The sequence below is a fragment of the Nilaparvata lugens genome, chromosome 11 (genome assembly GCF_014356525.2).
Source record: "Nilaparvata lugens isolate BPH chromosome 11, ASM1435652v1, whole genome shotgun sequence".
Lineage (NCBI taxonomy): Eukaryota > Metazoa > Arthropoda > Insecta > Hemiptera > Delphacidae > Nilaparvata > Nilaparvata lugens.
Genome location: NC_052514.1, coordinates 29,903,989 through 30,048,167, shown reverse-complemented (window position 1 = coordinate 30,048,167; position 144,179 = coordinate 29,903,989). Strand labels below are relative to the sequence as shown.

The following is a 144,179-nucleotide window of genomic DNA, read 5'->3' as shown; positions in this document are numbered from 1 at the left end:
CCAAAAAGGGAAGCAAATTTCTCCCATACAATGTCCTAACAATATTCATATTTGTTTTGTTGACTGTTCTAATATCATTAACAATGATATCAGCCATTATAATGGTTCCATTAGTCCCTGTCTACGGGATACTTCAGTTTTACCTAGCAAGCACCGGGTTTATGATGGTTCTAATGATGGCAGTCTTGATTCAAAATCGAAAAAACCTGGTGAACCTTGTTGCAAGCATAAAAAATGTGTACAAATTTGAAGATGAGATTTGGGAGGACGAGAGTAAAAGTTTCTATGAGAGATTCTCGTTGAGGTTACTGATTTTCAATTCGGTTTCAATCGGGGTTTTGCTGTCCACTTATGTGGTAATGCTCGAGAACCTTGTGGATCAGCGTCTGGTTGAGGTCAATGCGAAAGTTTTGGGTAGAAAAAATCCGGAACGGGTTATCGGGTTTTTGCCTTGGGTGCCCTTTGATTACACGGTTTCACCGTATTTTGAAATCTGTAGAGTTTGTGTGTACGCCACCATGACTGTTCTCTCCCCGGTAGCTATGTTGAGGCTCTCTCTCCTGCCTACTCTCATTCTTCAAGTGATTGGTCAGTTTGAATCAATTTCGATGAGGATTTCTGAAATTACTTCAAATCCTGGATTTGGGACTGTTGATGATGACGTCATAGAAGTCATCAAGTCACATCAGCAGATATTATTGTAAGTAGATGAAAATAGAAATCTCAAATCAAATCAAATTCTTTATTTACACATTGTTGTACAAAAAGTGAATTGTATCGAATAGTGTATCGTCAAAAATAAAATCAAAACATAAAACATATATGCTATACAGTAGGCCACTACATCAATCATGTATAGTATGAGTAATTTATTATATTATTGTAAGGTTGCATTATCAAAAAACTCGTCAACACTATAAAATGCCCCTTTTACCAAAAAAGGAAAGATATATTTTTTGAAATATCTGCGATTTCTACACTTGATTGCAGATAGCAGGTGATTAAAAAGCTTGACTCCCATGTAACTAGGCTTCTTCTCAAAAAGCCTTAACCTATGTGAGACAACACACAAATTACCCTTGCCTCTAGTATTGTGTTGGTGAACCTGTGAGTTTGTTGAAACTTTTATGTATTATCATATGTTAGCAAGAGTAATCTATTTATATAAAAGCGAAATGGCACTCACTCACTGACTGACTGACTGACTGACTCACTCACTCACTCACTCTCTCACTCACTCACTCGCATAAATAAAAATCTACCGGACCAAAAACGTTCAAATTTGGTAGGTATGTTCAGTTGGCCCTTTAGAGGAGCACTAAGAAATCTTTTGGCAATATTTTAACTCTAAGGGTTGTTTTTAAGGGTTTAAAGTTCGTCATTCAGCATGTATATTCTTCTTCTCCCAATCTCTTAATTATAATTGAAATTTCCATATCATATGTTACTATAGAACTATAATCTAGATAGAGTACCTCTTCGAAACAGTTGTCAACTGGCAACTAAATTAATAATTTTGTCAGGTTGGCATTAAGTTGAGTTGACTTTGTTAGGTTGGCACCAAGTTGAAGATTTAAATGCATTTATCGCGGAAAAATTGATTGGGCACTGCTACTTCAATCCTGGGAATATTATATTACTAGCCGTCAGGCTCGCTTCGCTCGCCATATCCGTTTAGCCAGACGTTTGGTCTGGACCCCCGACTGGATTGTTCTAACATATGATAAAAATGCTCAAATGAAAAATGCAGGCGAGCGAAGCGAGCCTGCTGATCTCATTCTTGGACGATCCAGTCGGGGGTCCAGGGGGCGGAGCCCCCTGGCTAGATGGATATGGCGAGCGAAGCGAGCCTGACGGCTAGTTGATAAATATAGATGCAAGGCACAGTCAGAATACCCTGAGTTACGGAAGCTCCTCTACAAGACTGACCAAAATCAAGTCCAGCAAGGCATCTAACAGCTTTTTTCTGTATGAGAAAAATTTTATCTAAATTTGTTTTACCCCAGAGTTCAATGCCGTAAACCAAATACGAATATATTAGTGAGTAATATAAAGTTCTTCCAAGACTTGACTCACACTTACGCGACTCAGGTCGAGAAGAGACTCGACTCTAGTCGAGAGCATGTGTTTCCAAATGGTGACACTCAGACCAGTCGATTCTAGTCTCCGCGAATGTCACAATTTGAAAACACATGCTCTTACGCGACTCAGGTCGAGAAGAGACTTGACTCTAGTCGAAAGCATGTGTTTTCAAGTGGTGACGTCGCGGAGACTAGAGTCGACTGGTCTGAGTGTCACCATTTGGAAACACATGCTCTCGACTAGAGTCGAGTCTCTTCTCGACCTGAGTCGCGTAAGTGTGAGTTGAGCCCAAATACCTACCCTTTTTAAAATTATTTACTCACAACATGTTTCGGCTATATGATGTCATTATCAAGTCAAGAATAGCCCATTTATATTGAAGAGTAGCCCTACATTTATTTTCTTTGTCCTTAAGTTGATTTTAAATGATGAATGAATAAATAAATAAAGAAAAAAGACAATTATTGTAAGTAGGTATAACATACAAAAAAATCTGGTGTGGCGCACTCACACAACTTTCCTTGCCGTTATGAAAATTGATCACCTGAAGCTAGTGTTCCCGCGCATCTCAAGTCTACTATTCAAAGATTTGAGCCAGCTGGTGACAGGGCAATAACGCTGGAGACACACATGAGGTCTGCTATCTCTTCATAGTGAATGATTTAATAGAATCAACAATAATTTGCAATTGAATAATCACATTTTCTCGAATTTAAAGCTTATTTTCAATTTTAGGTGAAAATGTTACTAAACATTAATTGTAGAGATTTTCATGCTCAATCCACTCCACTTGATTTTTTTTTGTTTCAATTGTATCTGAAGCCTGATAATTGGGAATCTATCTGCATTGATGGGGCGGAACTCCTGAAATTTTTACAGATATGGGACTTGTGGAAGTTGATAGAGCTCATCGATGACTATTCTAGGTATGAATTTAATCAAAATCGTTGGAGCCGTTTCCGAGAAAATCACGAAAAACCCTGTTTTTGACAACATTTTTGCCATTTTAGCCGCCATCTTGAATTACATATGAACGAAATTGTTCGAGTCGGATCCTTATAGGGGAAGGACCTTAAGTTCCAAATTTCAATTCATCCCGTTTATTGGTGAGATGAGATATCGTGTACACAGACGCACATACACTCATACACACACACACACAACACACACACACACACACACACACACACACCACACACACACACCACACACACACCACACACCACACACCCACACACACACACCACAACACACACACACACACACACACACACACAACACACACACACCACACACACACCACACACACACACACACCACACACACACACACACACACACACACACACCACACACACACACCACACACACACACACACACACACACACACACACCACACACACACACAACACCACACACACACACACACACACAACACACACACACACACACACACACACACCACACCACACACACACACACATACAGACCAATAACCAAAAACCACTTTTTTGGACTCCGGGGACCTCGAAAAGTATAGAAATTTACAAACTGGGGTACCTTAATTTTTTTCGGAAAGCAATACTTTCCTTACCTATGGTAATAGGGCAAGGAAAGTAAAAATAGTTCGAATTTTCAATTCAAGTATCTGTAGCCTATGTGATAGGTGGAATATGATATAGATAAATAGCATACATAATTTTACAATGTGTTACCAATGTGTGAAGCCACGTATTACCTGATAAATAATAATAATTTTTCAATAAATGTTCTCAAGTAGTTCCAGATAATATTTAACGTATATAATACTATGTTATATTAACAATAATGAACAGTTAATATTATAGATGCATCGGTGTCAGTTATCTTCTATAGAAGGCAGTGACAAGGCAGAGAGTTTGAATCGCTATTATCCTATTTTCGTCTAGCACTGACTTTATAACTTGCACGTTGCAACACACTTTGGATACAAATATAGACAGAAATTTATATATGATAGTATTTTATATTAACAATAAAGAACAGTTAATACTACATCAGATAAATCGGTACAATATCAGTTATCTTCCATAGGAGGCAGTGGCAAGGCAGAGAGTTTGAATCGCTGTTCTCCCATTTTTCTCCAACACTGACATTATAACTTGCACCCCACTAGATACAAATATAGATATAAAGATACATAGGCCTAATAATAATTATAAACAAGAATGAATAGGCTTGAATTACGGTATAGTTTATTAACCTTACTTCTATTATTATGAAACTAATAGCAGTGTATGTTGACTCATATTGTTACACAGAAATAAATAATTTATTAGCTACTAGGCGGTCGCGGTCTACTTCAAAGTACCGTACGGTAATCTTTAGTTTCATTGAACTCCAGTTTATCAACAATATTATGATTGATTATCTTAATCCAATCTAAAACAAATATTTCTGAGTTCATTTCCAGACAGATCTAAAAATAACCTTTCAATAAATTGTCGCGTAATTCGTTTACAGAGTTTTCTTAGTATTTGAAAAGCAAATTAGTATATCCAATACTTCGTTAGTAAACATCGTTTGAGACAAACTGTAGTTGAAGAGAACCGTAACGGTTAGTCCAATAATTGGCAGTCAATTCCGTTTCTTTATTCTAGCGATATTCATCTCTACATCACTCCATAATCTCTCAATCAATCAATGATCTCTCTTTTTACTTTCCTTGCCCTATTACCATAGGTAAGGAAAGTATTGCTTTCCGAAAAAAATTAAGGTACCCCAATTTCTAAATTTCTATACGTTTCAAGGTCCCCTGAGTCCAAAAAATTGGTTTTTGGGTATTGGTCTGTATGTGTGTGTATGTGTGTGTGTGTGTGTGTGTGTGTGTGTGTGTGTGTGTGTGTGTGTGTGTGTGTGTGTGTGTGTGTGTGTGTGTGTGTGTGTGTGGTGTGTGTGTGTGTGTGTATGAGTGTATGTGCGTCTGTGTACACGATATCTCATCCCCCAATTAACGGAATGACTTGAAATTTGGAACTTAAGGTCCTTCCCCTATAAGTATCCGACACGAACAATTTCGATCAAATGCGATTCAAGATGGCGGCTAAAATGGCGAAAATGTTGTCAAAAACCGGGTTTTTCGCAATTTCATCAAAAACGGCTCCAACGATTTTGATCAAATTCATACCTAAAATAGTCATTGTTAGGCTCTATCAACTGCCACAAGTCCCATATCTGTAAAATTTCCAGGAGCTCCGCCCCATCTAAGCAAAGTTTGATTTTAGATTCTCAATTATCAGGCTTCAGATACAATTTAAACAAAAAATTTCAAGTGGAAAAGATTGAGAATGAGAATCTCTACAATTAATGTTCAGTAACATTTTCACCTAGAATGAAAATAAGCTCGAAATTCGAGAAAATGTGATTATCCAATTGCAATCTGTTGGCAACTGTTGATTCTATTGAATCATTCACTATGAAGAGATAGCAGACCTCGTGTGTCTCCAGCGTTATTGCCCTGTCACCAGCTGGCTCAAATCTTTGAATAGTACTATAGTACTATTGAATAGTACTTACTATAGTACTATACTTTTGAATAGTACTTTTTTAGTAGACTGGAGATGTGCGGGAACACTAGCGTCAGGTGATCAATTTTCATAACGGCAAGGAAAGTTGTGTGAGTGCGCCATACCAGATTTTTATTATTGACTAGCAGGAAACCCGTGATCCGCAGAGTCCATTTTAAAACTTGACAAACTGAAAACTTGACGTAATGGAATCTTGAATAATTCTAAATAGGCCTATAACCATACTCGGTTAATTAAGAATCTGTAAGCGTAATTCCAAGTTAATCAGTCGAGTAGTTGAGACGTGATGATGCGTCAAACATAATTTTCCTATCCCGTACGTGTATAAGCCAGTTCTTTCTGCTATTATAGTCTAGATGAAGAAGTTTTTAAGTCCAATGATACTGTATTAAAATGTTACTTTATTCTTTTATTGATTGATACAATAATTATTACATCATCAAAATGATAGGGAGATAAAAAATTTGGTAACCTTGAGTTATTCCTCTCTCAAATTTAGATAAGGCTACACATAGTCCAAAATAGAAGTCTTGTAATTGTTAACTTTACATAATGGTCTTACAACATAGGGATTACTGTATAATAATAGAGATCAAAACTTATTAGAAAGCCAGTTCTTCCCTTTATTGTAGTATAATATCGGGGACCGAGCTTTGCTCTGGAGTACAAAAGCATAAAAAATGTATTACGAAAGAAGAAATTATAATAACATTCATAAAGAAATGTTCTATCTAATCACAGTCAATTGAGATTAATTCCCAAAGGGAAGGCAAAAATTTCCCTCACAAAGGCCCAGTTGCACAAAAGCCGGTTAGATTTTAATCCTGATTAACTTCACGTGGACCAAATCAGATGAGAAGACCATTTCAAAAAGATGGATCCACTGGAATTAATCAGGATTGAAAATAACCCGGCATTTTTGCAACCGGCACTAAGGGCCTGATTGAATGATCACAAAAGTTCAACAGCTGAGTCATCATTTTGACACAGTCCACCACACATGAACTCGCTCACTCACTTCCATCACCAACAGACGACGAAATAATATAATTATTATCAGCTGTTTTTCCAAGGATGATTAATAATTATCCTTTTAATGTCCTTCAGCGAGTTTTCTAAGGGATGAGACCTAGTTCAATGGAATCATTATATTATAAACCTACTATGTTCTGAATTTCGTGAAAATCGTTTAAGCCGTTTTCGAGATCCGGTGAAATACAAACATATAAACATCTAAACATCCAAACATCTAATCATCTAAACATATAAACATAAAAACAGGATTGCTCGTTTAATAGTATAGAATAGATAATGCTACTTGTTTTCTTTCAATTCTATCATTATTCTCACATTCCATTCTCTCAATGACTTTCAAATTCTTTTACTTATCATTCTTGAAATTTCATTTTCCCTCTTTTTCTTCTATAGGTATTCTCTTTTTTCCCTATCAACATAATCTGCATAAATAAAGAACTCAATCAATCCTCACTTTTCCCCCTTCACCCCCCCCTCAATCTCCTCCTCCTCATCATCCTCCTCCTCCTCCTCCTCCACCGCCTCTTCCAACCATCCTTGACAATTATTGTCAAAATCGCCCCAAGCGACAATTCACTACTATTATTGAATCTTTCAATTATTATTGAAACTTCAATCAGCGCACTATAATATTTATACCAGTTCCACAAAAATAATGAACTCGCCGGCTGTCTATCGAATGCTAATTAGGTGAATAATGGAGTCGTGAAGAACACGGCGAAAAACATTCAATTAAAATATTTTCACAACGAAATGTTAACGGAATCGCATTACAGGATTAAACGGCGTTTACATAATTATGTAGAGAGGTTGACCTCGTGGTAAGACAAAGAGTATTTGAGATCTAGATAACTCAACAGTCTGTCATCAATCTTTACTCTTTATTCTTCATTGATTGATACAAAAATCTGGTGTGGTACACTCACACAACTTTCCTTGCTCATTGAACTGGGAGCCTCATTCTTAAACGACAATAATTTAGAGAAATAACATAATGACGATTGGCGGCAACATAATATTATTTGAAACTACGATCAGACTACTGTATATGTGTGTATATAATTATTGTTTTCAGAGTACTTTCTCCTTTGTGTAAATTGTGAAATCCGATGACTTTTTTAAAATTCGTCAAAACAGCAGTTCTACAAATAAAATATCTCGACTATGTGTTATTTTTATAGACTGCTCTACCTACCTACCTCATGCACGAGAAGGAGGTTACAAAGTCCATTTCTCAAGGATGGGGTGAACCCCCCATTAGTTTCCCAGGAAGGAGACTCATGCCAGTTGATGAAGCTGATAAATAACTATACAGAGTATGAATTTGAAATAAATCAGTCGAGTAATTTTTGAGAAAATAGTGAAAAACATGGTTTTTCAGTAATTATCCGCCATTTTTCTCGAGAATATTACGCAGCTCCTGCAATTCTCCTAGAAATGAGACTCATGTCAGTTGATAGGGCTTATAAATAGCTATCCTTGGTATAAATTTGAAGAAAATCGTTAGAGCCGTTTTTGAGAAAACTGTGAAAAACATGGTTTTTTAGTAATTATCCTCCATTTTTCTCGAGAATATTACGCAGCTCCTGCAATTTTCCCAGAAATGAGACTCATGTCAGTTGATATAGGGCTTATAAATAGCTATCCATGGTATAAATTCAAAGAAAATCGTTAGAGCCGTTTTTGAGAAAATCGTGAAAAACATGGTTCTTTAGTAATTATCCGCCATTTTTCCCGCCATCTTGAATTGAATTTCTTATTGTCGGGTCCTCATGGTATAAGGACCTTAAGTTTAAAATTTCAAGTCAATCGGTTAATTAGGAATGGAGTTATCGTGTTCACAGACATACACACATACACACACACACACACACACACACACACACACACACACACACACACAACACACACCACACACACACACACACACACCACACACCACACACACACACCACACACCCACACACACACACACAACCACACACACACACACACACCACACACACCACACAACACACACACACCACCACACCACACACACACACACACACCACACCACACACACACACACACAGACCAACACCCAAAAATCATGTTTTTGGACTCAGGGGACCTTGAAACGTATAGAAAACTTGAAATTGGGGTTCCTTAATTTTTTTGGAAAGCAATACTTTCCTTACCTATGGTAATAGGGCAAGGAAAGTAACAAATACATCATCAAAATGATAGGGAGTGAAAAAATAAGGTAACCTAGTGCTATTCCTCTCCCAAATTTAGATAAGTTTACACATAGTCCGAAACAGGTTGAATCTCTTAGGTGTTCACTTCACAAAATTTCCAGTCCTTGATTATTTTCACGATGTTATTATTTGTTATTATACTATAAAAGGACAATGGAGTGAGTCAATTTTGTTGTCCAACGAACTTGACCTGTAAAAAGGTTCGAAGAATACGTGTTCAAAACTTGAAGCTGATTGATCATTTTTCTCTAAATTTATTATAGAAAATACAATCATACGGGCAACGACTTTGGCCTTCAGTAAGTTAAAAGTGAGAACTCTCTAGCGCTCGTTCAATCTCTCTCTCTAGCTCACTCTCTCCCTATTTATCTCTTAAGTTTGATTCAATTTTATTGTCAATTTTTGTAAATGTTACCATAGGCAACAGCCTAGTAACAATTATCAATAAATATATCTATCTATCTATCTATCTATCTATTAGGCTATCTATCTATCTATCTATCTATCTATCTCTAATTTTTTCTGTACAACTTAATTGAGTAGTCTACTCAATAATTATCAAAGTTTGAATACGCAGTAGAACTTTGTCTTTTAATTTGTGGGATCTACAACTGTATATCTTTGCGACATATTATCATAGAGTAGAAGTCCACTCTATCAAATACGAAGTCTTTCGGAATTTAATAATTTAACGGACTCTCCGACATTGAATGTACTATTATTTGAATCCCTAAGTTGGATTTAATTGGGCCTTAATAGTCAGTTGTATTTTTCCACTCTTGACCTGACCTGATAAGGTTTCTAGTTGTAACAAATTGATATTAAAACACAATAACGCGTAATTACCTGTATCTGCCTCTGTACAATATCTGTAAACATACAACCCTTTCTCGTCTCTCAATATTGTTGAGAAGGTGATGTTGTGTGGTAGATATTCATATTGAATTCAACGAGTTGAAATTGTCCTAAACATAATCCAAACTACTGGACTGAAATTAACTTAAAATTTTGCTTATAGATTCTTAATTAACCTAGGATGGTTCTAGGCCTACTTCAAACTCTTCAAGATTCTACTGGGTCAAGTTTTCAGATTGTCATGTTTTAAAATATACCCTTGCGGAACACGGGTTACCTGTAATGATATAAAGTGACCGGCTTGCTAGAGTCTGATTTTTGTCCTGATGAATTCATTTACCTTAGCCACAGAGTAGAAAAGCACTACTCTGGTATATTTATTCCGTGCCTTAGCCCTCAATATGCTACGATCATTGAAGTTGATAGATTTATTCCTCACTTCAATCGGCTTGAATACACAACACGACGAGAATAAATTTCCTTCGTACAGCACTCTAAAAATAATCATATTTCTGTTGCTGAGTTTACTAGTACTGGGAACATTGAAATCAGCAATAGTTATGTTTCACTTGGTACCTGTTATTGGTGCAGTTCAAATATTTTTGTCAGCTACAGGGTTCATGATGACTGTCATGTTTGCAATTCTAATCCAAAATGAAAAAAAATGGTGGAACTTATCACAAGCATTAAAAAAGTCTACAACTTTGATACTGATGGAGATAGGCGTGTCTATGGAAAATTATCTTTGAAATTGTTGGTTTTCATATCGGTAATTGTAGGTGTAGCGTTATCTGCAGTTATTGTAGTCACTGAAAACTTCACAGATGAGCGTTTGATTGAAGCTAATCAGTTGGTTTTTGACAGAAAAAATCCTGAACGAGTGATTGGTTTCATGCCTTGGGTTCCCTTCGATTATACTGTTTCGCCCTACTACGAAATGACGCGGATTTCTGTGTATAGGCTATTACAATCACAATGCTGTACCCTATGGCGGTTATTAGACTTTCCCTAATGCCGGTCCTGATTCTACATGTGATTGGTCAATTCGAATCGATATCATCTAGGATCTCTCAGATCACTTCAACATCTGGAAGCGACATTGATGAGAATGTTATAGAAATAATCAAATCACATCAGGAGATATTAATGTAAGTATGGAGAAATTACTTCAACAGAACTCTGTACATTAAGTAGATTTAATTTCTCTTCTTGATGGTTCTTCAATCGAGACGTGTCGTTTGATAATTTTGTGAGTTATATCATAGAGAAACAATAGCATAAGTAGATATCCCATGGTATAGGGCGTTTATGTCGCAACTTTTACTGTTATCTCAAGCTGATAGTCCAGCTAGTTCTTTCCTGTGAAGCTTTATGACGCTGGTTGTCTCTCATATTGTGCCGTTCATACACTCCTACCCGGTCAAAACAGCAAAAATCGACAATAATCGACAGTAATCGGCTTGAGATAATAGTAAAAGTTGCGACATAAACGCCCTATAGTATGGGATATCTACTTACGCTATTGTTTCTCTATGGTTATATTTTGTATAATCTATACTATAATAAAGGAAAGAACTGGCTTATACATGTACGGGATAGGAAAATTAAGTTTGACGCATCATCACGTCTGTTCTACTGGACTGATTAACTTGAAATTTTGCATAAAGATTCTTAATTAGCCGGGGATGGTTGTTGCTATTTTCAATTCTTCAAGATTTTATTACGTCAAGTTTCAAAAGATACTCTTGCAGAGCAGCATAGCTTTTATAACATGCTTATGATACCCTGAAGTAGAAAACTTTGAAAGCTAAATTGAGGCCCATGCTATAATGGAGAAGGATAGTAGAAGAGCGTTACCGATTCTCTTCCTTGCTACTGCCTGCTATGTAGAGGATAAATAACACCGGTATGATACCGGTAATAACACCGGATGTGGTATAAACGGTTCATTCTTGTTGAAAATGATTAATAATTAAATTCAATTTGAGTCCAATTATTGAACTCGAATATGCAGAAGAGTTCCTACAATATCCGTCTATAGGTGCTCTACTCCAGATTAATTGAAATAGTACTTTGAAACCAAAAATAATAATTGGACTGGAATTCAATTTAACTGAAATACGCAATACTGTTTTGTCTGAGAATAATTGTCTGTGAAATTTCATTGCTGACTTATTTAACAGCTCATGCTTCCCGGAAATAACCGATAGCAGTTTGTGATGTTTCACACAACTCAATCTTTCTCAGAAGGCTCATGGTACCGTATCTAAATTGGAATATTATACATTGGTCCACTTCTATCACAGATTTAACCTATCTGATCCAATCTATCTGAATCAAAACAGATCTGTTTAGTTAGTCTTTGATTCTACCCAATAATACTGTACAATCTATAATTTCTAGAGTTGAATAAAATTGTATTATAGTGAAGTACGGTAATTGAGAGAAGTCCTATGGAGGAGTGATCTGATCTATCTGAATCAACACAGATCTGTTTAGTTAATCTTTGCTTCTACCCGATAGAACAAACCTATCATAAAGAGTTTAGAACAGTTCAACACAAATTTGTTTAGTTAATCTTCGCTTCTAGCCAATAGAAAAACCTATCATAAAGAGTTCAGAACAGTTCAACACAAATTTGTTTAGTTAATCTTCGTTTCTACCCAATAGAACAAACCTATCATAAAGAGTTCTGATCAGTTCAACACAGATTTGTTTAGTTGATCTTTTCTTCTACCCAATAGAACAAACCTATCTTAAAGAGTTTAGAACAGTTCAACACAAATTTGTTTAGTTAATCTTCGCTTCTACCCAATAGAAAAAACCTAAAGATTTCAACCTATATAGTTCTCAACCTATAAAGGAACTATGCTACAGGCATTAAAATTTCTAAATTTTTTGCTGATGGTATCAGGACTCAACCCACCCAAAAAGGGAAGCAAATTTCTCCCATACAATGTCTTAACAATATTCATATTTGTTTTGTTGACTGTTCTAATATCATTAACAATGGTATCAGCCATTATAATGGTTCCATTAGTCCCTGTCTACGGGATACTTCAGTTTTACCTAGCAAGCACCGGGTTTATGATGGTTCTAATGATGGCGGTCTTGATTCAAAATCGAAAAAACCTGGTGAACCTTGTGGCGAGCATAAAAAATGTGTACAATTTTGAGGATGAGATTTGGGAGGACGAGAATAAAAGTTTCTATGAGAAATTCTCGTTGAGGTTACTGATTTTCAATTCGGTTTCAATCGGGGTTTTGCTGTCCACTTATGTGGTAATGCTCGAGAACATTGTGGATCAGCGTCTGGTTGAGGTCAATGCGAAAGTTTTGGGTAGAAAAAATCCGGAACGGGTTATCGGGTTTTTGCCTTGGGTGCCCTTCGATTACACGGTTTCACCGTATTTTGAAATCTGTAGAGTTTGTGTGTACGCCACCATGACTGTTCTCTCCCCGGTAGCTATGTTGAGGCTCTCTCTCCTGCCTACTCTCATTCTTCAAGTGATTGGTCAGTTTGAATCAATTTCGTCGAGGATTTCTGAAATTACTTCAAATCCTGGATTTGGCACTGTTGATGATGACGTCATAGAAGTCATCAAGTCACATCAGCAGATATTATTGTAAGTAGATGAAAATAGAAATCTCAAATCAAATTCTTTATTTACACATTGTTGTACAAAAAGTGAATTGTATCGAATAGTGTATCGTCAAAAATAAAATCAAAACATAAAACATATATGCTATACAGTAGGCCACTACATCAATCATGTATAGTATGAGTAATTTATTATATTATTGTAAGGTTCCATTATCAAAAAACTTGTCAACACTATAAAATGCCCCTTTTACCAAAAAAGGAAAGATATATTTTTTGAAATATCTGCGATTTGTACACTTGATTGCAGATAGCAGGTGATTAAAAAGCTTGACTCCCATGTAACTAGGCTTCTTCTCAAAAAGCCTTAACCTATGTGAGACAACACACAAATTACCCTTGCCTCTAGTATTGTGTTAGTGAACCTGTCAGTTTGTTGAAACTTTTATTTATTATCATATGTTAGCAAGAGTAATCTATATATATAAAAGCGAAATGGCACTCACTCACTGACTGACTGACTGACTCACTCACTCACTCACTCGCATAACTAAAAATCTACCGGACCAAAAACGTTCAAATTTGGTAGGTATGTTCAGTTGGCCCTTTAGAGGCGCACTAAGAAATCTTTTGGCAATATTTTAAACTCTAAGGGTTGTTTTTATGGTTTAAAGTTCGTCTTTTAGCATGTATATTCTTCTTCTCCCTATCTCTTAATTATAATTGAAATTTCCATATCATATGTTACTATAGAACTATAATCTAGATAGAGTACCTCTTCGAAACAGTTGTTAACTGGCAACTAAATTAATAATTTTGTCAGGTTGGCATTAAGTTGAGTTGACTTTGTTAGGTTGGCACCAAGTTGAAAATTTAAATGCATTTATCGCGGAAAAATTGATTGGGCACTGCTACTTCAATCCTGGGAATATTATATTACTAGCCGTCAGGCTCGCTTCGCTCGCCATATCCGTTTAGCCAGACGTTTAGTCTGGTCCCCCGACAGGATTGTTCTAACATAATGATAAAAATGCTCAAATGAAAAATGCAGGCGAGCGAAGCGAGCCTGCTGATCTCATTCTCGGACGTTTTTGACAGAAAAAATCCTGAACGAGTGATTGGTTTCATGCCTTGGGTTCCCTTCGATTATTCTGTTTCGCCCTACTACGAAATGACGCGAATTTCTGTGTATATTACAATCACAATGCTGTACCCTATGGCGGTTATTAGACTTTCCCTAATGCCGGTCCTGATTCTACATGTGATTGGTCAATTCGAATCAATATCATCGAGGATCTCTCAGATCACTTCAACATCTGGAAGCGACATTGATGAGAATGTTATAGAAATAATCAAATCACATCAGGAGATATTAATGTAAGTAGTATGGAGAAATTACTTCAACAAAACTCTGTATATTAAGTAGATTTATTTTTTCTTCTTGATTATTCTTCAATCGAGACGTGTCGTTTGATAATTTAGTGAGTTATATCCTATACTATTAAATGAGCAACTTCTGTTTTTATGTTTGATGTTTAGATGTTTAGATGTTTATATGTTTGTATTCCACCGCATCTCGAAAACGGCTCTAACGATTCTCACGAAATTCAGAACATAGTAGGTTTATAATATAATGATTCGATTGCGCTAAGTCTTATCCCTGGGAAAACTCACTGAAGGACATTAAAAGGATAATTATTATTCATCCTTGGAAAAACAGATGATAATAATTATTTCGTCGTCCGTTAGTGATGAAAGTGAGTGAGCGAGTTCATGTGTGTGGGACTGTCAAAATTATGACTCAGCTGTTGAACTTTTGTAATCATTCAATCAGGTACTTAGTGCCGGTTGCAAAAAAAGTCGGGTTATTTTGAATCCTGATTAATTCCAGTAGATCCATCTTTTTGAAATGGTCTTCTCTGATTTGGTTCACGTGAAGTTAATCAGGATTAAAATTTAATCTGCTTTTGTGCAACTGGTCCTTTTTGAGGGAAATTTTTGCATTCCTCTGGGAACTAATATCAATTTACTGTGATTAGATAGAAGATTTCTGTATGAATGTTATTATAATTTCTTCTTTCGTAAAAAATTTTTTCATGCTTTTTCACTCCAGAGCGAAGCTCGGTTTCCGATATTTTTGTACAATCTATACTATAATAAAGGAAAGAACTGGCTTATACACGTACGGGATAGGAAAATTATGTTTGACGCATCATCACGTCTGTTCTACTGGACTGAAATTTTTGCATAAAGATTCTTAATCAGCCGGGGATGGTTGTTGCTATTTTCAATTCTTCAAGATTTTATTACGTCAAGTTTCAAAAGATACTCTTGCAGAGCAGCATAGCTTTTATAACATGCTTATGATACCCTGAAGTAGAAAACTTTGAAAGCTGAATTGAGGCCCACGCTATAATGGAGAAGGATAGTAGAAGAGCGTTACCGATTCTCTTCCTTGCTACTGCCTTCTATGTAGAGGATAAATAACACCGGTATGATACCGGTAATAACACCGGATGTGATATTAACGGTTCATTCTTGTTGAAAATGATTAATTATTTGAAGAAAATATGTTACGATTATTGGAAAATGAATTCGCATGATTGAGATATTTGATTGAATATTTCGTCGTCTCGTAGTTGAGGTATAGATAACACATTGAGATCTCTATGGATATCTATATATATATATATATATATATATATATATTATATATATATATATATATATATATATATATATATATATATATATATATATATATAAAAGCAAAATGGCACTCACTCACTCACTGAACTAAAAATCTATAGTACCGGACCAAAAACGTTCAAATTGGTAGGTATGTATTTGGAAAAATTTCCAAAGATACGCCCAAAATCTGCGTTTATCATGTCCGCTCTTTCTCCTTTTTTCACGTCTTACAATACAAAAATAAATTCAGATACGTCATCTAGCCACTACTAATATCAAAACAATAATTTAGAGACTACTCGTCATTTTTAGGTATAAGAAATTCAACAGCTCTATCGATAAAATTGATAGAATAACTTATAGCTTATTGATTCAATAAATGTTCTGACCTTTAGTGTTGTTATTCAATTCTTCAACCAAAATTTAATAATTAAATTCAATTTGAGTTCAATTATTGAACTCGAATATGCAGATGAGATCCTACAATATTCGTCTATAGGTGCTCTTCTCCATATTAATTCGAATGGTACTTTAAATCCAAAAATAGTTATAGGACTAGAGTCTAATTGAACTGGAATACGCAATACTGTTTTGCCTGAGAATAATTGTCTGTAAAATTTCATTGCTGAATTATTTAACAGTTATGCTTCCTGGAAATAACTGATAGCAGTTTGTGATGTTTGTGATGACACAACCCAATCTTTCTCAGAAGGCTCATGGTACCGTATCTAAATTGGAATATTATACATTGGTCCATTTCTATCACAGATTTAACCTATCTGATCTAATCTATCTGAATCAAAACAGATCTGTTCAGTTAGTCTTTGATTCTACCCAATAATACTGTACAATCTATAATTTCTAGAGTTCAATAAAATTATATTATAGTGGAGTACGGTAATTGAGAAAAGTCCTATGGAGGAGTGATCTGATCTATCTGAATCAACACGGATCTGTTTAGTTAATCTTTGCTTCTACCCAATAGAACAAACCTATCATAAAGAGTTTAGAACAGTTCAACACAAATTTGTTTAGTTAATCTTCGCTTCTACCCAATAGAACAAACCTATCATAAAGAGTTCAGAACAGTTCAACACAAATCTGTTTAGTTAATCTTTGCTTCTACCCAATAGAAAAAACCTAAAGATTTCAAAATATAGAGGAGCTATGCTACAGGCATTAAAATTTCTAAATGTTTTGCTTATGGTATCAGGACTGAATCCACCCAAAAAGGGAAGCAAATTTCTGCCATACAATGTCTTAACAATATTCATATTCGTTTTGTTAACTGTTCAAGTATCATTAACAATGATATCAGCCATTATAATGGTTCCATTAGTCCCTGTTTACGGTATACTTCAGTTTTTCCTAGCAAGCACCGGGTTCATGGGGGTTTTAATGATGGCTGTCTTGATTCAAAATCGAAAAAACCTGGTGAACCTTGTGGCGAGCATAAAAAATGTGTACAATTTTGAAGATGAGATTTGGGAGGACGAGAATAAAAGTTTCTATGAGAAATTCTCGTTGAGGTTACTGGTTTTTAATTCAGTTTCATTTGGGGCTTTGCTGTCCACTTATGTGGTAATGCTCGAGAACCTTGTGGATCAGCGTCTGGTTGAGGTCAATGCGAAAGTTTTGGGTAGAAAAAATCCGGAACGGGTAATCGGGTTTTTGCCGTGGGTTCCCTTTGATTACACGGTTTCACCGTATTTTGAAATCTGTAGAGTTTGTGTGTACGCCACCATGACTGTTCTCTCCCCGGTAGCTATGTTGAGGCTCTCTCTCCTGCCTACTCTCATTCTTCAAGTGATTGGTCAGTTTGAATCAATTTCGACGAGGATTTCTGAAATTACTTCAAATCCTGGATTTGGGACTGTTGATGATGAAGTCATAGAAGTCATCAAGTCACATCAGCAGATATTATTGTAAGTAGATGAAAATAGAAATCTCAAATCAAATCAAATTCTTTATTTACACATTGTTGTACAAAAAGTAAATTGTATCAAATAGTGTATCGTCAAAATAAAATCAAAACATAAAACATATATGCTATACAGTAGGCCACTACATCAATCATGTATAGTATGAGCAATTTCTTATATTATTGTAAGGTTCCAACGTTACAACCTTTATCCATGATCAAGTGTGGAGGTTAAATTTAAAAACCGAAATCAGCTGTTGATAATCAGGTTAACCAATATAAGATATTGTAGAAGTAAAACCGACTACTTTTACAACCTTTTTGCATGGAAACATCACTTTGCCAAAAGTTGTGGGTTACAACCTTTTTGCCGGCAACTATTCCATTATCAAAGAACTCGTCAACACTATAAAATGCCCCTTTTACCAAAAAAGAAAAGACATCTTTTTCGAAATATCTGCGATTTCTACACTTGATTGCAGATAGCAGGTGATTGAAGAGCATGTAACTAGGCTTCTTCTCAAAAAGCCTTAACCTATGTGAGACAACACACAAATTACCCTTGCCTCTAGTATTGTGTTGGTGAACCTGTGAGTTTGTTGAAACTTTTATTTATTATCATATGTTAGCAAGAGTAATCTATATATATAAAAGCGAAATGACACTCACTCACTCACTGACTGACTGACTGACTGACTCACTCACTCACTCACTCACTCACTCGCATAACTAAAAATCTACCAGAGCAAAAACTTTCAAATTTGGTAGGTATGTTGAGTTGGCCCTTTAGAGGCGCACTAAGAAATCTTTTGGCAATATTTCAACTCTAAGGGTTGTTTTTAAGGGTTTAAAGCTCGTCTTTCAGCATGCATATTCTTCTTCTCCCAATCTCTTAATTATAATTGAAATTTCCATATCATATGTTACTATAGAACTATAATCTAGATAGAGTACCTCCTCGAAACAGTTGTTAACTGGCAACTAAATTAATAATTTTGTCAGGTTGGCATTAAGTTGAGTTGACTTTGTAAGGTTGGCACCAAGTTGAAGATTTAAATGCATTTATTGCGGAAAAATTTATTGGGCACTACTTCTTCAATCCTGGGAATATTATATTACTAGCCGTCAGGCTCGCTTCGCTCGCCATATCCGTTTAGCCAGACGTTTATTCTGGTCCCCCGACTGGATTGTTCTAACATATGATAAAAATGCTCAAATGAAAAATGCAGGCGAGCGAAGTGAGCCTGCTGATCTCATTCTCGGACGATCCAGTCGGGGGTCCAGGGGGCGGAGCCCCCTGGTTAGACGGATATGGCGAGCGAAGCGAGCATGACGGCTAGTTGATAAAAAATATAGATGCAAGGCACAGTCAGAATACCCTGAGTTACGGAAGCTCCTCTACAAGATTGACCAAAATCAAGTCCAGCAAGGCATCTAACAGCTTTTTTCTGTATGAGAAAAATTGTATCTAAATTTGTTTTACTGGCGCTAACCCAGAGTTCAATGCCGTAAACCAAATACGAATATATTAGTGAGTAATATAAAGTTCTTCCAAGACTCGACTCACAATTACGCGACTCAGGTCGAGAAGAGACTCGACTCTAGTCGAGAGCATGTGTTTCCAAATGGTGACACTCAGACCAGTCGACTCTAGTCTCCGCGACGTAACCACTTGAAAACACATGCTTTCGACTAGAGTCAAGTCTCTTCTCGACCTGAGTCGCGTAAGTGTGAGTTGAGCCCAAATACCTACCCTTTTTAAAATTATATACTCACAACATGTTTCGGCTATATGATGTCATTATCAAGTCAAGAATAGCCCATTTATATTGAAGAGTAGCCCTACATTTATTTTCTTTGTCCTTAAGTTGATTTTGAATGATGAATGAATAAATAAATAAAGGAAAAAGACAATTATTGTAAGTAGGTATAACATACAAAAAGGTGAAATGATACTTTCAGATCATGGAAGGGTTGAAATCGGTCGTGTTGTAATCAAATAAAAGGGTAGGCCTACTTGATATTATCCTTGATTATAATTTATTACAAAGTTTAAAACTTGTAATATGAAATATATTACTTAATATAGTTAGATTTACAGTAGGTAGTATCTATTATTCCATTCTATTATGTTTTAGGAAAATATTTCTTTTTCCTACAGTTACGTTGAAAAGTGGCCATTGCTGCACTGATTACAGAACGCAAAGAATCACTTTTCCGCTCTAGTGCGGGAAAAATTTTTCTGCACTCCAGATTTGCAACATGGCAACGCAAAATACTTAGTAGGTTATATGGAGCAACAGTGCAGCAAAATCCAAATGAAGTTGGTAACAGTGACTGCTGTGGCTGCTATAGTGAGCAGAGGTGCAACGAAGCACAACGAGCTCCTTATTAATTATATATTATAACCAACGACAACATTTTTATTCAATTTGACAAGAAATTAAGGTTTTTATCAATAATAAAATTACACAGAAAAACATTTGATGCATTTCAGGCAATTTTACCCATAATTACCCACTTTTCATATTCAATGGTAACTGTAGGAAAAACTTAATGTGAAATACGTGCGCAAAGTTCCTCTGCTGCACTCAAGAAACCATTCCGTAAACGTTTCTTTCGGTGCAGCAAACTGTCACTTTGCGCACTAGTTGCACAAATAACTATTCTCAATCCCCCTATTATTTCTCCACAACCATTAACTCCCTATATTTGAAATTTATTTTTAAAACCTGACGATGATGTGAACCCTGAAACTGGTTGTTATAATTTATAGCCTATTCTTAATATATTATTTTATTAATTTCAAATGTTACCATAGTTCTATTTTATAAATAAATGAAAGTAGCCCTAAATTCATCCCTTAAGGAGGTTCATTTTAAGAAGATATGGAACTACTTTCTTTTATTTATAAAATAGAATAAAGTACCCTTTGAAATTAATAAAATAATAGATTATTTTTAGTTATAATTCGTATTCTCAATCTATTAATCTATTATAATTTCAAATGGTAGGCTACTATAATTCTATTTCATAAATTCATTTACATACATCTTAAGCTGGGTTTACACCAAAGTTAATAACAAAATGTTAATAACTTAATCCTTATAGATTCTTTTAGATTGAACATAACTTATCATACACATGATGAACATATGTGTTTGTCAAGTTCCGTTCAATCTAATAGAATCTATAAGGATTAAGTTATTAACACTTTGTTATTAACTTTGGTGTAAACCCAGCTTAAGATATCAATGTGGTGAATATTTTTCAAAAAATCATATATAATTTTGATAGAGTTCAATTCTGGATTATTGATCTTGCAGTCAACTGTAACATGTGCATTTTATCCCATTTGACACCCACATTTCAATTATTTTCGAACAACCCCAACATTGATTATATCCAAGAACGAAATGATGCAACCTTTCAATACATTAGTTCACATACAACGACCCTCAATCACTATAATTAGCTGTTTCAACGTTTGTACCAAGAGCTAAACTGTCACACGAATTTCTCATACAAAATTGATTAATTCGAATATAATTGTTCCAATAATTATTCTTTTGCCACTGAGAACAAGCAGTTGGGTTTCATGTTTGTTCTAATATTATCCCTCCTTTTTTGGTCGAAATATTGGTCTCATTTTTCAAGAGTTGATTCAAACTCTTTTACTGAGTTGGTTACTGTGATGATAAAACAGCTGTAATATTTATAATCTGTTATCTCTGTTACTAAGACACATATTTAATGTCGAATAAAGCTCGTGTTGAGTCAAATTCTATTACAATTTATTCGACATTAAAAATAAAATAAATGGGTCCGAAAAGAAAAACGAGTAAACGTCAAGATTTAGTCAGTGAAGGAGAAAACGATTCGCAAAACCAAATGCTTGGAAAAATACTGAAACCAACAGTTTTATCGATTGACCAAGATTCAGATGAAGCACCGAAAACGTGGAGACATTGGAAGGTAACATTTTTAAACTTCTTAAAAAACAGTTCAATCCCGAAAAAGGATGAATTGAATGTTTTGATCAATTATGTGTCACCGAATATTTTTGAAAGTATTTGCAATTGTATATCATTTGAAGAAGCTATAACAACTCTTGAAGAAAGCTTTATAAAACCTCAAAATGTAGTACATGCACGTTACTGCTTATCTAAAGCAAAACAAACCCATGGAGAATCAATTGATCAATTCTATAATAAACTAAAACGGCTAAGTTTACCATGTAACTTTCAAGCAGTCACGGCTGACGATAACAAAAGTGAATATATCCGAGACGCGTTCATCTCCGGATTAGAATCATCGAAAATCAAGAATCAAGAATCAAGAATTTTATTGGCCATAAAACAACATTACAAAAATGTAAGCAATAGGCTTTGTCAATAATAAGTAAAATATCACAAGTTGGACTATAAAATGAACAAATTTACAAATACACATTGAAATATTGTAGTAAAATAACACGAGTTGGACTATAGAAACGAACAAAATTACACATATACATTGAAATATTCTAGGTACTCATTGACAGAATAGAAAGCTTCAGACTTGAGCCATTTATCAACAGAAATACAAAATGTTTTCAATGGTAACTTCTTAACATTATCTGGTAGTAAATTAAACATTCGAATTTGTAGGTACTTATGACTTTTTAGAGTTTTAGTCAATCTGACTGTAGGTCTAGTTATATCGTCCCTATGTCTAGTATAATGTGAATGTATAGAAATATTTTTATCAAAATTAGACAGATTTTTCTTCACTGAGATTAAATTATAATATATATACAGACAAGGCAAGGTCATAATTTTGTGTTCTACAAAAATTCCTCTACAAGATTCATTGTATTTCATACCAAATATAACTCTAAGTGCTTTCTTTTGCCATATAAATGCTTTTTTTGAAGAAGATGAGTTGCCCCACAGTTTTACTCCATAAATCAAGTGTGAATGGAAGAGACCAAAGTAAATCATTTTAATTACATCAAGGTTTACACAATATTTCAGTCTTCGTAAGAGAAATGTTACTCTAGAAAGCTTTTTACATAAATTCACTAGGTGATACTCCCAGCTGAGTTTACTATCTAAGTACATTCCTAGTAACTTTACAGGCTTGAAAACATCATCATTCAGATTCAGGTTACCAGTACTTACATTGTTGAGAGAAAATATTATTTGTTCTGTTTTGCTCTCATTTACCTTAAGTAAGTTGGCATTGAACCATACCTTAGACTCATCCATAGCCCTTCCAAGCGTATCCTGAACAGTTTTTATATCAACGTCCTTATGTACCAGAGTGGTATCATCTGCATATAATATTGAAAAGACAGAAACATTTTTACTAAAATCATTTACAAAGACCAGAAACAGAAAAGGGCCAAGGACTGATCCTTGAGGAACCCCCATGGTTACATCAAGGAAATTTGAGTTTGCACTATTCAAGCTAACCATTTGTTTTCTATTTTTCAAATAACTCTTGATCAGCATGAGCTCCTTATCTTTAATACCATACTTTTCAAGTTTTTTGCAGAGTATAGAGTGAGAAACACAGTCGAATGCCTTGCTTAAGTCCAATAGTAAAGATCCAACTGGTTGCTTGAGTTCAAAACCATTCAAAACATATTCAACAAGTTTTTCAATTGCATCAATAGTACTATGATTCGGTCTAAAGCCATACTGAGAAGGATAGAACAGCTGGTTGTTAACAAAATATTCATTAAGTTGAATTACAATACATGTCTCAATGATTTTACTTAGTATAGGTACAATTGCAATTGGTCTATAGTTCTGGGGTTCATTAGGATCCCCTTCTTATAAACAGGTGTAACTTTGGTAACTTTTAGAAAATCAGGAAAAACTCCTTCACTCAGTATATAATTTACAATATAAGTCAGTTCAGATATAAAAACATCAACTACATTTTTCAACAAATAATTTGACATACAATACACATCCTCATATTTTGAGTGACTCATTCTATTTATAATAAGACTAATGATTGTTTCATCAACCTTCTTAAATTTAAAATTTTGGTTATTCAGATTACTATTGATACTATTATTTAAAAGATCAGAGAAGTCTACATCATTTGTACTATTACTATTTGTTTGAATATTACCAGTAGCACATGACACATTAACAAAAAAATTATTAAACTGCTCAGGAGAGATTGGAATGACCTGTTTTGTTGAATTTACCAGATTACCTTCATTTTTGACAATTTGCCAGGCTGCCTTGCATTGATTTTTAGCCTCAGCTATAAATTTACCATTAGCTACAAGTTTTGCCCTAGAAATCTCTTTCTTGTATTTTATCTTTAAATTCTTGAACATAATTTTATACTCAAGGTTATTAGTGCTCTTCCATTTGTTATATATCACAAGAAGTAGTTTACGCATACTATCAAGTTCAGGAGTAAACCAGTTTATCACAGATGCTTTCTTCTTACCATTTATATTTCTAACATTTATGTATGGACAGCTAACATTGAAATACTTTGTAAAAATATATAAGAAGTTCCTAACAGCACTATTTACATCTTTGGTATAAATATCAGACCAGTCTGCGGTAGTCAATAACTGTCTGAAATAGTTTAGATTATCTAGAGTAATAAAACGCTTCTTAATGTATGTTCTACTACATGCGTCATCATTTTCAACCTCTGATGTAGGATCCAAATAGAAAGTAGACCAGATACCTGCATGATCAGAGATCATGTCCTGTTCTAGAAACTCTAGCTCCACACTGTTGGCTGAAATATTTGATGCTACAATGTCAAGACAAGAATTGAATCTGGTAGGACATTTATGAACACAGTAGATATCAAAAGATCTTAGTAGATTTAACAATTCAATACCAGCACTATTATTTTCTTTTAAGATATCTACATTTAGGTCTCCTGTAATAACTATATGTTTAAAATGTTTAGGTCCGTTTGTCAAATCAGATAAAAATTTTTCAAGATTTAAAATGAACTGGTTAAAATTAGAACTAGGAGGACGGTATATGCATAATATTATCACCTTAGATTTAGACATCTTAATAGCTGAAACTTCAAAAGCAGCTTCAATGCAGTACCTTTCAACATCTAGCTGTTCAAACAGCATACTTTTAGCCACGTATATTGCAGAGCCTCCATACGGTGATTGTCTACAGTAGCAACTAGCTAATACAAAATCTTCAGGAACATACAAAGAAATCTCATCCTCTAGGAGCCAATGCTCGTTAACACAAATTACATTAGCTGGTGTTTCACTTAAAATAATCTCCAGTTCATGTATTTTATTACGGAGCGATTGTACATTCACACTAAATATACACAGACATTTCCTAACAGCTTGCACAGTTTTTTCAGAAACTGATTTTAAATTCAAGTCAGTAATTGCCGTTCTTGACTTGGTTGTAAAAAACGGTTTTCTGGCACAGTTTTGTTTCTTGGTGCTCTATATTTACCTACAACACATCCTTGTGGCCATAGATTGGGATGCATCAGTTCATCGGCCAGTTCAAGAGGTATACCAACCTTAAAAGAGCTATAAGTGCTATATTTGGAATTGATTCGTTCACAAACATAAACAGTTGAATCTTTGAGACTTTTTAGATAGGACACTACATTGTCTGTACTAACTGACGAGTCAAACCCAGATAAAAACAACCAGAACATTTTTGTAGCAGCTTTTAAAGGTACAGGAAAACCATCTTTAGCTTTCATGGAACCATGAATAACGCTATTATGCTTGAACCTCTTCTTATCACTCACCTGCCATCTCGATTTTCTACTACGATCAGACTACTGTATATGTGTATATATAATTGTTTTCAGAGTACTGTTTCCTTTGTGTAAATTGTGAAATCCGATGATTTTTTTAAAGTCGTCAAAACAGCTCTTATTTCATCAGACAACATCTTTTCGAAATGAAATCGCTAACTTTGCAAGACGCTATCTCACAAGCACGAATGTTAGAGAATGCTGAAAACATTGCTAAAGAATACGAAACCAGTTCAGAATATGTTAACACAGTCCTAGCAAACGAGAATAAAAATACCGAGAAAACGACTTTAGTCCGTAATTCTTACCAAAAGAAGATTCAATGCAGATTTTGTGGCTATAATAATCATACTGATAATAGCCAATGCCCAGCAAAAGGACAACCATGCCTAACTTGTAATCGAATAGGCCATTTTTCAAAAGTATGCAGAGCACGAAACGATAAAAAAAACCAATTGGTATCTGCCACAGTAATTTCAGCAGCAAATACCAGCACTGACCTCTCAAAATGTCTTGTTCCTATACGTGTTAATGGAATAGATACATTGGCACTATTAGACACTGGGAGCACAGCAAGTTTTATAGATAAGAAACTAGTAGTACAATCGAAGATGAAAACTATGCCATATTCCAATTTGATTACATTTGCTTCAAGTGCCTGCAACACTAAAACAACTGAGTGCGCTTTGAGTGGAATATATTTCCAGAACGAAGAATATAATGATTTTCCTTTGATCGTATTGAACAAATGTTGCGCTAGTGTAATTTTGGGACACGATTTTCTAAAGAACTTTTCATCCATCACTTTTGATTTCGGTGGATCTAAAGCAGCACTACAACTGAATGAAGACAATGACGCAAGAAGGCCTACTTATGAAATTAAAAAGTGTGCTCTAGCCCAAGCTACAGTAGAACCTGTCTCATTGTTTCGTGATCTTCAACCGGACTGTCGGCCTATAATAACTAAATCGAGACGACATTCAGAAGAGGATTACTTGTTCATGATGAATGAAGTCAAACGGCTTAAAGATGCTGATATTATAGAAAATAGTCATTCTTCTTGGAGAGCTCAAGCATTTGTTACTTCAAGAGAGAACCAAAAGAAACGTATGGTGATTGACTATTCACAGACCATCAACAAATTCACGAATTTGGATGCCTATCCACTACCACTAATGGAAGAACTAGTCAATAAGGTAGCGCAATATAAAATATTCTCATCTATTGACCTGAAATCTGCCTATCACCAGATACCAATCTTGCCTGAGGAAAGGCATTTCACCGCATTTGAAGTTGGACACAAACTGTATCAATTCAAAAGAATTCCGTTCGGAGTCACGAATGGAGTAGCTGCTTTCCAGAAAGTGATTGATCAAATCATAGAACAAGAAAATTTGACATCATGTTATGCCTATTTAGATGATATTATTGTATGCGGAAGGACCCAAGAAGAACATGATGAAAATTTAGAAAATTTCTGGAGAGCAACAGAAAAATATGGCCTCACGATTAATGAAGAAAAGTGTAAAATATCTATGGAGAATTTAACCTTTCTGGGATTCGAAATTGGTCAGGGTATGATTAAGCCCGATCCAGATCGATTGAAACCACTCCTTGACTTACCAGCTCCAAAAAATCAGAAAGAATTGAAGCGTGTCCTTGGAATGCTTGCACACTACTCCAAATGGATAAAAGAATTTTCAAAAAAGATCCATCCACTTGTGCATAATACTCACTTCCCGTTGAATGAAGAATGCAGAAATATATTTGAATCATTAAAGAAAGAAATAGGATCTGCAGTTCTAGTGCACATTGATGAAAAAGTCCCGTTCACTTTGGAAACTGATGCCTCAGATTACGCTATTGGAGCAGTATTAACACAGAATGAGAGACCAGTGGCGTTTTTCTCAAGAACTCTTTCCACATCTGAAACTAGGCACTCTGCAGTGGAAAAAGAAGCTTATGCCATTGTGGAATCAATCAGGAAATGGCGACATTACTTACTTGGACGAGAATTTACACTTATCACAGACCAGAAATCAGTTTCATTCATGTTTAGTAATAAACAAACCAGCAAGATTAAGAATGACAAAATCCAACGATGGCGCCTTGAATTGTCAGAATATAAGTTCAATATAATTTATAGAGTTGGAAAAGAGAATATACCAGCAGATACACTATCAAGAGTCTGTGCCACTGTTGGATGCCATACAGATATAAAGAAACTGATAAAAATTCATGAGGACCTGTGTCATCCAGGAGTTACTCGACTCCATCATTGGACCAAAACAAAGAACTTACCATATTCAATAGATGATGTAAAAGAAGTATGTTCCAAATGTATTACATGTTCTGAAATGAAACCACGCTATGCCAAAGGAACTGGCCGCCTTATCAAAGCAACTCGACCATTTGAACGTCTTAATATGGATTTCAAAGGCCCACTACAATCAAGTTCAAGGAACTATTTTAGTTCTTATAGACGAATATTCCAGATTCCCATTTGCCTTCCCCTGTCCTGACATGACTACTAATACAGTAATAAAACACCTTACATCACTATTCTCTCTTTTTGGTGTACTGTCTTACATACATTCCGATAGAGGAACATCGTTTATGTCATCAGCTTTGAAAAATTTCCTACTATCAAAAGGAATTGCCAGCAGCAGAACATCGCCCTATAATCCAGCCGGTAATGGGCAAGTCGAACGGTACAATGGAGTTATATGGAAAAGTGTGATGCTAGCCCTAAAATCGAGAGGTTTGAACAACAGTCACTGGGAACAAGTTCTCCCCGATGCCCTTAACTCTATTCGTTCCCTATTATGCACAAGCACCAACTGCACACCACATGAGCGGATGTTTTTACATGCAAGAAACTCAAGTAATGGAAAACCATTACCAACCTGGCTATTGACACCTGGACCAGTATGGTTGAAGAAGATGACAAAAAACTCAAAACAAGAATCGCAAGTTGAAAAAGTTGAATTAATCGAGAGTAACCCTGAATATGCGTTTGTTCGCCACAACGACGGCAGAGAATCGACAGTCTCACTTCGCCAGCTCGCCCCATACCCCACGAGTGCCGATTGATATTAAGGGGGGGAAGATTGTGATGATAAAACAGCTGTAATATTTATAATATGTTATCTCTGTTACTAAGACACATATTTAATGTCGAATAAAGCTCGTGTTGAGTCAAATTCTATTACACTTACCATATCAAATCTGAAAATTCGACTAGGCATACTATTGAAATATCATAAAACTGAGAATAATTTCTCAATGTTCCCGGGCTGACAAATAATTTTTGTATAGTAGCGCTCATCGAATTTCCATCTACCCTGTTGTCAATATTTGCAGTACCAGAAGTCTTCGGGGTGATTTACTGCATTTAATTGGGAATTTCGTTCAATAATAGTTATATAATCCTCATAATTATCTCACAATAGGGCATTATAGTGTCGTCCTAGTGTCTCATAGACTAGTAGTTCTGTGAACAGTAGACCTCGCGCAGTTATAAACCACAGCCTCCTCTTATACTGTCATCATTACATTCAATTTTCATAACCTCTGAACTTAGAATTCCATCTCTGCTCTTCTGCCTGAACCAAACATTTCTGGATGTATTTCAAAATTCTCCAATTTTATCTCTAATCAGAATATTCTATTATCAATTTTTGATTTGAGAATTAAAGTTGATTTCTGATCTGAATTAACTTGGAAAAGTAGAAGATACAACTCCTACAATAACTAAAGGTATCCTGGTTATTAAATTCATAAAGTCTCAAATATCTCTTCAATTCAAATATCATATCTCTAGAGACAATATTTTCCTATCGCTATTGTGATTCTAGTCATACTGAGGACTTCCAATCTCATCACCCAAAAGAATAAATCTCACAGACAAAATTTATTTTTTAAAAACTCCTAGAAATGTTTCGACCTTGGAAAATAGTGGAAGGCCCTAAATTCTTTAGTGAGGTCCATGTTATAATGGCAGTGTTTGATTAGGAATGGTGTTGCTATCCTTGTCTATCATTCAACACAAATCAGATTGCACTATCCTTTTCCAGCTCCACAACGTGGCCAGATTGTCTTTCAACAATGTAGACACATAAATTAATCAACAAAATATTTAATCTCAATAATTATGAAAATTTATCATTCCATCATTGAAAAATATATTTTCTAGACAAATAAATTGAAATTGTTTATCTGAAAAAAAAAATAAATAAATTCGTATGGCTTTTGTTGGTGGGGAGTTCCCTTTCGGGAATGTTCCACCGCCTGAATATATAATTTAAGCCGTCAATGGGCCTTACGACTGTCATACTTCAGCCGGGACCGACAGTTTAACGTGCCCATCCGATAACACGGGAGTGATCTGTTTAAAAAACTTTTGGCTCTCAGTGGGGTTTGAACCCGGGATCTCTATGCTGCTAAGCAAGCACTCTATCCACTAGACCACGGATCACTCCTGTGAATACTCCTGTGGATCACTTCTGTTTATCTGAAACAAGAATATACAGTTAATTTTACATTAGATACACCGGTATCAGGTATACTCTATAGAATGCAGTAGCAAGGCAGAGAATCGGCAATTGAAAAATCCTAAATCCTGATAGCTATTATATCACAATAGAAAATTCAAACAACAAAATATTTAATCTCAATTATGAAAATTTATCATTCAATCATTAAAAAGTATAATATTTCATAGACAAATAAAAATTGAATTGTTCATCTGAAACAAGACTATACAGTTAATGGTGTTACATCAGACACTGGTATCACCTATTTACTCTATAGAATCCTGTTTAAATTATGAATCTTAACCATGATCAAAACTAGGATTAACATTTTTCGAGGGTCACTTTCTATTTGATTTAATTTCAGCTATTTTGTTTGAGTTTTTCATTGTAAAAAAAAATTCTCATGTATGAGTTCTTGTAAGAGTATGTAGGACTGACAGCAGATTGTAGATCAAATTGTTTTGTTTTTCATGAGGAATAAAGAACTTTTTGAATTGAATTGAAGAATACATTGGCAGGGCACAGAATCAGCAACGTTGTTCTATATATCTTTCTCCCCTGCCATTATAACGTGGACCTTAGTGTTGTTGAAAAATCCTTCTATAGATTATTAAATTCTCCAGTATTTGTTGATAAAACCAGGTGCGAATTCAGTCAAAAAAATGCTAAAACCTCTGGATATCTTAAACATTGTTCTTACAATATGGTACTGCCGTTATCCACAATACGGGAGGAACACTTACTACAAAAGTGTCATCTACTGTAGCATCACATATTCAACACTTTTGCTATTCGTGACCTTCATATCTCTCGTCCTACTGTCTTCGATAGTAATGATGAAAAACATTCCAAATGTTGGGGTTTTTCAACTGTTTCTGGCAATGTCCGGCTATATCGCTGTGGGTCAGACTATAATAATCCTGAAAAAACGAGAAAAAATGACAGAACTGATGGGGAGTTTACTAGATGAGTACAACGAGAAAACTTTGGGGAAGGATAAAACCATCAACGAACGTTTAGCTGGCAGAATATTGATGACACTAATAGTCTCCATCGTTCTCAGCATTCTGGGATGTATTGTAGTCACTGAATCTCTCCCGAACCTTGAAGTGATCAAGGTGAATTCGGAAATATTTCATCGGAAATATCCGGACAGAGTGATTGGGTTCCTTCTGTGGTTGCCGTTTGACAGTAGTGTATCACCCCAAAACGAAATCACTAGAGTTATCGTATATTTAACTATATTTCTGTCGGTTCCTCTGGTAGCTGTAAGGTTTTCTCTACTACCTGTAATGGCACTTCATTTAGTTGGCATTTTTTAAACCGTCTCTTCGAAAATTGGTAAACTGAAGTACAGTTGTACAGAGAATACTGATGAGACAATAATTGAAATCATAAAACTACATCAGAAGGCTCTCATGTGAGTGACGTTATGTTGAACAGTGGTATTCTTATCATCTCACCTTTTTCTTATTCCGTCTCCTCCTCTGCTTAGTTATGATAAGATTAATTATATTGTTCACTTTTTGTGTAGCTGAGAAGTTGATATTGTGGTAATTATTCATATTGAATGGAAAAGACTAAGAAATTGTCAAAAAACACAGATTAATTGATACCAATAGAGAAACAATAATGTAAGTAGATATCCCATGGTATAGGGCGTTTATGTCGCAACTTTTACTGTTATCACAAGCCCATAGTCCACGTAGTTCTTTCCCGTGAAGCTTTATGACGCTGGTAGTCTCTCATATTGTGCCGTTCATATACCATTGCCCTGTCAAAACAGTAAAAGTCGACAATAATCGACAGTAATCGGCTTGAGATAACAGTAAAAGTTGCGACATAAACGCCCTATACCATGGGATATCTACTTACATTATTGTTTCTCTATGTTGATACTTAGAAAGACCGGTTTCGGTTATTACACCATTGTCAATCTCTGATAAACTGTTTAAACTTTTTTATTATGACTGTTTCTCATCATTTAACTGAGAAACAGTTCAAACAGTTTATCAGAGATTGACAATGGTGTAATAACCGAAACCGGTCTTTCTAAGTATCAATAAATCTGTGGTTTTTTTGACAATTTCTTAGTCTTTTTCATTCAATTATATTGTTCATGATGAAATCAATTTATAAAATAGAATTATAACACTCTTTGAAAATAATAAATTAATAGATTAAGAATATAAATTTTAACTAATTTCAGTGTTCACACCATCAGATATTTTACTATTTTCAAAGGGTACTATAATTCTATTTTATAAATAAAAAAATAAGTAGCCCTTATTTTATAAATTTTAAGAAGATGAAATCAATTCTTTATTTATTTATTCGTCTTATTTGAACAAAAAACAAGCGAGTTACAAAGATACAGTAAACATTATAACAATTAGTTTTTTGTATGGTATAATTTGTATTAATAATTAATCTATACCTACTTATAAAATTGCAGGCAGATCCTTCCATGCTCACTTTTCTAAAATCCTTTCTGGAAAAATGCATTCTCTTGATTCAATTAGTGGGCTGATTCCAATTTTTTCCTTCATTCCAGGATCTCAAAGAACCTAGTCGAGTTCTTCAGACCAATCATTCTGTTGAAAGCTATATTTTCGTTCTGGATGTTCGCTGTTTTGATGGTGGTTATATAACTGAGGTTTGTAACTAACAAGACATAGTTTATGTTAATAAAATATCAATTAATTGATCATGAAATTAATTATGATTCTCAGTCTTTATTCTGCTGCATATCCTTTATTTTATGAGACAATAGTTTGAGCGAATAATATCAACTTTTAATTATGATGAATAGCCTAGGCATACATAGGAATAATTTCAATGAGAGAATCACGCAAGTGAATTTAGTACCGTACCTAATGATAATTATATTTCTTTTGTAATACCTACCTATATGTGAATGTGTTATAATTGTGGCTGTTCCATATATTATTGAATAGCAAGATACAAGTTAAGGTTATAAATAAAAAATATAAATCTAATTACCTTTTTAAAGCGGATTTGGTCGCAAATTTGAAGATTTTACATTTCTGTTTTACTAATGACTGTGGTATTTTAACATATGAAGAAAACTAAAAAAGGAGGAAACTTTCACAGACTGACTACCATTTTCATTTAGTAATTAATTAAGATATTTACTTTTTACATTTTTAAAGAAATAGGAGAAAATTCTCCCTAAAAAAAAAACTAATTCCACCGAATACGTCTGTATCGTACCATGATTCAGGACAGACTAAATGAGCAAAGCAGAGGCACGATAATCTTGGTCAGAAGGCCTACGTAACTGACAATATTCTGCGAGAATAAAATCGAAGAGGAAGGGAGAAAGTGAAAGAGAAATGCTATTGAAAATTCATAATAAAGGACAAGGACAGAAAAAGGAGAACGCACAAAGGCTACTATCAAACAGAAAATGCAAGTAAAATAATGAATATCTTTAAAACTGACAAACAAGCTCTGTCTCATTCCAACTTATAATAAAATTAGAGTGAGGTAGTTGTTTGTTGGAAATAATTCCTGAATAACAAGATAAATTACTAGATATTAGTTGTGCATGTAACATTTTGTTACACAACTTTTCAGGAGAGCAAAAAACAACTCTGAGTTCACACTCCCTCACTATTTCTGAGGTCTGTATTAATTTCAACAACCTGGAATTCACATATCAATGTTGTATGAATCTTTTGCTTCTACCAGTGTATTCATTCCGATAAATTATTGAAAATTCAATTAAATAAAATTAAAAATGAAATACCTTGTTCTAGTTACGCTATTGTGACCGTAATCAATTTCCAAAAATGTATCATTTTCTGGAGATGAGCTATTCTGAGAGTGATCAGTTATGAATAGTAACAATTTATTAGATTGTTCCATGTATCTTATGGATGTTTATTGACATTCAATAACAAAATATGAGTGATATATGATAATATATAAAAAGTATAGAAAATCACAGGTGCCTAATAAGTAGGTACGGCATTATTGAAGGACTGGAAAATTAAGTAGGTACTGAAATGAAATTATAATGCTCTGAGGATGACTGAGAATAACAAAATATGAAACAATAACATTAAAACTAAATTCGAAAATTCCAGCCTCTTCAAATGACACTTGAATCAAACTCGAAAATGTTACTATCTTCAATGACTACAGCCTATAGATATTTATCACCAAAACTCATCATTTCTCAACGTCATTTTCTTTAAAGGACTGGAAAATTGAATACTGAATTACAATAAAAATACTCTGAGAATGACTGAAAATCACATAATATTATGGAACAATAACACTAAAATTACATTGGAATCTCTCTCAATGACTCTTCAAATTATTCACTCTCTTCAATGAATATAATAGGCTATTTATCACCAAAGCTCATCATTTTATGCAGGTGGAAATACAGGTGGTCCATAACAATGCTCTCATAGTCCATGGCAATTACAGACTGTATTGTAATAGTTCTATAGTTTCTTACATCACCTCGATCTCCAGATTTGTATATAGGTACCAAGAAACTGTTTTTAAGATCTCTGGGGAAGACACCAAGCTTCAGCAAGGCAGAGCCAGTATGGCCAGGTGAATGGCCAGAACAGAAAAACCTAATTAAAGGAAGGGATATTTCATCAGGCCCAGTTCCTCTGCCAACATCCAGAGCTTTCAATCTGCGTTGAATATTGATTGGAGTAATGCAGCAGGATGGAACTAGGCCTAACTGGTTTCAACCAAAATCAAATGTCGGGACATTAACCGTGTCCTGCACAAAAGTAGATGAAAAATAATCAACGAAGAGTTCACACTACTTATCAACAGGAGTTGCAGCACTTTTTGTGTCCAGTCTCTTAAAAGTAGGTCTGGCTGAGCCTTTTCTCGAACCATCCACAAGAGTCCAGAAAGATTTAGAATTTGTCTAAACAAATTCCTCTAATCCAAGTAAATAGTTATTGTAACACCTCCTTGTCAAAACACGACATTGATCCCTCAAATTGCAAAAAACTTCATAGAGCTCAATACTACCAATCGCCTTATACTTTCTATGAGCAGTTTTCTTGGCTACAATCAATCTTCTTAATTCAATGGAACCACTTGGGGAAATTAGAGACATGAACCCTTCTCATGAGTGTGAACCTCTTGATGGTCAAGCTCATATACCTACAGAAATTACTGAAATGTTCCTCAGCTCTGTTATCATCAAAATTTGCCACTGGGTAATTCATATTCTGAAACTCCAAAAATATGGAAGCTAAATTGCACTTGTGAAAATCAGGTATTTGTTTCACATAGCAGGGTTGTGTCCACCTCCTGTTCCAGGAATATGTGATGAGTGCCTTCGAGGATGCCTGACAGGTCGATTGTCTGTATTTAGACCTCTCAAAGGCCTTCGACAGAGTTAACCACTCTCTTCTGGTTGCCAAACTGGAGGGTTATGAGGTGCATGTGTCATGCTCAAGTGGTTGAACAGCCATCTGAAGGACAGGACTCTGATTGTCAGATATGAGGGTCATATGTGATCTCCTTTCCTGGCTCCCTCTGGAGTCCCTTAGGGATCCCATTTGGGCCTCCTCCTCTTCAACTTGTTTATGAACGACATTAAAAGCTCCATATCATCCAAGTTTCTAATGTATTCTGATGATGTCAAGCTATTCGACAGGGTATTGCAAGACTTAGGACATGAATCTCTGCAGCATTCTCTCAACAACCTTGATTTGTGGTGGCTTGATAATGGTATGGCTCTGAATGTAACCAAGTGTGTTGTAATGTCTTTCAAACGTGGAACAAGTATACTTGATTTTCAATTTCAATACTCCTTGAGAGGCATTCCTTTGGAAAGAGTATGCAGTTTCAAGGACCTTGGAGTGACTATGACTCTGTCTCTTAGCCCACTGGATCACATAAGTGTGATCACTGGAGAGACTAGATCTCTCCTTGGCTTTATATTTAGGTCCACCAGGGATTTCAGTTCTCCCGAGAGTCTCTTGGTTTTGTTTAGGGCTCTTGTTCTTCCAGTGTTGGAATATGGCTCTATTATCTGGGCACCATACCATCTGCACCAGATTAACCTGCTACAAAGTGTGCAGAGACGTTTCGTGAGGATGCTGAGCTGCAGGATGGGTTTCAAGTACTTTGAAGTTCCTGTAGAGGGGATTAAGGGACATTTCCATCTCCTCCCTTTGGTTCTGCGGTGGGAACACAACGACCTGGTCCTTCTTTTCAAGACTGTCAATGGATATTTGGACTGCCTTGAACTTCTGGCTAGTATTAACATCTGTGTTCCAAGAGGAATGTACTCAAGGTTCCATTTTCCACAGATGCTCTCAAACAACAGCCCATGCCTATAATAGTGGGCTTTCTAGAATACTTCGCTCTGGTTGTGAGGCTGCTGCAGCTGACGTTGATTCCTTTGGGGTGTCCTTGGGCTTTCTCAGATCCCTGCATGTATGATTTTGGTGTTCCCTTTCTTGTTTATGCCCCTTGTGGTAAACTTCCATGGACCTTTTCACTTATATATAATATTGTATGTTAACTATGATTCATACTGTATTCTAATTTTTTTCTTTCAAATTATCCACATAAATGTTTTTTTCATTGTTGTATATTATTATTTATCTATATATTCTTTGCTTGTATCTCTTTTTCTATGTTATTTTTATGTGAAATTGGTGTTGTACCGTTGGAAGTTGAATGAATAAATGAATAAATAAACTTTCTTCCAACTAACAATCATCAGCTTCCTTCAAGCATTTCTTTGCCAACTCACACGAAAAAAAACTCCTCTGTTTTTCGTGATCATTGATCAGAATAAAACATAAACAGGAAAAAATACAGAAGCTAGTTTGATTATCTTGTTAAATCAAGACTTATGGGCTATGAAGGTTATGTTAGCATTGATTTTGTGAGCTTTTTCGCGCTTAAAGTTACTGTCACACTAGCGTAAGTTGACACATAAGCTATTATGTACGGTAGGTCACCAACTGAAGCGTAACTGAAGATAAGTTTTTGTGTCATTCAGTTTTGTTCAAGTCAAAGAAGCATAACAGAACATATGCTTTTGTGTCATTTATTTCATCACTCGATTGTAGATACGATATCCACTTATCTTTCCAATGGCTAATGGCTAATGCAATGAGATAAGCGTGTGTGTCACTAAATAGACCACGAAAAGTTATTTAGATAGGTCAGATAAGCTAAAAAACGGAATTTTGTAGATACGCTACTATGACTCTAAACCCTCGAAAATATATATTATAATATACACTAGGGAAGGTTTATGTAAATAGATAAGGACAACTATTATTGTTACACGATTATTTATTGCAATCTAAAAAAGTATGAAAACCAAGAGTACACAAAGCTCATATAAAAAATTAAATGTATATCATTTTATAGCATCATATATCGAGATTTAATGATTAAAATACTCTTAGTCTATCACTTAATTTATTTGTATAAAAACTTTTCATCTATCTTTGTATAACAAAGTTAGGAAAACCCTGAATCTTAAAGAACTAATTACATTTTACATTAAATTACAGGTTTTAAGTTGTAGAATTCTGAATTGACTTAAAGTCCAAGTATCAGTATTAAATATACTATATATATTTCTAAAAAAGCTTACAACTCTGAATGCTAATAAACCTGGTGAGAATTATTAAAATATTAAAGAATTTATTTATATTGGAATTATAGAGATAAGAATATTTTATATATATTATTTTATGGGAATATATTTTATGTTTTATGTCAGCATACAAAATCATAGAAGTTTTTATTATATCCTAACTCATCTCGTGATATACAGTTTGAGCTGCCTTGATACCAAGAAAAAATCTTCTGCAGCATATAAAATCAGTGAATCAATTAATATTGATCTTATTCAAAGCATTCATTACTTATCATCCTTTGATGATAGACACACTATTCAGCCAGAAAGATCTTACTGATAATTATATTAATAAGTACACAGTATATCATATAAGGATCCAGAGAACTTCAAGAACTGGCATTGTAAGTTCCAAGGAATTTCAGAAGGGTAAATTGGTGAATACCTGTATTCATGACAAGCGTTTTAAAAATAAACCAGAAAAAACCATAGTTGGTCTTCATTATTCTCGATTGGATATGGACATGGTTACTGGTAATCAGTCACCAACTATCTTTTTGATTTCCTTATTGGTATTCTTCCAGAACTTCACGGAAGCAGCGGTAAGAATTATTAATCACAAATCATTGAACCTTGTGGTGATTAATTATATTTGGAAAATACATGCGTCTACCACTGAGCTAGAGCTGCGGTCTGAACCCAGCATATTTGCGAGCTGGACGGCCTTAACTTTTTGCGAATTTATTTGCAAAATAGGGATTTTAGCAACCGCTCTTATAATATACTATCTTATAAATATATCTAACTAAATGGTAACAATCGGAAGATATTGTTGATCAAAAACTAAAATTCATCATAATTGATTTTTTCTTTGAATTTTACTCATTTTATAAAAATCATAACTCAGTACTTATTGGAGATAGATAGTTGCGAATGATCTCAGAATTTTATAATCTAAAACAAAGGCTGGAGCAAAATTTTTCGTCGGATTACTGGATTTGGCAGAAAAAGCTGAAAACTGGAAAATGAACTGTACGAGGTTCTGGACTCATTTGTTCCGGTCTTCTCTCATATATCCAAAAAATATATTTAAAAATCAGACTACAATATAAATTACAAGCACACCTCCTTTTTTATATTGACTGGACTAAGAAGTTCCTGTGACAACTATAGAGAAATCAGCTTGCTAAACACTGCTTAAAACTATGCTAAAAACTGCTTAGAACTTGCTAACACTGCTAAATCTATAGCTTGATTATCAAGGAGAGGATGCAGCCCAGAAGGTCTCCTCCAGGAAGAGCAATGTAGCTTTACTTTGAAATACTACCTAACCACGTTATACTTGTGGGGGGGGGAGGGGCGCATATCAAAATCTCGCCCCGGGCGCCTATTAACCTCAGGGCGGCCCTGCCTGATCTCAGATTGTAGAGCACAAAAATACGCCCAGAGGGATTTTGAATTATTCATCTAAATGGTAACAATCGTAAGATATTGTTGATCAAAATCTAAAATTCATAAAAATTGATTTTTTCTTCAAATTCAACTCATTTTTGAAAAATCATAACTCAGGACTCATTAGAGATAGAGAGTTCCGAATGATCTCATTTTATCAAAAAAATTATAATCTAGAAAAAAGGCAAGAGCAAATTTTTCTGTCTACGAGATTTGACAGAAATAGCTGAAAACTGGAAAATGAGCCGAAAATACGAGGTTTTTGGACCACTCTGTATCTAGCACAAGGAAATTTTGCATGAAGAAATTGGTTCTTGACTTCTCTTATGTACCCAAATAATATATTAAAACATCAGAACTACAATATAAATTGCAAGCACACCTCCTTTTTTATGTCTATAGTGACTGGACTATATAGTTCAGACGTGATGATGCGTCAAATATATATATATATTCCGTATAACTGAAGAAAACTTAGGTACCGTATTCTAGTTTTTAATATTTTTTTTATTCCATGGTAGCACGTACCATGTATATTTTATAAGCCAATTCCATTCTTATAGTAGGGCTTTAGTAGTGATTTTGTTTGAAAAGGAATTATTCTAAAAAAACAACAGTCTTTGTTGAACAAAACATCTAATGTATTTTGTCAATCAACATTTAATAGATTGCATGCAGTATACTTACAATACAAAAGTATAAAAATTCCTAGATTAAAATGGAAAATTCACAATTTCAAAAAAATTATTCAAGGCTGCTGCATATGAGATTTTTATAACTATTAAAGATTTTTTAAATAGTCTAATGATGTAAGACTTTAATTTGAATTATCAGCATTTCTCTTCTCTAATAAGTAAATAACTCAACTTCTCTAAACAAACTTATCAGAATTCTACTATACTTTTGGTCACTAGCCTTATTTACATCATTTGAACACAATTCAATACCCAAAAATACTAACTACTCATTAAATTCTATAAGTAATGGTAATACTAAATGATAGTATACATGATTATTATAACAACCTACTTCTGAAACGAAGCTTTCAAATAATAAAGTAGTCTATTAACAGTTTACAGTAAGTAGTGATTGGTGTTATATCAATATTTTTCCAGTACATTGTTTAAAGTAAGGAGGCATTTTATTGTTGATCTTATCTACTAAGTTAAGATACTTAACTAAGTTGAAGATACTTGAAATATTGTCAATAATCCACCTTATTTCAATAAAAATGACTATGTTACAGGAGCATGCTTTCGTGTGTGCTCTTACATCATCAACTGTAAGTATATCTTAAGTCTCTTCAACTCACACAGCTGATGATGTGTGAGCACATACGAAAGCATGCTCCTGCATGCTCCTGAAAGCATGCTCATTATCAAGTCTCTTCAATTATGGAAAAGTTTTACAACATTAATATTCATTCTACAAGCGTTATCTACTGAGAATAGGCTGCGTGGAATATGGATGAGTAATTATGGCACAAATTAGATTATTTCACCCAAGATATGACTGTGTACTGTTTAAAATTCAATCATTAAACTCTGAGCATTTTTTAAAAATTAAGCACCATTAATTCATTCTACAATACTTTAATAACTAATCGATGAATAACTGCTGGAAAAATGTCAAAAATTACATAAACTTTGCACAAAGTAAGAATAGCTGCTGATAAATTAGTTGGTTATTCATGTTATGAACTAATATAAAAATTATTTTTGATAAAAATTATATCTACTGTAATAACCTATAACTAGGAACAATTGTAAATAATTATAAATTACAATTATTATAAAAGTTCATGACATACAAATAAACTATCAAAGTCTTAAATCTTAAGTCTTAAATCTTAAGTCTTATAATCATCTAAATAAGAAAATAGAAATTCATAATCAAGTTAATTGCATAAACAAGTTCAGAATTAAATCTTAAACATAACTCAAACAAAAACAGTTCAAACCTTTAAAAGTCTCAAGTTTTACATATAAAAATCAAACTAGAAATGAATCATAACTGGAGCAGCACCCATACACACCTTAGCACAGGGAAATAGTAACATTAAACAAAAGTTTTGGAACATACAAAAAGTGCAATTTTCAGAAAAGGTCTTACTAAATTAAAGAATTACAATACTTCTACAATAAAGATGGACAATAAACAATTCAATGAGATCTGCCATGACAAATAATTACAGTTTTTGAGAATCACGCTGTTTTTTCAACCTAACCAAACTTTCAATAGTTTTATCAAGATCCAATTCCTCAGACGGTTTACCAATGGATTCAAAGCTTTCAAAACCGATAAGCCTTCCCCTAACACTAGTCACATTGGTTCCAACTGCCCTTGATCTTTTATATGTCAATCCCTGGCATATCCTGGTCCACAGCTGTTCATCTTCATTTGGTGTTAGTTTTGAGATGGCATCCTCTCCTTGTAATTTGATTGTTTTCACATTTTTTCGAAGTTCCTTCTTGCCTTCTCCTTCTTTGTCTTCATACTCGTTGGATGCATCTTCAAGCAAGTTTTCCTTGGCGTCGTCATTAGTACTGTTTTCTTCAACTTCTTCTAGACGCGAAGGTGTCCCCATTGACTTTCTTGCACGAGTTACTCTGCTACTTGACTCTTCAATTTCTTGTGAATCTTCTTCTAGTAGTCCTACACTCGACATTTCAACATCATCTGATCGCAAAGATATTACATCTGATCTTTTAGAAGATCGTGTAACTCTAGCACTACTTATACTGTCAGTTTCTCCTTCATCTTCAACTACACTTGAACTTCCAACTTCATGTAAATGTAAAGACGTGCCTATAGATTTTCTAGTACGAGTAACTCTGGAATCCACAGTTTCTTGGGAATCTTCTTCGAGTACATTTGAAGTTACATCATGAACCAGCGGCGAAACTAGTGAGGTTCTAGCTCTCGTAGCTCTTGTGAAAGCACCTTCAGCTTCTTGAGAATCATCATCAATAACAACACTTGAAGTTTCGTCTTTGCTTCGTTTTGAATCCGCAGTCTTTTTCGATGTTTTTTCTGTTTCTGTCTTTCTAATACTTTTCACTTCGGATTCGCTAATATCTTCGTCAATAGTATTACAACTTTCAGCCTTCAGTTTGTCTACACGAGACTTGAGTTTCAATTTTTTCCTTGGAACATCACAAACATCTTCAATGAGACTGCCATGCTTCTTGACACGTTTCTTTTTTGTTTTCAAAGTAGCATTATCAACTGATGCTTCTTCGATCACAGGAGAGTCATTAGGATGAACTACATTTTCTCCAGTTGGAATGGAGACTTCATTATTTAATTCTTGATTATCTGTAAAAATATTAGTTTTACATAATTTTTTAGAATCACGATCGAGGGATGGACTGGATTTTCTCTTCTTGGTTGATTTGTCTGTTGATGATACCTTGAAAGCATTCAACTTAGCTTTGTAACGAGCCTGTAACTTTCTATAAACTTTTGATCTGAAGCCTTTTTTCGTTTTATGAGGCCTTCTGGGATTTACTTCAAACCTTCCACATGATGTGCTAATAGTCTTATCACTGGATGTATCAATTTTGTTGTTATATTGTTCTGGATTTTCATTGGCACGTCTTACGCCTAGTACCAGACCAGCGGGGCTTTCAATTATTTCAACTTCATGTTCTTCATGTACAGACAACCGTTTATTGCTAACATTCCCAACTGAGCTTCCTACTTCATCATCATTTTGTGCTTCTCTTACATCAAAACATCTTGTACTAACAATCTTATCACTGGATATTCCGATTTCTTCTATATTTTGTTTTGTAATTCCATATGCAGGATCAACCACTTCTGTTAATATTCTTTTCTTTTCGCCTTTTTGAACTGAAAATGTATTTTTTCTTTTCTTAGAAATGACCTTTGGCTCATCATTTTCAGTTACATCAACATTCTGTAGTAGAGTTTCATCGAAGTTATCTGGAGCTACAAATTCGTTGATTTCATCACTAGCACCTTCAATTTCATGGTCATCTTTTCCCATCTCACTGCTCTCTGTCACTTGGGTTGAAATCGTTGTGTCACAAATCGCGATCGTATTCTCCATTCTGGAACTATCAATTTCCAGATCACTTTCCAAAGTGGGTGTTGATGTATCTAAGGTGAAAATTGATTGAGTAGTAGCATCTAACTTGTCTTTTTTAGTTTTCAATGCAACGGAATGTGGTGGCTGGGCGATTTCAGTTAAAGATGGAAGCAACGAGCGCCTATCATTGGCTGTTACCGGCAGATCCTCACTGAACTCGAACACATCGTATGAGTCACCACCGCTCACCACACAATTACTGTCAAAGCCATCTCGATTGCCTCGTACACTTTTGTTCATCGGTTTACTTTTGTATCCCTTTGACTTCTTGATGTCAGAGATGTCGTGGATTAGTTGATCGTCATCAGTAACTTCGCAGTTGAGCACACACATTCGTCTGCGCTCCCTTCTCACACATTCAGCAACCTGCACATATGTGCTCAATATCTTCAGACTTTCAGCAACAACAAGCGCAGCATCCTCACAATTCTTCACTCCCGATTCGATGGCAGCTCGACTCTTCTCATTCTTCTCTTCCAATGTTCCACAAATATTCGTTATTAGATTTTTGAACGAGTCACTACTTTCGTTGGATTCCTGATCTGGGAACAGGTCGTTGCCAACTTTCAAAAACTTATTCCTCAATTTACCTGTCTTGTCAAGTTTATTAGTTTTTCTACCCTTGACTTCTTTTGGAGAGTCATTTTCGAAATTGAAGTCCTCATTACTCAATGTAAGCTCTTTCATTTTTGTGTTACTTTGACAAGATTCATCAATACCTAGACCCAACGTTTCATCAATTAAATTCTCTTTTTCCTCAAGTTTATCAATCGATTCAGGAATGTGGCTCAACTTTTCAATATGTTTCACATCCGATGTGCAAGATTTTTTGTCTTCAACGTTGACGTTTTCATTTTCTTTGGATGTTTTCAATTTTTTCACAGCATCAGTTGTAACAGATTTTGTTGTTGCAGCTTCGTTACCAAAAATTTTAATAGGTTTCTTAACTTGATCAATTTTTTCAGGTGGAACATGACATTCTACATTAGATGTTTCTACAGGTTCTATAGTATTGATATTCATTTTTTTCACAACATCTGCTGATTTTGTAGCAGGTTTTTCAGTTGACACAGCTTGTTTAACCATCATTTTAATAGGTTTCTCAATTTGATCAATTTTTTTAGGTGGAACATGACATTCTACATTAGATGTTTCTACAGGTTCTATAATATTGATATTCATTTTTTTCACATCTGCTGATTTTGAGGCAGGTTTTTCAGTTGACACAGCTTGTTTACCCAACATTTTAATAGGTTTCTCAACTTGATCAATTTTTTTGGGTGGAACATTACCGTCTACATTTTGTACTGCCTCTACAGTATTTGATGCATTTTTCTCACATACTTTCTTAGCTTTTCCTCGAGACTCATCATTTCCTGCCGCTTTTTCATTGGTGACATTTACAAGAGATTGAACAGTTACATAATTGTCCGTTGTCTTGTCTTGAAACATTCTACTTTGTTCCGCCTTCGTGGTAGTAAGAGTTTCCTTACTTTTATTAGCAGAAATTCTTCTCATAGATTCATCACTTTCACTCTCATTTCTGCTATTTGCTATTTCTTTATTGCTTTCACCGACCACAGGTTTCTTTGTTGAGATATTTTCCAGCACTCTATTAGCATTATCTTTGGGTTTACTTTTCGCTTGATTGAAATCGATATCTTCATCTGAAGAATCACTCTCCAGTAAACGCTTCAGTTCGACTTCAGATATTGGTTTCTCTTCAACTCCCTTGGTGAAAGATATCTTCTTTTGAACTGGATGATCCTTGCTGCTTTTTGCCGAGTTAACATTGGAAGATGACACACATGAATCAGATCGTTTGTACTTGATTTTTTTGCTAGACTCTTTACTTGAGTGACTACTTTTTTTAGATACCGGAGAAGCTTTTTTCACACATTCGTCATCCGAGCTGGAGATTTCAATCACTGAACTTCTTCTTTCTTTATCTTTAGGAGGCTCCATGTTTGTCGATTCTTTGTTTGAGAGACTGGCCACAACAAACTTCTTCGAAAGTTCAGTTGAAGATTTCTCGTAATACTTTGACTTTCTAATTTCATCAAGTTTTTCTCCACTAACTTTGCCAGCATTATTCACTGTATCTGATCTTTTTGACTCTGATTTTGTACTCGACGATTTCGATGATTTTTCCAAGCTAGAAGTCTTTTTCTCTAGCTTACCTTTTCCACTATCACTGGTATTCATAGTAAGTTTCTGTCTCACTCTTTCAGCTACTGCTTCTAGAGAAGCACGGCGTTGTTTATTTGCCTCATCATCTGATGATTGAGTATTATTAATCTTTCGAGCACTACTTTTGGAAGGTACTGATTCATAGGAAGTGCGTCTCTTTTTCAACATTTTTAAATGTTCCTCATCCACAATCTCTACCTTGTTCCTTTTTTCATCTTTGTGCAACTTTGAAGTGGATGCCAGTTGAGGTTTCGAAGCTGCTTCACTTCGTACTCTAGATGTTTTGTCTTGACTTGCTGATTTATCACTACATGATTTTGAAGCTGCTTCATTTTGAACACTAGAAACCATTTTGTCTTTATTTGAAATCAAAGGAACGGTTTTAGACTCATATTTGCTAACAGAACTAGTAGATTTAGTTTTTGCACTGTGTCCACTTCCACTAGTAGATGAATGCTGGCTCTTTCTATCAGTTGACAAATCCGGCTTCGAAACTTTATTCACTGAAGAATCCTTTTTAGCTGAAGATGTGTTTGGTTTTTCTCTATTGGAGGTTGATTGCAGTGAGCTTCTGTGATCTTTGTTGGAGACTGTTTCAGAAGAGCTGCGTCGATCCTTGTTGGGGGTTGCTTCTAAAGAGCTACGACGATCCTCCACTTGTTTCTTATCAGTTTCTCTGGTCTGATTCGAGTCTTGACAATTCATCTTCTTGTGGTCTTGAGCAGAAGATCTTGATTTATCATCTTTCTTACCAGGATCTCGGACTTCATTCATCTTATCTTGAGGATTATTTTTGTTGTTGAGTTCAGCATCACTTTGAGTCTTTTCTGATTGGTCTCTAAGCGATTGTGACTCTGGTTTTCGATGGCCTTGTTCAGTTTTCTGAGAAACTCCTGTTTGATTACTGGACGCTGTGGTTGACAATTTTAAATTTCGATTTTCAACCTCTGTACTTTCAACAGGCAGTTCCACTTCAGAGATGTAAGAGTCTATGTCAGAGCAACTATTAAAATTTGATGAGCCTGATTTTTCAGGAGGTTGAGACTCGATAGCAGAGGTGGACGTTTCCACTGCAGGTGATGAGGAAGAGCAGCCACCTTCAATCTCCTCAGTATCCGACACATTTTCTTCTGCATTTCCGAATGCTCGAAGTATTACTGGATCAAATTCATTCATAACTCTCAGAGTGAGTGATTTCAGATTAGGCTTGAAATTTGCTATTTTAAGCGGTATTTCAGTGTGGGATTTAGCTGGCACTAATTGTTCCGGTTGCTGAATTTGTGTTTTTGCAAAGTTGCTGTCAACTACAACTTTTTTCTCACAATTCATTTTGAAATCTGATGATGGTGTTTGCAATAATTCAACGTTATGATGATTTCTGTTCAGTCCTGGATCTATCGGTTGGGTTGGCGACATTTCAACAATTCTACCAACTTCATCATTCCGAGTTCTATTCAATCTGGGATCAAATCTTGAAATTTTAGGAACATCCACATTTCTATCCAACACAAGATTCGTTGGAGCTTCAATGCTATTTATGATGTGAACAATATTTCCCCTGTTCAGTCTTGGATCCATCACTGAAACCTTGGCTCTAGGATTCAAAGCAGGATAAATATTAGATGTACTTGATTCACTCATAAGTTCTTGTGTAAGTTGTTCCTTGTTTATAGGTAGAGCAGTTTTAGAATTCTCTGTGAAGTTCGTCAAAGAATTCTTGGAGCTTGATCCCAGTTCTGAATTATTAGACTTTGACAGATTTCCCTCATACTTTGTATCCAATGAAATACTATTCTGTACATCAACACATTTTGAAGTTGGGTTAGAATCTCTAGACTTATCTTGAATTGAATCGTTATGTATAGCCAGAGATGTATTTTCTTTAGTTAATTCTTGTTTATCTTTAACCAAAGAATTTTCAACAGATGCTCTGCAAACTGCCTTAGCATGGGCCAATTCTAGTTTCAATTGTTTTAGAACATCCTCTCTACTCACTTTATTTGATTCATTCTTGTCACTGTCAACTTGCCGATCATTCATTGTTTTGATTTGATCATCTGTACCTGGTTTACTAATATCTAAAGTTGGTGACTTCTCCGGGTTTATTGACGTTTCCAATATAAAACTTTCACTATCAATCCTACTCTCTGTTGAAGATATTCGAATCGATGCGCGTTTAACTGTTTCCACCACCGATTTGTCTGGCAATTTTGACTCAGTCCCTGATCTATGAAGAAAATCATTAGAGGAGTCCACATGATCAATAGGAGTATCCGAAAAGCGACTCCTCCTTTTAAGTGAGATTGATGTATCTTTACCTGATTTTGTACACTCCTTATAATTTTTACAAAACACAACCTGACCCTGACATTTTAGCTTGTCTTTACAATTTTGGTCAGCTGAAAGCTCGTTACTGGTAGGAGCTGAGATTTCAGCAGGTTCTTTTGCTTTGCTAAGGGGAATATCCATCAGCATTTTTCCACAATCGGCAAAAAAGGCTGGTGCCGGTAACGGGTCTACTAAGCCTCTTCTTTCAAGTTCAGCAGCAACGGGAGAAAGAGGTGCACCTTTATATTCAGGAGATATTTTATGGATCGGGCTTGTTTCTTTCGTCAGCTCATGCTCTTTGTGGAAATTTTCCAGGCTCTCAAATGGAGAATTTGACTTTGAATCAGTAGAAATATTTCCAACTGCTGTCTTATATTCATCTTTTGAGCTGGAAGAAGAAGAGTTAAGAACCTTTAATTCATCAACAGTATCCTTTGGATATATTTTTCTTACATCTGTTTCATTTTCAGACCCTTCAACAGTTTTCTTTCCAGACATTTCTCTTTCATCAGATTCCTTTGATACTTTCCCTCCTTCAATTTCTTTCTCATACATTCTTTCTCTCTTGACCTTTTGATACACTTCTCTCCAATCAATTTCATTCTCAGACATTCTCCTTTCACTACTCACCTTTTGAGATACTTTTCTTCCATCGATTTCCTTTTCAGACATTTTTCTTTCACTATCCTCCCTTTGAGACTGTTTCCTTCTATCAATTTCCTTTTCAGAAATTCTCCTTCCGCTACCCACCTTTTGAGACTCTTTCCTTCCATAAATTTCCTTTTCAGACATTCTCCTTCCACCACTCACCTTTTGAGACTCTTTTCTTCTATCAATTTCCTTTTCAGACATTCTTCTTTCACCACTCACCTTTTGAGACACTTTCCTTCTATCAATGTCCTCTTCAGAAATTCTTCTTTCACTACTAATCTTTTGCGATTCTTTCCTTACATCAAATTGCTTTTCAGGCATTCGCTTTTCACTACTCACCTTTTGAGACTCTTTCCTCCTATCAGTTTCCTTTTCAGACATTCTTCTTTCACCACTCACTTTTTGAGACACTTTCTTTCTATCATTTTCATTTTCAGAAATTCTTTCACTACTCATTTTTTGTGACTCATTCTTTACATCAATATCCTTGTCGGGCCTTTCACTACTCACCTTTTGAGACACTTTCCTTTGATCAATTTCCTTCTCAGACATTATTATTTCGCCAATTTTCTCATGCAACTTATCATTATCACAGTCAACCTTTGCATCAGGCAAAAACGGAATATTGTTGTCTTTTTTGGAAATTTTTGTACTCAATCCATGAAAAATCTCCAGCATTTTCATTTGCTTCTGCATTCGAGCTTCTCTGTCCAAAACTTTCTGCTTGGTTGCTTCAGTTTCTATTTCGCAACCGTTTTCATCCAGTTCAATGACATCACGATCATCAGATTTGTTATTCGAATCAGAAATCTCATTGTGGGCACTCTCTGATTTCCTAGAATCTGATTCAACGATTTCGCCCTCTTCATCTTCTTTGTCGTCCTCCTGCATTGCTTTTATGAATTCTGGTGCGACTTTTTGAGTCACTACATTTTTCACAAACGGTTTTTTGAATTGGATTCTGACCTTTTGCTGTGGAGGTTTAGGGGGTTCTGGTTGATCTGTTTCTTTACATGAAGATTGAAGAAATTTTCTAAATAAAGCTTGATCTGGGGTTTTAAATGAAGACTGATCCGGTTTGCTGACTGAAGATTGATCCTGTGAAGTATTATCAGGTGTTTTAGAATCAGTTTTTCTGTGAGAAAGAGTCTTCCTCACCGTAGAGATGAGATCCTTGATGTCGCCGACACTGAGAGACTGGCTGCTTCGTCGGGACTCGAGCACGGCCGGCAGATCAGCCGGGTCCAACCGCTGCTTCAGTAAATCGAACATGTTCTTCAGCTCGACTCTCACTTTCCTTCTACTCGAAGTGGTCGATCGGACCGACCCGCACTCGCTGATCGAAGGGGAGAGGGGCCGGGGCGGCGATCCGCACAACGTAGAGGGGGCGGGGGAGAGCGGGAGGGGAGGGTGGAAGAGAGGGGGAGGCTCGCTGAGAGGGAGCGGAGGAGGAACGGACATGAATTTCAAACTGGGCGGCGGCTGGAGGAACGGAACAATCCCGACCGGGGGCACTGGACGGGGGGGCTCTATATAGGGCACCGGTATGGGGTAGGGGAACTGGGGATGGTGCACGACCTTGTAGGGCGGGTGGCTCGGTGGCGGGAAGCTGGCGAATCCCCGCAATGAAGGCGCGTTACCGTCGTTGGCATCACCTACACCAAGCGAGTTGAAGTAGGCATGACTTTCTGGTGGGTTGCTGAATTGCTGCGTGTCCGCATATTGATGGCAGTGCGCGGCTTGAGACAACAACGAGTCCTGAAATAAATCAAACACAATCAACATGTATTCAACTGATCAAACAAATCCTCATCAATAAAATTGTCACAACTATTTGTTTATTAAAATAATAATAAACCAACAGCAGTTCCAAATGTTACACTATTACTAATTTTGAAAAATAGATGTGCATATAATGCTTCACAATCCCTGTTTTATTAACATCACTGTAGTTACTTTTATCGCACCATCATTTTACAACTATGAAAAAATCTGAAAATAGTTGTATAATCGTAGCAATTTATTATGGTAGCAGAACATTATGGTAATAAAACATTTCTCTAAATGCATATGTTAATAAAATCAATCAAACTAGAGAGATTGATAAATCTCTGATCTTAGATTAATTTATCGTGAGATTCACATTATAATGTCAATCGATATGATAGGAACACATTGTTACCGTTTTCCGTTTTTACTGTGGGTTGTGGGAGCTTTGAGTCGAACATCGTACTCAAGAATGTGTTGAAAACCAGAATTCACCCACAGTATCCATGCTTGTCGTAGGAGGCGACTAAAAGGGACCCCAAGGCAACTCCAGAAGTTGCCTTGCCTTCAAACCCACGGGATCTGCCCCATCAGGGCAGTTTCGGAGGGGCAAAAAGAAAAACCCAAGAGACCAGAGATGGGTAAAAATCCAGTCACAAATGTGGGTCAAGAGGCTGATACAAGGGTGACCAGGTGCCCTAGAGGCTATTTGGCGTCCCCTCCTTCAGCGGAAGGACCTACAAAAAGACCAGGAGTGGAACTTACGTAGGTCAAGAGTTTTGGGTGGAAAGGCCTAAACTCACCACTGCTCAAAGAAGGGCGGCCATTTAGGCAAAACTTCTTGGGAGAGGTGAGGATTTTGACCCTGCGAAATTTCGGAGGGGCAAAAAGAAAAGACCCAAGAGACCAGAGATGGGTGAAACTCCAGGCACAAATGTGGATCAAGAGGCTGAGACAAGGGTGACCGGGCGCCCTAGAAGCAACTTGGCCACCCCTTCCTCAGCGGAAGGACCTTCAAAGAAGGCCAGGAGTGGAAGTCACGTAGGTCACAACATTGACTAATCAGTCTGAAGAGACTGCCAAGCTTATCACACTGGATTGCGACAAGCAACCAGATGATGAATGGGATGTTAGTATAGAGGTGCGTACAGACTTTCGCTCTGCTCCGCAATCGAACGTCACTCGAGCAGATCGATTGATGATCGACCGGGGAGCAAGAGTGGAACGCGAGAAGAGCGTAACATCTCCCGTAACGTTCATGATCGGAGCGAGTGCAGAGCGAGGGCGGAGCGTGCGCGGAGCGTGTTGGAGGCGCGTATATCTGTACACACCTTAGGGAAAAACTCCTGGTTCTTGTAAAGGACACAGGTATTGGTTTGCCTAACTAACATACGACTTGGGAACACAATAAGCTTCGGTTGACGTGTGGGGTTCTTAAAACGTTTGGATCCTTGAATCCGTCCCTTCAATAAACAACAATACGTTTCTACTGCCTTCTCTAGTGGATAGCTGTGATTCGAGTTATCCCGGTATATCTGATCTAACAGTATTGTTGATTCCTGTTAATAATGAATTATTATAAATTAAATGTATTTTATTAGTCAAGAAAAAATATATTCATTAATAATTGTTTTGAGAATGAAAATCTGGCTAACAAAAATTTCATGTGAAATTAAGAATAATTACAAAGTTTTTGATTCATTGCTTATTAAGTTCATTACAGGAAGTCCTGAGTAGACACACTAAAACAAAATGATAAATAGGTAGGCCTATCATTCCACTTCCCAAGACTTGATTGAGCTACTGATCAAAAAGAACATCAAAAATATTAACACTTTTTGTGTAGTTGAGAAGTTGATATTGAGGTGGAAATTATTCATATTAAATGAAAAAGACTAAAAATTGTCAAAAACCACATATTTATTGATACTTAGAAAGACCGGTTTCGGTTATTACACCATTGTCAATCTCTGTTAAACAGTTTATCAGAGATTGACAAAGGTGTAATAACCGAAACCGGTCTTTCCAAGTATCAATAAATCTGTGGTTTTTGACAACTTCTTAGTCTGTAATTGTATGAATTTGTGAGCCAAGGTCATGCATTCATTTGTAATTTCACTTGGTAGCAAACCATTTTTACATGGAATACGGAATAAGATCGTGAGTATACCAGTCATCAAATTGGAAACAATTAAGGTTAGGTTACAACATATTTGACGGATTTAGGAAAAAAAGCAGCTTACGTTTTCATTGATAGTAGTAACCATTCCTCCAGAAGATTGGTTGATTGTCCCATTGTCCACCGTAAAATTGGTAGCCACCTGCTAAAGCAATACAAGAATTTGGTTAATAAAAGAGATTTCATCATCGAATTTCTGTCTAGCTGTTTACCCTGTTGTTAATATTTGCAGTAGCAGAGATCTTCGGGGTGATTTACAGCATTTAATTGGGATTTTAGTTTAATAATAATTATTCATTAATTAGCATTTGAACAAATGCTACTTCCAATTTATTTCCATCAGTAGATTTCATCAATTTGTATTTTTTTATTTACAAGAATAGAATTACTTACATCATTTAGTGAATTTTTACTTTTTTCTAATTGCAATCTAGTCTAAAAAGACTAATGAGCAATATTTTTCCCAATATAATAATGGGGTTAATTTAATAAGATTTACTATTTCTTGCAACTAACGATTCAGTTTATAACATAATAAATTACAATGAATGAAAGTAGTTGAATCAATCATACTACTAGATCAAGGGAGCTGTTGAAAAATAATGTAAATTTGTATTGAATGAAATATTTACAGTGTTAAATCGGTGTAATAGACAGCGAGTATATCGATGAAAAGTGATTATCTTGATTGCGTGCTTCACAAACCATGCAGAAATTAATACTGATACAAACACTGGAGTAAAATTTACTTTACAACTTCTTGCGAATCCTACGGCCAGTTGCACAGAAAACCAATCTCATTTAATCGCTGTAAAATGACGACATCTAACCGAACCAATGTGCGATTGGACCCTAGTAAGTACTCAACCAAACTTATAAAAGTACAAAGACTATGTTGCTGATCAGGAAAAAATATACTGCAATTGATCCCTAGTAAGTGCTCTACCAAACTTATAAAAATACAGAGACCATGTTGCTAATCAGGAAAAAATCTACTGAGATTAAAGGTAAAATCAATCAACGCAAACAAATACTAAACTGACGTTCTTTGTGTTATAATCAACACGAGAAACAAAACTAAATATTTTCTACGATAATGAAACGACATACTAATAAGAAGTGAAAGCACAAAATAAAAAAAACTGATAAAAGTTGAAAAACTTTAATAAAGCAACCTAATTTATAATAAAGCGGAACGTGATTAAAACCGTGTAAAAACCAAATCACCAGCACTAAAAGTAATTGAAATAGTGCTCAACAATGGAAGCGATTCAGCGTTTTGTTAAGCAGATGAAAAGCAGAGTGAGCAAGTGATCGAGTTCGTCTCAGAATGAGGTCAATAGCTTTCTGGTTACAATCTGGTAAATAACGACCTAATAATAGAATCAGATGGCATAGCTTTGGATGGAATACATATTCTGAGCAACCGAAGAATAAATAACCAATGTGATTGTTGAATAATCAAGAACGTTCTCTTTTTCCTCTTAATGAGAAAATATGAATTTAAAAAATAGATGATTGATAAAATGATTGATATGTCCAAAGTGGAGGTATATTCCTATTCAATGTCAGATTTTGATGCTATTTACAAGGAACGCTGACAATTTAAAGTGAAGCTTAGTTTAATTTTCGTCATATAACACTACGGAATCAATCAAAGCTTGGCAGTATATGACACGTCAAAAGTATTGAGTACATTACTAAAAAAAAGTAATTATAAAAGAGAAAAAAGAGAAGAAAATAAGAACTTACAAAGGAGTTGAAAGTTGCAAAAAAAATGCCTACACGCGCCAACAGTTGAAGCTCACTGGGAATATATGTTATGAAAACTCAAATTTATGTTATGAGAATAAGAAGCATTCATGTTATCGTTGTTATGAGAATAAGAAGCGTTAAAGTTATATACAAGGAATGCTTACAGTTTAAAGTGAATCTCTGGGATTGTTGATGTTATGGGAACTTGAACACTATGCACACGGGGACAATAGTAGTCAGCTGTCGCGGGAACGCTAAATTGTAAATGACCGGATCTTAAATGTACATGACATTTCCGATTCCGCGTTCACTCGACACCTACTGCACCTACTGTCCCTGTGTGCAGGCTGCTTCACCGATTCAAGCATCAATGCTCTTATAAGAATTGCTGACAGATTAAAGTGAATATTATTGTATACATCATTGCCCAAATCCCTCACCCCCTTTAAGGTTGTGCAACAGGCTAAAAATAACTTATTACTAGTTATATTTTTCGAAAATTTTCGATGTCTATACTATCAAATTATTAAGATAAAAACATTTTCTCATGACATTTTTTTCGATTATTACTTTTTGAGATTTGAGCGCCTAAAGTTTAAATATTTGAGTCAGCTTCAGTGTTTACAAGTTTGTGTTTCTTCAATGTTTCCAAATTTTCTTAAATAACTCAATATTATTCGTTACAAGTGGTAATTGAGTAAAATATTTCTAATCAATTTATTAATTCAAGCCATCTGAATTCAAAATTTATAGTTGTCATGTTTATTTTGGACTAAAATTTTATAAAAAATGTACACGTGTAATTGTAACCTTATCTTGGACTTTGTCACCTATAAATTTACACAAGGACTATCTTATTATTTTATCTAACAATGCTATTAAATTAGTGTCATTTTAATTGTAAATAAATGAATAAAAATTTGGGAGAGATATTTTCAAATTTGGTAAATTCTTGAATTGTTGAGGATGACTTCTTCGTGGTATTTTTTTATTGCGGATGATGCCCACATGAGCTTTTTGCTTGTGCGTGAGTAATGGGAAGTGCGAGGGTGAGATGATCAAACTTCCATGCCTATTCGATGGGATTCGAACCCGCGAGAGGGTAGCACTAGCAGACTGAAGAGTGCAACGCCTTAGTCAACTCGTCTATCTGGACGGCTGCTATTGTATTGTATAAGTGGTGGTTCCACTCAATGCAGGCTAAACTCCTCCGTGATTCTCGCCTACCGACTTGGTAGCGCCGCTGGGCAGTAGATCGCGTGTCACACCTCACGGGATATGCTAAACGCAGGTGCCCACTTGGAGGTGTGACGTTAACGCGTGGTGTCGCGGCCAGAACCATGTATTGTTTCAACAGAGAAATTTATAAAACTCTGAGAATAAATTCTTTATGGTACGGTATTGTATTGTACTCAAAATCTCATGAATTTATCTCTTTCGAATTTCAAATGATCTGTCCCAAAAATTTAAACTCCTGAGAAAACTTTTTCATTTTAATTTGATAGTATGAAAATCGAATAACTTATCACCATAAAAGTTTTTTTTAGCCCTTTGCACAGCCTTAATCCGCCGTTACTGCCGTATTCCCGCATGAATTACCTGATGACCTGAGGTATTTTGAGTAGGCTGCACAGGTATGACCTCGTGACCTTGGTAGGGCATGGCATGGTCGGTCGGGTGACCAGTCATGTGAGCATCTTCACCATACTGGAGCATGGAAGTGTCAGGCACATTCATATGATACGGAGATGGCATCATGTGTGTTGGAGGAGGCATCTGAAGCTGTGCTGGAGGGTGCTGAGTTTTGGCAAACGGTCACCAGGCATAAAGTGAGGGGGACAAACAGAAATGAAACAAAATTAAGAAAAATAAATAAGAAATACGTAGTATTTAAAATAAAAGTGTTTAGATAAACCACATCAGAGGTTAAGAGGGAAACAAAAACATAGAAGGGGAAACAGAAATAAGAAAATACAGTGTAACTTGGTTATTGCGTCCTTACGTCAACACGGATGTATCGTCACTTATTTATATGTCCCTTCAAACTTCAAGTACAGTAATTTACATTGTGAAAACCTCATATTTATTTCAGTAAATTATAAAACCTCTTATATAAAGTCAAGAAATTGGTCCGAGATATTATACTTATACCAAGTTTTTTAATACTTTATTTTGATTTTTAGACTTGATTTTTTAGATAAGATTCAGTTGTATAATACGTAATTCCTAAATTACCTTATACCTTCATTGAAAGTGTTTTTCATATAGAAAATATGTTTTAAAATTTTTCCTTGGTTCAAAATTAAGATTTTCAAACCTCTTTTGGAAACACAAATATGTAAGCAAGATGTGCCTACACCAAATATGTAAGGGGGAAAAACTATGATAACAAGAAAAGAACAGAATAACTAGAACTTTAATTAATGAAACTTTAACATATATACATTTGAACAAAACAAGATTATAGCGTCAATAAATGTGTAATCCCTTAAATGGCGTTATAACCAAGTTCAACTGCATTGGGATTTGGGAAATGAAGAGGTAATAAGTATGTAAAACCAAGCAAAAATAAACAGTTAACAGACTGACCACATTAAAGGAGGAAGGGGAAATGAAATGTAACAAAAATTGTGAAAATAAAAAGGATAAACTGAAAAAACTATAATGAATAGGTATGAGAGGTAAGGGGAGAAAAATATGGAACAAAGTTAAGGAAAATTATATAAGGAGAGAATGAGTATACAAAACAAAAATATGATAATATAGGTCATATCAAAGGTAAGAGAAAAAGGAAATAAGAATGTGAGACGAAAATTTGATGAACAGATGAAGGATTAGGGAGAATAAACAGGAAACACAAACAAACTTAGGCAAATGTAACAAATAAAGTTGAGTGGAAGAAGTAGAACAAGATTTGAAAAAGGATTAAGAGCAAAATGTGAATGTGGATATCATGTAAAACAAACAAATAGTAAGCATATAAATCAAATGTTGAGTTGATCACGGATGATAACGGCCTGGAATACTACATGCCACACATGTCAGTGATCTGATCTGATCCGATCACGGATGATAACGCCCTAGAATACTACATACCACATAGCCTACACCTTTTTTCATGCTAACAGGATAAATTATGCTACTAGGAAAACAATCTAATTTTTGAGTTAAACATGGAAAATGTGCTTAAAAACTAATAAAGAAATACATATAATTCTATAATTTACTTGAAACTACAGATATTGTGAAAAGAGCACAACAAAAATCTACAAAATAAAATAATTTAATTGAAGTTATAAATTATGTTCAAGCACAATAGTAATAGAAACACAAACAACTTTTTAAGTGTTAATAAATTGTACGCATGCCTATAGTATCAAAACAGAATTACTATTCAACATAATCTGGAATTTAAACAGGCAATAAGTTTCAATAATACCAGCTTGAGATTTTTTGTTAAAATTAACAGATAAATTATCAAATTAATAAATTCAGAAATAGCTCAATTATCAGGAGAGTTATACATTGCGCCTGTTTATCTTTTATTGACATAATTTCCAAATTCAGGCGAATCAACAAGCATTTGCCAAATCTGTTACTATCCCTAATTTGAAATTAAAAATACAGTGGTTATGTGTAATATTCATGATTTCTTCACTGATATTTTTGAATCCTAAACAGTAATAAACTGAAATTTTGTATTTTTCAGCACAAATTTTAAAGATTTGAAAGCTTTGTTTTTACATATTGGAATAAACGAGCTACTAGATAGTCTGCAAAGAGTACAGATGACAAATATAGGAACATTTTGAAAGTTTAATCTAATTTCAGATCTATTACTCTATTACTCATAATAACGGGGACCGAGCTTCGCTCTGGAGTACAAAAGCAAAAAATGTATTACGAAAGAAGTTATTATAATAACATTCATACAGAAATATTCTATCTAATCACAGTAAATTGAGATTAATTCCCAGAGGAATGCAAAAATTTCCCTCACAAAGGCCCAGTTGCACAAAAGCCGGTTGAATTTTAATCCTGATCAACTTCACGTGAACCAAATCAGAGAAGACCATTTCAAAAAGATGGATCTACTGGAATTAATCAGGATTGAAGATAACCCGGCTTTTTTTGCAACCGGCACTAAGTCCCTGATTGAATGATTAAAAAAGTCCAACAGCTGAGTCATAATTTTGACACAGTCCCACACACATGAACTCGCTCACTCACTTCCATCACCAACAGACGACGAAATAACTATTATCAGCTGCTTTTCCAGGGATGAATAATAATTATCCTCTTAATGTCCTTCAGCGAGTTTTCCCAGGTATGAGACCTAGTGCAATCGAATCTTTATATTATAAACCTACTATGTTCTGAATTTCGTGAGAATCGTTAGAGCCGTTTTCGAGATCCGGTGAAATACAAACATCTAAACATCCAAACATCTAAATATATAAACATCTCAACATCTAAACATATAAACAGAAGTTGCTCGTTCAATAGTAAAGGATAAGCCATATTCTCAAGTGTTACTGCCAACAGATTTTTCATTTATAGATGAAGCATAAAATCACAAATATCAAATTAGGTCAACAAAATTTACTTTTCCAATTTGGATTCAACATAAGCCAAAGATAATTACACATAGAACAATTAAATATGGAAGGAATCGGTAATGGACCTGGCAAAGGAAAGGAATGAAACCACGTGCCCCAATGTCGCAGGCAATATGGGCAATATAGAGACTCACTAGAATCTTATTGTGAGAAGGAACAGCCAGTACACCCACTGGGCATGATAGGATGGCATCTAGCGAAACCAAACTTCTTTGATCCACCACCTGTAATAATCGATTGATTTAGCAATCACACAACAAATAAACACACTTGTCAAAAACCTTCAATACTTATACATTAATAGTACATAATACCGTAACTAACAATACTCGTACTTACATGACAAATCGAAATACATTAGTAGGTCTACTAAAGAAACCATATAGAATACATAATTGTGTATGCTTGTGAATGGCTTAACCTTCTAAAGCTATGTCAAGCTGAGAAAATGTTTGATGATACAGTTTGGAGAAATTTTATTGTGATCTGTGTTTGAAGAAACCTTTAGCCAGTTATCGCTAAGATATCAAACAATGTTTGTCCAAACTTCTTAAAATGTTTGCTCCTTGATTCTCTTAATACTTGTTGAACATTTTCTCAATGTAAACTTAGCCTTAGAATTGTTATTTATTCTCAGAATAAATACTGATAAGGCGAATATGTCTCTTCACACCTAATTTTCCCTGTAGTAGAGGAATTATTAGTCTTAGAGCCGTTTGAACAGTCAGAGCTCAAACTCCATTAAATCAGCTGGTGGCTTAAACTCAAAATGAAACACATTATAACAAACTAGACTTCATACGAATTTAATCCAGTTTAAAATGAAATTTAGCTTAAACTGTCACTGTGCTAACGGCCCTTAGTACGTGAATATTCAATGCATTATTAAATAGAAGAAGAATAAAAATGCTGATACCTGGAGGAAAGAATCATTCTGGACGAATTGGTTGGCCATGCTATTGTAAGGTTGAAATGCCGGTGGTTCATTGCCAGACATCGGAGTGTCAGGAAAAACGTTTTCATGAAAAGCCTTCACCAGAAACAAAATAATATTGAATGCACTACTAAGTTAGCAAGCAATTAAAATAAAAACAATTATAACTGAAATACGATTTCTCATCAATAGAACTGAGGTTATTGTAGAATAGCAGTGGTAAAGGAGGATCATACGAGTAAATAGACAGGTTATCTCTAAAAGAATTAAAATGCAATTGTTTATGAACAATCTTCATCGAACTATTGAGCCTTCATTAAACTCATTAATATTTTTCAACATTATTCTTGAATTTGATAATGCATCAGGAATGTGATTTTCAAGCAGACGCTACAGTAAAACCAAGACTGGCAACAATTATGTACACTGAACACTACTAACATGACCGATTTTCTAATCACAGGGTAAAGGCTTATGTGACCTGTACAACCTTAAGCAATTCCATACCAAGTACTGCCTCATGGAAAAATCTTAACATGTATTGAAGATCTGTGGATATTTTCCCTGAGGCAGGACTTGGACATCACTTGAGCCTTTACCCTGTGATAAGAGAATCGGAAGTGTTTATAATTCTTGTCAGCCTTGGTTTACTAATGGGGAACTGATGGAAAAATGTAAAGAAGATATACCTCTTTAAAAACGCCAAATATAACAATGATTAATTTATATTATATTTTTTGTAGAAACATTACAATTCTGTAAATTCTAAGAATAATGAATTAAAATTTCAAATAATAAAGCGGATTAGATGTGTAAACAATGAGATAAAAGATCATGCGATGCAATAAATTACAAGGTATATTTTTACTCAAACATCTACATTAATATTATGTTCAGAACTATTATCAATAATATTATCATATTGTATGCACTACAGGCGTGAATATGATCTTCTTCCATTTCATGCTGTATAACGCAAGCAAAAAGTGCTATAGTGAGGTACACGTTATAATGGCAGTGTTTGATTAGCAATGGTATTGCTATCCTTGTCTATCAGTCAACAAAGCGGATAGCGCTATCTCTTTCTCACTTTGCTCTGTTGCCAGATCGTGTTTCAACAGTTTAGAATTAACAAAATATTTCATCTTAATTATGAATATTCATTTTGAAATTATTGAAAAAAAGATTTCTTGCTTAATAAAATATAATTTATTATTTTAAACGAGAATGAACAGTTAATATTACATCAATGAACCTGTATCAGCTACCGTTTATAGAAGACATTGACAAGACAGAGGTTCGGCAACGATGTTCGCCTATCTTTCTCCACTGCCATTATAACGTGGTAATTGCATATTATAATAGAATTGTATACAAAGTTACTACTACAGTATTTAGTAAAAATATTCTTGGAAATTATAAATAAATAGAATAGGAATAGAATTGAATATTTATATAAATATTCTCAGATAAAGTATTTATTTTTGGGAGAGGGTTGATAAATTTCATTCTCATTCCATTATATAAGAGAGAAATGCAATAATTACCACGTGATCGGGCTTGTTCTGGACCTCCTGCCACTTGCGTATGGCCTCTTCGAAGTCCTCCTTCTTCTTGCGTCTGAACTCGCGGTCGCGGGCGGCGGCAGCGGGAGGCGGAGAGGGGGAGCTGGAAGGAGAGCGTGTCGGCGAGTACAAGCGATCGCGGCTGCGGCTGCGACTGCGGCTGTGTCTCTTCCAGGCGGGACTGAACGGTCTACCAGCGGAAGCGGCGGCCGTTAGCGGCGGATCCGCGGGTCTCGGCCGGTTGCGGTTGTAGCGGTCACTGCCCGGACTGGGGCTTCGTCTGCGCGGCGCCACAATTGCTTCGGGTCTGCAAATTCAGGCACCATATTACTTGAATAACTCTATTGACAGGCCTACAAATTCATGCACTTGAATAATTTCATTCTCAAATCAATGTGGTGGCGTCACATGTGTTGGCTTACATATGGAATTTATGAGTGCCTTAAGCCGCGTTTACACCAAAGTTATTGACAAAATGTTAATACACTAAATCCTTATAGATTCTATTAGATTAAACGGAACTTGACAAACATATATGTTCATCATTGTGTATGATATGTTATGTTCTATCTAATGAAATCTATAAGGACGGAGAGATAAACATTTTGTTAATAACTTAATCCTTATTGATTCTATTAGATTGAACATAACTTATCATACACATGATGAATATATGTGTTTGTCAAGTTCCGTTCAATCTAATAGAATCTATAAGGATTGAGTTATTAACATTTTGTCAATATCTTTGGTTTAAACGTTTATTTTCCGTCCTTATAGATTCTATTAGATTGAACGGAGCTTGACAAACACATATGTTCATCATGTGTATGATAAGTTATGTTCAATCTAATAGAATCTATAAGGATTAAGTTATTGACATTTTGTTAATAACTTTGGTGTAAACGCAGCTTTAGCAACGAACTTTCAATTTTGTTATTTATGTCGTTATTTATGTATCTACTACATTGTATACAAGCATTTTTTTTTTGACATAATCTAAATCGTATTCTCTATAATATTCTCTCTTGTGATATTCTATTCTTTTTATTCTTATACTATATTGTAGCCTTATTTCTTCTTTTAATGGTATATTTTTTAATCGGAAACAGTTTTAAGCTGCCAAAGCTTGTTATTTCCAAGCCTCTATGAATGCTTGTGAACAAATAAATGGAAATATTGACAATTTATTCAAAATCTTGGGTCAATCGGAGGCATTAAGTGAAATTTTTATCTTTCAAATAAACATTAATAGACTAATTGAAAATGTAATAATACATAAAGATATATAGTACATAGAAAGCTGTTGAATTAATCACGTAGTGATAAGTAATTGATAAAGAGAGTATAGGGTCATTTTTTTAAAAGAAAGAAATAATGAGTAGATAGGTGTAGTAGATTTTTTTATAAAGCTGCGTTTACACCAAAGTTATTAACAAAATGTTAATAACTTAATCCTTTTAGATTCTGTTAGATTGAACGGAGGTTGACAAGCACATAATGTTCATCATGTGTTTGACAAGTTATGTTTAATATGATAGAATCTATAAGCACGGAGAAATGAACATTTTGTTATTAACTTTGGTGTAAACGCAGCTTTACAATAATCAATCTATGCAAAGAAAGAATCAACTGTACATCATTATAAATTATAAATTTAGAACATTTTAAATGAATAAATTAAAGATAAAGTTTTAATATAATTCTCCATAAAATCGAGTAGAATAATGTAATTGCATTTTCAGTTTCCATAATATTTGCAAACAGGAAAATAGGGGAAAATGCGAATTGAAATTCTGATGCAGTGATGGGTTTTTGAAATGAGTTCTGTAAAAGTAGAAATTTGAAATTTGATTTAGTGCGAGAAATTTGAGTAGGTAAGAAAATAAGTGATGTAAACGTTCAATGGGTTGGCATTAAATTAGAAATTTTAATAGGACGATTGATTCAGAATCAAAAGTCAACTCAGATTACAGAGTGAAAAGTTATTTATTTATTTGATAGAGCAAACAATACAATAGTTGGAAAAGAAAGCTTTAATAATAATAAAAATAAATAATGATAGAAAGCTGTAAGTGGTATAGTATAGTGAACGTTTTCCATTACACTGAAATTAAAACAATAAAAAATCATTAATTTAAAATTAGTAGCGAAATAAAAACTGTCTTTTAGCACACTACCTATTAGACTATTTTCAACTGAAACTATTATTTACTCACTTTTTGGCGTTTCTCTTGAAGTACATTTTACTACTGAGAAGGATAACGACACTCACTATCTCTTTTTCTTTTTGGTAGTGATATGCTTTCCAAGAGAAACGCCAAAATGTGAATATAATTTTACATAGGCCACAATTTACAATTTGATATAGGCCTACTTGTCGTAATTTATAAAAAAATTTCAACAGGACTATTGTTATTGTAAAATTGACCTTGATTAAAAAAGTGATAGATTTTGATTTTAATATTGTAGAAGTTTAACACAGGATGTTTACAAACAAATGTGCGTCAATAACAATAATAAGTGAGGCAGAATTTAGCAATTCATTAGAAAATATCGAATCAGCAGGAAATAACATTTATCTTATACCGCAGTTACCATTTTCTTTGAGTGATAAAGTAAAATGAGTTTTATAAAATTCAAACTGTTCTATTCACAAAATTACTAAGTGAATTTGGATGATTAAGTTAAACAATAAATCATATTTATTATAGAAAAGTATATATAAAAAAGTCTGGATAATATTCAAGTAAAATAAAAACTAAATAATCAAGAATAAAGAACAGTTTTACAAGAATAATGTTAAAAAATATATCATTCAAAAACTTGCAGTAAATTATTATTTTGAATCATATTAAAAAATTATTATTTTTAAATTTTAATATGATTGTGTGTCCTTGATCTATTCCTTACCAGTATTTCTATAGTTATCATTAAAGAGCATCCAACACACGAATAAATTTGAGTAAAATGCTGTTTCAAGTAATCATCACAACTTAACAACATAGTCATTTTAACAAAATGAAAAACATCTGGATTTCAACTTAAAATAGTATCGACTTATAGCAAATTGTGAACAGCAAGATACGAAGGATGACTGAGCGTTATCATTCTTCCCGAACCCAATCTGGAAGCTGCTTATCATTTACCGATAAGTTCAAAGTAATAGCTAGTTGAAGAATAAGCTAGGAAAGTGTTCAAGAGGCCAGAGTTGTATCTTACTTTAGTAAAGAGAAATCGTCTATTTAAAAGATTGATAATTTCAACGTATTTACTATTTTCAATGATGAAAATGAGTTAAAATGAATTTAATATTTCTAAATTTTTAATTCGAATAAATGTTGGAAATTATTCAACACGATTCATATATTTGAAAAAAGCAGCAATCACTGAAGCCAATTACACGCACATTGATTTTTAAACGTTCGATTTTTTGCCGTCCTTATGAATTCTATGGAGACAGATGGCCCTGGGAGTAAGGAAATAAGTTATTGACCGAGCGAAGTGAGGTCTAAGATTCAAGTCGACGGTTTGGCATTTCTCTTAATGTTTAAATGTTTGAATGTTTATATGTTGCGGCATTTACGGCGAAACGGGGTAATAGATTTTCATAAAATTTGACAGGTATGTTCCTTTTTTAAATTGCGCGTCGACGTATATACAAGGTTTTTGGAAATTTTGCATTTCAAGGATAAAATAAAAGGAAAAAATCTGGTGTGGCGCACTCACACAAGTGTTCGCGCGCATCTCAAGTCTACTGTTCAAAGACTCAAGCCAGCTGATGACAGTACAATAACGCTAAAGACACACGAAGTCTGCTATCTCTTCATAATGAATTATTCAATAGGATCAACAGTTGCCAACAGTTTGCAATTGAAATAATAACATTTTCTCGAATTTCGAGCTTATTTTGAATTTTAGGTGAAAATGTTACTGAACATCACTTGTAGAGATTTTCATGCTTGATCTTTTTCACTTGGAATTTTTCGTTTAAATTGTATCTGAAGCCTGATAATTGGGAATCTAAAATCAAACTTTGCATAGATGAGGCGGAGCTCCTGGAATTTTTACAGATATGGGACATGTGGCAGTTGATAGAGCTTATCAATGACTATTTTAGGTATAAATTTGATCAAAATCGTTGGAGCCGTTTTCGAGAAAATCGCGAAAAACCTTGTTTTTGACAACATTTTCGCCATTTTCTCCGCCATCTTGGATTGCATTAGATCGAAATTGTTCGTGTCGAATCCTTATATTGTAAGGACCTTAAGTTCCAAATTTCAAGTCATTTCGTTGATTGGGAGATGAGATATCGTGTACACAGACGCACACACACACACACACACACACACACACACACACACACACACACACACACACACACACACACACACCACTTTTTTGGACCTTGAAACGTATAGCAATTTAGAAATTGGAGTACCTTAATTTTTTTCGGAAAGCAATACTTTCCTTACCTATGGTAATAGGGCAAGGAAAGTAAAAGGAGCCTCCTTCATACGCCAATATTAGAGTAAAAATCAGACTATAGAATTATTCATCACAGATCAGCTGACAAGTGATTACACGGATGTGTGGAGAAGCCAGTCTATTACTGTATTTGTATAAGGTCTATAGTTTCAATCAAAGACCTTAAAGATGTATGCAACTTCGCTCGGTCAATTAACAAAATGTTAATAACTTAAACCTTATAGATTCTATTGGATTGAACGGAAGTTGAAAAACACATGTGTACATGTGTATGATAAGTTATGTTTAATCTAATATAATCTATAAGGATTGAGTTATTAACATTTTGTTAATAACTTTGGTCTAATCGCAGCTTTAAGGTCTTTTGTTTCAATATTTTGTTTTGCAGTCATGGTATTATTATGCGTGCCCATTAGTAATCAATATTCTCACATTCGAAAAAACTAATTTAATAGGTGATTAAAAATAAACAAATGAACTAAATAATGCCGGAGAAATTATAATATTTTTGATTGTAAAAAATTAATTTTCATCAAATAGAAAGATTATCACGGAACTGGATGAATTATATCATGTGGAATACACATTCAAACGTGAACTGAGTTTGTTAACATTTAAAACAAGTGACATCAGGTACTTGTGGATGAGAATACAGCGTGAGATCTACTGTTCACAGAACTACTAGTGAATAATTCTATTAATCAAAAATGATGTCAAACAGATGATGTTTGTCAAGTTCCTTGATGATCGAAATCACAAGGACGGCAAAACATTGAATATCCAAAAATCGATGTGTGTGTAACTGTGCGTAACACCAATTGATTCCTTAGCAACAGCTGTTGTTGTTAGTTTATTTCTGAGTTGATATAGAAGGTAAGCCAAAAATATGTGTAACAATTATTGTTCTATTTTAAGTTCATTGTATTATAATTTTTGATATTGCGTTGTCCTTTCTTGGTTTGCTAACAATGAAACTTTAGAAATCCATTAATTTATTTATATGCCACCCAATTTTCAACTTTCTAGTAATAGCCTAGGTAGGTGACATGAAAAACAAAAAAACTGATCATAAAGGGCTTTGAACTGAGAAAAAACAAAATATATGAAAGAAATCACAAAAGTCTATTAAATTTTTAATGATTCAGTCAAGTTAATAGCTCGTGTTATTAACTCCGGTGTAAACGCAGCTTTATATGATGTTAAAGACCAAGTAAAAAAGTTGTTACATGAGAAAGCGGGTAATTTATTAGTTAAGCTGGGTTTACACTGGAGTTAATATCAAAAGTTTTCAACATTTTTGTTATTAACTGATGTTGATAACAAAAGTCATTATGTTAATAACAGTTTCTTATATAACAAGGAATTTTATGTTAAAAACACGAATTATTTACTGTTGTTGAGATAAATTTTTGACGATTCAGTCAAGTTGATAACTATTTGTTAATAACTTGTGTTATTAAATCCGGTGTGAAGACAGCTTAATAATTTATTATTCTGAATAAATCTATAAGTAATGCTAGATTTACAGCACATCACTGAACACTGTACTGTACTGATGTACTGAGTAGCATTGCACTGCATAGGATAGCATAACACATTATTATTATTATAGACGATACAAAATAATATTTCCAATAATTTTAATACAGAAGCGCGCAATAAAAACAGCTACAACATGCAGTAATATGTTGAAAATACAATAAACCAGACAGTACAATACTGTCCAATTCAAGATTTGATTTAATACATAATGGAACTTGAAAAGTAAAAATAATGTTTAATTGAATGAGAACACATTCGTTGACAAATGAGTGTTGAAAAATATAAAAATTTTTGCTGCTTTAGAAAGCTATCATAAAAAATAATGCAAAGAAAATAATTTTTGTATTTGGTTTTTTGCTCACAGTTTTAATATATATAATATTAAAATTGACTGATTTTTAAATTTTAATAAAAGGGTAGGCCTACCATAAGTTTTTATATTGTTTTTATTAATTTGAATAAAGTAGCCCATATAAGTAAAGTGATTTTATAAAATTGTTAGCCATTTAAATATATCCCTCAATACAATTTTTTTAATTTCAATACCATACTGCACTCATGCTAGACTTTAACTAGGTACCAACTCGAGTAAAATAAAAAGTGAATGAAGAGAATTTTAATATGTGTGATATGATTATAATTTGATATAGTTACAAATGAGAAGAAAGTACAGTAAAAGATTCGATATTTTGTTTTATTACTGTTGTGAGAGATTTCAGACAAAATTATTAAGAAATAGAAGAAGTTCTGGGCAATATCCAGTTTTTTTCTGGCTATTGTATTGTTTGTTCTATCCAAAATATTTTAATGTATAGATAAATAAGTTATATCTAGATGTTCTTTAAAATAGATCAATAATTTATTAGCATAGCATAATAATCCGAGGAAAATTAGTGTAAAATAATAAAAACTTACTTGCTGGTTGATGGTGATTTAGCCTTCCATTGGTTCCTCGGTGACCTTGACCTGGATCTCACTTTCTTGTCGGGAGACCGACTCTTTTTCTTGAAAGGTGCAACTTCAGATACAGGTTGAGGTGGCACAACTTTTTCCGCTGATTGACCCTTTTTGGCATGCTTCAGTCTTTTCTCTTCCAGTTCTGCTATTCGGCTGATGATTGGTGGAGGCGGCGGTGACGGAATGTCCGAATCTAGTTTCATGTCTTGAGACATTATGCTGGTGAATGTTGGGAACAGTTCACCATCGTCGTCTCTTATCACCTCTTTTTTCACATTTTGAGCTTCAATGTTTGGCGCTTCTTTAGTAGCAGTTTTCTTGCCAAATGTTTCAGCATACATTTCGGAAAATGAATCAGCTGCTGGGCCTTTCACTAGGGTTTTGTTCGGATGACTGTGACTAGAGTGTGAGCTACTTTTTCTGCTCCCTTCACTGCTGAGACTACCCTCTCTGCTCCTCATTGATGAACTCTCATTATCTTGTTTCACCTCATTTTTCTCGACTGCTTCATATCGTCTGCTCCTCATTGACAAACTCACATGCTGTTTATTATCTTGTTTCGCCTCGTTTTTCACAACTGCTTCATATACTCTGCTCATCATTGACGAAGCCTCATGCTGTTTATTATCTGGATTCACCTCATTTTTCACATCATGTTGACCTCTGCTAACCGTTGTTGCTGTAGCATGCTGCTTCATATCTCTATTACCCAACACCAGAGCTATCTTTTCTTTGATTCTATTTTCCAGTTCAATCTTTTTCTTCCTCTCAATATCCGATTCAAAATTAGAATCAACCCCAGCTTCACTCTTCTGTAGTGCTTCCAGCAATCGGCACTTCTCCATCTGTAGCATACGAATTTTCCTCCTACGCTGCTCTCTCCTTAACCTCTTCTCCTCTTTCCTCTGGAGCTTTTTACGGTTCTTTGCTTGACAAACCTTCTTTTTACAATGCGACTTTCTGCAATTCTTTTTGTGGCACTTTCTTTTTGACGAAGATCCATCACCTCGTTCAACTACATTCCGTTTTTTCTTGATCAAACTTCTAAGATCATTGTCGATTGTCTCAGACTCCAAATTTACTGTGTTACAGTCAACAACCACTCTTCTGGTGGTGGCTTTCGAGTCACAAACAACTACTGAGTTGGATTCTGGAGATTGCGAAACTTTTGCTTGCACTAGTTCAACTTCTGTTTTTGGTTTCAAACAATCCAGGTAGTCATTATTCCTTGTAACTTTTAGAAGATGAGCTTTTTTCTTCATTTTCTTCATACGTATCTTTTCCTTCCTCTTCTCCACACAATACCTTATTATTTCCACCAACTTTTCCTTACTTTCATTGTCAATTAACTTCTTTGATAACATTTCTTCAATAATTTTATTCTCACCCACGTTTTTAATTTGTTTGTACAAAAGTTTGATAATTTGTTCTTTTTTCTTGGAATCATACACTTCGTTATCAATAGTAGGATTGAAGGTTGAATCACCGTCAGCATTATTCATCATTTTGTCGATTTTGTGGTTGAACATCTTGTCTTGCTTCAAAGCATCAACAGCTTCATCATCGTCAGAAGATGTGCACTCTCCATTCTCGAAATGTGTTTCTGAAACATGATCTAAACTGACATCTAGTTCCTTCATGGTTAGCATGGGTAACTCAAAATTAGTTTGCACTGCAAAATCTGTTTGGGAGAAGTCCTGGACAACAGGCACAGGCCTTGCTTTCACTTCACTTGAAACGACACGTTCTTTATCGTCTGTTGCTTTTTCCTCATACCTATCACATTTCTGTAATATTAGCTTTGGGAACGCAAAATCTAAAGAAAACTCTCCATGGTTAGTAGTATTGATTGGAAAACTAGTGGATCTAGGACTAATTTGATCAGTCTTTTGGTTGGGTGAACTTAGTTCTAAGTTAGAAGTCGAGTGTTCTTTGTCAACTGTAGTAGAAGAGGGTTCATCACTGTTACAAATACTCAACAACTGACTTTTCGAACCCTGATCAAGTGCTTGTACCTTCTTCTGACCACATTCATCCATTCGCTTTTCTACAGATTCATCAACTTCTTCATTCTCGAATTCTCCCTCAGAATGTATGACAAGAACATTTTCATCCTCACTCAATCCCCCATTCCCGTTTTCTTCATAATTTTTGCATTCAAAGTTTGGATCACTATCTTCTAATTGGATTGTGTTTGTATCTCCGTGATCGTGTTGCTCTCCATCTTCTTCTGCGTTGCCATCTACCTCTTGTTCATCTTCTCCTTCGTTCTCCAGCTCTTGTTCTACTTCTCCTTCTCCGTTTTCATATCCGTCTGGTTCTTCTTCCCAAACTTGTTGTTGTTCTTCTTCTCCTTGGTTTTCATCTACCTCTACATCTTCTTCGTCTGCCTTGTATTCACCAACCTGTTGTTCATCTCTCTCTTCGTAGTTTTCATCTCCGCCAAAGTCAGCTTCCTTGTCTGACTGGGTGCGTCTGTCGTCATCCTCAATGAATTCATCCTGGGAATCTTCATCGTCGTCATCCTCGTCCAGAACGCAACCATCCTCAAACTCGAACATGAGATCTTCCAGGTTCGTCAACATCGTTTCCATTTCGTCGTCGATTTCGAAATTATTGAGCCCATCTGACTCTTGCCTGTCAGGCCTACTGGCCATGTCACTGGGCTCGTCAGCTGGCTCCTCCATTTTGTTGGCAGATGGAGTCACTCTGAAAAATAACACAAAACAATCAAATAAGAGCAGCCGTCATGAATATGACTCATCTATCACAACTCGATATGAGAATTTCATTTGAAACCACAACACAATTTCATTTCGAGTTCCTCTATTTTGTCAGTTTCATTCTTACAAAGCGAGAGAATGGCAGGGGATAGAGGCGAGTGTAGGCGCTGGGGCGAGGAAACCTCAAACTACCCTACGCTGTGAGACAGAAGGATAGCTGAGAAAGAAAAAGAAGATCCTTATTTAAAGCCAAAGTTTAGATGCTCATGGTATCATTGACAGTTATGTTTTCTATGAAAGACCGAATGCTGTTATTTGATTATAAAACAATAGTGCAACATCATTGAAAGAAAGTTTGTAATATAAATCATCTTACTCATAAAAAAGAGCAAAGAGATGTCGAGAAAGATTTGAGAGATCAATCAGAAATCGAGTTTTGCTTGACAATCGATATATAGCAGTGGTCAGACAGTTTAGACTATTTGAAGAATTTATAAATGTCTACAGATGGAGATTTATTATAAATTGCATTTATTTACTTTGGATTTTCGTTTATAAAAAAGTCATGAATACATTGCACTCCAACAAAAATTATTCTAATCTCTATTAAAAATCGATCATTTCATTTATAATAAATTCAATGACAGATTCAAAACCCGTCATGACTCAATAAAGAACAACGTGACATAGGCCTACACATGAAAGTCGATATTTTCATAGAACGTATTAGAAATAATACGGTACAAAACCAACGCAAGAAAATAAAGTGAACAATGTGGAATCACAGTGAATAAAAAAACGAATCAATTATAACAAACTAGTGTGAAAGAGCACCATATTTAATTGAAGCCTACAATCCAAGTATGAACAATTTTAAATAATAGATGACCATCTAATAACCTAAACTAGCAAAAATATCAATCAAGTTTAGCTACCAGGAACAAGGAACAGTATAAAAATATTAGATAATCCATAGTGTTTACAAATGAATATCGCAGTTTCAACTCACCTACAGGTATGAATAAATTGTAAATCAAATGAAAAAAATAAACACTTTTATTGACAACTTTATAAACGTTTAATATGACTAGGATTTGTCAAATGGCACACATCAAGTCCTTAGCCAAAACCTTTCCAAACATTGATAAGTGTGTCTTCAGTAATTCAATCCTGCTTCTTAATTGAGCAAGGTCAGTTGGTTGCGAGGTCTAGTACACCAGAAGTCATAAAGTTGAGAATTGAATGGTATTAGGTCAAGGTTAAGTAGAGGCCATCAAGCGGCTTATAGACAGTGAAAGTATAGAGGCGATGAGTGACTTTGCCAATGATTTCTATTACGTCAACTTCCATCAATTACCAAATATTTACTAGATATTGGTCTGGAAGGAAATTGATGGAAAACGATAGGCTAATAAAATGCTCTAGCCACCAGTAACTTGCCGTCTCCACTTTCCCAGTCTATAAGCCGCTTCACAGCCAATTTCAATCAATTGAAAGTATTGCACGCATTTGCAACAAACAAAACTGTTTGAATTGGTTATCCACTTGAAATATCATTTTAACCGTAAGTTTAACGTAAAAATATTATAAAGAGTCAAAACTGCGATATTCATTACTATAGTGAGGTTCACGTTATAATGACAGTATTTGATCAACTTTGGTTTTGCTATCCTTGTCTATCATTCGACAAAGCCGGTGTTACTATCCTTTTCTAGGTTCACAACGATGCCAATTATGTTTTTGACAGTGTGGAAATATAATTAATTAATGCAGAGGATCGGCATTGCTATTCTTCTATCTTAATCCACTGCCGTTATAACGTGGACTTCACTATAAACATTCTGTATAGTATTGAGATGTTGAATAGGCCGGGTAGCCTACCGTACCGTATAAAACAGCCCACGCTTGTCCCTCCACGAAAATGAAAAAAGTTTGTATGCAAATAAATAATGTAGGATACAGTTCATTACAAGAGATAAGATAGATGGATTGAGATAGATATAGTCACTGCAAGAAAATGAAGACAAGACATAGATAAATATATATATATATATATTATATATATATATATATATATATATTATATATATATATATATATATATATATTAGTTTAGATCCAGTTTATTTTTATTTATTTACAAAAAAGAAATACATACAAGTATGGGAACAACAGGCATTATAGCCCAAAACTGTTCCCGATTCAGGCCTATAGATTGCTTGATAGATGGATAGGTAGATAGAGGTAGATTGTGGAGTATATAAGCTCAACAGGATTTTCAAATTGGGAGGTAATTCTATATATTTGACATATTGATGGATGGTTAATTTTGCCTCTAAATACCTTTACATATAGACAGAAAGATAGATATGGAGGTATCTAGATTGTGAAGTTTATAAGCTCAACAGGATTTTCAAATTGCGAGGTAATCCTATATGTTTGACCCACTGATGGATGATTAATATGCTTATTTATCGGTCAGCTATGATGTGGAAGCATGAGTCAGAAGCAAAGTCAATTCCAATAAAAGAATATTGAAGCGACAGATGAGAATGTGCGGTCTACAAGACGAGATATGATATTGAGTCAATTGAAGTAACAGCAAAAAGGTGACAATTACTGTGACAACTGAAGTTACATTTAAGTCGAACACACAATAAAAAATATCCCTCCCCAAGGTGTTCGAATTTCGCAACGCACACAGACATCCGTCTGTATGCTCACGTCTGCATGTAGACGTTTTAAGGTTTTCACTTTGTCTGTTCCTGTGAGCGTTCACCTTATGGCTAGCCACTAACGTAATAACGTTTCATCGGAAATTTTTGACTGTACAATCACGCCCGACGCAGATATGCAGGCAAAGACAGCTGTTTGTCTCATGCAAGTCATGTGTTCCAAAAGACTGTTCCCATCAGTTGGAATGTCCGGTAAAACGTTACGTCAGTGAGTGGCTTAAAGGGTGAACCACATAGTAAGAAGATGCAAAGAGGCAGATGGACATGGTCTAATCAGAAGATCCCTAGTTGTTTGGTACATTTAAGGTGGGCGGAAGTTGAAATAAGCCAACTACGCATGCCTAACTGCTGTATTCCTCATTATAAAATTAGCGTGCTAGGCTGTTGACTCAAATAGCTGGCATAAACTCAGATGATTGATGAAATTTTATTGCTATGTATAGTAGCGACTTGGAAGGGGTAAATCGGTTCAGGGATCATTTTGTGAGACCATGACTGTAAGGGGTGGGTTGGTCATGTACAGAGACGTGAGGAGGAGGAGGATTGCGAAGACAAGAATAATTATGTGAAGGGAGGGAGCAAAATAGTTATCAAGGGTTAAGGGGGTAAGGAGGGTGACAGATAGGGAGATAAGGGTGCTATAGAAGATAAGATAACTCCACGAAAATGCAGTTCCAATTCCAATGAGAAAGACAATAGATATTGATGGATGAACAATAAGTTACACATTGATCAGTGGCAAATATGTTCTATAGAGATTCAAAGAGAATGTCGAATATTCAAGAGAGGGTTTGGATTGATTTTAGGTAATATCAATGCGTTGAAGAAAATAGGTACCTAATAATACATAACAACTGAATAGAGCATCATCAACAAATGCATATAGAGAATGAAAGAATATTCAACAAAACATAAATTTCATTTTCTGAACAGCCTCTTCCTATGTAAAGATACTACAACATTTATATAAAAATCTAAATTTAGCCTACAATATTTCAGCCCAAAAGGTTGTCAAAAGCTGTCCCTCTTGCAATTCAAACCACAGTACAAATCCACTTGTAGGTTAGGTCAGCATATTTAGGTCAGCAAACGCCTACAATTTTAACGGATAATTTTCAAGACAAAACTGAAACTATTTATCAGGCACCCATATCCACGCACAAAGGTGTTAAGTTATATATATTAAAAAAAAATCCCAAATTTATAAATAAAATGTATCCAACCTGATCACCTGTATTATGTGATCACCTGAATCACTAGACATCCATATCAACCACCGCACTTAAGAGCGTAACAAAAGCATTACCGTATTATAAGTTCATGTAAGAACATTGACACATTTATAATCAAGTGATTCATCTCTAGAAGTATTTAGAAGTAATATTGTAGAATACTTCCCAAACTCCAAATTATAATCAATAATTGAGTCAGTTAGTCACTCATAGCTAAGTGGAATTGGCAATATAGACTGCCAGTCACAAATTTATTAATGCTAATGACTCCTGATTGTTGAAGCCGAGCAGTAGGCCTACTAGTATATAGTTGTCCTTATCACTGTCGTGATTCATATAAATAGATCATGACAAAAAAGCCCAATAATTTTCTTTGTGAATGATTTATTAATAGATGCACAGCTCTATGTTTGAGCAACTGATGTCACATAATATCAAATCAGTCTATTTAATGAACAAAATTCTGTACGGTAATAGTTGTGGAACACTTTGATTACCAGTGTGATTAATATGCTACCTATTTTATGGTTATGAATGAATATACATAAATAAATTTTATTTTGTGACAGGCATTCACTCATATGACTCGAGTACCGTACCACAAAAATGTGATAAATGGTTTGAAATACAGTTGATAAAACATACAGATTCTGAAATAGTATCGAAATACATGCTGATAGTGGAGAGTATCACTTTCAATGAGGTAGGCCTATTTTCAAGGCTGAGGATGCATTAGGCCCAACTTTTTTTGAAATCCATCTATTGATGATAATTGAATACCGTAACAATACAGCAAAAATCAAGGGTTTCCAATATAAAACATAAACATAATTTAACTTTTCAATTGATAAAGGTCGATTTGTTAATACCCAGTACTTTTCACAGCATAGAGGCACTTTCATTAGAAAGAATGTTTGAGACATGATTAACAATAGGTAGTACAATCAATACAGTTCTATTTAAGAATAATTTAATTCCGAATAATATACATATTGTAATTCAAGAATAGAATACAAAGAAAAAAATGAAGAAACAATGAACATCCATAAAATGAGACTATTCAGAATAAAAATAAAGGTGGAATAAGAATAATAACATTTGTAAAAATACACTAGAAATGATAAATTATTTTATAACTTATAAGAATGATTTATTATCAAGTCTTCCTTTTAAATCAATAAGATATTGCCAAAATAGTTTCTCAAAAGTTTCATCATAGGTTGTTCAATTTTTATTATTTATTCAATGATACACAAAACACAATTCATTAAAATGATTGGGGAAGAACCAACAATAATAATAAATTTCGACAACTGATTATACACTGAATATATCAAATAGCAGTGGTTCTTTTCCATGTCACCAAAAAATAATTAGATTGATCATTGGAAGGTTGAGCACATTACAACAACAATAAGGTGTGTTCAAGTTTTAATGGAAATCGTTGAAGACAATGATGAGGAATAGCCTAAATGCCAGACTGAGTTAGAATAGATCACATGACCGGAGCACCAATACCTCACTGGTTGATGTTGCATGTGCAGTATAGAAAAATAGAATGTTCATTGTAGAGGTTAAAAGTATCCAACAGACTTTCTTCTCAGACTTGTAATTCAGTGATGAGGTGAATGATGAGTGGACCAAGTGCAAGAAAAGATCCACACAAGTGGTGGTGCAGGCCAACAAACTGTCACCCTTCCAACAGGAGTACCGATCACTCGTTTCTTATCTCTGAGATGACAGATATAATGGATCATACCTCCAATGAAGAATTGTGCAGTTACAACAATAATTTAATATATTTTCAACTGTCCATGGTATTGATGTTTTGTGAAAATTTATTTGATGACCAAATACATATTTGAGCAAACATAGATGACAAAAGATTTAATTATTACATGAACTCAGTTTAGGAGCACGAGATTTGGTGAATAGAAGTTTGGTTTGAAAGAATATTTGTCCAGAAGTGGAGACAATAAGTTAGTCTATCAATCAAGATGCAAATTATTATGATTTATTTATAAGTGCATCTAAAAAAGATAAGTGCAAGATTTCTAAAAATATATATTATTTATGGCATTCCCACATTTATTAATAACATTCATTAAATTATCATTGCTTTTGAATTATTTGCAATTTCAAGCATTGGAATATGAAACGATTTATTATGGAGGTAAGACTAATCACGTTTGTAATATTATTCTTGGGAAATAAAAAATGTCCAAAAAGCTACGAGCATCATTCAATAATTTTATTATTAGTAGGCTATTTCGTAGTATTCCATATCTAACGTCAGGTACTAGTCATGCAATTCATTCAATATTACAAATTAATGAGCTTTTCAAGCTGTAAGAGCTATCATAGAAGAAAGATAGCATATTATGCTAAATTTTCTGTATAGTGTTATCCATATAAACTACAGTTTGTGCATAAGTAATGGAAAGGATTATGATGATTTAGGAGAGTTCCAAAGCAACAAGAAGCAATTTTCAATCTCCGTAAATAATATCGAGGAAAGTTTTGGCTCCTCAAAGTTGACTTCCTGTCCAATGGGAATAGCATGCGCATGTCTCTCATCTTATCCAAGTGATAAGAGGAGCCTCTGTTTTCCAAGGTTGCTAATTTAATTAACTTTGTACTCTTGTTTGTTTGAATAGTTTGCTGATAAGAAATTATCTATTTATACTACACTACTGAATGCAATGACAGACTACTACGGTGTCCCAGAATTATTTGAAAATCTCACTAGTCCTCTTTTTTTTAAAGAAGCTTGAATTAATATTCAAAGTTTGCATACATGCCGCACATTATCATTTCTCCTTTGTATTCAAATAAGATGCCTAACTAGTTTTTTAATCATGCAAATAGTCATAGCTGTAGCAATCCACATGCATGAGGCAAATAAGACAATAAGCAGAATCTTCAATTATAGGCTAGCCTACTTACTGCATTTCACAGATAGAGCCCTGGCCAGCTTGTAATTACCATTATAAGCTATTGCGATTGGGAGATTCTTACAGGTGCTTCTAACAGGGAGTAGCATTTTTGGGGTCATTGGTTCATTCTTGGGATTACCTATGTGTAGTTTGTTGACCAAACAATTTTAGAGCTTTAAATAATCTAAAATGTTGGAAATAATTGTTACTCTCAAATTTTGAAATTAATGCTGTCATCAGTGAAGAATATTAGTTTTATTCTCAGGATTAATTTCTCGAACTAATCAAGTTTTTAATTGAAGATACTACCTACTTTCAATACTATGTAACTGTCGTTTCACATATTATCAGCCACCCAATTTTACTTTCAATCCACTGATCCCTGTACAGTGAGCATTTTTCTATAAGTTTTAATTCTAAAACAGATTGCATTTAATTAAAATTACTACTTTCAATTTTGTTAACTTTTTGGTGCGGGCTATCTTAATCATCAAAAAAATAAAAAAATCCAGTGCCCTTTTAAAAAACTTTTATTAACAACTTGATTCGACATATTAATATAATTTTCAATGAAATTGACTCTTAGGTTAGGTTAGGTTAGGTTTTTAAAAAAGGTAATTTAGACTTTTTATTTCTCAATCTCACTTCCATCCTGTATTCCCTCTATATAGTTAAGTGGAGCAGCAAAGGGGGCTTATTAAAGCTTGAGAGTGTTGCATGTAATGCATGCAATTGGATGGTGGCAAAAGGCAAATAGTTAAGCTCATGTGTGCCACCATTCATGCATTAGGCTCAACTATCTCAAGCTTCAAACTACCTTTTTTGATCCACTATGGTTGCTGTACTTCACTTCACATAATGATAGATTGACTGATAATAATTATTCCAATTAGATGGCACCATAATTTACATTGTCTATACTGTTACTTTTCCTATCATCTCAATTTGTGCTTGTATCACAGAAAGGAATAGGCTTAGTTAATTCAACTCAATATTTATGAGGATCTTATCATATTCGTTTACAGCAAAGCAAATTTGAAGGAGTTGTAGGTGAGGATTTGCATAAAACCATTACTAAGTTCACCCTAACCTTGCTGGTCTTGATTAAAGTATTACTCAAAAATTTGGAAATAGAGTTGTCTCCAAGTAGCCTACCGGTAATATACTTGATTCTATTAGTAGAAAAAATGCTAGTTTACATAATTTTCAGTGAAAATATATCCTATTTATTGAATATAAGGGTGATGGTTTGATTTGCCTACTTGAACTTATTACTGCAGATAATGAACATCCGTGAATTTTGATAGGCAGTGTAAAAGGAGTAATTCAATATGAGAAGATTCATGACATTTCAATTTTCCTATCATATCAATTTGTGCTTGTATCACAGAAAGGAATAGGCTTAGTTCATTCAACTCAATATTTATGAGGATCTTATCATATTCGTTCACAGCAATGAAAATTTGAAGGAGTTGTAGGTAAGGATTTGCCTAAAACCATTACTAAGTTCACCCTAACCTTGCTGGTCTTGATACTCAAAAATTTAGAAATAGAGTTGTCTCTAAGTAGCCTACCGGTAATTTACTTGATTGTATTAATACAGTATGGTACAGAAAAATGCTAGTTTACATAACAGTGAAAATATATCCTATTTATTAAACACAAGGGTAAGGGGTTGATTTGCCTACTTGAACTTATAAGTGCAGTTAACGAACATCCATGAATTTTGATAAGCAGTGTAAAAGGAGTCATTAAATATGAGAAGATTCATAACATCTCATAATATTAATTTTAATCACAAAAAGTCTCACAAATGCTCTTTTTCTCAGGATGACTCCCACTAAAGATCTATAGTGAGGTCCACATTATAATGACAGTATTTGATCAACTTTGGTGTTGCTATCCTTGTCCATCATTCAACAAAGCAGGTTCTTCTCTTTCTCCGCAACGATGCCAAATCTGTTTTTGACAATGTACAAAGATAATTAATCAAGGCAGAGAATCGGCAACGCTGTTCTCCCATCTTAATCCACTGTCATTATAACGTGGATCTCACTATAGGTTTGTCCACAGGTAATGAGATTGACTTTGTGAATGTGATTGATTTGATGTCAATGTTGCAGTTTGAAGTGTGAAGTTAGGACTCTAGGTCCTCTCTGCCACACTACTACTCTCTCTAGAGAGAGGGTGGTTGATGATGATGATGATGATAATGAGAGATTTGAGGGCTAATTGCACCGTTATGTAATATAAAGGATAGTATTTTTTACCAATTTTATAGCCTAGTAACTGGCTAATATTTATATAGTTTGGAAAGTGATTCCATTTTCAAGTATGAAGAGATGGAGATCTTTTATCTTGAATATCTCTCTTCTTTGAATCAATTTTACCAAAAGTGTTCAATAATTTCATTTTAGTAATCCAAATTGATATTAAGTTAAATTTTTATGCTGTAGAAAGCAATTCATTTTCTTAATTAGTGAATTCAACTCCGAACTTTAATCTTAAAATGTATAGGCTGCTCATTGTTACCATTTTCTAGTTTCAAATTTGAATAAAATAATTTTTATATAGGCCTATTGTTTAGAATTGGAATTTCTTGTTTTTTTTAAATATTTTCATTTTTTGACTTGTACTTCTTATAAAAGCGAAATGGCACTCACTCACTGACTGACTGACTGACTCACTCACTCGCAGAACTAAACATCTACTGGACCAAAAACTTTGAGTATGTTCAGTTGGTGAGTATGTTCAGTATGGTGAGTATGTTCAGTATGGTGAGTATGTTCAGTATGGTGAGTATGTTCAGTATGGTGAGTATGTTCAGTTGGTGAGTATGTTCAGTATGGTGAGTATGTTCAGTATGGTGAGTATGTTCAGTATGGTGAGTATGTTCAGTATGGTGAGTATGTTCAGTATGGTGAGTATGTTCAGTTGGTGAGTATGTTCAGTATGGTGAGTATGTTCAGTTGGTGAGTATGTTCAGTTGGTGAGTATGTTCAGTTGGTGAGTATGTTCAGTTGGTGAGTATGTTCAGTATGGTGAGTATGTTCAGTATGGTGAGTATGTTCAGTTGGTGAGTATGTTCAGTTGGTGAGTATGTTCAGTATGGTGAGTATGTTCAGTATGGTGAGTATGTTCAGTTGGTGAGTATGTTCAGTTGGTGAGTATGTTCAGTATGGTGAGTATGTTCAGTATGGTGAGTATGTTCAGTTGGTGAGTATGTTCAGTTGGTGAGTATGTTCAGTATGGTGAGTATGTTCAGTTGGTGAGTATGTTCAGTATGGTGAGTATGTTCAGTATGGTGAGTATGTTCAGTTGGTGAGTATGTTCAGTTGGTGAGTATGTTCAGTATGGTGAGTATGTTCAGTTGGTGAGTATGTTCAGTATGGTGAGTATGTTCAGTTGGTGAGTATGTTCAGTTGGTGAGTATGTTCAGTATGGTGAGTATGTTCAGTATGGTGAGTATGTTCAGTTGGTGAGTATGTTCAGTATGGTGAGTATGTTCAGTTGGTGAGTATGTTCAGTATGGTGAGTATGTTCAGTATGGTGAGTATGTTCAGTTGGTGAGTATGTTCAGTTGGTGAGTATGTTCAGTTAGGTGAGTATGTTCAGTTGGTCCTTGAGAGGCGCACTAAGAAATCTTTTGGCAATATTTTAACTCTAAGGGTGGTTTTTAGGGGTTTAAGTTCGTCTTTTAGCATGTATATTCTTCTTATTCTCTTAATTATAATTATTGAAAAATGTCCATACCATATGTTAATATAGAACTATAATCTAGATAGAGTACCTCTTCGAAACAGTTGCCAACTGGTAACTAAATTTATAATTTTGTCAGGTTGACTTTGTTAGGTTGGCACCAACTTGAAGATTGAAATGCATTTATCACTGAAAAATTGATTGGGCACTGCTACTTCAATCAGAGCTATTCCTGGGAATATCATATTAATAGCTGTTAGGCTTGCTTCGCTAGCCATATCCGTTTAGTCTGGACCCCCGACTGGATCATCCTAACATAATTATATGATAATAAAAATCTGGTGTGGTGGACTCACACAACTTTCCTTGCCATCATGAAAATTGATCACCTGACGCTAGTGTCCTTGCACATCTCAAATCAACTATTCAAAGATATGAGACAGCTGGTGATAGGTCAATAATGCTGGAGACTAAGTAGTCAGCTATAGTAAGTCTAAGACTTAGTCTGCAATAAGTCTGCTATCTCTTTGTAGTGAATGATTTGATAGAACCAACAGTTACCAACCGTTTGCAATTTTATAATCACATTTTCTCGGATTTCAAGCTTATTTTCAATTTTAGGTGGAAATGTTACTGGACAATAATTGCAGAGATTTTCATGCTCAATCTTTTCCACATGAAATTTTTTGTTTAAATTGTATGTGAAGACTGATCATTAAGAATCTAAAATCAAACTTTTATTTTGATTTCAAACTGAAATTTTTACAGATATATGGGATTTGTGGCAGTTGATAGAGCTTATTGATGACTATTTCAGGTATAACTTTAATAGAAATCGTTGGAGCCGTTTTCAAGAAAATCGCAAAAAACCCTGTTTTGACAACATTTTCACCATTTTAGCCGCCATCTTAAATCGCATTTGATCAAAATTGTTCGTGTTGGATCCTTATATTGTAAGGACCTTACGTTCCAAATTTCAAGTCATTCAGTTGATTGGGAGATATCATGTACACAGACACACATACACACACACACAAACATACAGACCAATACCCAAAAACCACTTTTTTGGACTCAGGGGACCTTGAAATGTATAGATATTTAGAAATTGGGCTACCTTAATTTTTTTGGAAAGCAATACTTTCTTTACCTATGGTTATAGGGCAAGGAAAGAAAAAATGCTCAAATAAAAATTCTGATCTCATTCTTGGACGATCCAGTTGGAAGTCAGGGGGTGGAGCCCCCTGGCTAGACGGATATGGCGAGCAAAGAGAGCCTGACAGCTAGTATCTTTATATTTTTGCAATAAGTTTTATTAAATTTTGAAAGATACAGACATGCATTTTATTTACATACAAGGCAATTATATGTAAACAGCTTAATATTTCTTTTACCAAGATAATTTGATGGTGGGTTTCATTGGGGATCCAATTCGAATTAACAAAACTACTCTTCTTTTGTTTAAAAATGTTGGCCCTACAATTTGAATCCAACTCAATTTTTTTTTAATGGGAAGGGGCCATGTGATACATGATCTTGATGCAGAATTTCAAGAGAAAATGAAAGGCAAAAACTACACATTGATATGTCCAACCGTTCCAAAGGTATTCACATTTTAAAGATACTAACAAATTATACAAAATGGAAAAATCTGGCATGGCGCACTTAAACAACTTTCCTTGCCAACTTTATGAATATTTCCATTATAATCTAAAATCAAACAGCTGACGAAATCAATCCTGCCAAGGTACCTGGAGTATATTGTATTCTAGGTACATTGAATTATTTTATCTCTTCCAGTGAATGATTCAATAGAATCAACCAAGAATACATTCTAGGTAAATTGGAATCAACAGTTGCCTCTCTCATTAAGTTTGCATTTGTATAATAACATTTTCTCGAATTTCAATATTAGGTGAAGCTGCTACTGGACATTAATTGTAGAGATTTTCATGCTCAATCTTTTCCACTTGTAAGCTTTTGTTTAAATTGTATCTGAAGCCTGATAATTGGATATTGAAAATCAAACTTTGCATAGATGGGGTGTAGGTCCTGAAATTTTCACAGGTATGAGACTTGTGGCAGTTGATAGAGCTTATCAATGACTATTTTAGGTATAGATTTGATCAAAATCGTTGGTGCTGGTTTTAAGAAAATCACGAAAAACCCTGTTTTTGACACCATTTTTGCCACCATCTTGAATTGCATTTGATCAAAAATACTTGTGTCGGATCCTTATAGTGTAAGGACCTTAAGTTCCTAATTTCAAGTCATTCCGTTAATTGGGAGATGAGATATTGTGTACACAGACATACATACACTCTTATACTCACACACACATACATACAGACCAATACTCAAAAACCACTCTTTTGGACTCAAATAACCTTAAAACAGGGTAAATATTTTTTTGGAAAGCACTATTTTCCTCACCTATGGTAATAGGGCAAGGAAAGTAGAAATGAGTAGGTTAGAAATCTGACAAATAAGACTTTTTTTTATTAAAGGTGGTAAATATGTGAGTAGATATTACAAAAGCTGGGTTTACAAAAAAGTTATTAAAATGTTAATAACTAAATCCTTATAGATTCTATTAGATTAAACGGAACTTGACAAACACATATGTTCAAATTCATCATATGTATGATAAGTTATGTTCAATCTAATAGAATCTTTAAGGATTAAGTTATTAACTTTGGTGTAAACGCAGCTTTAGTGTTTACTAACACTTGATGAGTGAGATCTGAGTTTAGATTTTCTATGTAGGTACTTATTTATTTCATTTCTGTATGATTTATCATTGAATGTGAAGTGTGCGGTTTTTTATTCATTTCCTCTTGAAATATAAGGAACACCTTTCCATAAAAAATAAAGTCTGTTTCGAAATGGCAGACCAAACTTTTGAAGTACAGAAAAGTAGAAGTTTTCAATCAAATAGGATCACTAATGAAGCCTACTGTCAAATTATACTAGTAGAAGAATTAGGCACATATTAAACTGCCATAAATTTTGAAAATCCAAATCCAACAGTGATTTTAAACTATTTATTTCTCTTGAAAAATACTAATTTTGGTCATGTCTAAAGAAGTGCCTAACAAGAAAGAGCATAACATAAACCTGCATTTAGGTTGTGTTTGGTTTCAAGGCTAGCTAGACTAAAAATTAGGTTGTCCTATTCCTACTTGAAGAGATTTAACTGATAATCATTCTGATCTATCAATAGCCACTATGTAAGTGTGTAATATTAACATATATATATTATAACTTATTGTAACATAAAGCATCTCCCCACATCATGCATTGATTTTTTTTCATAGCATGTTAGACTGATCTAATGATTCATGCTTAATGGTATTAATGGATGAGTCACATGCAGCACATTGAAATGGTACCACAGTATTTTTAATAGTTAAGCTAAGTAGTGACTAAAGAATGGGTGAAATAATGAGTATGAATATAAAGAAACCACAAATTTTTCATGTTAGAGCAAAGAAAATATATGCATGATATACAAAATGATTAAATACGTTTAAGTAAGTTAAGGCTAGGTACAAATAAAAAGAAATACTTCATAATGGAAATCAACTTTATTGAAAAAATTACAGTTTTTTATTATAACTAACTTAAGTACAATTGATTAAGTGAATCATATAACTCTAAAATGAATGCTAAATTTATTGAATACTTATTATTTATAAATACCAAGCCATACTTACTTGAGATTTGTAGATAGAAGACATGGTTTACCTATTCCTTAGACTGAGGAATACTCAGAAATTGGAACAAGTGAGTTAAAAGCAAAGTGAAAACCATTTTCAAAAGAATGTGACCACCATGATGTAGAAAACTATTCAAGAAGAATTTATGTTGATCAGGCCTATGAATATTCAATACCGTATTGGTTAGTGCAGTAACATCTGAATAGCCTAAACTAGCCTGACCATAAAGTTGATTGTCAATCAACCTTCCAGAAACATGGCTGTAAATTTTAATGCAGAAAAGATAACGGGAAAAAAGTAGGTCCATGGTAAAAGTTTGGAAGGTGGCATGGAATAAAAAAGTTGTTAAAATTATTAGGCTACACTTCACCAAACGCCATTTTGTCTAATGGCAGTCTCTTTCCTTTAACAAGTCAACAATCCGGAATACTAGCCACTGTTTCCGAGCAAAACTAACTATAAAATGAACGAACATAAACTGATGAACTTTTAGCACAGAATTCTGTGCTTCGTTCTTGTAGTTCTTTGTACACTTTGTAGGTTGCAGGCTTAACTGGCTTAACGACTGGCTTGAGTTGCTTGTAGCTTGTAATACAAAAGAAAAAGATGGTTGTCGGTTGGCGCGAACTCAATAGTCACACGCATGCGCAGATTGCTCAACCTCTCAACTGGCCGTCTGCAGAATGGAAGAGTTTGAGCAGAGAGCAGCTGTTCTGATTTTCATTCCAGTGATACTTGCTTTCAGCTATTCTTGTTTTTTACCCGAATTATAGTTTTTATTCTAGAAAATTACTGTTTTTTAATATCGAAGTAGATAATTTCTTCATTTCTAAGCAGTTATCTTGTTTGATTTTCAGCACTGTAGTCTTCCAATGTCAAAGGTCATCTTATTAAATCGTCTGCTAGGAAGGGCGTTGCCATTGCCATTTGTCCGTTGTATTTTTCTCTTGTTATTGATATTTACATTTAAGTTAATTGAATAGTTATATTGTATCTATAACGATGTTTTAAATAATTTGGATCTTACTGTACTTAGCCTAGTAACTCGCATTCCGTAATCACAGTGTGTTTATTATCCATCCACTGATTTATTATGCCACGTAGGACTACCTACTGTACGACTGTACTATACAATATTTTTTAGCTTACTGAAATTTTCTACTGCATAGGTAGCAAATCTTTAATGTAAATAGACTTATCAATGTTATCTACGTCACATTTCACGACTTTATTGGATCTTGGATGCAGCCTCAAGTTAGTTCAATATATTATAGCAGTACCTAACGTATTATTTACCGTACTCGTGTGTGTCTACAGCCAGTAGAGTAAAAATCAATAGTCATTAGGTACCGTACCGTACTGTTCTCATGTTGCTACATCCTTCAAGGCTGCATAAAAATATAATGGTAAAAGTGCTTTTAAAATAAAATTTTTAATTGAGGTAGGTATGTAGGCATATTTCTTCTGTGAATTGATTAGTGAACACAGAGAATGAATAATTATGCAAGGTGAGTATTTTACATAATATTCAATAAGAATTAAAAATTATGAATACAATTTATTCAAAAAATAAGCATATAGTTCATTGTTGATTGCTTATTGTAACCTTTCATCTTTGATCCAACATCAAACATTGTTTATTGTAGGCTTACCTTTTACTGTACCTCTGGTGCATCTAACATCAACTGATAAATCAACATATTTTCAATACTTGAGTGTGCTTCTGTAGTGACATAAAACTGATAAGTTTTGGTAAGTTATTCTGAGATTGAAAGTGTTATAATCAAAAGTATACTACTAGTAGGCCTATACCATACATTCCTTTCATTCCGTTACCATAATATATTATAGGCTACTAAAAATTTGCCTAAATTATAGACAACTAAAACAATACCTAATTTTAAATTCAAAAATATCAGTTATGGCTGTATTGAAAAAGTTTTCAATAACTTGATGTCATTCAAGCTGAGTTTACAACAAAGTTGTCTGTTCAAAATAATTTTCTACAAAAGTAGTTAGCCTATAGGCTACTGTTCTTAAAAATGTAAAGCAACAAAAGATAAATTGTTTTGCCCAGGGGATCATAGTTGGCGAGGACTTGCATGTATGGGAAAACATCTTGTTGGCAAATATTTCAATGCTTCCCAGTGAATGGGAAATAGAAATTTTGTTGAAAACAATTGACAACATATTGCTGTGTTTTTTAAAATAATTGACGAAATCTATTGAAAACTTAGTTCACAAATCTGGTGTAAATTTAAGTTACCATAGTTACTTTTCATACTCACAAGTTGATGATAAGAAAGCATTCAAAAGATACTAGTCTTTGTAATAACAATATTTTTATAAAAACTAAAACCATAAATGCATAGGCCTAATGAGTTGTTGAAAAAAACATGCTACGACCTCTTTAAACTGTGAAATAAAGATGTGTGAAGAAGCTTATTACAGGAATAAATTCATAGGTACCTATTGGTAGTAAACCAAGAAAGCAGTGTGATGTAGTGAACAATATTATCAGGAAAAACTAGAAATCGAAACAATAAAGATTAGTCTTGAAGATAAAAACAATTTTGACAGAATCATCTGATTATGAAGTAGCTAACACATTAAATGAGCTGTTTTCTGAAATTGTCAAAGATTTAAGGAATAAAATATCTATAAATAAAGACAATGTATTGCAGAATGACAATGTTATTAAAAATAATTTCATAGATAACTGTTATCTTAACTACTATTATTGATTTCCTACAAATGTAGGTAACTGAAGTAACATCAGTTATTAATTCTCTCAGCAATAGAAAGCCCCAGGTTTTGATAAAATAATTATTGTTTTTGGATAATATAATATAACTATAGTGAGGTCCACTTTATAATGACAGTATTTGATCAACTTTGGTTTTGCTACCCTTGTCTATCATTCGACAAAGCCAGTGTTACTATCCTTTTCTAGATCCTCAACGATGCCAATTATGTTTTTGACAATGTAGAAATATAATTAATTAATGCAGAGAATCGGCATCGCTATTCTTCCACCTTTATCCACTGTCATTATAACGTGGACCTCACTATAGTATATTATTAGATATAATACTAGTAATTTTATATTTGAAAAAAATTTAGTATGGCATTGTATGAATTCCCGCAGGACTTTAAACAAGCAATTATAATAGGTAAGTTACCATTGTACAAAAAATTAGATAACTCTACTCCTCCAATTATGAGTCAATTGCCTTACTTTCGTATATTTTCTAAAAATTGTAAAGAAGCTTCTAGTTAATTTTCCCAATAATAATTCATACTTCAGTATTGAGTTAAGCAATATGAATTTAGAAGTAAACTGAATATTGAAGATGCCTTATCATTTTTTCCGGATAAAATCTATAATGGTTTAAATGGAGGATTTATTTGCGCAGAACTCTTTATTGGTGTCATGAAGGCTTTTGATACAGTTGATCATAAAATACTGTTACATAGATTGAATAGTGCAGGCATTAGAGTTGTGTCTTCCTACCTGGCTAACAGGTTGCAATGAACAAGAACAAGAGTAGATACGGAATTGAGTGGTTTCACATGGTATTCCACAAGGATCAGTCCTTTCTGGGCCTCATTTTTTTATATATATAAATATTCTATACAATTAAAAGTTATCATCATTTGCTGATGACACGGCTCAATTCTATAAAGCCAAATCCCTGGATGAATAAAATGCAATCATATATTTATTTATTGAAGGGATGGTTTACTATGAATTGGATGGTAATGAGTCCCAATTCTAAATATATTATCTTCAATCCAAGAAAAATGTTTCCATTTGCAGCCCCTTTGAAATATCACGGAATTCTATGTACAGCCAATAATTATTGTGATTGCCCTTCAATTGAGCAAATTGAGGAAATAAAGTATTTAGGGCTCATGTTGGATTGTAATCTAACATGGAAGCCACATGTCATACCACCTCACACAAGCTAGACCTCGGCGTGATTTTTGTTTTATTCATTCATATAAAACAACCTGATCATTATGTTAAAGTATTACATTTATGTAAAAAGTTATATGTTTCAATGATGAAATAGTGATTCTTCTGTTATTATACTATTCTTTGAATAAATAAAATCCATTTCATTTTAATTAGCTGCCTTATACAGAATGATTGGTAATTTACTTGTAATGAAGAACAATTTTCTGGTCACACAAAGTTGGTAACTTTTTACTTCCTTACTACCTACTCAATCAGTATAGTATACACCCGGCTGTGGAAGTATATTATTCTTGAGCTGTGTAACATTTTTATTTTGTGTAGATTTCAGTCATCTTATGAACAGAATATCTTTTACCGTAGAACATGAATATCAATGTACCTAGAATACATTCTAGGTACCTTGATGAATATTATGGTGAAAGCATGTATATAGGTGGACATTTCGAGCATATATTTTTCAATGATCTCTAGTAACTGAGAAATTGGTGATGGAATACTTTTTTGTATACATTTTCATTACAACTAAATTTCCGTTTTATAAATTAATTGTAAACCGTAAGTTAATATTAATTGTAAATAAATTGTGTAGCAGGACTAAAAAATCATCCTATATTTTATCTACCCTTTGGCATTTAGTGGCTGTTGGCAGAGGGTTCACTTTTAATTTTCAGGATTAGGTATTGGTGTTTTTATGACAGTAGAGACTTAGTGAAGAGGTCCTTTAGAAACTTATGTTGAGAACCCCTGCCACAACAATACATAACCTATGCTTCCTCAGAAACCTTGAATAACAATTCATACTCATATTTTTTCATGAATATTCTCATTGAAACACTATGTACTATTAATTTTATCAGTAACAGTATTGCATTTTTTAATTTGCAGAATATTCTGCAGGGCTATGTTGGAACGTTAAACAGTTTTATAATTCTTCAATGTTGTTTTCCATCACGAACTGCTTATTATTAAATCACTTTTTGCTTTTGGAAAAGTGAGTTTTATAATAGTCTAGGCAATGAATGCTCAAAAAATGAAGGAAATGTTTGAGGTAAACATATGAAAAGTACCCACCCCCACCCCATGATTGTGCTTCAAAGATACCGTTTTTTTTGTTTCTCGCATATAACTCTGAAACTATGTATCTGCTGGACATTGACTGATCTACGGTAAACAAATTGAAGCTTACATGATTTTCTACGATATTTATTTCACAACTGTTTCTATAGTTTTTGAGATATCCGCTCTTGAAGGTGTGATATTAAAAAAAAAACATGTGCCACTATAAAGCTGTTGCAACAGTTGAAGGGAAATGTGTAAAAGTTTGAAATTATACTTGAAAAAGGAGATAATTTAATGCTTATAATCAGAATACATTTAAAGGGAAATGTGTAAAAGTGTGAAATTATACTTGAAAAAGGGGAGACTTTAATGCTCTTATTGAATGAAAAAGACTGAGAAATTGTCAAAAACCACTGATTTATTGATAATTAGAAAGACCGGTTTTGGTTATTACACCATTGTCAATCTCTGATAAACAAACATCAGTTTATCAGCGATTGACAATGGAGTAATAACCGAAACCAGTCTTTCTAATGATCAATAAATCAGTGGTTTTTGACAATTTCTCAGTCTTTTTCATTCAATATGAATAATTACCACAATATCAACTTCTCAACTACACAAAAAGTAAAAACTTTAATGCTCTATAAGCTTATTATTTTCAGTATACATTTTCCATCAATTTTTAAAAATTTATAAGAGCAAAATAGCAATAAATTAGAGGCAAAAATGTGTCTTATGTAAGCTTCAATTTTGTATACAATAGTCATGTTGATGAGGCTGGTCACCAATAAATGGTAGAACATTCATGATACACAGCTGTCATACATTGTTGTGTCATCACAGCTGTGATCATTACATCGAAACGCTTTGAGCAGAATTTTTTGAGGTTAGATCTCTGTATCTCCGATATTTGGTTATTTATTTTTTCTTTGCTGCTCTATTTGAGGTTGAATTATTTCTCCATCATGATAATTTGTAATTTTCGAGTGGTTTGTTCAATGTTGTTGGTTGTTTATTTTTTGTTATTTTCAGAAGCCTCTTGCTGATGATGAACATGTAGGCCTATATGTGCATGATAAACATACATGACATGCATGTTGTACATGATAAACATGCATGCCATTTATGTTCTACAATTAGTGGCCAGCCTAAGTATGTTAGTGGTCATACATGCATGTAGTGCATGATAAACATTCATGTCAGGCATTTGTTTATCATGCATGTTCTACTGTTAGTGGCCAGCCTAAGATACATGGTTTTCAAGTTATATGCAAGAAACCAAAAATGGCATTTGAACCACCCCCACCACCTTAGCACAGGGGGGTAGTGGTGTGGACTTTTGATATGTTTACCTCCTTACTATCCTCTACAGAACACTGTGGGGTTATGAATAGTTTTTTGAAATTGCACATAAATTTAATAGATAGAAAATTTAATTTTTATTGCATAAAAAAAATTTAGTATGTTGAATGAAAAATTTATTATTATTATTATTTTTTTTTTTAAATGAATTGATGAATTGTTACATTTAATTTTCACATAAAAATTTCAATAAATCAAAAAATGTTCATTTCTTTCACTATTGACGCAGTTGATTTTATTGATGCACATTTTGGAAAACAGTCCGTTAAGGCACTCAGTATGATTTTCAGTTAAGTGTGACTCCAGTGTGATGACGTTAGTGTTGGGCTGATCTGGATGCAGGTAGTGTTGGGCTGATACTTGTAGTCGACTGATGCATATCAAACTCGATACAGGTGACATCTCAGTTAGCATTGCTTCATGTTTGTAGTAGACGGCTGCATTCCAAATTCAATACAGAGTCACATAAATTTTGTATCATATTTGTAATTATACAATGTACATTTCAGGCTTGAAATGACAATGTAATTCGTTTTTTGGAAAAGAGATAGACGCTGCATACAGGATTAATTTAGGTGAGGATTAATTTAGGTAAGGTTTGGTTTTTTGATATTTTCAGCTTTCAAGGTTTAGAGTTCTGCATACAGGAATAATTTAGGAGAGGATTTTTTGAATCAATTCTTTCATGATACTGTGACTGTTCTTCTGAATTCAAAGTTGTGAATGTGAACATGGATGGCAATTACCTCCAGGTAATGCAGTAGTGTTGAAGTTTGAGATACAGAGTCAGCAATAAGCATTGGCATTGCTATTGGCGTATGCTTTGGTGTCGGCTTTGGCATCGGCGTTAATATTGGCATTGGCGCAGGCATTGGCATTGGTGCAGGCATTGACATCAGCACAGGCATCGGCGTTGATTTTGGTGTTGGCATCAGCATTGGCGCAGGCATTGGCGTAGCTATTGGCATTGATTTTTTGTTGTTGGCATCAGCATTGGCGCAGATTTTGGCATCAGCATTGGCGCAGGCATTGACATCAGCACAGGCATCGGCGTTGATTTTGGTGTTGGCATCAGCATTGGCGCAGGCATTGGCGTAGCTATTGGCATTGATTTTTGTTGTTGGCATTGGCGCAGATTTTGGCATTGGCGTAGCTATTGGCATTGGCGCAGGCATTGGCATTGATTTTTGTTGTTGGCATTGGCGCATATTTTGGCATTGGCGTAGCTATTGGCATTGATTTTTGTTGTTGGCATTGGCGCAGATTTTGGCATTGGCGCAGGCATTGGCATTGCTATTTTTGTTGTTGGCATCAGCATTGGCGCAGATTTTTGCATCAGCATTGGCGCAGATATTGGCTTCGGCGCAGGCATCGGCGTAGATATTGGCGTTGACATCAGCACAGGCATCGGCGTAGATTTTGGTGTTGGCATCAGCATTGGCGCAGATTTTGGCATCAGCATTGGCGCAGATATTGGCTTCGGCGCAGGCATCGGCGTAGATATTGGCGTTGACATCAGCACAGGCATCGGCGTAGATTTTGGTGTAGTTATTGGTGTTGACATTGGCGTATTTATTGGTGTAGGCCGCAGCGTAGATTTTGGCGTAGATATTGGCGTAGTTATGTCACACTAGTTCGAAAATCACCCAAATGTTCTTAACACTCTTCATGGCGTTCACTTGTTGCTGATTTCGAGATTCACATGATAACTATTTCAATGTTAATGTCTGTGCTGTACCTGTTATCTTAAAATGCTTATAAACTAAAAAGAAAAACTTTGATTAGGCTATCAATACAATCTAATACACATAAAAATTATTTTAAGTATCTATGAAATGGAAATTTGTTAACATCTTATTATACAGTCAGCAATACATAAATTGTGAAATATGGACATATCAATGATAAATTTAAAAAAAAAAATCATTCATTTATTCACTGTTCAAATATCAACATTTTAATCCATTCTTCAAAATAGAAATATAATTTCATAACACCCTGTATCATTATCAAAATTGTAAAAAACAAACATCATAACAACACAACAAAAATTTAATTTCAATACATATTTCAATAATTTCAGACATTTGGTCTTTTATTCAATCATTTCATAATATATTTGCATTTCATTATTATTTAATATAACATTTCATTTATAGCATGTTCATTTCACATTTATGATTTATCATTCAGGGTTTCAAAATTATTTAGTTTTAATTTTGTTCAAAAATTGTATAAAAAGCAAATTATTTAATATTATTAATCATCGTTTGTTGGATACTATAGTTTATTTCGACTCTTCAATGTTCTAAACACAAACTACATTTCATGACAAAACTTTACTATCAATCATTAAACAAGAAATCATTCAAAACATCAATAATATTTTGCTTCAAAGGCAACCAATATTCATAATTCATTTTGCATCTATGGCAATCAACATTATTAATCATTATCTTGCATCTATGGCAATCAACATAAGTAATCAACACAAAAAATATTATCTCATTACTGCCTCTCTAAGTCATAACCTCTGTTATTCCTTCTTTAGGCAATAATGGGTTTCCATCTCAAAAAACAATCACATACCAGCAAAATTCTAATCAACAAACCCCACTAAAAATTCTACATACACTCCAGCATCCATTTCAAACGATAATCAATCATATCAAAATTTATAGAACAAACAGTTTTTAAAATTTGAAAAAAAAATATCAATTACAAAACACTTTAGAAAAATTTTAGCCTTTAACTCATTTCAATTGATAATATAACACAACGTTTTAAATTAAACCAATTATTTTTTAAAATAATTTAAAATTTAAAGACTGTATAATAAGTATAAACATTTCAAGATTATAATACAAAGATGATCAAGATGAAATACTGGGTAAATAAGTTCCCTAAAAAATACAAACAAGAGGAAAAGAAAACTGGGTAAATAAATTCCCTAAAACAATACAAAGAAGAGAAAGATTAATTAGAGCCTATCCTACATGTCAGTACTGAACTTTCATGAGGAAGTATATTTAATAAAATATACTACTATAGAATTTTGTAAATTCCAAGTATGACTCTAATTTGTTATAATTGTGAGCTATCACTCCCACAAAAACAACTGGTGAAGGAAAAAATGTGTTGACTATTGTGACTGGGTGGAAAGTTCCTAGATGTCTGTAAGGCAATGTGATAGCAGACTCTAGTATCGGACCACAAAAACAAAAGTATGCAAAAGTTTTTACAAACATTTGTTGTTGCAGTCATAAGGTTTTTATATCGCAAACAAGTAGGTCAGATAATCGAGTCCAGCCGTATGTGGTTCACGCCCACACCTCTAAAAGAATCACACCTACTTGTCTACCAAAAATCCAAGTATTGGACAGCAAAGAAAAAATAAAATGCAAAATGGGTTAAAAGCCCAGAAGAAAACTATAACCTAATTACATATGGCTTATGGCACAATATGCAATGAAAGATGAGAACATGGGACATAATTGCTCTGAAAAACCTAATTACCTAATATGATACCTGAAAAAAATAGACATGATTAAAATATGTAATACATGATGAAAAAATATACCGCAAGCAAACAATTATTTACACAACAAAGGATAGATTTTAGAAAAGTTAAGTTTTATCAACAAATTAAAGATTAGGAAAATAAGCTACTATTTCAACTTCTAATATTATTTCAGAAAAAATACAAATTTAAATGACTATGGACAAGATTGGTTAAGATATGCATCATAGAAGAATTTTACTGAACATTACACAAAGACAGGAAAGAATCGAAAATTGAAAAGATTAAGGGCCAAGAAAATAGGCTACAGGAAAGAAAAAAGATACAATTATGGACTCTTACCATACGTAGTATTTACGGTCATTGCTATTCTGAATCCCGGCATGACACAGGATTCCTAATCATTGTGTGTTGGGGAATACCCTTTCATCATGTGATTCATTGTCATCATCTTGTAAGTAAGCAACTTGAAACAACCTTTGAATACTAACACATCAATGGAGACTTTGCGTTTTGTTTTCTTCAAGAACATGATTTTATTGTTCATGGGTTCATTTGTTTCAACAAAGCCGTTTTGCCTACAAAAGTTAGTCATGTTCACTTGAGAATGCATTGCATACACCTTTTCAATTCTCAGTTGAAAGTTGAACTCATCAACTTGACTCAAAGCAACATTCATTTTGTTGACATTATTCCTAACCTCCACAGAAACCTGTCTCATGTAATCATTCATTTTATTTATAGTTTTCCTAACCTTCAATGTAGTAATCTGATCCATAGAAACATTCGATTTGTTTACTGTTTTCTTAACCTTCAATGTAGCAATAGTACTTTCTTGATAGTTGACTTTCAGTGAAGACAACTCCCTACCTACTTCTTTACTCAATTCTACTATCACATTAGGGTTGACTTTCTCAACAACAGTAACTAGGCCTACATTGTCAGAAACTTGAATGAGTTGATCTTGTAACTTAACACTACTATCATCCTGCTTCAATTTGTTTTCATCTTCATGATTATCACTCAATGTTTCAGCAAATTCTTGCTTCATATCATCAAACCTAGCATTAAACCTAGCATTTTGCTCATCAAACCTAGCATTTTGCTCTTGTTTAAAATTATCAAACAGTTGTGTTAAGGCAGCTATTAACTCATCATCATTTTTAATATTTTTCATATTGTATGCCATTTTGCTAGTCTGCACAGATAATATATTCATTAGGACTTGATCTCTCTTGAACCGATTTCCCACTCAGCAACAAACCATTCATAACCTATCAAGATATCTATCCTACTAATAATTTCTATAAATAGTGATTCTTCTGTTATTATACTATTCTTTGAATAAATAAAATCCATTTCATTTTAATTAGCTGCCTTATACAGAATGATTGGTAATTTACTTGTAATGAAGAACAATTTTCTGGTCACACAAAGTTGGTAACTTTTTACTTCCTTACTACCTACTCAATCAGTATAGTATACACCCGGCTGTGGAAGTATATTATTCTTGAGCTGTGTAACATTTTTATTTTGTGTGGATTTCAGTCATCTTATGAACAGAATATCTTTTACCGTAGAACATGAATATCAATGTACCTAGAATACATTCTAGGTAACTTGATGAATATTATGGTGAAAATATGGTGAAAGCATGTATATAGGTAGACATTTCGAGCATATATTTTTCAATGATCTCTAGTAACTGAGAAATTGGTGATGGAATACTTTTTTGTATACATTTTCATTACAACTAAATTTCCGTTTTATAAATTAATTGTAAACTGTAATATTAATTGTAAATAAATTGTGTAGCAGGACTAAAAAATCATCCTATATTTTATCTACCCTTTGGCATTTAGTGGCTGTTGGCAGAGGGTTCACTTTTAATTTTCAGGATTAGGTATTGGTGTTTTTATGACAGTAGAGACTTAGTGAAGAGGTCCTTTAGAAACTTATGTTGAGAACCCCTGCCACAACAATACATAACCTATGCTTCCTCAGAAACCTTGAATAACAATTCATTCTCATATTTTTTCATGAATATTCTCATTGAAACACTATGTACTATTAATTTTATCAGTAACAGTATTGCATTTTTTAATTTGCAGAATATTCTGCAGGGCTATGTTGGAACGTTAAACAGTTTTATAATTCTTCAATGTTGTTTTCCATCACGAACTGCTTATTATTAAATCACTTTTTGCTTTTGGAAAAGGACGACTAGCAGTCAAATTTGAGTTTTATAATAGTCTAGGCAATGAATGCTCAAAAAATGAAGGAAATGTTTGAGGTAAACATATGAAAAGTACCCACCCCCACCCCAAAGGTACCGTTTTTTTTTTTTTTGTTTCTCGCATATAACTCTGAAACTATGTATCTGCTGGACATGACTGATCTACGGTAAACAAATTGAAGCTTACATGATTTTCTACAATATTTATTTCACAACTGTTTCTATAGTTTTTGAGATATCCGCTCTTGAAGGTGTGATATTAAAAAAAAACATGTGCCACTATAAAGCTGTTGCAACAGTTGAAGGGAAATGTGTAAAAGTTTGAAATTATACTTGAAAAAGGAGATAATTTAATGCTTATAATCAGAATACATTTAAAGGGAAATGTGTAAAAGTGTGAAATTATACTTGAAAAAGGGGAGACTTTAATGCTCTTATTGAATGAAAAAGACTGAGAAATTGTCAAAAACCACTGATTTATTGATAATTAGAAAGACCGGTTTCGGTTATTACACCATTGTCAATCTCTGATAAACAAACATCAGTTTATCAGCGATTGACAATGGAGTAATAACCGAAACCGGTCTTTCTAATTATCAATAAATCAGTGGTTTTTGACAATTTCTCAGTCTTTTTCATTCAATATGAATAATTACCACAATATCAACTTCTCAACTACACAAAAAGTAAAAACTTTAATGCTCTATAAGCTTATTATTTTCAGTATACATTTTCCATCAATTTTTAAAAATTTATAAGAGCAAAATAGCAATAAATTAGAGGCAAAAATGTTTCTTATGTAAGCTTCAATTTTGTATACAATAGTCATGTTGATGAGGCTGGTCACCAATAAATGGTAGAACATTCATGATACACAGTTGTCATACATTGTTGTGTCATCACAGCTGTGATCATTACATCGAAACGCTTTGAGCAGAATTTTTTTGAGGTTAGATCTCTGTATCTCCGATATTTGGTTCTTTATTTTTTCTTTGCTGCTCTATTTGAGGTTGAATTATTTCTCCATCATGATAATTTGTAATTTTCGAGTGGTTTGTTTAATGTTGTTGGTTGTTTATTTTTTGTTATTTTCAGAAGCCTCTTGCTGATGATGAACATGTAGGCCTATATGTGCATGATAAACATACATGACATGCATGTTGTACATGATAAACATGCATGCCATTTATGTTCTACAATTAGTGGCCAGCCTAAGTATGTTAGTGGTCATACATGCATGTAGTGCATGATAAACATTCATGTCAGGCATTTGTTTATCATGCATGTTCTACTGTTAGTGGCCAGCCTAAGATACATGGTTTTCAAGTTATATGCAAGAAACCAAAAATGGCATTTGAACCACCCCCACCACCTTAGCACAGGGGGGTAGTGGTGTGGACTTTTGATATGTTTACCTCCTTACTATCCTCTACAGAACACTGTGGGGTTACGAATACTCTTTTAAACTTTCTCCTGTATAACCCTTCCATGACTGGATTAAGTTTATTGTTCTCATCTAAAATATGTACCATATTTTTATGTACATTCCAGTCTTTTCCAGAATTAATGACTGATGCTGTAATACTGGGTTATTTTACATATATTTGATTTGCAACGAAAACAAAAGCTGCTTTGCCTACATCTGTAGGTAATATTTTGTATTTTGAAAGAAATTGTTCAATTCTGCTGATAATGAAAATAAGTAATAAAGTCAGATAACATAGGCAATTAATACCTTTTATAACCCTTAACAAGCATGTGACTTTGTATTGTAATATTTGATCCTAGTATTTTTGTAATAATATTTGTTTGGTATTGATTTTTCAGAATAAAAATACTTATTTTATGAGTTGAAGGCCTTTTTTCAAAATCCTATCTATCCTTTTGTATCAATAAGCTACTTACATCAATTATTGATATTGCCTATATAGGCTGAAAATATGACATAGAGTTTAGCCTCCCCCAGCCGAGGAAGAATGGGCAACAGTACATGATTGTTTTCAGTCATATGGTCAGATAGAGTTGACAACAGTGGAATGCACAACATTATAATCCAATGAGTTATGCATTGCATTCTGTAGATGATTCTAGACCCACTTGACCATGTGAATTACAGGATTCTCTTTTATTTTTAACTATAGATTGCATTCTATTATTCCAAGCTTCAAAAAAGTGCTGATTGGAATCAGCTTCAAAGCATTGGTAGCTAAGATAAATTTGAAAACTAGCTGATAGTATGGATGCTGCATAAGGAAGGATTAGCTAGATTATCTTATGTTGATTTTATAATTTATTTTTTGAGAAACCAGTTCCAAGTTTGTATTTTCAATAGTTTTTAAAATCCTAGTGTTGAATGAAAAAACTAGGTAACACTTGGTGATTGCTTGATAGATATTTTAAACTATTGGATTTTGTAGAATTATGAAGGAAAAACCTCAGTCAAAAGCTATTGAGATATTAAAAAATAATTTGCTCACTCCATATTTTTAAATTTTAATTCTTGGAAATTTTCGTTTTTTCAGTGGCTACTAGATTAGCTGAATCTTATGTAGAATTATTCAAAGTTAGTAACTACATTAAGATTTTTGAGAAAAAATGCAAGAAAGTTTAGTAAGTTTTTTTAGCTTTAGAAGAGTTGAACATGTTTGATCGCATAATGGAGACCAGTATTGTGGACCACATTTTATCCTGCATCCAATAAAACTCAGAAGCTTTAGAAGATTATCAATTTAAGCCTAACAAAAATCAAATTTATTTTGTCAATCAAAACAATTACAACCAAGTCAAACCCAACCAAAACTCTAACGTCTAACCTTACCTCACCAAGATTAACATAATCTGCCCAATTGAATTATACTGTACCCAAACAACCCAACTTTTATAAAAACGCAACGTAATCTCTCTAAAACTAACCCAACCTTTCTAAAGCCTACTCAGCCATACTAAACTTGACTCATCAAGTTCAACCCAACCCAACCTTACCCTAACCTAACGACCTTATCAAGTTAAACCTTACCTAATCAAGCTAAACATAATCTAACCAAGCCTAACTACAACTAAAAAAACTTGATCAAACCTAACCAAGTCTAACCTAGTCATCCCCAAGCTAGTCAAAACTAATAAAGACCAACCTAGCCAAGAACATTCTAACCTAACCATGCCTTAGGTGACCTAATAAAGCCCAACCTGACCTAACTAAATCATGCATGAGACAAGGTACCCGCACCTATTGAAGATAGCAAAACTATTAAGAATGAACATTGCAACATTGGAAAGTATGGAGTGTGCAAATGTTTTTATTTTTCCAAATAGGCCTATCTCAATAAATTTTGACTTTAGTCTATCAAGTGACAAAACATTTTTATTTCAGCTAATCCTTTGAAATCCGTGCGTGGGTAATGAGGGGGATGCTAATGAGAGACGAATGGACCTGCAGTTTACAGGTGGGTTCTGAACCACCGGGAAGCGGTTTTGCAACTCATGAATCATATTCAGAGGAGTTGGCTCAAGTGGTGACCGGGAGTAGCAGGCTCATGATTCTCTTATCTATAGCCTAAGCGATAGCTTATCAGCGCGACACTAGTCTTTCATCACTCAAACTCTAACTGGTTTTCGACAAGTTTGTCCATCTCCACTCACATTCCAACTCAACTGTGACTACGCGGCTGACCTACGGAAGTTGTATGTGTTGGGTATCCATCAGTTTACCCAACTCGTTCAGCTAGACATCCAACATTAAAAACCAACATCAACAAACCCAGCTTTCACGGTCCTACGACCTAGAATTTCCTTACTCTCCACCAATACCGCACTAGCAAAGCATGATGGGTTGCGCCGAATCCAACGTTGAGTAGACTCAAATTGGACAAGAAATTTGATAGTGAATGGCCCGCTTTGAACATCCTATTCTTATCCAATAATATTTTATTAGATCTTCAATAATCTCTTATTAGATATTAGCTAGCCTACAATGAAAATATATAAACAGTGAGTATAAACATATTTTTATTAATAAGTACCGTATTACTATGAATTAATAAATATTTAAGAATTACTCTTCCAATTGAAAAAATATCTATAGTAATCATGCAGAATTTCCAAGGAAAACTTTCATAAATATAACTTAAATTGTGCTGTAGCAACGAAATCTAAGAAAAAATAGCTTACCTGTGCTAAATTAAGTCTAAGAATATTGTTTAAAATAACACCTTATTCATTTGTGCAAGTTGATACTTTTCTCTCTTGTTACTTCTATAGAAAGGTTGAAGGAAATCTGATTTTGTGGAAAAAACAGGTATAGTCCTTTTTAGAGTAACCTAAAAACGTCCAAAAATCCTTGTATTGAGCGGTTTAGGTTTATTGCTTCCATATTTCCATCAGTCGATCAGTCAGAACTGAGCGTGGTTTACAAAAAAGTTGTGGTTCAGCCAAGTATAGCCACAGTATATCAACCAAGAAGGTGCTTCACTCTAGCGGTATTATTTGGTACTACTTGAAGGGCTTGTTCCAAACAAAGGACATTGCGTCACAGACTGCGTTCCCAGGGTGACACATGATTGTTGAATAAACAATAACTGCACTACCTATCTTGCTTGAAACTGTTACGGCGTTGTCAAGGAGTTATGAAAGAGACTATTTATAGATTGACGTTGATATTAATTTTATGTAAACAATGTAAATTCACCTGCTTTGATACTACAGCTTCTCCTAAAAGAAGATGACCGAGACATTTTTTGTTATTGGTCTAGTTATGTAATTTTATTTTGAATACAGCACCTGCAACTGTTTATTACTTATCTATTAACTGAGTGTCAAAATGTGATCGCAAGACAAACAGAATCTATTTGATAACAACTCCTAATGAGGTATGTATCAATATAATTATTTTATTTATGAGTACGGTATGAATAGAGAGAGAGAATCAAATCTATGATGAATCAACAAATTAATAATAATGAAGAAAATGCATTTTTCATTGAGCAACAAGTTGTTGTGAAGAAAACAATATTCCATTTTTATATTGATGGCTGGTGTCTCATGTCATTTTAAATAATTGCTAGCCACATTCATTCATTTATCAATAATGATTCACGCTACCTGATTTTATGAATGGTGTTTCAAAAATAAATTTAGATTTTTTCAAACCAAGTAAGTACAGAAAGTTCTAGCTTATTAGCACAGCTTTCAAATTGTTTATTGGCTACGGAGAACTATCGTACCAGAATATTCTGTATCAATTATGAAAATGCTATTATTAAATCATGGAAAGGCTTTCTTGACGAATGAAATATTAGGCTATGCAATGACCAGACGACACTTAGCCATGGCAGAAGAATCGCCTTTAAAAATGCAATTATTGTTCAAAATGTTTTATGAATACTTAATTCGACAAAGTCATTATTGTTTTTTATACACTGACAATTATTAACAAGAACTAGTTTATTAGATCAGATACACCGCCGGAATAACTTGAATCACAGCTGTTATCCATGAAAAAGGTGGTGGTAACGGAAATTTGACAACAATGCTTTTCTATCATTTCTACTGACTTAATGATGTTAATCTCACTATAGTATTGTCTTCTAATTTACTATGAAATCAGTAATCCTTATAAACTTGGATCAAGATCAATTACAACTCAGAACATAATCAAGTTTCTCTCTCAGATGCCCGGTCTTCCTTTGGTTCCATCTCACTCTACAGGGATCATGAGGGCTGAGAGAAACGCATACACATTCGCCAGCTCCCCCAGAACCCTCCTTACTCGCAAAGCCAGATACAGATCAGAGGAAATGTAAGTGGAAATTGATAAATCCTATTAATAAATAAATAAACATAATTATAAAATGTATCAAATTTATGTACACACCTATTACCTAATGTGTTTAGAGTTATGTTCTACTAGCCGGCAGGCTCGCATCGCTCGCCTCATCAGTCTAGCCAGTCTCAATCCTGAACCCCTGACTGAATCAACCAGAGAGGGGACCAGCAGGCTTGCGTCCTTTCAAATAGTCAATAAAATCACCGGTTGATTGAACTGTGTAGCACATTAGGTTTCCAAAAAATGCTGTCTATTTTGATCAGATTTAATAAAATCATTATTTCCTACATGATGAAAATATGCGAGAATTATTGTATTTCAGTCTAGTTCTTTGGAATTTGAGATGAAAAATGATCTCTTAACATTTCCAAACCTAAGCTGAGTCTGTGTATCAAATTTAAGGCGGTCAGACAGTCGTATGCAGACAGACGGAAAGAACTTTTGCATGGAGACGTGGAGCCATATGCAGATTGTCGGAAGTCTGTCATTCGACCAAAGAAGCTAAGAAAACGCTGAAACTGGCAACTTTGGGTGTATCTTTTGGAACATCTCAAGTTCTTTCTACGCAAAGTTTCTAGAACCTGGCTGAACCTATCTGCACCAGATTGGAACGTTTTCTGTTCATTTGTTCTCTAAAAAAGCAGAAGAATGCCGATAAACGCAGATTTTGAGCTTATTTTTGACGTAAATTCAAAGCACTTTTAATAAAACCTTCTGAATACCGAACCTCTGCACCAAATAAGAACGTTTCCTATGATTTTTTTCCTTGAAAAAGCTGAGAAAACGCAGATATTGGGCTTAACTTTAGATTTTTTAAATCCATTCTTTAAGTGAGCCAACTGAACATAGCGTACCAGCCAAATTTGAACGTTTATGTTCCAGTAGATTTTTTGAAAACCGATGCTATCATTTACAGGAAGACTGTGCCATTTCGATTAGAACAGTCTTCCATTCCAATGCAGCCATATTATGAATAAAAACATAAATACAGGCCACTTTTAAGAAGTAATAAGTAAACTAAAACAGTTGGAATCAGATAAATTGAGTAATTCTAAGAGCAGAAAATAAAGTTTGAATAGGTACCTATGAAAACTTCAAAACTGCTCTCCTGAATAAACGAATTTCTTGAGTTGGAACAGTCTTCCTCCCGAGGTGCGTTATAAATATAGTGACTGGAAAATGGTTAACGTTAATATAGTTCTTTTATTAGGAACAGTTCAGTTTCTGGTTGAATGTATAGCCTGAAATACTATTTTCTTGTAACATAATTGTTCAAAAATACTGTGAGAACACAATATAATGAATGACACTCTTTTATGCATAATTATTGTGAACGAAAATTAAGTTTTCAATTCTAATTGGAACTCCATAATACACAATGGTTGAATACACAATGACTCTTGTTTCCATGAAAGTTATGATGTCATTATTCTCAATGAGATATTTTATCGGTGTGCTTACTGTACTCAGACCGGAAACCATAAACAATAACAGTGTACTACGTTAATGTGTTCGAAAGACTGGAGCACAGACGAATAATATAATTATAATATAAGAAGTATTACAATAATTAGTATAAGTATAATAATAGGTAATACAGTACAAGATTTTTTAAACGGCAACTTTTCTCTATGACTAAAGTGAAAGAAAATTCATACAATAGTAGATTTCAACGCTCTTGTTGAAGCAAAATCTTTTTCATTTCGCGTGAAAGACACTGCATTTTCTTTCGCCGCAGAAACAACAGACAGAACAGGATTTGCGTGCCCCGGCTACCTTGATCGTTTGTTTTAATTGCTCCATGAAAACGGTTAACACTAGCTTAGCAAATCTTTTGCACCCCAACCACCAACCCCCAACGGTCTCTCATTGGTCTCCGAAACGTTGCGTGCCAAAAGCCAGTAATCAAGACTGGAATGACCGAGAGGATTTAAACACTCCAGAGAAGGATAGAGTGTTCATGAGAGAAAACTGAGAGAAAAACTTTGACTGATATAGAATGAGAACAATTGAGAAATATGTGAAGAGTAAATGAGAGAGAGAGACAGTGTGAAACAGAGTCAGCAGAGAGAGAGAGTGAGAGACAGAGCGAGAGAGAGTGTGAGAGATAGTGAGAAAGAGAGTAGGTGAATGATTGAAAAAGAGAGAAACATCCTAATTATGTATAGTCCCGATTACAGGGAGTAACAATACAACAAACCTTTAGTAACGAGCACATTTTTCGTCTTTGAGAGGTTGACAACCATTGCTCCTATCCCTATCATTGACCTCAGCTATTACAATTACTTTTTATTACTCGATTGTCGGGTTGGCAAGATTGATGTGAAAAACTTGCATGTTTTATCAGATGAGAATTTGATCTTGATACCTCAGCAATTTCAGTTGCAATTTTTCCTGCTAATTATTCATCGATAACATTTTTCTACTTATTAAGAAGCATACTGATAAATAATTGCATGCACAAAAGTGGTTATCATGATCAAATCTTCATCAGAGGATGAAAAGTTCAAAAACTCCATTTCTTGTAATCAGAAAGTATGATATAAATGTGGAATTTAATTTAATTCTTGTTTTCAAATGAACAAGTTTCAATGTCTCAAAGTTTCGCTAATCAAATCAACCTTTAGATCTCTTTTCCTCGAAATAAAAGAAAGGAAACTCCGAAAAAAACAAATCTATAATTCTCTGTAATATATCTCTTAAAAAAAGGAATTGCTTAGAAGGAAAGAGAGTTGTTTTTAATAACAAATCTATCAACTATCATCACTGACTCAATTTGTCTTATAAGCTGCATGTTAGAAATAGAACTTGTTTAATGTAGGGTAGGGCCTATATTGTAACAGGATATCATTAGAAATTCTTATAATCATTTGAAATATCTTTCATTAGTATTTTTTAGATCGCAGGACTTGATCTTCTAGATAAGTCCAAAGAGAAAAGTTCTACTGGAGATGAATCCACATAATTATTATTATCTCGCATACCATATTTTTCCAGGCATTTGAAGAGGAACATTACTCATTATCATTGTTTTTATAAACCAACTCATCTTTTTTTTAAATGAGTTGCATTACTGTATCTATATACTATATTGTGATATAAAACTTAAAAATAAATAATAAACTTCACTTATAATTTCAGACAACAATAATACAGTACCATGATTACCTGAACAATTCTCACTGAGCTTACGAATAATATACAATCGTTATTCCGGTGGCTAGTCCTGAATAAACACAGTGTGATACTGTGATTTCGGGTCGCTGGTCTACAAAATACTGGTCTACGAATACAAAATACTCTTCTTAAATTACTCTTCCCAAATTACTCTTCTCAAATACTCTTCTCTTCTGTATAATAAAATTATTTGTAGTGAAGAGTAGTGAACAATGAGAGGGGGTTTGGAATAGATTCATTTTGGGCGTCGGTCAGGTATATTTTCTTTGAAATATAATGATGTGGGGGATAATGTAGGTGAGAAGGGGGGGGGAATGTGTAATTATGGAAGGGGGGAGGGTTGAAATAGATTCGGAGTGTTTGAATGCAAGATGAGCCAGACGGTGTTATCAGGGAGTCGATCTGTGCTTGAGACACTTTATTAGCTGGCGACTCGGATCACGCGAGTCTTATCGCGTTGGCTGAGAGAGACCTTTGGCCCCGCCAAGGTCAAGATGGTGCTTAGAGTAGAAGTGGGGGTTGAACGAAGGGTTGAAAATAGTGAGGACGGAGGTAGGGTTGAATTTGTTGGAAAATGGATGTGGAATATAGAGGTGTAGGAGGTTGATATGGAAAATGAGGAGTGTATAGGTTTTTGTAGGTTGAGAAGGAGAACTACAGGTTGGAGTATGATGGGTGATATGATTTGAGGAGGGAAGGGAAGAGGATGTGGTGGAGAAGGAGAAAGATGAGGATGAGGAGGATTTGAGAAGGAAGGAGATACTAGGATGAGCGAAAGAAGGAGAGAGGAAGATGAGGGGTAAAAGAAGAAGAAGAAGAAGAAGGAGCCGGAGAGGAGTCGAAGGAGGATTCTAGAAGGATTTAAGGAGGAAAGGATAGAGGATGATGATATGATAAGGAGGATGGGATAAATAGGAGGAAAAATAAGCGCAGGAGAAACAGTAGAGCAAAAAGCAAGAGAATAACGAGTAAGAAGAAGGAAAAGGTGAAGAAATGAGAAGGAGACTAACAAAAAGTAACAGGGAGATGAGAAAGGGAAAGAGAGGTGGTGGGATGACGAATGTGGAAAGGAGAATAGAAATGAAGAATTGGTTTAGGAAAGTGTAAGGAGGAAGAGAAAGTGAAGGAGAAGCAAGAGGAAGAGGGATAAGAATAGGGAGAATAACTGAGAAATAAGTTTTTCATAATTATTGCAAGTCCAACGAAAAAAGGTCAAAGAGGATAGAGTGGTTCATATAGATAGGAAGGATCTAGAGTGAGAAAGAAAAGGAGAATTAATTATTATCGGAAGTATTGGTGGAGAAATAAAACAAAAATATGATGTATCGAGAGACGTGATTTGAAACAAGGTGGATGAAGAAGAAGAGAAAGAGGAAAGGAGGAGGTGAGGACGGGAGGAGGAGTAGAAAGACGATGAGGAGGGGTGGAGGTGTCAAGATTAGTTGTGTGGTAGAAGAAGAGTAAGTAGCGTAATATATGAGAGAAAAAGGAATAGTAGAAGAAAAAACTGAAAGAGCATGGGCAGATAAGAAGAGAAAAGAAAACTAACAAATGCAGAAGGAACAGGAATAGAAGAAGATAAGAAGTGAGAAATGTAGAAACAAAGAAGGAGAAGGAAAGCAACACACGAGAAATGACCACGATTGCACAAGAGGAGGATGTAAAAGAGAAAGAAGGGAAATAATGAGTGGTTGAGGGTGGTTTTCGATAGAGAGGGGGGTTGGGGGTACAGCGAGGTCATTCACAGCCGAGCCACGAATCTACATTTCACATTCGGGTCGCATAAAACGACTGCATAATTTTGCTAAGGCGCCCTCTCATAATATCCATCCCAGCAATTTTCCGACTCTTGGAAATTGTTTACTCATTGAATATTGTGGAAACCAAGGGCGATAGGTGCTTGGACTTGGTTTGGTTTTCCACCTTGAAAAGTGTGGACAGTATTTTTGGGAAACTTTTATTTGAGACAGACATCATCAGTTGCATCATCATGCAACTGATAGACTGGTACGGATTTTAATATTAGCATATTAATTGAATTTGACTAATCCTAACTATACAATAAATATTGAAATCGTCACAACCACTTGTTTAATAAAATAATGTGCGACTAGTATCGGTGGTTACAACATTATCAATGCAGCATTATATACTCTTCAGCAAAGTGAAGATTAACTAGTCCTGAGTTTACTAGAGTTTGAAGGCGTAACTGCCTAAACTAGTTTTATGTTATTTCAATAATCAAGTATTTGTACACACTAAAAAAATCTGAGACCATCCGTACGTCATGAATATTGATAAGATAAAAGTATAAAAAATTGTTGAGTACAAATATTATACTTTTTGTCTGAGAATTTTAAAATTGTTTATACCTGTCAAACTTCATCGCATAATACATAGGTGACCTAAAGTTACAACATTTTATTGTTATTTTTATCCCAAGAGGTACGCCGGCGTATCGTTACAAAAACGGTGATTGACAAAAACAAAAAACATATATTGTTTTTGCATATATTGTACATTCTAGGACCTAAATATTGTCCAAAAGTTTTCATTCTGGGAACGAGAAAAAATTCAAATTTATTATTCTGCTGTTGTGGCTATGGGAAATTAAACCAGTAAAATTTGTATTCTTCTTAATATAAATTACTAAAACCAATACATATAACTGTCTGACGCTGAGCACTTTACTTTCAATGAACAATTCACTTGTTGGAAAACGGTTGTTTCTGTTTGTCATAACCTTAAGAATACGTTTCTGAGCTTTAAACATTGAATTTATTAAGTTGTAGTTAATATCTTGCTCCACCCCAAACCAACAATCCATAACTTAAAAGTGACTCTACAAGTGAGAAATATACTATTTTTATCATATCTTCACTCATTATATGAGGAAGCTGGTATAACTTATAAATGAGCTTTCTTATCTTAGTTTTGTACGATATATGCTTATCCCATTTCAATCGATCATCTACAATTATACCTAGATAATTATTAAATTATACCTAGATATAATTATAACTATTTAACATTATCAGAGTGCTCAATGAGAGGACAATCGCATTTTCTGTTCTATCCTTAACAATATTGCAGCTTCATTGATGACTTTAATAAAATACCTATTAGATTTGATGAATATGAGAATATCATCATTGGAATGAAAGTGATATTATTGAAACTGAAACTGAAATTGAAGTTGAAAGTCAATTCTGGCGAAAATAACAAAAATGTCAACAATTTTATTGACCTAGGTCTTTATGGACATGGCCTTATGTCGATGTTATATGCAACATGCACTTTCCTCAATAATACACCGCCGTAATTTTCTTCCAACTACAATTTGAAACAAGCAGAAATGGTATGGGGGTGGTAGTAACGTCACCACGACGGACAGTGGTCAATTGTGACCTGCGCTCGAGTGTTAGAGAGAGAGAAAGTGAGTGAGTGGTAGAGTGAGAGAGAGTGAATGGTGAGTAGTAACCGCAAACCGCTACCAAAGAGGTCAGTAGAGGGTCAGCCAACCGCGCCGAACATACAAAGCCCCATTGTGACCAGTGGTAAGCTTTTCCCCCGGTCTTTCTGTTCCTCCGTGTCTGGAGCTATTTATTCCTCCAATTGCCGCCCTACTTTGAGGTTAGGTGTCATTGATTTCGCCGCTGAGTGGCCGAATCGATCAAATATTGTTTATTTTTTCAAGCGCCAACAGCCGGTGGAATGCATCTGTGGTGAAACTCAAAACTTTTTAGGTGGTTCAAACTTTCGGTGAGGAGTGTTTGTAGGTGTGACAAGTTGTAACATTGAAACTTTTTTGAGCAAAGTGAATAAACTGATCAAGAAGTGATTTTGAGGGAAGAATTGTTTATAAAGTTTTGCTAGTGATAATGAAACCGGAAGTGTTTGAACGTGGAGAAGTTCACATAGTTCCGGTTTACTCTTCATTTCGTACTTAGGCCTATTTATTTATTGGGAAGAGTGAACACTACAATAGTCGGGAAAGAAAAAACAGGCTATTACCCAAAACCTCTTCTATTTATTAAGTTTGTCTCAAAATTAACTTACTTGTAACATTCGAATTTATTTTTTTCATTCAAGGATCAAATTCTATAGTGTAAGCAATAAAAGGTGCGGAAATATAGGAACTGAACAGAGCTGGGAAATATTCCTCAATCACAACTACTAATATTAGTGCTTCAATGTAAAAATTGGGTACTTAGTCTTGAAAATTCACATTTTCCATATACAATAAGTTATAAATAATTTAATTGTTATTAAGGTTTGAAAATTTAAACACGTAATACTATTCTGAAAATTGTCCTCTGTTCAAATAAATGGATGGACCTCTTGATCATGTTCTCTTGAAAATTCACGTTTTAAAGATAAATATAACATAATACTTGAATGGGGCCTCAAACTACGGTGTCAATACTGTACTGTACATTGATTCATACTAAACTATACTATACATTAATTCCTACTAAAAACTCAGTGCTTTGTAGTGATAGGATACCACTAAGTTTACAGAATAATTGAATCTTCCCTTGAAGCGTATTCATGAAGTATGAATTCTTCGTCATTATTGATCATTGATGAGGCTATTCAAATGTATTAAGAAAAAATTGCAGTTTGAATTTATATCCATTTTCGGAAAAGAGTTAGAAGGAAACCATGGAATATGAAAAGTTCCAATTAATTACCCTAGAAATACTTTATGTCTGTAATTAATTTAGGATGAACTATTCACTCTGTAATTTTTTTTCTTCGTATTAATAGCTTGATAATCAACTATCAATGGGATAGAATGGTTAAGACCCACAATACTATTTGATAAAGAATCAACCTTGATTCTTTGTAATCCACTTGAATTGAGAATCTAATAAGATTTGATAATTATTGAGAATTTCCTCACAACTTGATTTGATAATATTTGAGATATCTCAACTATATATTTTAATAATTGTGAATTTGATAAGCTCCATCAATAAAATCAAATTAACTGAAGAGTCAATGAATGAGTTAAAAGAGACTGGAGAATCTCCCCACACAAGTTTCTCCATTGTAATGGAAACGAGTAGCATTATTTCAACTTGACCGTCTTGCCTTGAGTGCAACGCGATTCGTGATACAAACCGACAAGTGATCGTGACGTCTGGACACCTCGCATGCCGCTACCAACTAAGTTGGCGTGATCTGTAAGTGGCCATCATTAGACCGGACCATGGATCATCATCATCACCATCACAGGGGCGGTGGGGGTGTAGTGGTGGGGATGAAACACCCCTCGGACATTCCGTCCGAAAAAAACACTTTCAAAAGTTTGGGAGACAAGGTTCGCAATCAGCTACACCATTATCATCACCATTACCATCACAGGTGTGAGGAAAGTGATAGGGGTGGTCGGTTCCGACAGGTTGTGAGAAAAGCCAGGGAGGACATCATTAAAGCCTCCAAGAAAGATTTGAACAGTAACTACAAAAGTAGTTTGGATACCGAAGTTCCAGTAGTTAAGAATCATAGTTACTACCATAAGAATTGTTTCACAAGTAATAACAATTACTATTGTCCATACAAGAAGGATTGTAACAAGAGTGGTAACACAAGTTCTTCCGAGGAGCTGTTCGCGGATTCGTTGAACGAGAAACTGAGGAACCTGAAGGATGGTTCGAAGATCGGCGCGAGACATCACCGCGGGAAATCGACAATCGACGAGAGACCCATGTTCGTGACCACTGTGAAGACGGGCATCTTCCTGTCACCGCCTCCCGAGTTGGCCGCCATACTCGGACTGCAGAGTCACACGAACTCATCGGGATCGACTGCCTCGGGTGGCGAAGAAGTATTGCTGTACTCGTTCTCGAGTCAACCGCGAGTGTTGCACAACAAGGCGCAGAGAAGGAATGCTAGGAGGAATGTTGGTGACGAGAAGGAACGGTTGATGAAGGAGCAGAAAAAGCAGATGGATCAGATGCAGCGACGGGCGAAACGGGATACCAGTCTTGAGAACAGGAGGCAGGACACCAATCACGTTAGGAAACCGTGAGTTGAAACAGTTTGCTTACATTTTTTACCATGAAATCTATTACGAATTGTGTTCCACAGTAATATCAGCCCTATTGTAAATTACTTTATTTTCCACTACTTGTTGTAAATTTACAAGTGTTTCGTCATGGTAAATAGCATCATTTCATATTTTAAAACCATTAAAGATAACATTTTTTTACCTCTTCTTTGTCAAACGATAAGTTACCTTGATACCTCAATTATAAAATCTTATAAAATATTGTAAAATATATCCTATTCCAAATTATACTGATAATATCAGTGTTAGTGGCACTCCTAACAATATTGCAGCTCCATTACAACCTTTATAAACTTGTAGGAGCTTTCTCAATGAGAATTTTATACTTCCTGTGGAGTAGTGAAGCTCAAATTGTGTTAGAATGTGAATAATAGTTGAAATTAATTATAATAGTGCAACATAAAAATTGCAACCCTTCGATTAGAAGTATTTGGGAAAGAATTATCGAGACAGAGAAAATACGTAGAAATACGAGTGAAAGAATTTATTATCTAGACAGAGGAAATACGTAGTAATACGAGTGAAAATTTATTATCGAGACAGAGAAAATACGTAGTAATAAGAGTGAAAAAAATTATTATCGAGACAGAGAAAATAAGTAGTAATTCGGGTAAAAAGATTTGTTATCGAGACAGAGAAAATAAGTAGTAATTCGGGTGAAAAAAATTATTATCGGGACAGAGAAAATAGGTAGTAATACGAGTGAGAAAATTATTCAAGTATTATATGACAATTGAAGAGAATTGAGATTTTGTCAATATTCCACTCCATTTCAATAAAAAATATTTTTTTAATGAATAATGTAGAATGATAATTTTTATTGAAATAAAGTGGAATATTGACAAAATCTCAATTATGGAAAAGATCCACAACATCAATATTCACTCTACAAACTTGACAATGACAATGTAAGCGTTATATTTATATTCTTCAAGACATGCTACACGTACATTCTATGGTGATTGAATTTAACTTTTTTTGAATTTTACTTTATTGAAGATAAAAATCTTCTTGAAACTTTCAGCAACTCTACTCTTCATAAGCAATCTAAAACTTTACTACTAAGCTATTTTTTGTAATGAATTATCTACTATGTAAAGGTTGTGTTTCAGCTCTATGTCCTATATAAGGCACATGACACCTCTAGAAAATTATTTTCAAACTATGAATCTCTTCATAAAATGAAAAAGCTTGGTTCATAAAATCAACTATTTTTGCGTCACGTAATTTAGGGATCCACTCAAATATACTTTAAAAGGATTTATGCACCTCATAATGTTGCACTTACGAAAATTAAATTCTCAGCAACATTGTAATCCATTTTTTCCACATGCAATACTATTATTGACATTATTGGCTATTGATTATTAGTTATTGACATTGAATGTGAATAAAACTAATGGAACTTAACCAAATTCATGAAACCTCAACAAAAACGATTCAATCAATTTCATTATTGAGATCAAAAGTAAATAAACAATACACTGAAAGTATGGAATCTCTATTTATTACAAACTGCAAGTATGAAATCTCCTTATGCCAGTGAGTATGGAGTAGGACTAATAATATAATATTTAGTTCTATACTCACTGCCTTGCACTCTTTAATTTGAAAAATCATGCATTGAATGCAAGTTCAGCAGTGTTATGGTCATTACAGTTATTTCACAATTGGAAAAATCAACAATGGAAAATTGAGTGATTTGTTTGCATGCAAAGCATATCGACTGAGGTCATTACACTTCATTTATGAACAATTTTCCTGTGAATAATATAGAGAAAAATCACAGACAATGATACATTGCTGCGATCTGAGCTAAAGATACCTTCAACTGGTTGACGTCATTTGATACCCAATCATTTTTCCATATTTTTTAGAGTTGAAGGGTGAAGATTCAAGTTATTTTTCTTGGTAAATATTAGTGAGCATGCACTCGTTCCTCGTTGCATGTAAGCGAGTATCACGACATGAATTTCGTTGCATAAGATGTGTACACAACTGAGAAATGCCTCCAGACGAAGGTCAGAATAAACAGGGGTTGAGCTCTCGAGAGAATCAGTCATCCCTGGGTAATTTGTTTGTTTGGAGTGGGTGAAGGTATTTTAGAGATCTTTCTCTCGCAACCTCCCCCCTCTAACTCATTCTCTTCTTCTCTTTTCTCTCCTTCCGTCATTCTCTCTACGAAAGCAGGGATCACGATTGTTTGACATGCAAGCGGAGGAAGCTAAAATGGAAGTTTTTCATAACTAATTACGTGGTAAATTTGGCAGATTTTGAGGTTACTTGGCCTCAAAGTTAATACCTTATTCCACTCCTTCAAGTTGGGAGAAAATCAACACTGATAAAGTGGAGATGTGGAATTGTTCAATAGTTAAATAAGAACACAATATGGTGTATTACTAGATGTTTGAAAAGTTGAAAATATAAACTACACATATTCAGTTTTTATTGTATTTGAAGCGTTCTTTGAAATGTTCAATGAAGTTTATTGATCAATCAATAATAATTCTTCCACTCAATTACATCAATTATTGATGAAATTCACTTTCAATTACAGCAATTATTATTGATGAAATTGAGTGGAAGAATAATTAATTATTGATTGATCAATAAACTTCATTGATTGAATGAAATTCACTTTCAATTACATCAATTATTGATGAAATTGAGTGGAAGAATAAATAATTGATTGATCAATAGACTTCATTGAACATTCATCTAACTTCAATAAACTCAACAAACATTGATCAATCAATCAATTCCCTTCCGGAACTTTATCGAACTGAACTTTTTGAACATACCTGAGATTTGATCAACATCACTTTCATTCATTAAATATCTTTATATTTCTGTATCAAGGTTTTTAACGATAGCGATCTATTGACTCTACGGCTATATAAACTATACTAAAATTAAATGAAAGTGAACGTTTTTCACCTTACAATTAGGAAGAGGATTATACAGAGCTGGTGGAGCTTGATGCTTGATAGTTTTCTTTTATAAGAATGGTTTGACAGTAGGTTTCATTGGGGATCCTATTCATATTGAACAACTACTTTTCTGTTGCTTGAAAATTTTGGCTCTCTATTTTTAATCCAACTACATTTTTATTCAAACAGGAAGGTGGTCATATGATACATGATTTGATACCAAATTTCAAGAGAAAATGGGATTTCAAAGTGGTGAAATCCTCTGACCGATTTCTCAAACCGTCAAAGTTATTCACATTCAAAGATACTAATCAATCATACAAAAATGAAATAAATGACTTTATTGGAAATTTTAAATAAAATCAATTTTTAAGTGTCAGTAAACACTTGTAGTAACATCCAACAAAAACAGTTTGATCTGTCGGATTTTCAATATAGGTAGCCTACTCAATTTATTATCGTTTCATTTTTGATGATCTTTTAATGTGGATAACTCTGAAACTATTTTAGATACCGGTATGTGGTTTTTGCCATCCATTTTCTCTTGAAATTCTGTATCAAAATCATTTATCATATGAGCACCATCCATTTAAAAAATTAAGCTGGGTTGGATTTTATATGACGGATCCAAGATGGCGGAACAAAATTTTGAATTGACAGAAAAGTAGTTTTTATTCGAATATGATCCCCAATGAAACACTCCTACTGTCAAATCATGATTTTGAAAGAAATATCAAGCTGTTTCCATAATATTCTCACCAACTCTGTGTATGATAGATAGCCTACACCTTTAAAACTGATGAATTTGGTACATGTGAATGAGGATTAGAAATTTATTAAAAAATATATATTTTGGAGGAAATCGATGTGTACCTGACTTTCTCTTATGCCGCTTCCACACTCTTGCCAAGTCTGTACAAATGTCAACGAGCTCAAGAGTGTGGATCGCTGTATCCGCTCACCTTCAACTCCACCCGTATAGACGTTACAGCGAGCCGCTTGGCAAGTGACTTGGCGAGAGTGTGGCGCTGGTATCAGAAAAGTATCTCTGGAGTTTGAGAGTTTTGCTGACATTGCATCTTATTTTAACCACATTGATCGATCGTTTAGATTCGCGGGTGGCGTTTTCACGTCAAAATAGTACACAACACTCAGAATTTGTTTACAAGTGAAATTTTCTGTGTGACCTACTCCGGTCTTGCGTTGCTTAATGCGATTCAATTTTGACCCAGTTTTCAAGCAACGCCGACTACCAACAATTTGCATAAACCTCGACGGTTGTTTCTGTTTTGGTGCGATACCTCCTACAACTTTATTATTATTAGCTGTTGGACCGAGAAATAATCACTTGAAATAGAGTGTGACTGTAGACTACAGTCTACAATAATTCGGGTCATCTCGAAACATGAAATTGAACGATCGCGATAGTGAGTTTATTCATTATTTCTGTTCAAGTTTCTTGAGAAATCCTTGTAGAATTTTCATTTTTTCGAACGGTGGGGGGAAACTGCTGCGATGTCTCGAATTCGGAGGTTACTGGAGAGTTATTATACAAAACCACAAGTGTGTCTCTAAGTGAATAAGTTTAGCTTTGTATAATACGCCACTTACTCCTTTCAAATTTGATCTGCGAAACAACGAGAATTGAAGTTACAAAAATTCCAATGAAGTAAAAAGATCTTCTATGTAAAGATTTCAAACTTGATCAATTTTAGACAGCAATCTACTAAATAGATTAGAGAGAGAGAGCATCCACATGATGATTCTGATTTTCTATGCTTGGTTCTCGTATGCATTAACGCTCATCTTCTATAACATAAAAGTTGGAGTTGATGGAAGAGCAGGGACAGTAGAAAAAGGTGATGAGCAATAATATAATGAAATATATCTGTAAATGAGAAACAATTATAATAATAGAGTAATTATTATTAAACTAAAATACAAAGTGGATGCTGTAAATCCCCCGGAAGACCTGTGCTACTAAAAATACTGACGACAGGGTTAACAGCTAGTTGAAAATGCGATGCGAGCTACTATCTAAAAAAATTGATTAGCATTTGAATAAATGCAATTTCTTATTCATTACCATACAGAGAAAAAGAGAACAAAACAGAGTTGGAAAGGATAATAAAGATAAGAAACGATGGAAGATGTGAAAATAAAGAAATGAAGAGAAAAAGGATGCGAGAAATCGATTTTGAGTACCGTGAATATAGTAGATAAGTTTAAACATTACTAGAAACAGATTGATCGCTTTTATTCCAAAATCTTGAAACACTCTTGCATCTACTTCAAGCTACGATCAATTTCACTTGAAAGTTATATAAATCCTTCTTCATTTCAGACAAAAGTTTTTCTAATACAAAAAATGCTATTCCAAAAAATAACTTTGGAACTCTTCATTCACTTTTATCAGACTTGATGTCTGAAGCTGAAGTCTGAGTTACCTTCTCATTAGTTGGCTGACATATTATTGCTTTTTGTGAATCGTTAGTCAGACTAGACATGCCAGTCACATCAAGACAGGACACAGTAGTTGGCAGTCAGTAATAATGCAAGCTAATGGAGAAACTATTCACAGTTTATGGCCAAGACAAGATGGAGGCTCATCATTTATTTAGTAGTGCACTCCAAATCGATACACAATAGACGTGGGGTACATATACATACATGTTTAGTAAAACGAATGAATAGCTTAGGGAAGCTATCGCGGAACATCAAGGTTCTCAAGAATAGAATATTTTGTGTGATCGAGATAGGACTCAAAGAACTTTGACAAAAACTCAAGGAAAGTGTATTATGATAAGTCTCCAAAGTGATTTTTCATTAAACAGTTTGTGATGTTTCTTCAAAATAAGTAAACTCAAGGAATTTGTAAATGAGAAACAATTATATAGAGTAATATTGAATACGAAAAACCAAATTGAATGCTGTAAACCACCCCGAAAACCTATGCTACTACAAATACTGTCAACAGGGTTAACAGCTAGTTGAAAATGCGAAGAGAGCTACTATCCAAAAATCAATTAGCATTTGAATAAATGCGATTTCTCATTCATTTCCAAACAGTCGAGAAGAAGGGGAGATTATTAAGTTGGTCAGGAAAATGAAAGAGATGAAAAAATCAATGCTTTCTTGATTTTAAAGCAATAAGTTTTTGATTACTAAGTCCCTCCATGAAAAAGATCAACAAGATTCTTTGTGAATAATACTTGATTAATTAAATAACTTTAAAAAAAGAATTTAATCGTGAAACCTGAAATTAAACATCTTTTGATCATTCCTATTCTTTATTTTTCTAAGCAGCAAAAGTGAAAAGATGTTGACTGGTTGAAGATGAAAAGGCTAAAGATGGATGAATCCAATTCTGAAGAGAACTGAGCTCGTTTATTGAACAAGGCAAACTATTATCCTATTAGAATCCTTCTTGTAAATATCCTTCCAGAAAAAAACGTTTGGCTATCCTTTCATAGAATATGAGAATTCCCTGATAGGATTGAATGCAAGGAATTTTCTAATATGATATTTTTCCATTATACTAATAAGACAGGCAGGAAGAGAGACAGAAAAGATTCTGGCTTAAGGAAAATTTGCAAGACAAGTATGAGGAAAACTAGGTAATATAAGGATGTTAGAAGGTGAAAATTACAGATAAAAAGACAAAATTTACTTGAAAATCACCCAAAACACTAACAAAAATCACTACGAAATACAATTGTGAGGATTATAAATTGCTTCTTGACATAATGAACTGACTTGGAGATTTCCATGGGAAGATTTGAGCGGTGCAAAATCTCAGCGTCGGGGGTCCGAGAAAAGCTGCTCTGTGATTGGTCGAGCTGGCTTATCAGGACGGAAGTTTCAAAGTGTGGTCACGCAACATTTGCTGCTGGACTCTCTGAGAGGTCGATATTGCTCTCACTCTCTCTCTCTTTCTCTCTTTATCCTCCTATCCACCACTCTCACCCTTATTACCTGTAATGCAACACAAAATAATCCAAAATCATTACAGCAACAGCCACTTATTTCACTGCTTACAAGATGTGGTTTTCGTATTTTTGGAACAAACCGTGTTCTGTTGGGACTCAGTTAGACATGCATCACTTTCACTTGAAATAGGAAGGTCGATCTGTATCAGACAAACTACGAATTCAATTCTCAATTCCATAGCTATTCTTTTATCGAATTATAAGTGGCTCATATTCAACCTCACATTCTTGACTCTGTTATATATTTCAGACACTATGTAGAATTAAAATCGTAATATTGACGTTATTATAACATTTCAAATGTTTTGTTAAGCAATAAACGATTTGATTTGACTTGATTTCATCTTGAGTGAAAGTTATATCTTGTAGCAAAAGACTAAGTGTTGGTTGCACAAAAGACGGTTAAATTTAAAGTGATTAATAATTCCACGAGAACCAATCAGAGAAGCCGACTTTTCAATAACGCCTTCTCGGATTTATTCTCGTGAAGTTAATCACGGTTAAAATTCAACCGGCTTTTGTGCAACCAGGCCTAAGCTTCTAAGTCTGCAATTTATTTATTTAATCATTTACCATTTATCACTTTTCGTTGCCAAAAACCAAGCACTGTATGTCTGTAAGGCTAGGGTTTTGAAGACGCGCTGTAGATACCTAGTTTTCAATGTCAAGTGTTGGAAAATCGATAAACCCACATTGCATTATGTAATAAAGAGCTCGTTATCCTTCCTTAGGACTCCACTCACCACCTCCCCTCGATCAAACTCATTTCTTCGTTGCAATATTGACACAGTTCAGAATGTTTACTGAACAAACGTACGTCATAGTCATTGTTGTTTCTACGTGTAACTATAAAATAAAGAATTGATTATGGAGAATTGTAAATTCGTTTACCATTCATAGAAGTTTCTTTTTAAGATAATAATAAAATTATTTTGAAAGAGTTTTTAAGAAATTAATAAAAGATTATCATTAGAAAAACAATCATTTGAGTATTGTACACGCCACTGCGATTTGCAAGATGGCGACGGAACGAGAGTTTTTAACCCGTGGTTAGTGGTTGAAAATGTTGCCATCAAGAGAATCTCATAAGGCTTCTACAGAGAAATTTTCAATGATAAAGCCACTTGACTTTACACAATTATCTTGACTTAAACAATCCCTATAATTATCTCCATAGCTTTATCCGGAATAGTTTAGCGTGAGTGAAATCTTGTGACCTTGAACAGATTCCTTGAGAATTGTTAAACAGGTCAACTCTTCGGTATAACGTAACATAATGTAGGTGGCCTGGAGGATAAATATTCTTATATTTTCAGGTCTCAGGTGAACTGTATCATTTTGAGTGATAAATATTATTTTTTGGGTTGAAGAGCATGTTTCAAAGAACTTGATTTGGAATACTGTGAAATTATTATATCAGTGTATTAGTAAAGTTTGAACAAATAAATTGGAAATTTTCTTTAAACTTCAAGTGTTTTTATCGCAAAGAAGTTATAACTTTCAATATCTCAATTTCTCTATTCCTCCCATTCAATCATTTTCATCTCTTTATGTGCAAACAACACTGATGTGAAAACATTTGAAGATAAAATACCAAGGAAATGCTTGTGTTATTTTAATTGGACTTGTATTATTTCAATTCGTATAATATATTTCACTATATGGATATATTTTATACACGGAAGGGTTTTGTATACTATGTACATTGTACAAAGAACACGTAATTTTCTCAAAAGAGAAAAACAAACCATATTTCAACTTATAGAAAAGAATAGATTTTATTATTAGAGTAGAACAAGTTGAATAATTGAAAAGTATTCCAGCAGTGTCATACTATAGTTGATGACACAATTATGTTGTCATTTGAGAAGTACAAGTACTACTACAGTTAAATCCTCCATTTATAGTTTCAAGCTAATGGAGAAATAATACTCCGGTGTCAGATCAAGTTATGTCGTGATGGGAACTGATTCGTGAGTCGTGGCCCACTACTATTGAAGCCAGAAGAATAACTTCGTTATTTATTAACAACCTATATAGAAATAGATTCCATACCTTTTCGCCCACCAGAGACCTTCCTTCTCTCTCACTCTATCGTTTTCACTAGGCACTTCATCATTCATTTTCCCAGTTCCTTTCTCTCTTTTCGGAATGAACTACGTTTGGTCGGTTTCATTCACCTTGCATTCTTGAGGGCCGCTCACTTTATAGTAGGCTATTTAGAGTTTTATTGGTAGTAAGCACTGAACAGTCATTGAACTTGAAATAAGTTTAGGAAACTTATAAAACTTGTAGATATCTTGATGGATTCCCTGAACCGTTCAACTGATGCTAATGATCTCAAAAGGATTATTAATTCTTCTCAACGATTACTGATTGATCAATGATGAGTAATATGTCAAATAAATTATGATTCATGTCAAAATTTTTGTTTTAAACAGTAATCAAGCTCGAAAAGACATCATTATAGATACCTATTTTTTCAAATTGTAGAGAACTCGGATTCATCTGACCAGTAGACATAAAAACTTGTGATTAATTTTCTTCTGAAGTTAACATCCCTACTTTTACTGTTATTTATTAATATAATGAGTAGTGATGAATCTTCAACACAGTTTCACTTTCATGTGTTGAAAATGTATAGTTCATTGATGAAAGTATTTAAAAGTTATCTTTGAACATACATGGAGCATAATCAGATATTATATTAAAAAGTGTACTTGGATTTTTTTTCTTCTTTCTTCACATACTATGTATAAGCCCATAAACAGACAAGACTCAAGCGAAAAGTAGGACCTTGATATGTTCGTTCAGATAATAATAGATTTATCAAATCCAGTGGTTAATGATGTAGTTTGAATAATGGTGATAACTTTTTTTGAACTATCTGATAAGTTGGTCAGAGACAACGTTTGTGAAATGAAAAGTCATTTAACTTGAATTGAAGTTCAGAAATTTCTACTGGGATCATCCAGTATTTCCAGTTAACTGTAGCATTACAATGCAACTTGGCTCAAGTGATTGACCTGATGATGAGCTTGAATCGTACTAGGGATAATTTCCTCTTGACGATACTCAAATGATTGTCTAATGGTCGTTTGAAAACCAACTTTGTGAAGGACAAGGGTTCAATGATCGTTGAATTGCATAGGAAGTAGCGGTACGGTAATATTGGTTTTACGTGTTGAAGTACTACAGAGCAAATGAATATTGTTCTTGCAAAATAATCAATTTTTTTATTTTAGTCATTAATTGTCGTCTTGCTAATTTCCTTGTTTCTATTCTTGTTCTCCTATAACAATTGTCATTGATAATCTCACCTTCTACCTCTCATCTTTCTAGGTTTTTATAAAGGTTAGGTTTTAATAAAGGCAGCCAATCAATCAATCAATCAAATCAATCTCATCTTCATTTCATCTTTCCCCTATCTTATTCTTTCAATAGACTATTGTGAATCATTATATTGTTATAAAATATCACTTATTGTATCATCAGTACGTAATGGAACCATTCAATGTAATTGAAACAAAATTGCAGAATTTTTTTTCAAATCATCAATTTCGCTATCAATTGTCACTAGGCTTATAATCATGTTACCATAGGCGACAAGCCCAGTGACAATTGATCAATGAAATCTATCTATCTATGAATTGCTGTCTATCTATCTTCTATCTATTGCTGATTCTATCTATCATGAAGTCCAATCATCCCACTAAGAATACTGGATAAGTGCCTAGGGAAGACTCGTCCAGGAGGCGGCATAGAAGTTGGGGCTGATAATTATATTGGAAAGATAGAAGTTCAAAAGTTGCAAAATGTGGAAACTCCCCTAGAGATCCAAGTTAGATTGAATGATGCATGAGTAATTTTGCTGGACAAAGGGACAGATACTTATATACTTCATAATGTTAGAATGAGAAATGTTAATTCTCATATTAGGATATAAAAGCAGAAAACTGTGTGATGCAGTGTACGAGGTGAAATAGAGCGTCATGAAAAATAAAATCTAGCAAAAACGAAACGAGCGATAATGAAAAATCATTCTCAAAGGCCATGATCATGGGGCGGGGATATTTATATAGCATATAATACAATTTTGTAGCTTTAGTAACTAACTATCTTATCAGTCAATTCATTAATTAATCAAGAGATTAATCAACCGATTACCAAGATAATAATTAATAAGAGAGTGCCATGTACGTCGTATGGAAGTAGTCAATGAGAGTTCAGTAATACAGAACTCAACCAATCACAAGCTAACCAATAAGAGAGAAGCGATTTCGTTGTCAAGGCGAGACAGCCAATGGGAGCTCCTCTCATTTCTAGAGGCTGGTGTGACATAGAAGCCTAATAGCCAATAACAATACGATTCATCTTAGCATAATATCATTAACAGTATGGTGATATCAAACTCATAGAAAACTACTGTCATTGCTCTTGTCGTGATTAACTTGATCAAGATTAATTTATGGTTCAACAATTTGTATGGTTTCTTCATAATTCTATAATATTTTTTTGTTTATGCTCCATCTGATACAACAATTCGTCTGCAAGTTGAGGGGGGTTTGACTGATGCCATTGGCATCATAAACAAAGGAGTTAGACAAGGTTGTTTTAGGTTGTATCAAAGTTGTATCCCATTTAATATCGCCGACTTTATTTAAAGTTTATGTTGACGACATGTTAGGTACATGGAAAACTTTTGTAGACGCAGGTATACGGCCCAATTTTTGTAAATTCAATTATGTATGCAGATGACTTGATGATAATTCAGAGAAATGAAGATTCCTTACAAAATCAGTTTTCATGTTGGACAGAGTTGCAGAAAATTAAAATTTGAAAATATCATTTATTAAAACCACATCAATGGCATATACAGGAAAATATCCAATCGGAACCAAAATAGAGTTGGATGGAAAAGGGATAGAACAAGTTAAAAATATATATAAATAAAAATCGAGCCTCAAATTTTGACATTCAATAACTTTTTTATGTGTGCACCGAATTTGATGATTTTTTTAGTTGTGTTCCGGGTTTATAGCCTATCAAATTTACAATCCTACTTCAGGTCAGGACTCTTTCCTACGAAAATAGATTTGTGAGCTGGCCATCACAGAAATAAAAATCAGCTGTTATAATCATTGCGTTATACAACATCCGTCGGTAGATAGTAGACAAGAGTATGTGCTGTTCAATAACCGTCCATTTATTTCATTCTAAACGCCCCGACTATAAAAACAAAATGACTGTTCTGTGTATAACAATCCAGCAGTGCGGCCTCAGGTTAAAGACTTACATGCTCTAAAGACATTGCTTTGTTTCGAATAATTGTGCTGTCTTCTGTGTTCAGAATTAATTGATTTTTAGTAAATTATTCATTTTGTAGTTGGAAAATTATGTATTTAAATAAAATGCCGCATCGCGTCTCCTCAGGTGTGCGCATCCAGCTAAAGTTTGACATGAGATGCATGGCGGTACGAAGTTCGCCGGGCCAGCTAGTTTCAAATAAGAGCAATATAAAAACTTTTAGTACTCTTTTATTAAAAACTTCAAAATATTTAAAAGTTACGACAACTTTAAAATATTTTAAATTTTTAATAAAAGTGTACTGAAAGTATTTATATTGTTTTTATTTGAATCAAGTAGCCCATATAAGCAAAGTGATTTAAAAAATTCCAACTATCTTGGTAATGATGTAACATACGATACAGATATGTACAATAAAATATCAAAGTTCCAGAAAATATGTTGCACTATCCATAGAAACCTCAAAAATGAAACAAGACAAGGAACGAGAATAAAGTTCTATAGTACTATTGCGGTTCCGACTTTCCTATTTAGAATTAAGAATTGGATTCACACACGGAAAATAGACAGTTGAATTCAAGCTGTAGGAATGATTTTTTAAGGAGTGAATTTGGCTGCACTAGAATTGATAAAATAAGAAATACTGTTATAAGGCAGGTTTTATCGGCTGCTCCTCTGCATGGAAGAATTCTACAAAATAGACACAACTGGTGCAGTCAGTAATTTGGATAGAATGCCACCTGGAAGAATGCCCCTTGAGATCCAAAACTATAGACCTACTGGAAAAAGAGATGTAGGGAGGCCAAGAAAGAGATGGGAACCGGATCAGGTTGATTAATAAACCTAATCCCTGAAGTGAAGACGATGATGAGAAGATTATGCTCTATTCTGTTCAATTTCCTATCTAAGTTACAATGAGAACTCTTATAAGTTACAATGAGCAATGCCTCTGTCCATCATAGTTTTCAAACATTCTCTCTGACCCTAATCTGGTTGTTTCTAATCTCAGCCTATTCAACCTATTTTTTAAATTTTGAAATTCCTAGTTTATAATAATTTTCAGTTTGAGCTTCAAATGCATATTTTCTGTTTCAGTCCTGACCAACATTCGCAGTCATACGGCAACATCATGCATGACAAGAGGGTGATAAGGGGAAGCACAGTCGTGTCACATCCCATGTATTCAATAACGGACTCGGTAAGAAATATTCAATTGAATTACTATATTTCTAAGTAATGTTCAGATAAATTTCTCATATACATTGCATTTTGTTGGTTGAATATAATTTTAAATGAATAAAAATTGGGTAATTTTTATATTATACTGAATAGTTTTATTACATGGGATATATTTGTTAGAAGTGGACTCGCTTACAAATTTTGCTCATACGTTTTTCTATCTTCTTTCCTATTTTCTTCCATTCTTCCCTTCTTCGTTCTTCTTCACTCCTCTTCATTCCTTACTACTTTTAAACTCTCTACCAGCCTATTACATGGGAAACCATAGTTGGCTAGGTATTTTTCCTCCTTTCTTTCTTTTCAGCACACCCCACCATGAAGCCTGTTATTTGTATATTTCTAGAAATATATAATTTGATTGTGTTGTTCCGTATTTTGTGTATCTTACGTTGATTTGAATTAAATTATTGATTGATTGGAAGAAGAATTATAGCCTAGGTATATGAATAAAAAGACTAGATGTTGCCTTTAGATATGTCTCAATATGTGTCTGACTAGAATATGTAGATTAGTGAAGTCTTATTATAATGCTATACATTACCAATCCATGCCATCCATATAATTAGTGGTTAACCAAAAGGAATTGACATCCAATGAATATCTGATTATGAGAAGCGAATACTTAAGCTTATACAGAGATATTCTACACAAACACAACCGCCACATCAGAACTTTTTCAAACAACCCAATTTTTAATCTCTATTATTGAGATCTATTTTCAAATCTTGACAATCGATTTCAGATCGTGGGAGTAGGCTACTGAAAGATGGATGCACTGCGGGGTACGTTGAACTGTTTCAAGAACCATTCGACCTCGTTGTGTCTGTCTATTACTTTGTAAAATTTCTGACACATAAAACGGAAGTGCATTCATTATTCAGCGAGTTTCGTTCTGAGACCGCAACCTGTTGACAATTTTATCATTACTGCATTGTCAGTCAAGATCAATGCCCTTTCAGAGTGGGTAGCCTGCCTATAATTATAGGAATATTAGTGATGGCAATTATTGAGATCACGTTAATAGCCATTTTACGGTGTATAGCGTCATATAATGGTCTATTCAATTGGGAGTCCAGTTTATTGATTGCTGGCCCGAACTTACGATGCTGTCGACTTGCGAACTTACGACTTACGAAAACAATACTATACTATAAAATTATGGTATGATATTTGAGTCAATATACAGAGTGTTTCAGAAGTAGTGTCGAACATTTAAGGGTATTGTTCCTGGATGATATAGGAAACTTCAAATGTCGTATTTGAAGTGTCCAAAACTCAGCGGTTATCCTTATACTGTAGCTGCCATTTTGTTTTTTTTTTTTTTACTTAGAATTTTTTATCTCAAGAACAAATTGTTGTATTGATCTGAAATTTGGCATGAATATGTATGCTATAAAGACTGAACTTCAAAAAATAAAATGAAAAATTTTCGATTTAAATTTTCAAAATGGCGGCCATTTTAAATTTTTTAAGTCGAATTTCACGAAAATCGTTCACTGAACAGAAAATTTACAAGAGACAAAAAGTTAGAGAATTTTATCAAGATTTCAAGAATACCTTATTTATTAAGATTGGTGGAAAGAAAAAAACTAAATGACAGCTATAAGGATAACCGCTGGGTTTTGGACACTTCAAATACGACATTTGTAGTCTCCTATCATCCAGGAACAATACCCTAAAATGTTCGACACTAAATCTGAAACAATCTGTATATTGACTCAAATATCATACCGTAATTTTATAGTATAGTATTGTTTTCACATGCTGATGCCGTTATAGGTTATTTCTTGTTTTCAATTTTTCAAATATTGTCGGTTACTTTTTCATCTTAAATTTATAGTATAGTACAATTTGCAAATGCCTTTAAAGGTTTCTAGCTCTCAAACTTTCGAATATATCGTCGATTACGGTTTTATCGTACAGATGAATTGTGTGTCGTTTACATTTCTTGTGTTGTTCTTACGTTTTAATGCAATTTATTGCATTGTACTCGATGATTTAAGAAATATGTTGTGAAGTTCTACCAATAACTTCCTTTCTTTTTTTGGTAGAGAGGGGTAGAAACGGGAGCAGCGCGATTGGCGGAGGCGAGGAGGAGGAATATGGCGCGGAGAAAAGCACAGACAACGGCTTCGAGGGCTCTGAGGCTTCGCATGAGCACGCCTCCCCCCGTCGAGGGCCGCAAGCACGAGGACATCCAGACTGACTCTTACCTCGAACAGGTCACTCTGGCAAAATATCAATCATTTATCACATTTCGCACCAAATAAATTCTCATTTGAGGAGTGTAGAGTATAGTATCTAGATTTAAGCATTTGCTGAAATCTGTTGAGTTTTTATTAATTTTAAAACGAGGATTGTTATTATTTTATATGATTTAATCCCACAATTGAATAGACTGATTTATCTGAAACGTTTGCCAACTCTGCTGACCATTCAAGAGATTCTCATATAATGTTTGTTAATTACCATAGTTTATCCTGTTTTACCATAGAGAGAAAATAGACTTCAAGCATTACTCGTCTATGGTTTTGAACAGTATTCATTGGAAGGTTAAGTCAATTTTTCAAAATTGATGTACTAAAGAGAGAGAGAGAGAGAGAAGAGATAATGATACAGACTTGGAGAGATGAAGAACCTTGATGAAAAAATGGCTGTTTGAAAAACACAGAGAGATAAAGCACCTTTCTCTCAAGATTGGAGAGTGTTTGGCGAACTCAGAGATAAAGTACCTTTCTCTCAAGATTGGAGAGTTTCCCAATTCTCGCGGATGTGAATTTGATTTTAAATGAAGTCACAATACTACCATGCTATGAGAATCGTTTTTATTAAGCAAGGTCACTCCACAATACAATGGTTTTCTTAATGAAATACGATCCATTACATCCAACTATTCATTCTATTGAAAGCTGCTAATTCATTTGTTCTACTCATGCTCAAAGATTTTATATCTCTTATTTCATAAATTCCTTTTCAATTTCTCATTTCCTATTACAGTAATAGTTTCTCTTTTTCTCACCACACCAATGAATTTTTATCCTCATCTCTCCATCAATTTTCATCATCCAATATTTTCTTCTATCTTTCATTTTCAATCTCCAATTTTGCAATTTCCATTTCATCAATCCGTAGCTTCATTTCAAAATGCGCGCTCTCTCTCTCATACACACACTCTATCTATCTCTCTCTCTCTCTCTCTCTCTCTCTCTCCTCTCTCTCTCTCTCTCTCTCTCTCTCTCTCTCTCTAAATAGAGTTTAAAATTCTCTTTTATTATATGTTATTGTATTTTGATTAATAGTTTTATTTACTTATATATTAATCTTATGTAATCTATTACATAATATGTAATCTATTTTTTCTGTTCTTATGTAAATTTGTCTTCTTTTGAAAAGGGTTGTGTGGCAGAGAGGACCAGGAGTCCTAATTCCGCCCTAATAAAGGCATATAATCAATCAATCAATCTCTCTCTCTCTCTTTCTCTCTCTCTCAAATAATCAATCAATGAATTTCTCTATATCACTCTCCATCCAAATTTTCATTTATCTATTTTATATTCATGAGTTCTCTTTTTCACCCCTGATTTCCCATTTTCTTCCAAACTAACATGAATACTTCATTTTCTACCAATACACATTCCACTCTTAATTTTCAAATTTTCACTTAAAATTTGCAACTCATTTATTCCCAATTCCATGAATAGATTCCTAACCTTCTATCCATCCACTATTTCTTTCAAATCATTGTCTATAACTCCCAACGCTTTCATAAGATTACAATAATCTAGATCTAACATTTTCTCTCCATTCATCCGTTATTTTTCATCATTCACCTTGAATTATTAATTCTTCATCCATCAATTTTTATTTCTATTTCATAATCAATCCATGTATGATTAATTGATGGAAGTTTTGTGTATGAATAAATAAATAAATATATTTCTCCATTTTTCTCCACTTTTCCATAAATCTCTTTTTTTCACTGTTTTTAAAACTTTTCACTTTTCCATAAATCTCTGTTTTGTCCATAAATCTCCTGTGTTTCATTTACCCATTAACAATCTCCTATCAATCCATGTTTCTCTTATTGATCTCAAATCCCATCATCACCTGCGAACGTTTGGATGTTTGTTGCAGATTTTCGACCACCCGAGGGCGGAGACAGTTGCCGTGCAGACTGAGCACTCCCCCGACAGGGCCGACACTCCCCCCTTCGCACCCCTCCCACCGGGCGTCGACGCTTCCACACAAATTATGCCTGGAGAAGTAAGTGCAAAGATAAATTTCCAATCGTTTTCTACTAGAAAATATTGGTTACACTCTTTTTTCAAGTTTCCAGCTTCACTCGATTTTCAACAATGGTGTCCATCATGAGTCGGATGAGTGTGTTTCAATTTAAAACTTGAAAAAAAACAATCTTATCTATCTCAAATCTGATAAGTGAGATTAAACAAAAATAAGTCAAATTTGATTAAACTATGAAATATTATGCTTATGTTTAAATTAGTTTAGAATTATGACTGATGAGTTTACTCTTTTGTCAGTAAACAAGCTATTCGTATTCTTGAATACTGTGAATATTACATGGAATTGGATAAAGAGAAATACACTTGATGGAAAAATTATCTTATCAATGCTTTGTGCACTAATTCTAAACAATTTGTGAAGTTTAGAATAATTATTATGAGTGATGAGTTCACTTTTTTGTCAGTAAACAGGCTACGTATATAATAATAAATTGAATATTACATTAAATTAGAGAAAGTTGAATGCACTTTATAAAAAATAATCGGTTCAATGCCTTGTGCACTAATTTCTAACAATTTGTGAACGCAGATATTTTGTTAGCAGAAAGCTCAAGTTTCAACATATCTTTGCGTTAGTATGAGTAAAAGAGTGGAACCATTCATTTTCATCCATATTCAAAACGAACTCTATCAAGCTCTATGGGTATGCTCTTCAAGCATACCCATATGCTCTTGTATGCTCTCAGTAAGATCTTCAAGCATACCCATTACCCATCAAATTCACCAAGTGCGAGTCATTATGAAAAGTCAATAGTAGGCTATGTACTATATGCCCTTATAAACAAACAACCGATTAAAAGCCTATTACCGCTCAACAAACAAATTTTTCTCCTATTGATCGGTTTTTGTATGATGAATAAAGTTTGGCGTCAAGAAACAAAAAGGAACATTGACAATATTTTACCGTCAGTAGTATGAAGTGCACTTAATTGATCACCGGGAAAACTTTGAAAAGGTCAGCTATTGCATGTTCTCTGAGTTTCAGCGAAGCCTTATTACGGTTATTGAGATTTGTCACGTACTATCCCACCAAAGGCTTTGAGCAAACATGGAAAAATTGAAATTTGTATTCTTTTCCTGACAATTTCGGAATTAATTAAAGGGCCAGTGTCAATTTCTAGTGTCACAATGAGCTCTAGTAAACCCATGAACTTGGTTTAAAACAAACTTGAGGTCATCAGGAAGTGGGTTTCAAGATCTAAGCCATCAGTATTATTCAAAAGAGTTTTTGAATCTCGAAAAATTGAAAATTATTGATTCTTGTTGCTAGTACATTTTTGTTACTGAATAATACGTACAACTGATCAAAATTGACTTTGGAGTGAAAATTATTCCATGTCAAAGTTTATTTCAAATGATTGGATCGATTTCTGGCACAATTCAAGTAATGTACTATGAAGAGCCTTATCAATATGCCAAACCATCATTGAGCTTTTGATTATATTTGTAGTATAGATATGGTCTACATAATAGTAAATTTATTAAAATATACAAATAAATGAAGGTATATTCAATCTCATCATTAATTCTATATTTATAATGCACAGAAAAGAAGTGATTATGGAGTATTTATTTAATAATCATAATCATTTCGTTATAATATTATTAAACTGTTATCAATAATCATTATCATAATAATAGGTCAAATAATTTGATTGCGGTATTCCTCCATAATTGAAAGAATGAGACGTTGATGTTGTCAATACAATATTTCGAAATTCTTTTCGAATTTCTTATTCTATCAAATTAATAATACTTAAACTAATATTAATTCTCTCATTTCCAGCTATTTGACTTCGACTTGGAAGTGAAACCAGTTCTCGAGGTTCTTGTAGGGAAAACAATGGAGCAAGCAATCATCGAACTTCTAGAAGAGGAAAGAGAAGCCGAACAGAATGAGCGACAAAGGAGAGTGGATGAGATAAAGGAGGCAGAGAGAGCTGAACAAAAGAGACTGGAAGAGGAGGAAGCAGAGACCAAGAAACGATTAGAGCAGGTAAAATAATTGATTATAAAAGTTTGTTCATTATACCCTACTACATTATACGAGCTTATATCGGGAACTCATCTTTGAGACTTTGTACTTCCGTGCAAATCCCAGTTCCTCGATACTTCTCGTATATATTTCAATTCGATTACCAAAATCTGAAAAAAATTTTAAATAAAAAATGCTAGTAAAATGTTGTAATGAAAATGTTTTTCAGTGAAATGTTAATTAAGTGAACATGTTTTATCTGTGAAGATCTCAAATGAGTTATATTCCATAGGATCTTATTTATTATATTATTAAAACTAAAAACCCGAAACAATATTATGCAAAAACTTTGCGGAACATCATGGGGAGCTTCAGCATCTACATTACGCTCTACAGCCCTAAGCCTTGTCTTTTCAGCTGCTGAGTACTGTGCTCCAGTCTGGATGAATAGCTCTCATGTTCATAGGGTTGATGTTCAGCTAAATAACTCAATGAGAATGATAGGTGGTGTTCTAAAATCTACCCCTGTGGAATGGCTCCCGGTGTTGAGTCACATCCCACCCCCAAATCTTCGACGCATGAATGCCCTTACTAGAGAGTACAAGAAGATACAGGAAAATCGAAGCCTGCCAATACATGAGGATATACAAGATGCCAATCAGAGACGTCTGCAATCTCGTAAGCCACCGGTTAGGACGGCAATTACAGCCTTAGATTCAGGTTTCCGTATAACTGAGGCCTGGCAACAAGCGTGGTCAGCAAAGCAGAACATTGACATCCCATTTGTAACCAAAAGACCACCAGGCTTCGATTTGCCTCGTAAAACATGGTCGGCATTGAATAGGGTACGAACTCATCATGGTAGATGTGCCTATCTGATGCATAAGTGGGGGAAGGCTGACTCCCCTTTCTGTGAGTGTGGAGCAGTCCAGACTGTGAGACACATAGTGGAGGAATGTCCCAGATCAGCATACACAGGTGCACATGAAGATTTCCTGGTGGCTAAACCAGCATCAATAGCCTACTTAAATACCCTGGAAGCATGCCTCTAATTTCCAGGTCAAAAGTGACTAAGATATTTTCATTCGATTTATATATGAATTTTCTATTGTTTTCTTTTTTTTCGAATTTTGTGATCATAAATGTGTTGTGTATACTGCCATACGCTAAATAAATATTATATTATTGAAACTGAAAATCACTGAGGACAACGTCTACAGAGTAAACATGCTACTGTATCTCGTGATATTTTCACATTTTTTAACCATTATCTCAGTAGTTCTTGTAACAGTATTAACCATTCACATTACTTTGTAACTTAATTGTTCACTTGTGACTTCTCATATACATTTGGTCGTGAATCTCATATTTCAGGTTCAAAGTCCCGATTCTAAAGCCTCTTCAGAAAACGGAGAGACGCAAAAGGAAAGTGCATCACCAGTTCTTACCAGCCAATACATCCAGGAGCTTCTTCCCTCGATACTGGATGGACTCAAAGCGTCTGGATACCTAACCGAAGAAATAAAAGAAGGTGATATTTCATTGTTGATACTATATGATTTATTGTTCACCATGTAAAATATCGCTTTACAAAACTGATTTTTTTTCAAATCAAATCAAATTGTTGATAAAAAGTTAATTATTTTTGTTAGTAAATTTGAAATTTTAGCTGATTTGGTTAGACCCTGCAACTTTCATTACGCTAGGTACCATATCACTCATAGGCTCGGTTGTGGCTCAAATCCATTTCCATTCCGCTTGGCACATAATTTCTTAATTTGTATCATTTTTATTCCGTCATACTCAACACCAAATAGCCACATTGGCGAATAATAAAGCTCACTCCAATGACAAACATGACTGTGAATATCGCGAGAAGAAAAACAAATCTCAAAATAGACTAACTTACTGATGAAAAAATTTGAAAATCTCTGGAGTTCTATCAATTTTTTTTTTCAAATTATCAACTTTGTGCTTATTCTGTTTGAATAATGATATCACTCTAAAATAACTATATGGATTTTGAAACAATTGTTTCAGATGTGGAAGATAACTTCATGGCGTGGTTGATGTCAGAAGTGACTCAGGAAATGAAGAGGGTTGTCGAGAATAGAGACTTGCTATCTGGTGAGTTTTTTCAAGTGAATAGAAGTTTGGTTTTATTGTAGCCACTGCATTTGTTATTTGAGTATTTTAAGACACAGATAACTTCATATTTATATATCCAAATTAATCAATAAATTAATATTGTAGCAGGAATACACCAAGTGGGCTGTGAACTGTGGTGGGTTACAAGAGCATCAAATAATTTCTATCTCGATTAAAAAAAAATTTAATTTTGTCTTTGACTAAATAGAAGTTTCATTTCACATGCAACATTCATTCTTGTTGAATTCTTTATATGCAAGTTATGATAAATGAAATTATATGATGAAAACAATCTCATGATTTAAAAATCTGGAAGATATATTATGTCAAAAGTACGTAGGCTAAGTTTTCTAATTAGAAGAATAATTAGAGATCTTGTTAGTCTAATATTATTTATTCTGGAATTTTGTTGTTTAATGAGAGGGTTGAACTTTAAGTATAAATAATGTCGCTTAATATAATGTAATATAATGCCTTACATATAATGCCGTTTTTAAGTGATTCATTTACAAATTGTAATCATAGGATTACACATTACAATCCTCATTTATTAGATAATTGAAACTGAAAACTGATCAGGACAACGACTATAGAGCAAATGAATATATGAACTACATTCATAATCTCGTGATATTTTAACATATTTCGATACACTTTTTTTCGATGTATTTCACACGACATGCAGTCAAATATTATATTTCGATAGTAACGGTATCCAGATTACTTGATGATTATTCCTACTGAAGATTATTTTCTGATGTATTCATTTGTATTTATCATTTTCAAGACATAGTGAAGGAGATTCTTGACACGAGAGCGGAGTTGCACAGAGCTATGGGCCAGAAAGAGACGAAAAAGCGAAAGCCAAAATCGTTCAAAACGTTATCAGTAGAAGGAACCGATAATGATGAAACTCTTTCTGATGCAGCTGATGATGATGCTGATGATAATGAGCAGCCGACAAAAAATCCACTGCCTGATTTATGTAAGTTTTACTCTCCCTAGAAATGGAACTTCCTCTGTACAAGAATTATGGAGTTGATATTGATGGAGTTCATTAGAAGTTTTTTAAAACTCGATATTGAATATATTTCATTACATTTAAATACGAAGATACTTACCAACTTTTTTCAGCTCACGAAGACTTCAAGAGCTTCAACTTCCGATCATCAAATATACTAGTCAACAAGGATATTATCAATTTCGATATTTGCAAAGCATAATGAAGAAATTAGAAGTTGTAGTTGGAATACAGTAATTCACACTACTCATCTGTCTATTTGCCATAATAGTCAATATTTAGTTTCAGAGATTTCAGGAAAAGTTGAAAGTTGATCAGAACTTAACTGGTTTTTGTTTAGTCCAAAGATACTTCAGATTATATCTGTCTATGTAAAACAAAACAATTTCCAGTTTGATCATCTTTGCTTAGTTCCTGTCTTACATTTTACCACTGATTCATTTGGCATTGTTTTGATTTTTGTTATCACTTCTTATCAATTATTTGCATTATCATCTCTCATTTTTATACATTGATTTCAGTTATATCATCCTTGCTTTTGAGGATTCGCGACTACAAAGGTGGTATCTAGATAGAGTGCATGACAGATTTTGACATTGAAAGTACTGGTAAGAATAATAACATTTTTCGATGTTTTTGAATTTTGGATCACATTTAAATGTTTTTGTGTTGTGAAATTATTATTTGTTCTCGTGAAGTCGTGAATCTATATCTAGATTGGGTGCATAACAAATTTTGGCAGAACAATCAATTGAATGATGATTATATAAAAGTGATCACATTTTTTCCGTGTTTTTGAAACTTGACATTTTGATTCAAACATATTTCATTGTTTTTGTATTTTGACTTGGTAGTTTTTCTCATCAAAGTTGTTAATTCTATTTCATATTCAGTTAAACTTTTTTGTTGATGATCTATCGTTTCTCCTTGTACATATTATCTTTGTTATAACTACATTTTTATAATGATAACACTTCTCATACATAATTCACACTCAGCAGCTCATTTTTATTCAATTATTTTAGAAAAAACTGAAATAGTTTGAAATTTATCAATACAAATAACAGGTTTCTTTCCAATATATCGTAGTATAAATCATGTCTCATTTCAAAATTCGAAATGAATTTATCTCAAGTGCAAAGTATGGTCGTCTACTAATAATTCAGGCTGTGCAAATTCTAGACACTCGATCCTTTCACATCCTCTAATATTCTTCCGTCCCCCTTATTCCCTCTCAACTAGTATCTCACTAGTATTTACATTTGCTCTCCACCAACTCAACCAACCCACCATTAGCACAAATTCTCCCTGCTCTGAAAATTTGATCAATTGAAACACTAGACGATCTTTTCCTACTAGGAACTGCCACTTTATGTGCAGAAACTATAGTCACATTCACTTTACACCGGCAGCAGTATTTCTCATGAATAACAGCAACGTTTGCCATTCAAACAATGCTGACAGATTGGAGGGGTACAGAGGTGGTTGCACATATATAAAATCGAGAAGGCAGAAAGCACTTCGCGTCAGGGGGTGGATTGATTTGAGGGTGAGTGGAGGGAAGTGAAGTTTGGTGTGGGTAGCGGTGGGGGGTTGAAGATCATCACCAACTGCACAAACAGGCCTAGGGGCATATATAGATAGTACAGATGTATGAATAGATATATGTTTTGAATAGTTGATGGATGGAACAGAGGAGTTATATAGATATATTTTGATTGTGTTGGGGGTTGATTCGGACAGGGTTGTCGACAGCAAGTGTTTCTGCAATTTTGGTACGGGATTTAGTCGCGGAAGGTGGATGGGGATAAGTTTGTGCAGGCCTACAAACAAGGCCTGAGGGCCAAAAATAGACGGCCTGAGTACCCGGCCGGCAAGGCAAGCACCTGACGCATTTCAGCTGCCGCCAAGGGTTCTGAACCCTCAACCAGACACAACACCCCCTAAACATCCTATCCGGGTCTTAATTCTATTCAATTTAGTGACCGTGAAGTGGGTCCAGGATGGGGGGACAGATATCAGGACATCTTAATTGAGCGTTCATCGATACTCCCCTATCATTTTCTGTCTCTTTTTCGCTGACTGTCCTTGTCATCAACCAACAATGACCTCCCGATTACTAACGCGAATCTAATACGTTTACTGTTCCCTGTTTTTGTATGAATGTGACTGTAGCTCACTCATAAGTCGCGGCAGACATTTTTGGTGACCCTACCACAAATCCTTACTCACCATACTATAGATCCTATACCATCACCACATCTATGCGATTTTACACTATACCACTACTCGCCTTCCCATATATAATAATACCATCTATTATTCTGTACAATCTATAATAACCTGTAGTACTATTTTTATGTGTCTGAGGGTGACGCCATCTTACTATGAATCATTTTTGTATGAGCCATTGTTGGCGGATTCTAGATGAGATACGACCCAAAAGTGTGAATAAAGTCTAATGAAGTGTATTGTTCATGGGTTGCTTTGATGGATGATTTTTAGCGTTCATTAGTATGCAATATATCCTTGATGGATTCTGTATTGAAAGTGATGTGGTGCGTATTGAGTCACAATTGATAATGAACTGCGTCAAGTTATGATGAAGAAAGAACTCTCAAAAGAAAGTTTTATTACTGAATACTGGATAGATCTTTTATTGTTCAGGATGTTCCTTCTACTCGTAAAATTAATTCAATTGATAAAAAAATTCTACCTGATTACGTTTTCAAGTAAGCAATTTTACTATTTTTCTCTTGGAAGTCTCTTCTCTTTCGAGATTTCTTCTACTGGTCTGTAGACTATATCTGTACAGAGTGGCACTTATAAATAAAGTCAGTTTTCACATGAAAAAGGGAAGTTCATAGTTCAGAAATCTGGTAGTAGTCAAAAATCCTCAATTATTTCAGATAAATCGAACTGACACTATTTTTTGAGTTACCACCACTTCCTCGAATTCACCATTGCTCTGTCATTTTTGTCTCCTCCTCATGAACCCACAGATGCATCACAACACTCAATGACTCAATCCTCAATTCCTCCTTTTTCCTTTCTATCCTATTTTTTCCTTCTTTTGAATGAACCCACATATTCACCGTACACCCATTCTTTGTACGTACACTGAAATCTCTTCCTGAGCTTCCCTTCTCATTTATTATAATAATATATTATTATAAATTTCTCTATTCTTATTATTTATTTTATTATATATTTCTTTATTCTTCATGTGATTGTGTCTTTTTTCTCATCCGCAATTCTCCTTTTTCTTCTGCTCCTTCTCCTAGATAGTCTTCTCCTCCTTCTTCTATTCCTCAACCTAGTTAAAATAACTTCAAAATGAATTAGTGGTTTTGAGATGCAATTTGTCTCAAATTGTTTGAAATAAATGAGTAGTTTTGACAAAACAACTCATTAAAGTGGTGCATCACTCGGCCAGAAGACCAGGACCACCAAGAGTAGGGTACATTGCACATTTCAGGTCATCCCCCCCATCACCACTACGAAAATACCACTTGAAACAACTCCAAGATCAAACCAGGCGTGGTCCTTCCTGAATAGGGAAATAGACCGCCTTCAGCCCCTCGCTGGCTTCACTTTCAACCCCTTCAACATTAGCATACTTCATTGAGTTTTGATTGACACTTAAATTAAAGGTTACACCCTCAACAATAGCCTGCTTCCACCAGATGCTCCTCCCTTTTATTATTCAATATTATTATAATAGCGCGAGTGGAATTAATTTTTTCTCCTTGAATATTCGTCCGACCCACATAACGAATCGTAACTCGTAAGCCCTTTCAGATTATGCAAAAATAATCTGATGCGGCTCAACCTGTAGGTCTACATGTGGATTGCTCCTTTTATCGATTAAAATTCATCTCTACTTTTGAATATTTTTTTATAATATTGAATTTGATATTTTTTCTACTAGGAGCAAATACCAATTAATAAATGGTTGCAGACGGCAATCTGGAATTTACAAAAAGTCCATCAATTCAACTATCCATTCAGTTTATTGATGAGTAGTACTTTTTTGGAATATGAGATATTCTAACTATAACAAATAGGTTTTTTATAACTGATTTGATCAGTTACTTTGTGCTCTTCAAATTCACTGTGATAATTAATCAATAATTACTTATAGATCTCATATTATCTTCTTAATCTCAATCTTTCTAGTCAATCTCAATCTTCTCAATCAATCAATTTTCTCAATTTAGACTAATCTTTGGCCATTGAAGCCTACTCTAACCTACGTTACCTACTTAATAAATAGGAATTGTTTCTCGAATGAACTTCATTATAATTATATCGAATTATTGAATGTAAAATTACAATTTTTCGTCATTTTATCTTCAAAATTTTTACAGTTTTTGTGAGAATATCCAAAGTGAACCTGATTGCGCAATACTTTGTTCAATTTTTCAAAATGATTCGCTTGTAGAGAAGTTGAATTTCTAGAACCGTTGTCAATAATTATTTTTCTTGGAAAGCAAAAACTCTTTTCTTATTATTCGAGACCCATGCCATCTTTGGGAATCTTTCAAGATAAAACCTAAATAAATAGACTAATTATTATCGTTTGTAACCAAATCTATTAAAGATGAACACTATTCAGAGATATTGTAGATTTTTTTGTTTGTTGATTGATTTGTTTGTTTTCTCGAAGACAACCTAATTATTGGGTTTGTATTCCATATTGAAAACGCCTCAATCACAAAGCTGCAAAACTGTTGACAACAGTCAGGTTGAAGAATTGATGGAACCCAAAATCAGGTTTACAATATCTTAATCTTTACAATATTTATTGTCGTCTTCCTACAAGGATTAGGCAATTTGCCTGTTCCGACTTCAAACTCACAATCACATCCATCTTTTGGGTCTGCCCACACTTCTCCTTCCAACCAGGTTATATGACATGACTGATTTGGGAATCCTGTAGTTCTCCATTCTTTGAACATGTTTCACTGATTCTCTTCAACCTTTTGCCTTATATGGAGATAAGGTTGAAATTGATTTCTATATCAACATTATAAATCCTATCTTTAAAATATTCTATCAATTAATCATACCTCTTAGAATTGATACACTTTCTGGAAAATAATCCTTATATCTCAAGAACCCAACTTGTAGAACATGCAGGTGGATAGTAAGTTATGTACGGTCCAGTAATCTGCTCTGCGGAACCTATCGAATCAACGAAGCTGCGGTCCAAAGAACAAAGCATCGAATTAGACCTCGAGGGTCAGCTTAGGGTTACAGTCAGCTGTACCAACCTCGCGACTACAATCATTTAATCTCAATTTAGCGTGTCGCCCTCAACCCTTAATCCAGTCCTACCCCTCATTCTGTCCTATTATGCTCTGCCATTGATATATTTTATTATTATCTTGTTCATCCTTCGAGTGCAAGCTAAAGGCTGAATACAATGCGCTTTCGACCACTATATAGAATGTCCTTTGCTATTACGAATCTGATTATAGAAAGCCCCGCTATAGCATTATACTGTTCAGTGTTTTTGAGGATAAATATATATGTATTAGTAAAGTGTTATACACATAGTGTTATGAAGGTCTAATATATAGGCTAGTATACGAGTAAAGCTTTAATACTTTGTTATGGAGGTACTAGCTCCTCTATATTTATAGAAAATAATTTCAGGAGATTGTATTATGGTATATATCTGCAGCTTATTTTTCAGTGGTTAGAATGGTGGGTGGATTAGAGGTTGACGTGTGCTCCAGTTTGCGCTGAAGAGGAGAAAAATGAATAGTGGAGAGAAATTTAATGGTTTTAATGTATTCAATTAATTAAAAATGTATTGAAACAATTTATTATCATTTAGAAAAATGAATAGGGAAATAGGCTGGTAGCATGGGAAACTGAATGTTTTCTTGAGACTTGAACCAGTTTTCATTTTTCGTTATTTAACGTATTCTGGTTTAAAATTTAGTTAGCTGGTCAAATTCGTGAATTGTCTTCCAATAAGAAAAAGAATTCTATCCATGTAGACACAGGAAATGAAAATTGGTAGTGCTATAGGATTTAAGATTTGGTATTAGAAGCATGGGAAAGGAGTAGATATATTGGTTTCCAATTTTCGAATGTAGGTTATTCAATGAATCTTAAATGTCCGGCAGATTGGGGAAATTATTGATTTTTGTGAAGAATTCAGATTCATCCATTATTGATAAATCAGGCCACTTGTTCATGTGATTGGGAGAGAATTTCATCAATTTGAACAATAAATCAACAAGTAGAGAATTCAAACTATACTCTCAAACTTGAGAGAGAGTTAGTATTGGAGGTTTTGATAATGTTAAAAATGTAAAGTATCTTTCCTTCCAGCCACAAGAATTATTTAGTTCTGAGTTTAGCTGCCACTCTATACAAAATTAATAGGAAATTGATTTCAATACTGAATTTTCAACATTGAATCTGAATGAGTTAGCTACTTATGATAGAAAAGGAAGGAGTATGAAAATAAAAATAATCCTTACTATCGTTGAATATTCTATCAGTTAAAATAGGTGAAGAATAAAGAATGTTTCTATGACGAAATAGAGGACATCCACTGTGTTATCTGTATTATGTGTGATTTTTTGTGAACATTTTGGTTTGTGATTTGTTTTTATCTGTGATATTTCGTTGTGTGTAATCAATAATTATTGCTCTTATTTAATTTCTTTTTATTAAGATGTTTTATTCTCACTGTTGCGTTCCATTCACAGTACATTTTCCACTCATTGTTTTCTTCTGGCTCACATGTTTATTGGATGTATCTATATTCATCTCCTTATTGTTCACCTGTAATCAATCCTCAATTTCGTTTTGCAGAAATCCAGTACTCAAGAACCAATGCTATGGATGGAGTTACTAGAAGTCTAGCGAATCAGGACACCAGGATAAGAGAATCCTGATATCCAGAACTCGAGAATGATACATTTCACGTTCAATAATAAAAATGCCAGGAGTTCAGAACTTCTTAAGGAAATGCTAAGAGAATCTACCCGTATTAGAAGAGATTTCTACATTTAAGGCATTTTGATATATAGGGCTAATATGCACCATCTACTTTTAACGCTAATCTGCGATTACATGAAGATATGGCCGCATTTATTACAATGTTTCTCATTCCGGGTTTAAAGAAACAGTAGATTTATCTCCGTTTAAACAAAGTTTGTGTATATGAGCCAGAGAAACCCATCTAAAATTACAAGCTCATAGCTTGAACTACAAAGTTGAAGTATCACTATATTTCGTGATATTTTCAGTTGCAGTAAAGTTAGTAAATCAGGTCTATCGTGTAGAGCAATATGAATTGCAGCTAGACAAATTGATAGAGTTACTCTATGACTCTCGCTGATAATAATAATAACAAGTGATCTGGCTGGCTCAGGTCTGGTGTCAGAGTTTTCAGGTCACAACTGATCAATTTCAGGGCCTCTGACATGACCTAACGACTGGTTTTTAGGCAACCGGGACCGAAGGTTAACGTGTCCATCCGTAAAAGCTCTCGCTAATATTGTCTAGATAGAATTCAAACCTAAAAATCTGCTCTAACGTGTCTGTTGAAGATCAAATTTGAATTAATCTTTGTCATTTTTGAATGGATTTTTGAAGCTGATGACTTTTTCACTTTGTCTCATTGAATGCTAAAATCATGAATTGGATTGATTTAAGCATCCATCATTAAAATGATTCTACACTATTTTAAAATATCCAGTATAATATTTATCTATTTAGAATAAGCGTAGGAAACCTCAAGATAAGAATAACTATTTTTTAACCATTTTCAAAGCTGTATCAATCAAAAACTTCTAATGATGTCAATTTTTAAAGCAATCACGACTGCTTAGAGACGATGATTATTTATTTTTAAATAATATTTCCTATATTAGAATGTGGAGTCAGTCAATTTAGCTTTAATACAATTTGTTCCGTCCATTTCGCCTTTAATGCCACTAGGCTAATAGTTAGATTATCTTTGTCGTACCGTACATCTTAATTGATAAAATTGTATAATAAAATGTCATTGCACTTACAAATCAATATTGTGTGTTCTTCTTATATCCTGTATATAGGCCTAGAAGTTGGACAAAGTTGGTTTATTTTTATTGAACAATAATTAGTCGAAATAGCAGTATAGTATAATAAGTAGGTGATAATTTATTTACTATCCTGATTTACATAGAAAAAAGAATTGCTGAAGAAAGGTCTTGCGGAGACTCCTTTCTATTAATAATGAACGTAATTATTATCGCCGACATAGAATGGTGACTCCTTATCAGAGCTGATATAATTAGTTTTTAAATTAGTAGGTACTTAATTTCAGTTCAAAATACCTACTCCTGAACTGAAATAATACAGATTAATTCTTTTATCGTTTAGAAAGCCAACTGAACAAAATAGCCCTGAAATGAGAACTTGAATTTCCTACTCTCTCATTTTTTATTTCCCAAGAGGTTCACCATCACGAGTTTCACCATCAAGATTCGTGAATTACAGGACTGATCCATCGAAGGTACCTA

At 34.2% G+C, this 144,179-nt stretch overlaps 3 protein-coding genes across 12 annotated transcripts; 2 read left to right on the top strand and 1 right to left on the bottom strand.

Moving 5' to 3' along the window:
- Window positions 1-14,455: 14,455 nt before the first annotated feature.
- LOC120353478 lies at window positions 14,456-32,953 on the top strand. Its single transcript, XM_039437277.1, has 2 exons — window positions 14,456-14,756; window positions 32,857-32,953. The coding sequence occupies exons 1-2, from the start codon at window positions 14,506-14,508 to the stop codon at window positions 32,951-32,953; spliced, it is 348 nt and encodes a 115-aa protein (XP_039293211.1). The 5' UTR covers window positions 14,456-14,505.
- Window positions 32,954-39,988: 7,035 nt separating this feature from the next.
- LOC111044665 lies at window positions 39,989-101,984 on the bottom strand. 8 transcript variants are annotated; one of them, XM_039438113.1, is made up of 8 exons: window positions 101,829-101,984; window positions 68,414-71,164; window positions 61,454-61,778; window positions 59,889-60,002; window positions 59,107-59,196; window positions 55,953-56,150; window positions 52,663-52,743; window positions 39,989-50,410 (listed from the first exon to the last, which is right to left on the bottom strand). In XM_039438113.1, exons 2-8 carry the CDS (start codon window positions 71,140-71,142, stop codon window positions 41,558-41,560), a joined length of 12,390 nt encoding a protein of 4,129 aa, XP_039294047.1. In that variant the 5' UTR covers window positions 71,143-71,164; window positions 101,829-101,984; the 3' UTR covers window positions 39,989-41,557. The 8 variants fall into 8 exon arrangements, with proteins under 8 accessions (XP_039294047.1, XP_039294048.1, XP_039294045.1 ...); XM_039438114.1 differs by lacking the exon at window positions 101,829-101,984 and adding an exon at window positions 85,497-85,848; XM_039438111.1 differs by lacking the exon at window positions 101,829-101,984 and adding an exon at window positions 75,137-75,192.
- An 8,175-nt stretch (window positions 101,985-110,159) lies between these two features.
- LOC111044663 (radial spoke head protein 3 homolog) lies at window positions 110,160-143,700 on the top strand. Of its 3 annotated transcripts, none has more exons than XM_022329867.2 (11): window positions 110,160-110,865; window positions 111,430-112,692; window positions 126,057-126,159; window positions 128,252-128,422; window positions 130,335-130,463; window positions 132,291-132,500; window positions 133,854-134,010; window positions 134,520-134,606; window positions 135,415-135,612; window positions 136,170-136,256; window positions 142,486-143,700. In XM_022329867.2, exons 2-10 carry the CDS (start codon window positions 111,875-111,877, stop codon window positions 136,217-136,219), a joined length of 1,923 nt encoding a protein of 640 aa, XP_022185559.2. In that variant the 5' UTR covers window positions 110,160-110,865; window positions 111,430-111,874; the 3' UTR covers window positions 136,220-136,256; window positions 142,486-143,700. The 3 variants fall into 3 exon arrangements, with proteins under 3 accessions (XP_022185559.2, XP_022185560.2, XP_039294054.1); XM_039438120.1 differs by having other exon boundaries at window positions 110,171-110,216; window positions 110,357-112,692; XM_022329868.2 differs by lacking the exon at window positions 136,170-136,256 and having other exon boundaries at window positions 110,160-112,692; window positions 142,486-142,500.
- The last annotated feature ends 479 nt before the right edge of the window (window positions 143,701-144,179 follow it).

What these genes read in the sequence shown, in the direction of transcription:
- LOC111044663 (XM_022329867.2), top strand. Translation starts at nt 111,875, where the DNA reads ATGGATCATCATCATCACCATCACAGGGGCGGTGGGGGTGTAGTGGTG. An exon ending in CCAAGAAACGATTAGAGCAG is followed by an intron (nt 132,501 to 133,853) that starts GTAAAATAATTG and finishes CTCATATTTCAG; the next exon opens with GTTCAAAGTCCCGATTCTAA. An exon ending in AAATCCACTGCCTGATTTAT is followed by an intron (nt 135,613 to 136,169) that starts GTAAGTTTTACT and finishes CATTGATTTCAG; the next exon opens with TTATATCATCCTTGCTTTTG.
- LOC120353478 (XM_039437277.1), top strand. Translation starts at nt 14,506, where the DNA reads ATGCCTTGGGTTCCCTTCGATTATTCTGTTTCGCCCTACTACGAAATG. An exon ending in TCACATCAGGAGATATTAAT is followed by an intron (nt 14,757 to 32,856) that starts GTAAGTAGTATG and finishes CCTTCATTCCAG; the next exon opens with GATCTCAAAGAACCTAGTCG.
- LOC111044665 (XM_039438111.1), bottom strand. Translation starts at nt 75,177, where the DNA reads ATGTCTAGTGATTCAGGTGATCACATAATACAGGTGATCAG. An exon ending in CACATAATACAGGTGATCAG is followed by an intron (nt 71,165 to 75,136) that starts GTTGGATACATT and finishes GTTATTTTTCAG; the next exon opens with AGTGACTCCATCTGCCAACA. An exon ending in AAAATACCTCAGGTCATCAG is followed by an intron (nt 52,744 to 55,952) that starts GTAATTCATGCG and finishes GTATTGCTTTAG; the next exon opens with CAGGTGGCTACCAATTTTAC.